Source organism: Dreissena polymorpha, chromosome 8 (assembly GCF_020536995.1).
Source record: "Dreissena polymorpha isolate Duluth1 chromosome 8, UMN_Dpol_1.0, whole genome shotgun sequence".
Classification (NCBI taxonomy): Eukaryota; Metazoa; Mollusca; class Bivalvia; order Myida; family Dreissenidae; genus Dreissena; species Dreissena polymorpha.
In genome coordinates this window covers 83169281-83313459 of record NC_068362.1, presented here as the reverse complement: position 1 = coordinate 83313459, position 144179 = coordinate 83169281, and the positions used below count along the sequence as shown (strand labels likewise).

Here is a 144179-nt window from a genome sequence, read left to right as displayed (position 1 = left end):
AAGAGACAATGTACCACCATGGAATGTTTGCAGAAGAAATAATACTATCAACCACTACATGTATTATTCCACGCTAGACATAAGTGTTAAATAGTAAATGCCAAATGCATACCCACTAAATAATGGTATAAAACATACTACATATGTGAATACATCGACTAAAATTAACTACAATTTAAATATGGAATTATTAGAAATGAGTAATAAATTGCAGCGCCATTGAATGCACGTACATAAACAGACACACAGAAACATATGTATCTAGTTTAGTTTTGCGCGAAACGCTGACGTACGGTTTGTTTCCCGGCTGGAACATCGTACACGATTTCTATCCTAGAACATTCGTCATAGCCAGGTAAGGAATATGGGCTAGAGCGGAAGTACATATCTGCTGGGGGCTGGTTACCGGTAACTGTGCCAAAGGTTTTGCTGCAGAAAGGGCATTGCGGCTTCACCTTCTTGATATTGTCTGTGCACTTCTTGCATAGTTGATGATTACATGGAAGGGTTACAAAGTCTCGCACAGTCTCTGAGCAAATTGGACACTCTGAGTCCGTGGTAGATGTAGCCGATGCGGCCTTTGCGTCAAATGTAACCGACGCTTTTGCGTCACTTAACTCTAATGATGTGTGTTTCGTCCAACCGTAGTTTGAGGCCGAATTCGCTCCATTTAATACTCCTTTTTGTGCTTGAGGGCCTTAAATGCAACGTGCAATGCGGATTTCTAATATAACATGTATATTATGTCATTAGTATCCAGAATTTATTTGCAAATATTAATATTTCGTATAATTGCAAGCAGCAGCTTAATAATATCCAAATAAATAATGACTAATGATACCCATGCAGACTGATTATGAAATCAATTGATAATTCGAGAAAATATGTTCTTGTCCGTGTGCAATTCAAACTGTAATATGTATAAACGTAAACCAATGACATAATGTACGCTTTTCAAGTTCGTATATGGTATCAGACGACATGCGCCGTATTGGTAACACTAATATAGATATCTTGAGATTATGTTTTATGCTGTAACTGTGTGAACGGAATTTGCACATTACCCATAACCAACAGATGAAGTATAAACGGATGAAAGAAAATCTACAAATAGTCAAATACATATGTAACTAAGTGTACGAATTGTATAGCATTGATATTGATAAGACTGTAGCAGGTTATAAACAACGTATATATAGCATACAATTTGGCATATTTACTGTAACACATTCGATTCTCAACGTCAACATAAAATGATTGAGAAATCATAATAAACACTATATCACATCAACACAGTGTGATTTCTCTTACAAGTATAAAAGACATATGTCTGTGTAATGTATGTCAAAAAGAATGTGTCAATTGTTTAAAAAAACAAGTATATTGTTTTTAAAATAAAGAAAAGTGCAATTCTACACGATGTAAGGGTCATATGATGAGTCAATGAGACACATTTCATGGGAAGGAAATACAAAATATGTGTGACTACATACTAGTGCAGATAGAACGAATTTCACTCGTAATTGCTTTGACAATGGTCGGGTTTGTATCAACCACGTGGATTTCCTTAATGTTTACGTCATCTTTTGTCACACAAAAGTCAAGTATTTCTTGAACGAAATTCTTTACCGGTCTTCTCAAGTCTTGGATTTTACCTGCAAACAAAGATCTAACAATTAAGATACCGTGTCATTTTTACAAATTACAATAAAGTAAGTTAGTTAGTTTATTTAAAGTTTGAACATTAGTAATCAAAGTATAACATACCGAAAAAGATGGAACATGGATTTTGAAATAACTTTCTATTGCACTATGTCTACCGCAATTTAAACTTTGTTGAAACCTTTCACTACATAGCACACGTAAACATCAGTAATTATGTGCATGCGCTATACACGATTTACTGTTACATAAAAGTCAATTTATTGAGCGCTAAATTTTTATGATGACCTGTCTACTTCACGTGTTGTGTGTTATGCAGGCAATTGGTTTCTTGCAATAAATAAAGTAACACACGCTTTTATCAGGTTTCTCTCCTGGCTATGCAGCTGAAGAAAACACTTGGAATATATTTGAAGGCGTTCTTTGACGAGAACCGATACAATAAAATCGTGAAGTTCAGATAATCCGAGCGAAGAACAATTACCTGGCAACAGGCATGGAAGCGTCACGCATTTGTATGAATTATTTAAAAAGTGCAACAGCTTCTCTGTACGCCATGACAGACTGTTCAATGACTGCGCTGAATCATCAAAGTGACTTCTCTTGTGAACAATGTGAACTATCCTCGTATTCGACAATTTATCACCTTTTCCTTTAATAGAAAATATTGCTCCTTCATCCTTATCCCTGTGAAAATAACATGAGCTGTTTAAGAACTTGTACTATTATTTCAATTCATATTAAAATATCAATTGATTATCAAATAAATATTACACAGTTTTGTCATCGGTACAAACATGTAAGGTATTTTTTCAAATATATACAACTGTACGTACAAAAGTAGATCACTCGTCATGTTATGATATTAAACAGTGATAGCAAATGTTGGCTGAGCAGGCCTTTGGTGCAGGTTTTTAAACGACAATAACGTGATTTAATAAAACCAATCTGATACATTCTTGTAGTTGTTAACTGATGTCACGTTATTTGACATTGGCTACGATTTCTCCCTATACAAATTTCATGGTGCGATTGGTAAGTTAAAAAAAAAGTTCGCAAATGAAATCGCTAATAGAAAGCTGCATCAAACATATTGAAGAAAAAAATGCCTGCGGCATGGATCCTGCTAAGGGGAAAAATGTGATATCTAACTCCAATCACTAAAACATTACCTAAAAGCCTCAAGCTGCTTTTCGTAGTAAGCCTTTCCGACCTCGTTCGCTATCAGGTCCGACAGGACCCCTTCACACGGACAGGTTATCGCATCATACGGTGCCTCCATATCGAGAACAGAGCCCTCATACACGAACAATGTGACGTCTATCGGCAACGAACAAATCATTTTCTTCTTTTTCATCTTTGTGGTTGTTTCTTTAATAATTTTAATAACTGCTGGGTTACTTGCTGGACCGCCTTTAGACGTCGAGGAAGCCGTCTTTTTCAGGATACTTTTACTTGCGACTGGAGTCGCTGCGACGTAGTGATTGGCGTTCTGAAAATCCAGTTTGCTCGGATCTTCCACCCACACCTGATGTGCGTCTTTTACCATATGTAAGATTTCATCATTCAAGTCCACAAAATGAATTTCTTTAAGATGCTGAAGATCGTCACGGCTTGCAAATGTTTCAAAGGCTTTTATGTACATTTGCGCACACAATATTTTCGGAACACCAAAAAGAGCTGTAAAAACAAACACAGCATATTCAAAAAATGATAATGATGATGATTATTATAATGATGAGGATGATAATGATGATGACGATGATGATGATGATGATGAGAAGGAGGATGGATGGATGGATGATGGTGATGATGATGATGATGATGATGATGATGATGATGGTGATGATGATGATGATGATGATGATGATGATGATGATGATGATTATTATTATTTTTGGTGTTCACTTGCCTGAACTTATAGCCGGTAATGCAATTCTGGCCCAGCCTCTATGTTCAGCGACTTCCAGAGCGTTGACAACGGTATTGTGTAAATCCCTGGTGCAGTGATCGCGTCTATCATCATAATCGTACCATTGTGGACCAACTGCATGGATGATTGCTTTGTATTTCAGATCACCTGCGCCAGACACAAAGTTCTCGGTTACATTTACTTTCTTATTATTCGCAATAAAACGTTGACATTCGTCATTTATCTTTTTACCAGCCGCCTTTGCTATATAATAGGCAACACCACCACCGTGAGCTAGATGTTCGTTTGCAGCATTTACGATAACATCAATTTCAACCAGTTCCGTTATAGACTTCTTGTAAACGTACACCGTCAGTCTTCCCATTATGAAACAATATTTTGCATCATCTCCTTTCCCTTTTGTAAAGCCCTGCTTGCGAGGTATTTTAGATTGTCCAAAAGACGCTTCAGCTGGTGGAGCACTTGGTAGATTTAAATGTTTACCTTCGGTTTCAATACTTTTTTCTTCTGTTTTGTCTGAATTGTCCAAGTTGGTAGCTTTTTCAGCCGTGCCTTCTTTTTCATAATCATTGAGATCTTTGTGGGAATGTGCCTCTGGTGAAGAAGAGTGTTTAATGTTTTCATTTAATTCATATTGTTTTATTGATTCGCCTTTTGAACAAGCTTCCCATGCCTGTTGTCCTTCTTTGCACCCGTTTTCCGAACGACTTAATATCCGTAGTTTGTCATTGTCAATAAACGCAACAAATGTTGAATATTCGTTCCTTACAAATGCCTTGGCTTTCTGTAAAAACTTTTTACCAACAGTGATCTCCCGGTTAACGGATGCTGATAACGCTGCCTCAATTTTATTGATTGTTGTCTTTATGTCTTTGTAACCATTCAAAGGAAACGATATCGTCGTTACTTCATCTTCTGTCTTGACCGATATCGATGCAAGCTTCTCCATAGCATTTTTCTCTTCCACAAACAGATAGCGAAAAAGTGTAGAATCTTGACCTTTCAATGACCAGAAAAACTTTCCGTTTGTTACACTTTTGTTTAATGTCTGGCATTTTATATCACTCATTGCTGCCAGATTATCCACTATGATTTGTGCAATATCTTGTTCGGCTTCTATCTCCAGTGACGATGTTTCAGATCCATCAAATTGAACCTGAATCCCATCCTTTTTGAGTTTTTCTACCACTGACTGTATCCCACCTGGAAGGGTCATTAACTTCTCAACTATCGATTTAGAGACAGTCACTTTCTCCATGGTGATTAACGCGTGGACGCTAAAGAGCCAAAAGCGGTATACGTCATGCTTTAGAATTATCTTAAATCTCTTGTCACTTATTCTGAGCTGCAAAAAAGTACACAGAAAATGTGTACTATCAGCATTAAACACTTACACATTAAATACTCAATATGAAAATGTAACGATTGGAATGGTTTAAAATAATTATACTAGCATGAAAAAGGTTGACACATTATTGCTGAGTCCCGTGATTCGAACCCTGGATTTCTGAGAGTAAAATCTAGTCCATTTGACATCGATGAACAGATAAAACATATCGGCAGAAAGTGGAAGTACAAGCTAAAGTTACCCATAACAATGTGTAACCTTTATGTCTCTAAATAATACTTTCTTGAAATTGTATTTAGTCACCAAATTATGAATACTGTGTAGATGCATATCGGTGGCCTTTCTGTAAAATGCAGCCTCTCTGTTCATTCTTCGCTGCCTCTCTATCATAAACAAGAAAATGGATGATCGTAATTCACAAAACAGGTAAGAAAATCTAAAATTAAAACCCGTAAACACATTGGTGCTTAAACAGAGGTGGCCCACGAGTTGAAGCATACATCCCGCTACAGGTTCACAGTATATAATCCGCAAGTCCAAACACTTATCATAAACTCTATCGTAGATGGAATGATGACGAAGCTGATGGAACAATCGTCCATACATGCCGCTTGTATGACTTTTTAACATAGCTTTTCCGTAATATTTCAAATATCTAGTGTCATTGATATCATCTTTATGATCAAATCTTAACGATCCATGTTTATTACAGAGAGGCAGCGAAGAATGAACAGAGAGGCAGCATTTTGACAGGAAGGCCACCTATATGCATCTAAAATTAATGACGCAGTATATTTTTTATTGAAAATGAAATGTGAACACAAGTTATCTTAATATTATTCTTTCGATTCATGATATGTTAGCAAAGTCATCCTTATAAGCTTCTTTCACCTCAAAGCTTTTCGGCCGAGCTATTCGCAGCTAAAACTTTTCTCAAAGAAAACGAAGAGTCGGTACTAATGTTAAATGATTTCTTCACTATTTAATTTGAGTTAAACTTTCTTTCCTTGGTTTTCCCGTTGCAGGTTGTAAGTTGTTAGGAGAAACACAAAACAGTCATTGATTTGTTAATAAAATTAATTTATTTCAAAGGCTTTGATAACACTCTAAAACAATACTCCGCTCAGATTTTAAGCATAAAGTGTGTTGTTTAGACGGTGTAAATCGACCGAGAATGTTATCAAATAAGTTACGATCCGTTTATACCCATAACTGAGTGTGCCATTGCCATATTGCGCCATGCTGTAGTGCGCGTTGTTTGAATTAATCTGGATTTAGTTAAAGGTTTGCGTTTTGCTTCGGTTAAAAGCAAACTCAAAACATTTTTATAAAGTTTTGGTGCTATGGAAGGTTTTGCACAGTTTTGAAAACACGGAGGATCTTGCAGTCTTATACAAATGCTTTTCAACCGAATTATTACATACAAAGTATAACATACAAAGTATAACATACAAAGTATAACATACAAAGTATAACATACATTTGAAAATCGATTTAATTGAATGTAGTATTTATAAAACATTTATATCACGAATATGACCGCTTATTTAACCAACGTAAGCCGTCACAAAATACGTATGTTGTTTAAGAGTACATGCGCTTTCAGTATGACATGTTTGACAGTATTCATTGCAGGTTATTCATTTAACGCTTATAATTAACCGGCTAAAATAAAAGGTTGTCCGGTTAATGTTTAAGTAATCGGTTGCGACCAAAATTATTACAAACTAGAAATGGCGCGGCAGAGGCCGACGCGAATATCAACGCTGCATGTTTGACCCAGGGGCGCCCCAGGGTTGGTAATGGGGCCATGCATAGTTGAGATTTACCGTATTCTCATAAAAGAAGTTCAGTATCAATTGGAAGTGAATCGGTGTAGAAATGAAGAAGTTATAGTAAAAGGCAATTTTGGGTAGGTGTGGCCTATGTGGGCGGGGCGCCCCAGGGTTGGTAATGGGGCCATGCATAGTTGAGATTGACCGTATTGTCATAAGAGAAGTTCGGTATCAATTATAAGTGAATCGGTGTAGAAATGAAGGAATTAAAGTAAAAGGCAATGTTGGGTGGGTGTGGCCTATGTGGGCGGGGCGCCCCAGGGTTGGTAATGGGGCCATGCATAGTTGAGATTGACCGTATTGTCATATGAAAAGTTCAGTATCAATTTGAAGTGAATCGGTGTAGAAATGAAGGAATTATAGTTAAAGGCAATTTTGGGTGGGCGTGGTCTTTGTGGGCTGGGCGCCCAATGGTTGGTAATGGGGCCATGCATAATTGAGATTGACCGTATTGTCATAAGAGATGTACAGTATCAATTTGAAATAAATCGGTGCAGAAATGAAGAAGTTAATGTAAAATAACATAACAAAATGAGGGAAAATCTCTGACCCGGCCCCAACCCAACCCCCATAACTTTTGACCCAGGGGTCAGATCAAATTTCCAAATAGTGCAGGGTCGCACATATGCTCATAGCTACCACGTGTGTAAGTTTCAAGGTTCTAATGCTTATAGTGTAGGAGTGACAGTGGCCAGGACGGACGGACGGGCGGAAGACGGAGATAACCACAATATCCCCACTTTTTGTTTTCCACGAAAAGCGTGGGGATAATTAGTACACAGTAATTTCTTAAGTATTCTATGCATTTTATTATATGCCGAAGTTATTGATTTTACGTTTTTGGGCTAGATACGCCTATTGAATTGCCAATGTTCAGATCAGTTTATCGTGCTCATCAACATGAAAGTCAAGCTCAGATTTAAAGCATAAAGTGTGTTGTTTAGACGGTGTAAATCGACCGAGAATGTTATCAAATAAGTTACGATCCGTTTATACCCATAACTGAGTGTGCCATTGCCATATTGCGCCATGCTGTAGTGCGCGTTGTTTGAATTAATCTGGATTTAGTTAAAGGTTTGCGTTTTGCTTCGGTTAAAAGCAAACTCAAAACATTTTTATAAAGTTTTGGTGCTATGGAAGGTTTTGCACAGTTTTGAAAACACGGAGGATCTTGCAGTCTTATACAAATGCTTTTCAACCGAATTATTACATACAAAGTATAACATACAAAGTATAACATACAAAGTATAACTTACAAAGTATAACATACATTTGAAAATCGATTTAATTGAATGTAGTATTTATAAAACATTTATATCACGAATATGACCGCTTATTTAACCAACGTAAGCCGTCACAAAATACGTATGTTGTTTAAGAGTACATGCGCTTTCAGTATGACATGTTTGACAGTATTCATTGCAGGTTATTCATTTAACGCTTATAATTAACCGGCTAAAATAAAAGGTTGTCCGGTTAATGTTTAAGTAATCGGTTGCGACCAAAATTATTACAAACTAGAAATGGCGCGGCAGAGGCCGACGCGAATATCAACGCTGCATGTTTGACCCTGGGGCGCCCCAGGGTTGGTAATGGGGCCATGCATAGTTGAGATTTACCGTATTCTCATAAAAGAAGTTTAGTATCAATTGGAAGTGAATCGGTGTAGAAATGAAGAAGTTATAGTAAAAGGCAATTTTGGGTAGGTGTGGCCTATGTGGGCGGGGCGCCCCAGGGTTGGTAATGGGGCCATGCATAGTTGAGATTGACCGTATTGTCATAAGAGAAGTTCGGTATCAATTATAAGTGAATCGGTGTAGAAATGAAGGAATTAAGGTAAAAGGCAATGTTTGGTGGGTGTGGCCTATGTGGGCGGGGCGCCCCAGGGTTGGTAATGGGGCCATGCATAGTTGAGATTGACCGTATTGTCATATGAAAAGTTCAGTATCAATTTGAAGTGAATCGGTGTAGAAATGAAGAAATTATAGTAAAAGGCAATTTTGGGTGGGCGTGGTCTTTGTGGGCTGGGCGCCCCATGGTTGGTAATGGGGCCATGCATAATTGAGATTGACCGTATTGTCATAAGAGATGTACAGTATCAATTTGAAATAAATCGGTGCAGAAATGAAGAAGTTAATGTAAAATAACATAACAAAATGAGGGAAAATCTCTGACCCGGCCCCAACCCAACCCCCATAACTTTTGACCCAGGGGTCAGATCAAATTTCCAAATAGTGCAGGGTCGCACATATGCTCATAGCTACCACGTGTGTAAGTTTCAAGGTTCTAATGCTTATAGTGTAGGAGTGACAGTGGCCAGGACGGACGGACGGGCGGAAGACGGAGATAACCACAATATCCCCACTTTTTGTTTTCCACGAAAAGCGTGGGGATAATTAGTACACAGTAATTTCTTAAGTATTCTATGCATTTTATTATATGTCGAAGTTATTGATTTTACGTTTTTGGGGTAGACACGCCTATTGAATTGCCAATGTTCAGATCAGTTTATCGTGCTCATCAACATGAAAGTCAAGCTTTTTGTTTAAGCGTTATACGGTGACGATAGGCTTTGTAAACCAAGGACGGTGTTCATAATCATTGACTGGTAGCGACGTCAACTTTGTCGTTTTTATAATTATCAGAACTAAATTATCCTCACCATTTATTATGTTATTATTTAAAAATGTATACATGTGCGTTGTCAATATTCATAAAATGGTTAAGTACCCCTTTAACAGACTTCGTAGTTTACAGTTTGCTGTTTGCATTGTTCGCTTCTTTTGGCCTACATTTCATACCCATTTAATTGTGATCACTTTTTCCTTATCTTATGACTGAAATGAACATAATAATTTCACAATGAAAAACGAGTATGACGGTATTTATCAAAACTTAAGATGGTGCTATAATGATATGAAATATCGAGTTGATAAGTTACAGGTTAAAAAATGTGAATGCATTTAATTATTCAATAGTCGACAACATTGAAATGATTAGGAACAAACCAAACAATGTAACGTAATTACGTATTTTTATAAATGTATAGTTTACATATAAATGCTAAATTGCATTGACAACAAGTCACTAAATATCTATAAAAAAATACTTACACAAACAATGTGGACTCGTTATAAGTTCACCTTATTCCGAACGAGTTTAAACTATGCTGGCTATACTTTATACTTCCGTGTCCACTAAAGAGATATCGAACACTTACATGTCTACCTTGACGATCAATAAACTACACCGATCCGCGCATGGGCAATATATATTGATCTTCAAATCAATACAGAAAACATTTATGAAACGCTTTATTCATAACCAATGGCGGGAAAAGTTAAAGACAATAAATTCACTGATCCGCGGGACCGGTCTTCGATACCAAGGAACAATGTCTTGAGTAAAATAATAAATTATGTTTAAAGCGAACGGAATGTGTTTTCTTATTTAAAGTGTCACAGTGCGTGTTTGACTGCCACACAGATGGAATTATTCTTTAAATAATAAGTAAACAATATATATTTTAATTATGTTTTATTGTTTATAATTACAACCGATTAATTTAGACTCGTCGTATATGTGCCTTTGAACGTTTGGTAAACCTTTGCAATCAGAACGTACTGACACGCGCACTTTTTAGGAAAGCGTGAAAAGAGGTGAATACTATTAACACCAAAATGGACCTGTATGCATATTAAGTAATAATCTGATCAGAAAATATGGCAAGACGGGATTCTCAGCTAGTAGAGGCTCGCCTGCGAATAGACCCGGTGCTTGTTGATAAATTCCGAAGACTACCAGGCGGCATCAACGAAGTTGGAACTAAAATCATCCGTGATTTAGGCCTCCGCTATGAATACGACAAAGAACGAAGCCATCTCGATATCATCGGACCGGACACAGACATTCTTGGTATTGCGGTCGAAACGCTGCGGTTTTGGGTGGAACGAGACGACTTTCCACACACGGGCATCACGTGCCAGGTAGGATATCCAAACAGAGGCATTGTGATTTGGCGTTTCCATGGCGATTATGCCAAAAAATTTGATCACTTGTTTTCAGATGACATTGCTCGACTAAAGCTTCTGCCGACGGTGAACATAAAAGCAGTTCCGACGAAACGAAATCCGGAGTATGTTGAGTTTTACTGTCACTTCTCGATGTATAAGCAAGTGAGAGAGGAGGTCAATAAGATATCAGTGGAGTTGGGCAAGATTGTCGAAGAAGACTTCTTCATACCCAAATCTGATTTTCAAAAAGCTAGAAAATTTGCACAGGAAAAGTCTCGAGACGATAAGGTTTTATATGCCATCAAAGAGAACCCGGGTGACAAAATTAGAGTTTGGTTGTTTGCTCGTGATCAAGTTGACATAATCAAAGCAAAGAGACAGTGGGTGACCCATGTCGGCATGCTAGCAAGGGATAACGAATTCGAGGAGCGGCAATCGCGATTTCGAGACAGCGAATTAAACTCAGCGTCATTTTTCGGTCACCCAATGTCAGCAACGACATTGGGAACAGCATCAAGAGAAAACCTAACTGAAGCAGCCATTCAAGATAATAATGCGCTGAGATTTAGAACGCATCCGTCAAAGGAGATCAGTCCTCGAGAACCAAAATACGACAATCCAAACTTTCCGAGACCTCCTGACTTTGCGTACCCGATACCAAATAAGGATCCTTATATAGCAGAACCGGTACCAGAACATCATGCAGGGAATCCGTTTGTAAACAGCAAGTCCATCGTTGACGAGCTTAATGCTCAATCAAACATAACAAGCGGCGTCAATCCATTAGCCGGGGAGTCCAAATGGGTAACCGAGGATGATGTGAAATCTCCGCGAGATTCGCAACTGACAAGGTTGAACCAGCCTAACAGAATCTACGTACACCACCAAGTTGAAAATCCAACGGCATCAGTCCCTCCGGATTCTACGACTGCAAGCGGCAATCCTTTCAGTCTGAGAGCTGGAAAACAGGTTGTTCACCCTGAAAAGAACCTTATCGTTAAGGAAAGATTTAATGCAACCGTTTCCAAATCAGTTTTGACCAGTGACAAAAAGGGAAATAAAGGTGTGCGAACTGGGGCGAAGAAAAAAGGCAATGTAAAGGATAGTACTCGGCGAAGACCAGTGTTAAAGGCAGAACAACCACCACCAAGCATACGGTATAATATAAATGTCAACGGGCTGAAAATCTTTATGTACAAACAAAACATAGTAAAACTGAACAATATGGATGCGCTGGTAAATGTTGTAACACCAGATTTGAAACACGGTGATTTGACGGCGAACCTCATGTTTGAAGAAATGGGAAAGCAGGTTACTGACGAAATCGATGTTCATCTAAGTCTGTATGGTGAGGTACAAACTGCCGGGAATATTGTGACCTCTGCAGGAAAGATTCCGGCACTTGGTATTATCCACGTGGTGTCGCCTGTGTGGCAAAATTACACCGTCTGGGAGGAGTGTGCGACCGATCTACATAAAGCCATTTACCAAGCTCTCAAAACAGCAGAGGCCCACAAGTATAGGAGGATCGCGCTGCCTGTAATTGGAGTAGGCAAGTGGATTAAGTAAATTATCTTTTATAAACGCACTGAAATGAGAGTTAATGTGTGTTGTATTGACTTTATAATTATTGCAAACTTGTGATTATAATGAAGACAGAGATTTCATCCAAATAGATGTGACTAGTCAAACGAAACATACATGTATAATAAACATTAAATACATGAATATCGAGTACATATATTATGTAAGCACATTGAATTAATTGTATATAATATGAATGGGTAAGTTTATTTATTTACTTCATATCCGTATTTACATTTTTTTTTATTTTGTGTAAATGATTAATTATTTGCAAACATTTCTACCCAAATATTGTAATCTTCAAACTATAGCTATAACTTTAAAGTATGACCAATTACAGAGCCGTTGTTTGGCATCCCTAAGGACCTGGTGGCGGAGGTTTTCGTGAAGGCGTTGATTGATTACAGTATGGGAATGGGTCCACTCTATCCGGTACTTGAGATACACCTGGTATGTAGACATTCCGTCCGTCTTTCTGTCTGTTCGTCTGATTTATTTCGCGTGTAACTGGAAAAGTAAATCTTGTTATATTGATAGAACTTAAGATACATATTTACCAGTATGTGATCGGTGCGCACTTCAATAGTGTTGTGTCCATGGCTTTTATTAACTCATGCCGTGCAATTAAGTGACAACTATGTCTTTTTTATTTACATTTGGTATTTGATGAAATTCTACAGCTTCTTTTACAAATGAAAATATGCTAGCATGTATTTGAAAACCTTATCGTATTCGGATCAAGAAGCACTTGTACTACATGCATACAAGTCTCGTGCTGGAAAAACTGGGCTAAATGAATGTGCGTAAAGTGTCACCCCAATTAGCCTGTGCAATGCAATCAGGTACATATTTTTTCACCTGCACTGGGTTTTCGTTAAGAAAGGACTTCTCTCGAAAAATGAAATACAAGTAGAAAGAGATGCTCATGATTAGCGTGTGCGCACTAGGATGATACTTTACGCACGTGCTATAAGCCCGGTTTCCCCAGAACGCTGCTCATATGATCTCGTCTCGTCACGTGTGTCCTATCTTAGGTGGATCAGGACCCGAGCATGCTGACCTACATTAAGGACGCTTACGAGAGCTGGGCGTCCATGCCTGGAGTTGCAGACGACATGACGCAGCACATAACAACAGGTGGGTTTAGCCTTGTAAAGTATTTGTAGAAGTTTTGGATTTGGCTGCAAAGGTAGTTGTAAATGAATAAGTGTGAACAGGTAGTTGTTTTAGATAAAGCGGTAGTGGTCGAGTACGAAGATAAAAATGGTATTGATAATGCATCGTACCAAATCGTACTTATACTACCTTAAACCAACTCATTTAAGCTCGATTGCAGCAAACGCCTTAGACTTATTGGAACATTCTCGAGTCCGTTTCCTGGGTAGAACCGGTGCTTGGTGTCTTTTGCAGATACATAAAGAACGCTCTTACTGTGTGGTCGAACCCACCACCTCCCGGTCGCTAAACAGACACCATATCCACTATGACACAATTATACCACTTGAAGAGCCGTTGTTGTTTGTTGTGATTGACGGTGTTGTTGCAGCTTATAATTTCGACTGTCTACAGATTCAGTACAGACGATACGTCTCCCGGACAACGTGTCCGACCGCAGGGACAGCGCGGTTACCTTGAAAGGGAAGCCGTCGCACCTCAGTGAGAACATGGTCACGTTCGTGGAGCAGTCGTACACGGGCGAGGGCGAGCAGAAGTGGACCTTCGACGTTCTCCGGCGTCTCACCGTGCATGTTTACACTGGTAATGTACACTCGCATGTGGTGCGTCCAACGTTTTAATGTATTTTGTTATAAAGTTATTCTGCGCTTTTATTTGTATTTAAATTTTAATGAAAACGTTCAAAACTAATGACCCATTTTTTCTTTCCAAAACAAGGTAAATGTTAGGAAAATGGTAAAATACATGTATTTAAACCCATATGCGTGTAGTTACTAATGTTGAACTGAACGCTTCTTCAAATGTTTTTAATTCCCTAATTGATTGTTCGTCTCGTTTTTTCTCGGGTGTTTTTCATAGGATACCCACAATACCGGGTAAACTATAAAAGCAACACAAATGTTAATTTAATTACTAGTATAATGGTAGTGCTATGTGATTTAGGCTCTGTACTGAAGCTGGAGAGTGTTGACGCCATTGTATGCGCCGTGGACGGTAACATGAAAGGCAACTTGGTCAAGAATCTGGAGACAGCTGGAGGAAAACCGTACCAAATCGCACTGAAGAAAGAAAGGTATTGACCCCAACCCAAGTGTTGATAGATAAGCCTTACTTTTCGATTTCAAGGCTAATCCATATGCGTTAAGTGTCGTCCCAGATTAGCCTTGGAGTCCGCACAGGCTTATCAAAGAAGATACTTTCAGTTTTTATGGAATCTGTCGTTTAAAGAAAGTCTCTTCTTAGCGATATTCCATTGAGGGGCGGAAAGTGTCGTCCATGATAAGCCGGTACTGTCAGCACATACATCAAACCCCGTTTTTCTAGAGCGATGCTCATATTTATCAAAGCAAGCACTAACAATATGATCTTTCTCATTTACGTGAATGCGCTACAGCACAACCTGTAAAAGCAGATCAACATCGGAACCGGATTGCTCTTTTTTCACATGATTATATACAAATCAATTCAATGTACTCGTACATGTAATTGATATTGAAGACTACAATCGAAGTTAACATATATTATTTTGTATAACTTGAACAACGCCAGATGGTATGTGTATTCGGGTGAGTGAAAAGCACGTTGACAGCACATAATGTCTCTCAATATGGCGATATGCATCTTAGTACTGTATTGACTACTTTCAGAGGCACTCGTGCATTGAATGACGGCGATGTTATTGTGTGCGAGGCTGGACTACTGCCCTTCAAGTACGTAGTGCACAGCGTCATCTCCAAGCCCGTCTACACAGCCAGCCAGAGAAACCTCACCCGACTGGACAACATCAACACGCAGGTGCTGGCTATGGCGAATCAGCTGAAAGTCAAAGTCCTTGCCATGCCACTCATTGGAACAGGTAACGCCTTGATTGAGCACTTTCGGTTATTGTAATCTCGTTTTAAAGGTAGAACAATATTGTATTGAAGTCAACAAGTTCGGTGATGGTATATTTATTTTCGATAAAAGTCATGTGAATTGTTCATGAAACAAATACAGTTATAGTCCAGTTCATTAATAATTGACGGTGGAATCTGTTTGAATCGTGTCAATTGTTTCTAATTGTATTGCTGTGTCTCCTGCTTTTAGTCTCTTTTTTTAATTCCTATATCCAACTAGCTCAAGCAACAATTACCTTACGATACTAGCGACTCTTCACACCAATAAACGGCATGAAGATTTATCAATATACACAACTATTTTAACTAACGATCAAAATTTTATTTCGATTGAAATAATTTGTGATGCATATAAATCCAGTTTTAAAATGTAAAAAAAAGAGTTACGATTGCTTTTTTGCAGGACGCCTTCGGGAGCGGTTCGAGGTTGAGCAATGCAGTCTCCAACTTGTGGACAACATCATCGAACTGTGCCTGAGCTTGGACAGAAAGCTGCAGATTAGAGAACTGCATTTGGTCAACATCAACCACGTAATGACACAATACCTTACACAAGCCCTGAGGACACGGGCTCATACGAAAGTCAGGTATGAGTTTACTTCGTTAACTGTAATTACATTGCAAGTTGTTCAATAAGTATACAATTGGTATTGACATTCAGTGATGCACAGTGAATGGTTATAATAAATAAAAACGGTATCGTATACATATCAAATAATATTCTAATTATAAGACTAAAAGCCATAAATGTTTTAATATTTACCAATGCAAATAAATATTCTTTCATCTCACATAGAATGGAGGTAGAATCGCATTCGTTGTCCCGGTCTGAGGTTCTAAGTCACGCGGAAGCAATTCGAGGGGCTACGCCCTCGCAGAGGGCAAAGCTTTCGGAACACATAGCAAGTTCAAAAGAAGACAAATCTGCGAAAAAGAATAAAGTTTCAAACCAAGAGACATTAGTTCAAGCCGAACCTGATAAACAAGAAAACAAAGATGTCAGCGATGGTAGCGAGCTTGTTGTCAATGATTCAGTTTTCGCAGAGAACAATCCAGATGTAAGCAACGAACAAACAAAACAGACCAAAGAAGAAGTGGACCAAACCCCATATTTATCACAGAAAATGTTAGAAGTCCATACCAAATTGCTAAAGGATGCTTGGTTACAACTTGTTGATGAAGATATAGAGGATCCAGATTTGCAAAAAGTTCGCCGCGATGAAAAACGAAAGCTGAAAAAAGAGCTAGAATTTAAAAAACATAATCAACTGAAACCAATCGAAGCGGAGATATTAAACCGTTTGGAGATGGATGGACTAGGTGAAAGGCCGAAATCAGCCCAGAAACCATTTGCAAGAAGGAAACATATCAGGAGAAGAATTATGCAGCGGTCCTCTGATTTCATATATCAGAAATCAAAAGCAGAGTCTTATGGTGAAAAGTTTGAAAAGAAACAAAAGTACAAGCTTTCAACAGCAAAGACTGATGGTCTTGGTCGCATAAGAAAATCTCAAAGCACCGATGATTTGAGAAGTGAATACATTAGCGATTCCTTGTTGAAAGGCTTTGAAACAGAAAGAGTGCGTCTTCGAAATGAACGAAAGCGGAGATTTGACGAATCCGATGAATTGACAGAAGAAGAGCGTGCCGAACACGAAAAGTATTTACGCGAAACACAAAAGTATTTTACCAGGGCTACTCGCGATAGATACAAAGAAACAAAGCATATTTCCGATATTCATGACGAGTTTGAACTCTTAAATAGAGTAAATGTTCGTGAAACAAACACTAACTTGCAGAATCCACAAAGCATTCTTAGGAAAAGTAAACCTCAAATGCGAAACACTGAACGAGAAGACGAATATATGATGGACATGGATTATCTGGTAAAAGAACAAAACAAACAAGCAAACAGAGATCATTCACCAATTGACAAGGTTGATAACAATCAGGGCTCCTTGAATAAAAGCTATAATAAAAGTGATAGGAGTTTCAATTTACGAAGAGAGCGTTTTCTTAATTTGACAGATGTAAGTTCAAGATCTTATAAAAAGAACCCAGATACGAACGCAAACCAAGAGAATAACAAAACGAAGCGAGAGAATAATGGCCCATTGGAATACATAAAAGATAAACAAGAAGCGCATATTGATCACATAGATAATCGTGAAATGAATGCAACTCAAGAGGATCACAGACGGAGCAAAAATTTAATCCAAGAAGAAAGAAATTTGGGGGACGCAAACAAAACAACTAAAGCACAAAAAGCCTCAGTCCAAAGAGCGCACTCAGAAAGGATTGTACAATACAAATACCCCGACGCCAGTGACTTGTATTATGGGAAGCACTCACACGAAACGGGTAGACCTGGTGAGACAGGAATGATGTTACAAAACAAGCCGGCAAGCCCTCTAGGGTACCAGTACGCAGAATATGTTGATCCGAAATACCAACAATATAGCAAGTACTTAAGTGAAAAACCGCAACAATATAAATACCAGAGAAATCCGTATCCAGCTCATTTAAGTCAACAGAACACGCAAACGCAATACTCAACATATCAGCTCAAGAAATCAACAAATCCCGTTCAGCATTACCAAATTGATGCCGTTGTGCAACTTCCATCTAGTATCAGCAACGCAAATAAATACAGACAAGATAACGAAAACCATTACAATGACGTTAATCAACAGAAAGAAATATTGGGTAATGTGAGAGATCGAAATAAACAAGATAAGAAGCTCGAGGTAACGGTAAACGACGAAAATCCACCTGCTGAAATGAACAAAGAAGCGAATGAGGATCGTGTCGAAGAAAGCTATCCGCAACAGCCTGATATTAATGACAACGCGCAATCGAAGACGACTGCATCAACGCCAAACGAAATGAACAATGTTGCCAATCCTAAAACAAAAAGTGCAGATGCTGAAGACGCAATAAATGTAAACGCTGATTTTATTGAACAAAGTTTACAAGAAGAGGAACTGTTATATAAAGAAAAATCACAAGAGGCAGATGCTAGTGCTCCTAAGTCCTTCAGCCCAACAAATTTGGCAACTGAAGACGAGAAGGATAAAGATGGTTTAAACCATTTAGATGAAACTATTACTCATCCGGATTATGTTAGAACCGACGAAGTTTCCGAAGGGGACAATAGCTCATTCAAAGAAGTAGACATACCTTTAAATGCTGCTGTTCGCGACGTCTCCACGCCAAAAACGTTTGCAACCGCAGACGATATTGTGAAAAATGCAAACGCAGTCGTTTCAACAACTAACAACAAAAAGCGACACATGGTTATGGTTAAGAAAAAATACAAAACATATACTATGCCAAACATTGGACTTGATAGACATGAGCGACCTTATGTGGAGCAACCTGTTTTATTACGAAACAGGCAATTTAAAAAGATGCCTATTGATCGGGTGCACCCAGACACGATAATTGCGTTGGACTTATATTCAGACGATAATAAGGCATCAGACAAGAAGGTTACATTTGAGGACAAATTACGGCATCCAAATAAAATCAATAAGTATGCACTTGATAAGATACGTAAACCAAAACAAAATGCCTATGGAAACGAATTTTCCGTTCGCGATAATATCAAACTTGAAATTGATATTGTTGAAAAGAAATTACCTAAGATCGACGGTGAAAAGATGGAGACTGAAAAGAAGAAAATAAAGCGATTTTGGGAGGTTGTAGGCGGCAAGGATGTAAACAATGAAAGGGATATTTATGGAGAGAATGGCAAGCCGACGACGAACAAAGTGTTAGTTACGAAAGTTACAAAGCAACGTGTGTTATCCGCGAAAAGCAAGGCCAGCCATAAAACTCAGGCCACTTCAGTTAAGCAACATAATGTTGGGAAATATAATGTCACGGTGGAAGTGGCGAATTAAGTTGAGCGAATCGCAACATTATGTTTGAACGAAAATGACTTACTATTGCTGAAGTAAAAAGCATTAATATATAAATGCAAAATTCGACAGTTAGTGTACGCTGTAACGTATGTCTTCACAAACAGTAACATTGTATATAGTTCGTCGTTTAAAAACACTCAAATATGTATGTATATTGTTACAATTTAAAAAAAATCCATATGTAGATTATAATGTCTCACTGTACGTGGATGTTAAGAGGGCGTTTGTTTGTGAATATCGGTTGAATGTGGAAAACCACAAATTGATGTATATTGTATTTTGTATTCGCACACAATGTCACTACAGTGTTGTTAGAAGACCTGATATATGTGTTTGTATTATCTGAAGTTGCGTGCGATCTGTTTGATAATGATTACACTTAGCATTGTATGTACTTTTTATGATATGTTTCATTAATGTGTGTGCACTTAGGAAACAACTTTTTTGGCTTTGGAATAATTATAGTTCAACTACATGTACATGTATAAAGTTAGTAAATTGTGTTATACTTTCTGTGCTTCTTAGTATACTAGCATATAGAAAGTTTAATTTGTGTCCGTGTAAACGACTTACTTAGTCTATGCTCAAAATATATTCCATAGCTATCGATGATTTTATGATAGTTTCGACATTCATACATATTACTGTAGATTACGATTGTTTCTATATATATGCGAAGTCAGTTTATTTTAAAGATGCTGTTGATATTATGTTTTGCTTTTGTATCATTTTAATTTGTTTGAAAGCAATCATATTTTACACCAATCTAACCTTAACAACAACTTGTCCAAAAATTCAATGTAAAGCAGCTCATAAGAAGGCAATCAATTTGGATATACCGGTAGTCTGCATAACTTTTTTGTTTGTGTGAATAGAAATAATATATTCTGTCACTTAATGTCATGTGATATAAAAAGAACGCACACATGTGATTTTAAATTAGATTTATACTCCTACGCCGAAAATATAATGCACTACGTGGATTTTGTATCTGTAAGACTTTCAGCAGAATACGAAATAATTTACAATAGAGCTCGTGAAATTTATACAATCATACAATTAAGGAAACTCCATTTCGTTCTTTGTAACTTTTGAGTGCACAATGTACCATAAAGGTGAACGCAATTGGCTTTCATTAAAGAGTTCAAGTGCTCTACAGAAGGGTGTTATGAACATGCTGTCGAGTTCCAGTTTACATGACGTTGGTAAAGCAACGGTAATCTTTCGAGGAGTCTTTCTACAAAATCTGAACCTCACACGACGAATCGAGCAAGCCTACCGAATATATCTGAACATCTAAACGTAAATAATATCAGCATACACTCCTTCTTTTCATCGAAATATATAACAATGGCGAAATAAGAAAAACAAATGCAATCATCAATCGGCATTTAACAAGTGGGATTTCAAAAAGTTACTTACGCAGAATATTTGACATATTTAAAAAAAAAAACACGTAACGAAATAAATACAAATACCATTAAACCACTTTAAGTATTTTTGTGCCATTGAAATCCCACACACAATGTGTTTCAGAAAAGTTAACCCCATTGGGTACTGGATTTCAGTACCGAGATCAATATTAAGATTGATGTTTTGAAGTTATGGCACTGAGGGAATTCGATGATATTACAAGATAACACAAGATAAGTATTGATGCAAAGCATCAAAGGGCGTCGGGAATTTCAGTGTAAAAGGCACTCAATGAAGTTACATGGAACGATTTTTTTTCTACTGTAAATATTAATATATTGGCCGATTATTTTAAACAAAATAGAAAAAGATACTGGTATAACCATTATCTATAATTTTGTGTTATAACCCCCAAATAACGATTATTTATGATGTTGTGTTATAACCCCCAAATAACCATTATCTATGATTTTGTGTTGTAACCCCCAAATATTTCATAGTTCATTTTATTTACATTGGTTTCCTTTTTTTACTGGCATCCGTGTGCAGTTTTCATTAATGGAACAGAACTGTGTAGGTTTTAAAAAATCTGCTTCATCTTGTAAGCGTAATTTCATATTTTTCTCAACTTCAAGGGGAGATGATTCTGAACTTATTCTTACGTTGCTCATTTACGATAGGGGTTGAGTACTCATTGATATGAAAACACTGTAAAAGTTTGAAAAAAAAATGAATGAAAACTGTAAATTGCATAAAGAAGCTGCATTTCACAATACTTTGAAATTCAGTAAAAGATCATAATAGATTTATTGCTCCGATATTCATCATTTTAAATAGGGTTCGAGTAATACTGATATAAAAACACTTAGCAAGTTTGGAAATATTCAGAAGAAAGTTGTGAAATCTTTTAAACAAGTGGAAATTGTTTATTTTGTCAAATTTAATAGAAAAAAAATCTGGACGTATTGTCCCGATGTTTCACATTTTAAATGAGGTAAAAATGCTCATTGATATGAAGACACTGTAAGTTTGGAAAGAATCTGATGAAAAATGTTGACATAATCACCTAACCAAGCAGTTTTTCACTTTTATGACATAATTCTGGACTTATGGTCCGATATTGCTCATATAGAGTTTGGTTTGGGTCCTCATTGATAAAAAAACCTGTGCAAGTTTGGGAACAATCGGATGAAAGTTTTGGACTTCGAACACCGATTTTAAAATTTCTCAACTTCTAAGGAAGATAACTATGGACGTAATGGTCGGATAATGCTAAAGAACCCATACCACCTGGATAGTAATACGTGTCTCGCTTCGCGCTCTATATGTGGTTCTTAAAAAAAAACTCCGAGGAGTGCTTGACTCTAGGGAAATGGGTTGCTGAGACACAGCCCCTCCTTGATAAGCGGCTGCTTCCTTTATCGCAACTGATTGTTACAATCAATAATACGTGTCGCGCTTCGCGCTCTATATGTGGTAGGGATAGTACTTAGGGCCAATTATAGACAACCATAAACATACATGGATAATAGATGTGTTGTTTGCATTTATTTGTTAATATAAAAACACGTGTATTTTTTTATAAGATATTTAAGTGATGTAAGAAATTTTAATTAACGTTGTCACCACGCGGCATCCATTAATTAAAAAAAAATGTCCAATTGTAGTAAAAATGGATTTTAAAATGTCTGCATAAAATAAAGCTTTATTATATTTATTAACCTGAACAAAATTGTCAGCCGTCGAACTGTTCCGTTCGTGCCGGAACCCGAGATTGAACCGATGCCTTTAGATGATTGTTGCGTAAACAACTTCAGTCTAACGCTCTCCCAACTGAGCTATTCCGGCTGACATCATTTATGTACTGCTATTTGGTAAAGTTGTGTATAGCGATCGTTATTATATGTCTATTAATAAACTAATACATTGTACGTTATCGTACCACTACGCCTTCCAATAAACTTTCTTGCGCGATAGGTCGTAAAATATCGTACTACATTGATTCTCCACTAAATAAGCAATTTAGAAAAAACACAAAATAAATATATTTTGATTATGTTTTGTTTTTATACAAAACCAGAAAGTTTCGCGTATTTGCCCAGTCCCTGTGATCTTTCCCCTGTGATCACTTGTGGATCAGTTATTCATTAAGACAATTAGCTTTGCATTATTGGCAATAAATGTTGTAATAAATGTAATAGGCACAAATGCAGTACTTATTTACACTAATTTACACAAAAAATCACCACCATGCAAGATATTCTTAAAACAAAAATATATACATTGATCCGTAAAATAACTTCTCCTCCCATAAGCGAAAAAAAAGCATTACATACTAGTCGCCGCTCTCCAGAGCAACGCCAATAAATGCCTTACAATTGTCGGAGACCCGTAGAATATGTCTAATTGATAAATAGAAAAAACGGACCAAATTTAAACAGAAAAAAATCATACCGCATTTACTGGCATGACTATTAGACCGTAAAGGCGGAAGAGTATATCGCAATAATTTTTGTATAAGCCTCATCTGGATTACCACACTTAATATTAAAACAGATCGCTTGCCTTTCTTCGCTTGCAGGTTCATGAATAAACCCACTGACGTTCATTTCACAGTTTTACTTAGTCGTGCTACAGTGAGCTGTGCTAATCATCAATTCTACGCAATTGGCGTCACAATAAAATCGCCAACTAGCCGGCCAACATTCTAAGCTAAGGCTCAAACGGGTAAAAAAATCTTGTCGAATAGGCGGATAAATAACAATATCCGAGAAAATTCGGATCGGGCTACATTTAATTCTGCGTTTTATGTCGCGCACAACCTAATGGACTATTTTCAAGTTAGAAAATAGACTTCACGTGTTAATTCTTATTAGAAGAAGTATAGTTAAATAATTAAGTACTTCTATATTTTATTCGGAATGAAAACGATGGTTATACTGATTTAGAAGACGATTTGATAAGTCCTCTGCTATTACTTGATTTGTCTTCTCTTGATAAAACTGTCTCTTTCCTTCGTAAATTGGGGACCAGACCCGTTGCCGTTGTCATAATCACGGATCCGCGTGTGTGTGTTTTGAACGGTGCTTTTTGGTACCCCTTGGCACCGCACTCCAACAAATTGATACATTTAGGACATTTCGACCTCACCACATATTATTTAGAAAAAGGAGAAACGAAGGAGTCTTGTTGACTGGATTAAAGCGATTGCCTATCAGGATCATCTTTCTTTTGTGTGATTTCTGTAAGCTAAAATTTTACACAAAGTATAGTAATTATTATAATTTAAGTTAGATTTAGTATTTACAAACCTTGAAACCACGGTGAGTTAAAGGGGCCTTTTCAAGTTTAAGTACATTGACAAAATTGAAAAAAATCAGAATCGCAAATTTTTGTTGTAGATCTCTATGTATGATATTTGTGAGGAAACAGTAATACTGAACATTTACTATGCATGCTCTAAAATATCCATTATATGCATATTTTGACGATTTAAAAACCTGAAATTATAAAGCGTTGCAGCGCGAAACGATTGAATAATTTGGAGAGTTCTGTTGATGTCGTTATATTTTTTACACTTCGAGGATTGCTTATATAAAGTATTAAATACATCACATTCTCCATGAGCACGGATGGCCGAGTTGTCTTAGCGTTAGACGTTTACTCCAGGGGTCAGTGGTTTGTGCCCATTTGAGGGTTACTTGTTTCTTTCTTTAATTTTATTCTTGTTTTACCGGAGCTTTTTAGATCCTATGTTTACATTTATCAATATAAAGCATTTAATGATACACTTCAATACATGCCAGAATCTGTGATAAAGGTCCCTAACATGTATACGTGGTATGTGGTGTATCGTAAATATGAGAGATGTTTGTGTGTGTGTAAATTGTATACATCGCATGCAAAGATGATAAATAGGCATTTGAAGATGAAGATGAATAATTCAATAAATGCCAAAATATTTTAACTTGGCAAAATGACCCGTGTTAGAGTCCGCATGCCTAAGTAACAAGGTGTCGAAATAGTCGAAATAATACAATGTTTAGTTTAATGTAACCTTTATTATTTCCCTTGACACATCTTATTCCTTCAACGAATTGAAAAATGGCGTATTCTTATATTAATTGAAGATTCGTAAACAAAATTTGCAAGTTATCGCTACTGTTCCTTTCAAGTGCAAGGGTAAATGATTGTATTCTGTTATATTAACTTGATTTAAATTGAATGTGCGTGACTTTATCCCAAGATAGTCATAGCGCTGCCAAGCGAATGTTAGCAACTTTCCCATTCCTTCAAAATTGTTATTCGGATTGCAATTCATTTACCATCATGTGTTGATCTGATAAGGACTGTAGTCAATAATTTAGAAAATCGTGTATTAATCTAACAATGACAGGATCGGGTGCTCACCATAAATTTTGTATTTGAAGGCTCAAAAGAGCAATCCTTGATACTTATTGTTCTTGATAGTCCATATACACAGCCTCCAAGGGCCTTTGATAATTTTTTCTATGGCAGCTCTGGGAGTCCATAGGCTACCCATCATAAACACTATCCCAGTTCTGTGCACAGATTCCGTGCGCATCACATAAACAGATGTCATTCCTCAGGGGGTTTTCAGCACTGTCTGTGCCTCCGTAAAACGGAGGCATTCTCAAAGCAAACGGACCCGTTCCCAAACCGAAATTTTAACAAAAATTCCGAATTTTCAAAAAAAATATTTAAAGAAGTTTCTTATGACTTATGATTATTAGACTCTATATCTCAATTTTATTTTTTAAACAACATACAAAATTATTTATATAACCATAATTTATAAGATTTGTATCCAAAATGGCCAGGAAAACCCCTGTGGTGTCAATATTTGTTGATAAAAAAATCCCAATTTTGGTCCTTTTCGTCGATACAAATTTCCCAAATTTGCCACTTTTATCGATTAAAAAATCCCAATTTGACCAGACTCCTTTTCCCAAAATGGCTGGAAAACCCCATGTTCTTTACCCATTAAGGAAGCGATAAATAAACTTCAAAAAGTAACATTAAATTTACCCGAATGGCAGCCTACAAACATTATCCTTTGCATGCAAACTTAAACACACGACGATGTTTCAACACACTATTCTTGCTGACATTTTCATTTTAAAATTTGGAACAGTGTAAATATTTGATATCTGTTCGACATCGTTTTTGACTTCAAATATGACAATGTGCAAAAGATTAGTGTACTGCAACCTAACCGATAGCAACACTTTAAGTCTGCAACATTGCGACAGTTTTCCAATATGGCAGAGGGAGCTTACAAAAGAATAACAAAGAAAATGAAAAGCAATTATTTCTTGCTTTAATGGTACCTCGTTGCATGAGATTGTGCTTTAGATCACAGTGGTGTAGTGGATGAGGTGTCCGCCTAGCAATCGGAAGTTCGTGGGTTCGCTCCCTACTTGGGGAGCATTCTCATTATCTCCTCCATAGACACCAAGTACTAGTTCTTCGCAGGAAACAGACTCGACAGTGTCCATATCTGCCTATAATAGACCCACCTGTAATAGTCAGCAATTGACTGTAGGAAGTACGAAGTAGAAGTAGACAGGTAAACGTTGATAAGTTTTTGCAGTATCAGTGTTCCTTTGCCCTTGATCAAATTTTGCTGGGCTATTACTCTTAGAAACAACCACTATAAAGAAATTGATAAAGATCAAAGTTTATTTGTTTAAATACTTTCTCATATCGATAGTATAATCCTGACTCAAACGATTTCCCAATACATCCGTTTCAACCCGGCTCTATTACTGCATACTTTCTACTTTACCAATTTCTATTAATTACCTAATAATCCTGTTTATTCAATTTTGATAGCAAATTCTGGTAAATATTGACATTCAAAGTGCTCAAGAATTTCATAAACACAAACATTGCTAACTTGCTATGTTTCTAAAGTATCAAATACATTTCTGCATAAGTGACTACATTAAATATTCCCACTGAACATGTGTAAATCACCTGACGTAATATGTGCATGTTTATACAACAATCAATACACTCACGCTTTCCATGCAAATGACACGACATTGTACATCCTGCATAACTTTTGCGCCCCTTTTATTGAGACAAAGGATCAACAGGAAATAATTTAGCACTAGAATTGTTTACATCGCATTGGATTAAAAATGCGATGACATTAACATTCTGGATTGGGTTTCGGATTCTAAATTGAATTATGTTCATTTGAGATTTCAACATTAACATTAGCTTTTTGTTTTGATAGTATAATGCATGAAATGCATAATTTCCGCAACAATTTCAGCCGGTTGCCATCATCAGTCTTCTAATTAACTGCCCAAGATTTCTGTGGCAATTACATGTACGTCATGAGTCGCCTGTATGATTAAACTGCTGGTATTGCATGCCTACGAGTGTTGTCGCTCATAAAGTGTGTGCTCTTATGGTCAATATTGATTATCCAATACAACGAAGCTCCGCCTTTAGTTGGTTGGGTAAAGTGATACATGTAATTGACATAGGATTGTAAATCAGGTTTCAAAATTTTTGGTGTAGTCAATATCACTGCTCTTTAGAATGGCTAATTGCAGTAACTGAAAAATACAATGATCAGAAAAGTTCAGGCCCGCAGACACTGATTTCAAAATTGAAGTGCCCCAGCTAGGGACAGTTAGAAGGCCTGTTGAAAGCACTGCACACGCTTCTCACTCCTGTTCAATTTCGAGTCCCAGAAGCATTTGAGTTTAGTTCGTGGTCACTGACACCATGCAGGACAATTTTTTGCCCAATAAGAAAAGTACCAGTAGCAGCACAATTGGGAAAAAAGCGCAAAAAAAATTAAATTGGAAAAATTCATGCCATGAAGTCTTCAGATTGGAAAATTAGTGTATTTTATTTGTTGCCAAAATACTTTAACTTTGATAAATAAGTGTTGTCAAGTTGTTAATGTTATATTTTCTGCATAGGGAAATAAACTTAATGTTGCATTTAATAAAAAAAATTAAAAAAAAAATTGAAACCTACCATTGGCATTTTATTGGACATCAATTAGGAATTTTTTTTGTCCATTCATGGGAAAGTGCCGTTTTTCCGGTACTTTATTAAGAAGAAAAAAATTGGTGGGGTCTCCCGCTGGTTCTCCAGCTTTACCCAACAACACCAGACCACACCAAAAATAAAGTAAAACAACTAGAAATAGATGGAAATTAGATGCTTTTATGCAAAATTTGTCCCAATTTTCATGTGTCTAGTATGTTAATTAGGTACAAGAGCTGGGACACACTCCAGGTCCAACGTAATGCAGCCTTAGGCGCAGATGGACCTCATAAACTTGTAAATACACACACTTGTCTGTTTACAGGTCTCTAGGATGTCACTGCACGACATGGGAGACGAGTTCAGTGCGGATCAGTTCAACATGGCTCTCAAGGTCGTACTCAAGGTCGAGATACAGTCATTGGTGAGTGACCCACCAATGAAATAAATTTGATATTGAAAGAACGAGGAGAAACTTGTTTTACCCTTATTTTCATGTCAGTCCATTAACAAGCAATACCAGGGAGCAGAATAAACGGGGTTTTCAGGGATTTACACACAGGTTCACGTTGCTTCAAGCATAATCGTGCAGTATACATGGAGTTGTAGAACAAAACACATGCTTATTAAATGAAGTAATGCTGGTGTATTTCACATTGCCATAAGCAGCTTAAAAATCTGTCTTTTATGCTCTAGTTGAAATTGTTAAGAAAAATTGTTTGTAAAAGTTATTTGGAAAAAAAGCAGCACTGATGTGATTACCCAAAACAGTCACGTGATCCTGCACCCTGAATACCTTTAAAGCCGCCTACAGCACATTTTAATTCCAGCAAAGGTAAATAATTTCTTCACATCCATTTTAAATCCAATTAATCTCATGCAGAAAAATGTCTGAAACTTTATTTTGGCATAATCATATTCATAGTATCCCAAAAACAAAGATGAGGGATAATTTATTGCTGTCGGTTTGGTGGCAGGACAGTTAGTCTGCAAACATGTATATGGAGCCAACTTATTCACCATTTCTCAAGCAATAAAATTGAAACTACAAATATGTTATCACAATAAAGTGTAAATGAGCAAGACACTTTTCTTCCTCAGTGATAAACTTATTTCTAAGTAGTTTTTCTCTTACATATAGCTGGCAAAGCGGTGAGAGGCTATTAATGCATGGTTGAAAATTGTAGTCCAAGATAAAAAAGATTAGCCTGTGAGTCTATGCACAGGCATTAAGCCCTGTTTCCATAGGGCAATACTCATTAAATGTTTTAAGTAAGTGGCTGGTTATTAATTCTCAAACATGTCGATCTGTGACCCTATTTCAGCTGGATCGTCTATCGCAGACAGGCGAGGAGACAGTGCTACTGTTTGCCAGTGCGGACGATCAATGTACTGACCACCTGGCCTCATCCAGAGCCAAGAGCTTCGTGGATACTTCCGACATTGGGGCCATCAAGGACAAGTTTCTGAACTACCTCATGACAGGTTTCCTAGGTTTGTTTCATTATTTAGTCAAGGGCAACAATATGATACACATAAAATGTGTGCAAATTTTTCAAGATTGTTTATAGATTATGAATCATTACTCATTACTTTGATTTGTTATGGCTTCTGTAACTATAATACATGTATTTTAGAACAAAATTATGTATATTTTAGTAGTTAATATGCACATTTGAATGCCTTGATAAATGGTTGCGCTGAGCGCATTTTTTTTCAAGATTTGAAATCTGACTTCAGCCAGTATTGTTATTACAAATTTTTCCTCATTTGTAAACCTCATCTTTTCAGGAACAAAACACAATATTCCTTGTCGACCAACGCCACAACAGAATGCGGTTCAAATACACCCACCAGTCACTATGGGAACACAAAAGAATGCAGGCTCTGTAAATATGCAGATACCAGCGGGAAACATGAACATGCAGTTGAGTTGCCAGTCTGGAAAACGACCTCTAGACCTAGTCTGTTCTCAGTCTGAGGCAGACGCGAAGAAACGAAAATTAGACAATGTTAATGTGCAAGTGCAAATGAACTCTCAGACAAAGATTTTAAACCAGAGCAGCCAAGCCAGTGTAGCTATCAAACCCCAGCCCCAAACTGCAACAGTATCTGCCGCCACTACGCCTCAAAAGCAGCAGGTGTCAACAGCGACTGCGACCCCTAAGTTGACCCCTGCATCTCAGGCAGATACTAAACTGAAGACAACCAAGGTCATGACCTCTGGGGGGTTCACAGAAGAGCGTCTGTCTGACGCGGAGTTTAAAAAGTTCCTCCAGCAGTACAAGCCAGAAATCCCAGACAGCGTTGAGGATGACGACACAGTTTCCGGTTCCCATGTCCAGCAGCCGGGGACCGGAGTAGCAGGGCAACAGCCACAGCGTAACTTTGGAAACGTAGCAATTCCAGTTTCAAAATCTGGTGCCACGTTGGATCTCAAACAGGCAGGGCCCAGATCACCACAGCCTGTTCAAAATGTTGGCCAGTCAGTAAAAAAGGAGGCTGTGAAAGATACTTCTAACAGTGTGCAAAATGTAAAGACTTTTCCAAGGAAAATTTCAGACGCTTGTTCTAGTTCTGGGCATGTCCAGGCTAAAATGTCGCATGATGATAGCAGTGCAATGAAAACACCTACTAAAAATGAGCTTGCTGGCACCAACAAAATTGTTTCCAAGTAAGTTGGACATACCTGAGGCACATATGGGTACATGTTATACGGAATGAGGGATTCTGTTACAAAGTCTTAAATAATTCCCCTGATTTTTTATGCCCCCGGTAGGGTGGCATACAGCAGTTGAACTGTCCGTCAGTCAGTATGTCAGTCAGTCTGTCCGCCCGTTCGAAAAAAAACTTTAACATAGGCCATAACTTTCACTATTGAAGATAGCAACTTGATACAAATGTATTTGGCATGCATGTGTATCTCATGGAGCTGAACATTTTGAGTGGTGAAAGGGGAAGGTCAAGGTCATCCTTCAAGGTCAAATGTCAAATATATGGCGCCTGTCCGTCTGAAAACTTTAACATTGGCCATAACTTTTTCAATATTGAAGATAGCAACTTGATATTTGGCATGCATGTGTATCTCATGAAGCTGCACATTTTGAGTGGTGGAAGTTCAAGGTCAAGGTCATCCTTCAAGGTCAGGTTAATTTTTTTTTTTTTAATCAAAGCAGCGTTCTCATGAAGCTGCACATTTTGAGTGGTGGAAGTTCAAGGTCAAGGTCATCCTTCAAGGTCAAGGTCATCCTTCAAGGTCAAAGGTAAAAAAAAAATTATATATTTTTTTTTCAAAGCGGCGTTCTCATGAAGCTGCACATTTTCAGTGGTGGAAGTTCAGGGTCAAGGTCATCCTTCAAGGTCAAAGGTAAAAAAATAATATAAAAAAATAGAAAATTTCAAAGCGGCGCAATAGGGGGCATTGTAATTCTGACGAATACATCTCTTGTTTTTCATATTTATGTTTATATTTATGCCCCTTAGAAGAAGAGGGGGTATATTGTTTTGCACATGTCGGTCAGTCGGTCGGTCCGTCCAACAGATGGTTTCCTGATGATAAATCAAGAACGCTTAGGCCTAGGATCATTAAACTTCAAAGGTACATTGCTCATGACTGGCAGATGACGCCTATTGATTTTCAGGTCACTAGGTCAAAGGTCAAGGTCACAGTGACTCGAAATAGTAAAATGGTTTCCGGATGATAACTCAAGAATGCTTAGGCCTAGGATCATGAAACTTCATAGGTACATTGATCATGACTGGCATATGACCCCTATCGATTTTCAGGTCACTAGGTCAAAAGTCAAGGTCACAGTGACTCGAAATAGTAAAATGGTTTCCAGATGATAACTCAAGAATGCTCACGCCTAGGATCATGAAACTTCATAGGTACTAGGGCTGTAACGATACATTCCAATTACTCGAATATGGCTTTGGACGAATTGTATTCGTTTTTCGCCACCTCCGGAACCGAATATTTGACGAATACAAACAACGTAGTTTTGAGTTTGAAAGTTTATGTTTAATCATCTTATCTTACCTTACTAATGAAGGTTCATACAATAAACCCCTATATTTAAATGTTTTTCCCCTTATTCTGGCGTTTTTCATCATGTCTACCCCACCTCTATGTTACGCAGTGAGATTATCAACAAAAATGGCGTTTGAATATTTACGACATTGAATTTAAAAATCTTTCGATGGTTGTTGATTGCAGTGTTTTTTTTCCTACTTTGGACGCGTCTGGTAAACGGACCCGTTCCCAATGACTTACGGAGCTTTTCCCAAAATGAACCGGGCCCGTCCCAATTTCCGAAAAAAAACAAAAAATCCCAATCAAAATAGAGTAAACAATCCCCGAAAACGCCATCGGCTTATATGGCCTTTTTTAATGAGAAAAGCGAAATTCATTTCGCCCTCATTTTAAAGTAAATCCACAAACAATACCTGTAAAGCAACCTCCCATTTAAATTCCAGCAAACACAATGTATTTCCTCACACTGGATTAAAATACATATGAGTAATCCAATCATGTCAAATCTCCGATAGTTTTCACACATTGCATCCTCTATGGAGCAAATGTATTAATGCTTTATCTGACAGTACTGCATGTTGCCGGTAATGTAGTGTTGATCAATGCCTTTTGGCAATTTGCCACCTGCTGAGAGTGTTACAAGTTTACAGTTTTAACTACTAGAAATCGGCCCCAACATCAAAGACCTTTGATGTCTACCGACAGCATTGCCTGCTTGCAGACTATTTTGAGTGATCGGTTTAATTGATGTCATTTGGGAACACTGTGGTGATTGCCAAAGTTTTTTTTTTAAGATGTGTTTTGTTGTTTCTACTGGAATTTGATAATAGGATAATAATAATGTTTTATTTAGAAGACAAAATTAACATTTAATGTATAATACCAAAAATACCCCCCCCCCCTCCAAAAAAAATTATATTTTTATTGTAGGTTGGATGGGTAGTGTATGTAAATACAATTTATATTAAGCACTTTCATGCACAATGAATGCCGTAAAAGGGTTGTTTATTGTGTTGTTTTCTTCATACTTGATTGTTGATTTTATTTACAATAAAGATAATTGAATTAGCAGGATTCATAATCATCAATGCACATTTTGTATTCAGCAATTTGAAATGGTAAAATAATGCAACTAATAACAACGCAATCTGTGTTCCGATAGCATGTTGTTGTTTGTGCGTGACTGTGGATAAAAGTTTATGATGCTTCCCTGTGTCATTTAAAGCTGACAAAAGTTAAATAAAGTAAATAAAATACCATATTTCAATTGGGAAGATTTTGCGACTCGTTTTTTCCCAATTTGGTGATTTCACGATCACGACGCGAAAAATTTCCAATGGCATGGGTACCAGACCCGTTCCCAATTGGGTGAAAAAAATCACTGTTTAATGTTTATCTAGGTAAATACAGGTGATTTGATGCTCAAACATACACACAAAGGATTAGCAGATGGAATTTCTTTTTTGTTTATCTTTACGACAATCATTGTGCAACTTTTCAACTAAAAAAATGTGAATGGGAACTGTCACTTATGTGTCAACAGTTGACTCTTAATTGTTCTACTCAAGGATTTAATTGGCACTAGTCATGTTTTCTCAAAAGTTTCAAAACTGTGTTTAAAGTTTAAGCAGTGCTAGTCAGTGTTTTGTTATTTCACAGTGTTATATTTCATATTTTCGGTATGCAATGATAATCAATTAATCAAATTGACAGATACTCATAGTTTCATACATGTACTATATAATGTCATGTCAAGTTGTCTGTATTACTTTTGTTAATTTAAATTCATATTCGCGAATAAATATTCGTATTCGCCACCCTGTATTCGTGATACGTATCGTATTTGTCACCTAGTGTATTCGTTACAGCCCTAATAGGTACATTGATCATGACTGGCAGATGACCCCTATTGATTTTCAGGTCACTAGGTCAAAGGTCAAGGTCACAGTGACTCGAAACAGTAAAATGGTTTCCGGATGATAACTCAAGAATGCTCACGCCTAGGATCATGTAACTTCATAGGTACATTGATCATGACTGGCAGATGACCCCTATTGATTTTCAGGTCACTAGGTCAAAGGTCAAGGTCACAGTGACTCGAAACAGTAAAATGGTTTCCGGATGATAACTCAAGAATGCTTACGCAAAGGATCATGAAACTTCATAGGTACATTGATCATGACTGGCAGATTACCCTATTGATTCTCAGAACACTAGGTCAAAGGTCAAGGTCACAGTGACTCGAAACAGTAAAATGGTTTTCTGATGATAAATCAAGAAGAATTAGGCCTAGTTTAAGACATATTTATGCCCCCTTCGAAGAAGAGGGGGTATTTTGTTTTGCACATGTCGGTCTGTCGGTGCGTCCACCAAATGGTTTCCGGATGATAACTCAAGAACGCTTAGGCCTAGGATCATGAAACTTCATAGGTACATTGATCATGACTGGCAGATGACCCCTAGTGATTTTCAGGTCACTAGGTCAAAGGGCAAGGTCACAGTGACTCGAAGCAGTAAAATGGTTTCCGGATGATTACTCAAGAAGTCTTAAGCCTAGGATCATGAAACTATATAGGTACATTGATCATGACTGGCAGATGACCCCTATTGATTTTCAGGTCACTAGGTCAAAGGTCAAGGTCACAGTGAATCAAAACAGTAAAATGGTTTCCGGATGATTACTCAAGAACGCTTACGCCTAGGATCATAAAACTATATAGAAACATTGATCATGACTGGCAGATGACCCCTATTGATTTTCAGGTCACTAGGTCAAAGGTCAAGGTCACAGTGACTCGAAACAGTAAAATGTTTTTCGGATGATAACTCAAGAACGCTTACGCCTAGGATCATGAAACTTCATAGGTACATTGATCATGACTGGCAGATGACCCCTATTGATTTTCAGGTCACTAGGTCAAAGGTAAAGGTTACCATGACTCGAAACAGTATAATGGTTTCCAGATGATAACTCAAGAATGCTTACGCCTAGGATCATGAAACTTCATAGGGACATTGATCATGGCTGGCAGATGACCCCTATTGATTTTCAGGTCACTAGGTCAAATGTTAAGGTCACAGTGACTAGAAATAGTAAAATGGTTTCGAATGATAATTCAAGAATGCTTACGCCTAGGATCTTGAAGCTTCATAGGTACATTGATCATGACTGGCAGATGACCCCTTTTGATTTTCACTAGGTCAAAATTCAAGTTCACAGTGACTCGAAGCAGTAAAATGGTTTCCGGATGATAACTCAAGAACGCTTAAGCCTGGGATCAGGAAAGTTCATAGGGACATTGGTCATGACCGACAGATGACCTCTATTGATTTTCAGGACTCTAGGTCTAAGTTCAAGGTCACAGTGACCTGAAGCCACTACAACTGACAGCCCATTTAGGGGGCATGCGTGTTTTACAAACAGCCCTTGTTTGATTAGGTTTGATTTAGAAATGATTTGTAGTTAAACATGTTTTTCATGTATGTTGTGTCCTTCAAAAGGTTTCAATGCATTTCAAAAAGTAGAAGTTCTAATAAAAAAAGTACATGTATGACTTTAATTTTTCTAAAAGCTATTTTGTTTTAAACAAATACTGCAAAATCATATATGTCGTCATGAAATTGTGTGTTGTTTTTGTTTTAAATGATTATTTTTTGATGCATACATTTGTGGATTTCGGAATCTGTTAAAAAAAGTAATTTGCCTCGGTTAGTTGTTGTTATGAATGTGTGTGTAGCATATCTTGTGGAGAAGTAAATATTGAAGGTGGCTGCTATCTATCACATGCAAATTAACTAGTGCATAGTTCTGACAAAACACATAAATTTTAGTTTATATGTGTTAATTTGTCCACTCTTTAAATCAGCTGTTGAGCCCACATCATAATTTGTTGTCTGCAATCTGCAGGGAGTTGGCTGGTAAAAATATAACATCCATAAAAACATAATACCTACATTAGGCATAAAGGATGTTTACGATGAGAGATAATTCTTACGTATCTACACATGTACATAGAAGAATTTAACCTTATTAATGCAGCTTTACTAATTAGCGTTCTACAGGAAATGTCAGCTAAATACACAGTCTTATTCATTCTTTGTAATGAATTGCAGGGCTTTATTTCCTTCTTTAGCAAGGGCCTTATCTTGGCCCCTTCCCTCAAGAGAAAGGCCCTTTACTCAAAGAGAATTTCCTTAAAATGATGAAATGTTTCCCAATAACCAAGCTTACTTTGCGGAATAATTTCCAACTTCTCTTTTTTTTAATCTTTTTTTTACGCCAAAATGGAAGGCCATGCCCTTTCCCTAAATCAAGAAAAAAAGCCCGGAATTGTTGATTATGAAAGAAATTTATTTACTTTATTTAATTCAGAGACATCCCACTCTATAGAATACAAAGTATATGGGAACTATAAGATTACTTATAACCAAACAATTTATGCAAAAAATAATTTTCTAGATACAATATGTGAAACTTAAAGTCATTTGTTGAGTTCGAGAATGATTGAGTTATGGTTTAGCTGCAAATATTTTTTTATATTAATAGGATACCCTTGGACGATATAGAAAACATAGACACTGAGACGCTAGTAAAATTGGCAAAAGCCAAGTCCCTTGAAAATATGTCAGAAGCTGACAGACAAATACAGGAAAAACTTGGTCAGCTGTCATCTAAACTATCTTGGGTGGTGGAGTATCCAAAGAACTCGAAAGATGGCGCCAGTGCTTCCAAACAGTCGCCGGGCAGCTCTGGCAGGATGTCAATGATCGCAGCTAATATGAGCCTCAACAAGGAAGCTTCTATGATGACAGGTATTAATAATAAAAGTTCCACAAATTACTGAGTATAGACACCATATGTTAATAATGATCAGACATTTTCTAATGAGTTTTATGTAAGAATGTAACCATTCTTTTTGATGTGCTCAATACAATTTTTACAGAAATCATTGAAGGTACAATAATTTCTGTTTGAATACGGTAGGTTATCCTTTTCCGACTTTGACCTGAGAGCACTGGCCTTCAAAATTAATTAACTTATGTCATCAGTCAGCATGTTTTTCCTTCTTTATAAAGTACATGAAAACGCCACTTTCCCAAGAAGGAAAAAACTACAAATTTACCAATGTCAAAAAAAAATCCCAATTGAAGGTCTAAAAAGAATTTTTTTTAATAAATAAAATGCAACATTTATAGTTTCCCTATGCAGCTCTATGGCTTGAACCAAAGTAAATATAATGTTGACAACTTGACAACATATTGTTATCAATTTTAAAGTAGGGGGGAGCAAAAAATCATAATCATCAATTTCCCTATATGAGGACTTAAAGGCGCGAATTTTCCCAATATCAGTGTTTTTCGCGCACAATATTCGCAATTTGGCTGGTACAGGTACTTTTCCCAATGGGGCAAAAAAAAATCGCTGTCATTATATAGAGGTATTTGTTTGATTTCTGTCGTTATATTATATCAAGGTACTTTTTAGCTCACCTGATTGCTCAGGTGATCTTTTGTGACCGGTCTTTGTCAGTCGTATGTCCGTCCGTCCGTTTGTCTGTCCGTTAACGTTTGCTCATAAACACTCTAGAGGCCACATTTCTTGTCCCATCTTCATGAAACATGGTCAGAAGCTTTGTCCACATGAAATCTTGGCCGAGTTCGAAACTGGGTTTTGCCGGGTCAAAAACTAGGTCACTAGGTCAAAAAAACAAACACCTTGTAAACACTGTAGAAGTCACATTTCATGCCCAATCTTCATGTAACTTTGTCAAAATGTTTGTCTTAATGATATCTTGGTTGAGATCAAAAGTGGTTCCGATCCGTTGAAAAACATGGCCGCCAGTGGGCGGGGCAGTTTTCCTTATTTGGCTATAGAGAAACCTTGTAAACACTCTAGAAGTCACAATTTTTGCCCAATCATCATGAAAGTTGGTCAAAACATTGGTTCAATTGATGTCTCGGACGAGTTCGAAAATGGTCGAGATCGGTGAAAAAACATGGCTGCCAGTGGGCGGGGCATTTTTCTCTATATGTATATTGTGGCAGTTTTCCTTATTTGGCTATAGAGAAACCTTGTAAACACTCTAGAAGTCACAATTTTTGCCCAATCATCATGAAAGTTGGTCAAAAGATTGGTTTTATTGATATCTCAGATGAGTTTGAAAATGATCGGGATCGGTGAAAAAACTTGGCCGCCAGTGGGCGGGGCATTTTTCTCTATATGTACAGTATATAGTGAAAACATGTGAACACAGTAGAAGTCTCATTTTTGGCCCAATTTTCATAAAATTTGCTCAAAAAATTTGTTTCCTTGATATGAGAGTTAAGTTCAAAAATGGTTCCAGTCAGTTGAATAACATGGCTGCTGGGAGGGCGGCAGTTTTCTCATTATGCCCCCCCCCCCCCCTTTCGAAGAAGAGGGGGTATATTGTTTTGCTCATGTCGGTCTGTACGTCCACCAGATGGTTTCCGGATGATAACTCAAGAGTGCTTATGCCAAGGATCATGAAACTTCATAGGTACATTGATCATGACTCGCAGATGAACCCTATTGATTTTCAGGTCACTGGGTCAAAGGTCAAGGTCACGATACCCGAAATAGTAAAATGGTTTTTGGATGATAACTCAAGAACGCTTATGCCTAGGATCATGAAACTTCAAAGATACATTGATCATGACTTGCAGATGACTCCTATTGATTTTCAGGTCACTAGGTCAAAGGTCAAGGTCACGGTGACCCAAAGCAGTAAAATGGTTTCCCGATGATAACTCAAGAAAGCTTATGCCTAGGATCATGAAACTTCATAGGTACATTGATCATAACTCGTAAATGACCCCTATTGATTTCAGGTCACTAGGTCAAAGGTCAAGGTCACGGTGACCTGAAATAGTAAAATGGTTTCCAGATGATAACTCAAGAACGCTTATGCCTAGGATCATGAAACTTCAAAGGTACAATGATCATGACTCGCAGATGACCCCTATTGATTTTCAGGTCACTAGCTCAAAGGTAAAGGTCACAGTGACCTGAAATACACTTCAACACCGTTATTTCGAACAACGATAATCCGAAGTCGCCGTTATTTCGAAGTATTTTTCTGGTCCTGATTTTGATTCTTGTTTGTTTAATGTAAAATTTCATTGTTAATCCAAACTTCGTTAAACCGAAGAAATCGTTAATTCGAAGTGATTCTGTCGGTCCCAACACTATAATTCGCACCTAATTATCAATCTTTAATCCGAAGTCAAAACTGCAAAATACTGAGCGTAATTTCACAGCTTTGTCATGGCGCGTCAAAAGCCGATAATTACACCTTTTTCGTCTGCCGGAACGCCGTTGTTCAGAGAGACATCATGTATTATTAAAGAAAGGTTAATTCATTTCCGAAAATGTATGCATATGAATGTATGTCTGATAATTTGTGCTATTCGTTTTATTTTATATTTGTTCTGTAATTAGAAAGAAAAAAAAACGAGAAAAAGAATCGTTTTATTCCCCCGTTTGTTACGAGTAGAAATATATTGCTATCTGACTAGTTTACGTTTTTAAGTAAGCATGTAACCGAACCATGCGAATTCCACAAAGCTTTATTTTTAAGGAATCAAAGAAGTCTTCTGTCAAATGTTTATTTCGAATTATCGTTAATCCAAAGTTTTTTTTAACGGTCCCGACGACTTCGAAATAACGGTGTTGAAGTGTAGTAAAAATGGTTTCTGGATAACTCAAGAACGCTTATGCCTAGGATCATGAAACTTCATAGGTACATTGATCATGACTTGCAGATGAAATAATGATGAAACTTGACCAGGATGTTTGTCTGGACAATATCTAGGTCAAGTTTTACATTTGGTAAAGATTGAATAAACCAACTCCTCTCAGGTGAGCGAACAAGGGCCATCTTGGCCCTCTTGTTTTAATTCCAGCTGGAGGAGAGGTGAGTTTACCAGAAGAGTATAATGCCTTTGAAGATGAGGATGAAGAGGATGAGGAGGAATATGATGAGGATGAGGAATTCAATGAGGAGGGTCTGGATGAAGAAGACAGGGAAGCATTGAGGAAGATCCGAGAGGAACAAAAGAGACGTGGCTTGACTGCAATGAACATAGGGGGTAACATGAGGGGTCCTCACTTCAACATGAACGATCCTCGAATGGAGGGTTTTCATATAGAACAGGACCAGGACTACGAAGAGGGGGAGTATGAGTATGAGGAGTTTGGTGAGGGAGAGGAGGGGACTTTTGCTGAGGGGGAGGGGGGTCAGGGGCATTTTGCTCACGGTTATGTGGACTCGTCACCTCATAAAGATATGTTTCTCAGGATGGGATTGTCGATGGCAAAGTGTTTGATATGTAATAAAATTGTGCGGAACTCTGATATGAAACAGCACAATGAGATGCATGAACAAGAAATTGAGGAGGAAGAGGAGGGGGTGGGTGAGGGTGAATATGATGATGAGGAGGAGGAAGAGGAGGAAAATGGGGCGGGGAAGGGGGAGTTTGACAATCATGAAGCAGGGCATTACGACCCGGGACAAGGCAAGTATTCAGGGCAAGGGGATTATGAGGGGGAGGGGGATATGGAGGAAGGGGAAGAGAAGGGTGATTACCCTGAGATGGCTTACACAGAAGAAGGCATGGAACAGGAGTACTCAGATCATCCGGAACAGCCGGACAATCAGTTTACCGCGGAGCACGTGTTTACGGCTGAGAAATTGGACACGGACATTCTTGTGGCGGAGAAGATTAACTCTGTGAAAGAGAAAGAACCGAAAGTGGAGTGCACGATGTGTAGTAAGAAATTAGCAAATGCGCGGAATTTGAAAAAACACATGGAGAAAATACATGGTCAATAGCGCACATGTTTTCTGATCAAGAGTTGGTTACGCAAATATCTCTGGGCAGTACTGCATTAGAGTCTATAAGAAACAGTGTGCGTGGCGACAATTACATGGACAGTAGTGCACATGCACAGGATTAGTGTTGGTCATCAGAAAAGATGCATGATCAAAGGAAAGAGTTGGTGATACAAATAGACTTACAGTATCCAGAGTGCACAGGAAAGGTATTGTGATAAAGAGAAATGGAGAGATGTGCATATGCATACGAAAAGATGCAGTTCATGAAGAAATTTCTTGGAATCTTCGTGACTGGTAGGCGCGAGTGTGGTTTGCACAGATTTTGATTATGTCTTTACAGGTTCCATATACATGTTATCATAAATATGGCGGCATTAGTACTTTTCTGTACCTGGAGAAACATTACACGATGATCAGGGGAGGTATTTGGGTTCACCTTGTAGTGTATTGGTGGTCTTTAATCAGAGGAACTGATGAAAGTTTAAAAGACTTTGTGCATGCATTTTTTTTTTAATTTACTTTTAATTGTAAACAAAATAATGTTCATAGATTATACACGTCTTCAGTCTTTACAGTGCTGTATAAGAGCCAGACTCTTTTTAAAAAATAGTATAATTGTTACACATGGGGTGTGATTTTTGCTGCAGATTTCTAAGGATACATGTATGATTGATGCAGGGACCATTTCTGAGATTCTTGTCAATGTGTAGAAAAATGTGGATGAAGAGGAAGAGTACAATTGATTCTGCGCCATAGGTCATAAACAAACCGAAAAGTCCTATTTTAAACCTATTTAAAAACTTTCCAAGGATTATACCTGCAGCACTATTTGTGAAAAGAGGTTTATGGTGACCTTGTAATGCACAGCAAGCTGGCAAAACTCAGTGGATAGAGTTTGTCTCCCCTCATGCTACTCAATCACACCCTTGTTTCTCAGTTTTCTACACAATACAAAGTGCTAAACGTTTTATATACCTTGAAATGAATTTAAGCATGCTTGATGATTGGTTTTGTTTCTTTGAAAACTGGCAGCTATTGATCATGTTAAATTTAGATCAGTTTTTCATCATTTAAATATTATGTTATTGTTAACATAATATTATTTTCCCTCAAGTTTAATGTTTCTGTACAAAAATATGCATGAATTTTATGTCAGTCATAATTTTCCAGTACAAGTTTATTATCATTAATAATGATAATATTCATTAATTCAGAGGGCTGGAACAGTATTACCTATATATAAGCCGCACTCAAGCAAACCGGGCTTATTGCATGTGCAAAAAGTTTCGCGCCATATTAGCCTTTGCTTAGGCTCTGCACAGGATTACAGCGGACAACATATCAGCTTTTAAAAACAATTTCATATAAAGGAAGTCTCTGCTAAACGAAAATCAAGTCTAAGCTCAAAGTGTTGTCCCTGATTAGCCAGTGTGCACTTCATAGGCTTTTCAGAGACAATACTGTGTGAACATGCACTTAGCCTGTTTTTTCCAGAGGCTGATATATAAAAGTTAAAAAAACGCAATATTTTCTATTTTCTTCCTTTCTATATATCTTGTTAAATTGAGAAGTTGTTCTCATCAGTCCTTTCCACATTTTTTATGGTAAATTTCTTGTATTGTTTAATTTCATTATTCACTTCATTCTTTTGTACAAATTTGTAAAGCTTTCATATTCGTTGTATACATCTTGTACATATGCTATTGTCAATGAAACTTGTGCTGAATAATGTTATTAGATGGTAGAAAACTGATGTTGTTTTGTTGTTGTCAAATACTCTAAACAACACACCTAATGTTCCTGATTAAATTGTAAGATTTTTTTTATTATCTTGAATTTCTACTTGAAATTTCAGCTTTGATTACTTTGTGTTATTCATAGTTGCATTTATAGCAGAACTTTGAAAAAATACTATCGGATTTCATGTTTTATGCAGAGATTTAAATAAATAAGTCCATAATTTTAATTTGGTTCACCAAACTTTTTAGTTGAGTAAAAGGGCATTTTTCAGTTTCAGTAAGAATTTGGTATTTTTTTCGTACATTTGTTAATTGTGTCAAATACCATCTTAATTATTTATCAATACTGACTACGACTGAGCACTATTTAACATCAGGAAATTGAAGGTTACTTATTTTATTGGGTTGCCCACAATATCTTTATTTGACCTTTCTGCATTTGTGTGATTTGCTTGTGTCAGTTGGTATGCACATGGTTAAAATTAGCTGAACATTTGAGGCATGTATTATTAAATTCGTTTGAAAGGCATACAAGATAAAGATCGGACAGGAAACAGATCAAGTTTTGGTTGTTTAACCTTTTTAGTTTGACCTTAGTCCAATCTGAGTAGCTGATGCTGCTGTATGATAATACATCATATGAATGTTAACATTTGAACACAGTTCAGAAACCTTTTCAAAGGGTAAATGGAATAGAGGAGAATAAAAAAAAAACTTCCAAAAATGTATGACAGATGAGTGATAATCAAGATGGGCATGTTGAACTCCGGTGAGCCATACATTGACAAATGAATGATAATCAAACATCAAGATGCATGTTGTGCTCAGGTGAGCCATACATTGACAGATGAATGATAATCAAACATTAAGATGGGCATGTTGTGTTCAGGTGAGTCATACATTGATAGATGAGTGATAATCAAACATCAAGATGGGCATGTTGTGCTCAGGTGAGCTAAACATTGACAGATGAGTGATAATCAAACATCAAGATGCGTGTTGTGCTCAGGTGATCCATGCCTTGACAGATGAGTGATAATCAAACATAAAGGTGAGCATGTTGTGCTCAGGTGATCCATACATTGGCAGATGGTTGATAATCAACCATCATGATGGGCATGTTAGGCTCAGGTGATCCATACATTGACAGATGTGTTATAATCAAACATCAAGATGAGCATGTTGTGCTCAGGTGAGCCATACATTGACAGATGAATGATGATTAAACATCAATATGGGCATATTGTGCTCAGGTGAGCCATACATTGACAGATGAATGATAATCAAACATTAAGATGGGCATGTGCTCAGGTGAGCCATACATTGACAGATGAATGATAATCAAACACCAAGATGCATGTTGTGCTCAGGTGAGCCATACATTGACAGATGAATGATAATCAAACATCAAGATGCATGTTGTGCTCAGGTGAGCCATACATTGACAGATGAATGATAATCAAACATCAAGATGCATGTTGTGCTCAGGTGAGCCATACATTGGCAGATGAATGATAATCAAACATCAAGATGCATGTTGTGCTCAGGTGAGCCATACATTTACAGATGAATGTTAATCAAACATCAAGATGGGCATGTTTGCTCAGGTGAGCCATACATTTACAGATGAATGATAATCCAACATCAAGATGGGCATGTTTGCTCAGGTAAGCTAAACATTGACAGATGGATGATTATCAAACATGAAGATGGGCGTGTTGTGCTCAGGTGAGCCATACATTTACAGATGAATGATACAATAACAGTCTGGAAAGCTATATCCTAACGCTTAAGTGTAACTTGGTTTTTCACAGTACACACTTTCCACTGGGTGACGTTTGCAGTAAGTTTTTGGCATGAAAATAATAGCAAGAAAGGCATTGATGTAAGAAACTTTATTACCAAAATATAGTATGAGCAATATTCATTGATCTATTTTATACAAAAGATAATACTGACATCAATAATGTTACAAAACTTGAGTATAAATAAACGGGAAAAGAAATAAACAAAAAACAAAAATATATAATGCCATGCATTTTTATCTCATAACAATAAATGTACAATAAGTTTAACAACACAATAAATTGAGCACAAGAGCATTTACCACTGGATAGGAACTTTTAATAAATAAATAATTTCATCGCAGATAACGAGATCCTCTGTTGCTGTTTATGTGCTCTCTGTGCAATGAAAAGCAAAATGAGTCGTGTTCTGAGAAAACTGGGCATAATGCATGTGCGTAAAGTGTCATCCCAGATTAGCTTATCAGGGACGACACTTTCCGCTTTATGACATTTTTCGTTAAAATGAAGTATCTTCTAATCAAAAATCCAATTTAGGCGGAAAGTGTCGTCCCTGATTAGCCTGTGTGGACTGCAAAGGCTAATCTGGGACGACACGTTACGCAAATGCATTATGCCCAGTTTTCTCAGAATGCGACTCGTGTTTGACTGCTGAATATGCCAAGGCATCAACTACACAATGTGAATGAACATTTAAAATGTCCAAAAAATACAAATAAGTTTGAATTTATACTATGTTATTTTAATTTTATTTCATTATTTTAAATGATATTCGTTCGGTTTGTTCTCATACACCTATAAATATTTTGTCAGCATTTTGTGTGTGCGCAAACTGGTAAGCACAATTCTGTGCCATGCTTACATGAATAAACTTACTTGTGAAATCAATAGGTACAAAATAACAAGTGTTAGGAACTAGAGGTTAAAAAATAAACTGTGAACTTGCATAATAGTGCTTCCAAATATAAATTGATAAATAAGAATAAAACCCAAGATAAGGCCCGATGATTGGTTTCAAAATAGTGATAATAAAAGAAGGAATAAGAATTTAACAAATTTAACAATATATTAAGAAGGAAAAAATTGGGACCAAAAGAAAACTTAGAAAAGAAAACTTAGAAGTTATGAGAAAATCGTATAACCAGTAATCAAAATAACAGCGATCTACTATACATGTATATGAAGCTTCAAAATAAAAATTGTATGAAACATTAAATAAAGAAAATAGTTAATAACATTTATAAAATACTCTGGCATTGCATGTGCATTTATTCAAAATGCATGTTCAATGATCATTACGTAACATCATTTGCATTGTACATTTCTGAGTATAAAAGCCACATAAATACTCAATATCAACGACAATATATTCCATGTGAATTTCCAGCGACAATATCCGAACATTTACAAGTGAATGCAAGATTGGCTTCGGGCAGCTCATTAGAACTACATCATGCTTCCGACGCTGCATGAAACGAATCTCGCATTTGCTTGTAAATGTTCAGATATTGTCACGGGAAATTCTCATGGAATATATTGTGACACAAAAACTAAAAAGGACCATTTTGTATCTCGTTAAATCTATGTTACCATACCACATCTATCATTGAAATTTTGGCTATTGCTATAAGGAACACTTTTTCTATGGGTTAATTTTATTAAAAAAAATATTTTACCAAATGTTTGTTGCTTTTTAGTATTAATGTGGCTTTAAAATATATTACAGCTATGTATTATTCGAAGATATGTAATTTAACAAGACAAAATAAGTTGAATTATCATGACAACAGATGGTGGGCAGTAGACACCAGAAATCAATTCTAGAAAAAATAGATTGCACATACAAAATAATCCTTAACAAGGATTTGTAGTAAGGATGAACGAGAATTCATGCTCCTGTGAAATAACCATACATGTATATCAGAGAGGTAGAGTTGAAAATTTGCTAATTATCAAACAAATAATTTTGCAATTGAAATACAAACTTTATTTTACTAGGCCATGCTCAGGTTTAAACCATCTTGGTGCATTGAATAGGTAGCCCTTCTATAACATTTTTTTCATTAAGTACCATGTTAAGTAGTCATATATGGGCCATGCTCTGTGGAAAGGGGGTTTAATACATGTGCGTAAAGTGTCGTCACAGATTAGGGACATCACTTTCCGCTTTTATGATATTTTTCATGTCTTTCAGCAAAAATCAAGTTTAGGCAGAAAGTGTCGTCCCTGATTAGCTTGTGCGGACTGCACAGGCTATTCTAGGACAACACTTTACACACATGCATTAAATCCCCTTTTCACAGAGTGCGGCTTATATTAATACCGGTTATTAGACGTTTCACTGTACAATACGAAGATATATTTGGACGAGCACACAGTTTGACGTCATATTGGACGAGCCGTTAGGCGAGTCCAATATGACTTCAAAGTGTATGCGAGTCCAAATATATCACGTATTGTACAGTTTAAACGTCTAATAAGCTTTTTATTCTATATCCCTTTCTTCAGCTCTTTGTGTCATTTTCATTATAGTTTTGATTTTAAAATGCTTTGATTGCATCTGTGCTATTTTCAAGTTTTTGCTTTGTTTTTGTTTTTCAAGACAAGCGCCTGTGTGAATTGATTATTGTACATTCTGATACTTTTTTCTCGGTAACGGCTTATATCGTTATAAAACAATTGCTTAGTGCACTTGTACTCAACTGTCCAATATGGAAAAAATACAGACTTTTTGGATCCAATACCGGAATATATTGTACGGTCTCGTGGTACATATGAAGAATGCCGATTGGATGAATTTATTGGATATAGAATAATTATATATTTTTACGATGTACTTTAATCCGTATCCTCAATCTATTGGAATAACCATACAAGACACTGGCAAGATTTCTTTAATGCTTTCTTTTCATATTCATGTACCCGGTAAGACTAGCTGTTATCTTGTGTGGCAACATATTAATGTACACCCAGATTGTTTGAGCCCTGTTCACAGGAAAAAAGGGTTTAATGCATGTGCATAAAGTATCATCCCAGATTAGCCTAATCAGGGACAACGCTTTCCGCACGTCCGTCTTTTTTTCATTCAAAGAAAGTCCCTTTTAGAAGAAAATCAAGTCTATGCGGAGAGTTTTGTCCCTGGTAAGCCTGTGCAGACTGCACTGGTTTTCTCTGACGGCACTTTACACATACGTATTAAGTCCCGTTTTCCAAGAATGCAGCTCTTTAGAACCCTACTTAAGCCTATTCATATCAAACATCTACAAGTGTGACCCTGGATTGTCGATGTAGATGTTGTCAAAGTCTGCATATCCCCAAGACGTTGTTCCCAAACCAACAAAACCATTAGACGTCTCTTCTGGAACTGTAACGTTGAACAACATACGACCATTCACTGAACCGTTCGCCCAGGTGGACTGCAAACAGAAAAGACAAAAGGGGTGTAAAGTTTTTTATTATGTAATTTTTTTTTAACAGATATGAGCTGAGCTCTTCGAATACAGGGCATAATTAATGTTCATAAAGTATCGTTCCATATTCACCTATGCAGTTTGCACAGTTAATGAGGGATGCTTTTATTGGCATTTATGTTTTTCATTTAAAGGAAGTCCCTTCTAAACGAAAATCCAGTCTAGGCAGTGTTCCTGATTAGCCTATGCAAACTGCATGTGCATTAAGCCTGAAAAGCTCATAGCATGGCTCATATCCATAACAGCAATTTTTTTCCTTCTTTATATAGTACCGGAAATCGGCACTTTTCTAATCAGGAAAACACTACAAATTTTCCAATTGCTGTCAAAAAATGCCCAATTGAAGGTTTCAAAATAATATATAAACAAATAAAATGCAACATTTTGTTAGTTTCCTTATGAAGCTCCATTGCTTTAACCTAAATAAATATAATATTTACAACTTAAAAACACATAGATATCAATTTTAAAGTATTTGGGAGAGATGATCAAATACACCAATTTCCCGATATGAAGACATCACTATGCACATTTTCCAAATTTCAGGGTTTTTGCGCACATTTTTCGCAATAGGGCAAAAAATCTCTGCAAAAGATATGTAAAACAATTGTTGTGACAAAAAAAAAAACCTGCCCATATAACCCATTATTTGAGTTTTCATCTGATAACAAGAGGGCCATGATGGCCCTGAATCGCTCACCTGACTCATTAAGATCAGATGAAAACTATGACCTCTATTGTCTACACAATGTTTTTCTATGATTTGACCTAGTGACCTAGTTCCTGACTCTAGATGACCCAAATACAATCCCAATCCAGATTTCATCAAGATAAACATTCTGACCACAGTTCATAAATATTGGATGAAAACTGTGACCTCTATTGTCAACACAAGGTTTTTCTATTTATTTGACCTAGATTTTTACCCCAGATGACCCAAATACAATCCCACCCAGATTTCATCAAGAATTCTGACCAAATTTCATAAAGGTTGGATGAAAACTGTTATCTCTAATGTCTACACAAGGTTTTTCTATTATTTGACCTAGTGACCTAGTTTTTGACCCCAGATGACCCAAATAAAATCCCAACCCAGATTTCATCAAGATAAACATTCTTTCCAAATTTCATAAAGATTGGATGAAAACTGTGACCTCTATTGTCTACAGAAGGTTGTTCTATTATTTTACCTAGTGACCTTGTTTTTGACCCCAGATGACCCAAATACAATCCCAAACTGGATTTCATCAAGATAAACCTTTTGACCAAATTTCATCAAGATTGGATGCAAACTGTGACCTCTACTGTCTACACAAACAAATTGTTGACGCACGGACACACGCAGGAACGCACAACGGACGCCGGACATCACACGATCACATAAGCTCACCGTGTCACTTCATGACAGGTGACCTAAAAATATGTGTCGGAGATAAACATGAACAGTTGTGGTTAAAATCCCATAGAAACAAGGGCTGTTTGTAAAACATGCATGCCCCCCTATATGGGCTATACGTTGTAGTAGCAGCCATTGTGTGAATACGGTTTTTGTCACTGTGAATGGTGGTGGTGGTGGTGGTGGTGGTGGTGGTGGTGGTGGTGGTGGTGGTGGTGTAGTAGTAGTAGTAGTAGTAGTAGTAGTAGTAGTAGTAGTAGTAGTAGTAGTAGTAGTAGTAGTAGTAATAGTAGTTGTAGTAGTAGTAGTAGTAGTAGTAGTATTAGTAGTAGTAGAAGTAGTAGTGGTAGTAGTAGTAGAAGTAGTAGTAGTAGTAGTAGTAGTAGAAGTAGTAGTAGTAGTAGTAGTAGTAGTAGTAGTAGTAGTAGTAGTAGTAGTAGTAGTAGTAGTAGCAGTAGCAGTAGCAGAAGAATGATCAAATGGGAAAAGGTAACCTAGCACTGGCAGTAAATATGGGGCTCATTTACAGGACAGATTTGGAATCTCTGCTGTAAAATGAGATTTTGAATGAATTAAAGGGAGGCAAATCTGTAATAAAAAGAACATGCATAAACCGTAGTTGTTTCCTTGTTTGAACCATGCTAAATCCTTACAAGTTTGGAAAGAATTGGATGAAAAATTTGGACTTTATTGCATAAACACCATTTTCTCAATTCAAGGGGAGGTAATTCTGTACTTCATGGACCAATAATGCATTGATATAAAGACACTGTGCAAATTTGGAAAGGATTGGACAAAAAATGTGGAAGATTTTTGAAAGTTTTCACAAAATAGGCAAAAACGAATAAACATGCAAAGTTCAACGAGCTCCTGCGGCCATGTTTTTTGACGAATCAAATTTCTTTGAACAACTTTTTCAGGGGAGCCTTCAAAGGTCATCCCTGTGAAATTTTTTGAAAATCTGATGAGCGGTTTCTGACAAGAAGATTTTTTAAGGTTTTTACCATATATGGTCATGGGGGCCATCTTGATTATGTGATCAAATTTTTTTTAACAATTCTTTTGTCCCATGACCTAGGGATGCTCCACATGAAATTTAGTTGAAATTGGCTCAATGGTTTAGTAGAAGAAGATGTTTACAAATTGTTTACAGACAGACAGACAGACGGACGGACGGACGGACGCCGGACGGTGAGTGATCACAATAGCTCACCCCGAGCTATCGCTCAGGTGAGCTAAAAAAAGGAGTTGAGTTGAAATTTAATGTCCACTGCAACATATCCGGAATTTAGACATATGTCAGTATGATATAAAAAAGTTCAGTTTAATTGTACCTTCAGACTGAGTGACAGTGTGTTCCATCCATGAGATGTCATGGTACCTGTGCTTCCTTCCGCCAGGAAAACCGTCTTATCTGCAAAACAAAAATAACAAAACTAAATATTATTAAAATAAAAACAAAGTTCAGTTACATGGCAAAAATTAGCAGTCAGTCTTATTGTGTAGGCGTTGTTATGTTTTTTGTTTGCATTTTAATGCCCTGATTTTATATTCAACTTTTATAAATCTGTAACGTTTTAACATCTATGTTTCATCATAAAGAGTCAACCACTCTACAGACAACAATGCGCCAGCCTGTATCTCACCAATGCTGCCGTAAACAGCAAACATCTCCCGCACCGGATCCACGAATATGAACACGCCCCTGGACTGGTACACCCAGCAACCCCCCTGGTTGACCCTTGCGGCCAGGAAATACCCCTCTGCTGCAGAGGTGTTGCTAGGTAACCTGGCATCAACGATGATCGCTATGTCTGACCTGAATGGACAGAGAGCATGCAACAAGAGACCATGAGATGCAAGTAACATACCTGCTTCAGGTTACATTACACTAAATCATTATGTTTTACTCTATGGTCTGTTTTCCAAGGGTGCTTGCATTTGGACGAATTTCACTATCTTAAAAGCTTAGAGACGGCATATTTTCAACTGCAATTATTAGAAGAGGAAGGATTTATGTTTAAAGTGATACCTGACTTGCAAAATTTGATACATAGGACAGGCATGAAAAATGCTTTGAAAGTTGAAAGTTTTATAATGGGACCCCATGTGAATTTGAATCATGGTAATCCAAACGTCAGAATTTTATATTTGCAGAATGGTTGCTAAGTGACAAATTAACATAATCCAATGTCTTATATGAAACAAGAGCACCACTCGGCTGCGGATGTAGTTTTTAATAAATGAAAGCTTGTCAGATTTTTTTATTGATTTTTTTAGAGGTCAGTGACCTTGATCTTTGACCTAGTGACCTAAAAATGAGCGTGGCATGTAGAACTCCTCAAGGTGCAGCTATATATGAAGTTTCAAAGTTGTAGGTGGAAGCACTTTGATTTTAGAGCCAATGTTCAAAACCTTAACAAATGTTAGGGTTTTAGCACAACGTGGACGGCGGACGTTAGACGGCGGACAACAAGACGAGCTGGCTACGGCAATACCTCGGGTTTTCTCCGAAAACAGCCAAGCTAAAAATAAAAGATGAGGTGTCTGCCTTCGACTGGTTGGTCGCAGGCTCAATCCCAATGTGGAAGGGTTCTTGAGATCCCCCAAAAGACACCAATGACTGGTTCTTCCCAGGAAACAGACTAGACAGCGTTTCAATGAGCCTAAGGCTTCCGATGCGATCTATCTTAAAAAAACGTTTTACACAAACTCACCAAGTCTCACTGCCTATCATAGTGATAGCAAGGTTCAGTTTCTCTGCACTGCACCAGTAGATGGGGATCTGCAGCACCATCTGGCGCATCATGTTACCATGGTTACCGTCTGAGTGCACCTCAAACACTCCTGTCTGCTGGGCAAAGTTGTATGGCTCCATGTCCTCTACATAGTCTGTAACAACAGGGAGGTAGAGTTCAAACTGTTAAAAAAAATGCGTTATATGATCCTGGCTCTGCGAAAATAGGGTTTAATGCATGTGCATAAAGTGTGGTCTCAGATTAGCCCGACATTTTCTGCTTTTATTCAATGTTTCTATAAAAGAATTCTCTTTGTAGCGTACATCCAGTTTAAGTAAAAAGTGTCATCTCTGATTAGCCTGTCTAAAGTGCACAGGCTAATCTGGGACAATACTTTATGCACATTAATTATACTCAATATGTATGTAGGTACTTGCATGATAAAAACTTTATTGTATTTGTATTACTACAACCAATATGGAATAAAAAGAAGATCATTATTTCTGAAATGTTTACAAATATAAACATTTAAACAATATAAACGCAACTCACAGTGTCTTTATGCTCAAACATTATTTTACATCACAATTAACACAGCTACACTGTTTGGCAAACCAAGCCCTTAGGGTTCTGTACCAACTATCCTGACATAGTATTGCAATCATTTGGTATGTATGTTCTTCTATTACATTTCAGTCAGTTTGACCATAAAGTTTTCACCGAGAATATCAAAATTACAGGGTACTCTGTTTAGCAGGACTTACTGAATTTCCAGAACCTAGGCCTTTAAGACATTTTCGAAGCAGTTTTCCAGAAAATGGTTTACACTGCCTCACAAGTTTGTTTTGCTTAATGTGAATTGCTGTGGTAAAACTCTGTTACTTTTTGTCATATTAAAGCTTTAATTGAATGAAACATTGCGGAAAGAAAGACATTCAAGTTGTGGCCCCTTGCTAATTTGGTAAAAGGCAGAATACATGCTTGTACAATAAAAATTTAATTTTTACACAAAAAATGTCTTTATATATTACCACACACTTAATTACAGAGCCTTATATGAATCAAGAACATTTTAATCCTATTCCCAGGATCATGCTAAATGGGTCTTATGCCATATGAGGACAGCGTAGCTCCAGACCAGCCTGCTCTACTGCGCAATTTGATTTGGAGCTACACTGTCTTCTATAAACTCATGCAAGATTACTTGATCTCATAAAAGAACAGGGCAGCTCAAAGCAAGACTTTGCAGCCTGCGCAGGCTGGTGTAGAGCTAATCTGGCAGCATAAGACCCATTTTTGCATGACATGGATCATACAAATCATGTTAACGTTTGCCCCTCACTTTCAAAGTCCTCCTTGTATGGAAGTGGGAACTCTGTGTCAGGAGGCGGGTCAGGGTGTGACCCCTTGTTGCCCGTGGTAACTGTGGTCAAGGTAACCAACTCATCGACGTTCAGCTGCAGTTTCACTCGACCATCAACAACCTAGCATGAGGAATACAAGAATGGCTGATTAATTTTGTTGGCGGCCAAAACTGACCCTCGAGGGCATATGCTCTCCTTATATTTTAGCATATATACGAACACATGCCTTGCCATACATGTTCCACATTATCGTTATGAATTGTTATTGTATTTTTCTATTCTTATACGGGCCCCCTTAACGAGCCCTCAGCTAAGTGACACTATACATGGTTACAAAATACCCCCAAAAGAAAGGCTCAAAAACAGGATTAAACTAGTCCTATGAAACATGTCAAATAGACTGATCTTGTACATATTATCTCAAAAGGTCAATTTATACTTTTATTAACTATCCAAGAACATTGTTGTACTGCTGCAAAATAATTTTATTTTTTATTTAAATGAATAAAAACTAGAAACAGTAAAATATAAACAGAGAGCAGACATATCTTTTCAGTACATGTCTTCAACAAAGATACGGTTAAACAAACTATACACCTTGATTTCCCCATGATTCTGAAAGAATTCTGATGAAGCGTCCCCAAATTTTAGTGCTGACCTCCAGACTTGTAGAGAGCTGATATTTGCCTGGAAATAGATGCCACACAAATATTGGCGTGGAAATAAATGCCACACAAATATTGGTCTTGAAATAAATGCCCAAAAAATATTGTCATTTAAACATATGCCACAAATATTGGCAAAGAAACATATGCAATAAACATTGGCCTAGAAATATATGCCATATATTGGCATGAAAATATATGCCACAAATATTGCACTGGAAACATATGACAACAAGAGATGTGTTTGTCAGAAACACAATGCCCCCTCCTGCGCCGCTTTGATTTATTTTTTTACCTTTGACCTCGAAGGTTGACCTTGACCTTTCACCACTGAAAATTTGCAGCCCCATGAGAAACACATGCATGCCAAATATAAAGTTGCTATCTTCAATATTGCAAAAGTAATTGCAAAAGTTTAACCAAGGTTAAAGTTTGTGACAGACAGACACATACAATAACAGACACATACAATAACAGACAATATACCCCCGATCATTCGATCCAAGGGCATAAAAATATTAGATAAGACGCATATGCCACAAAAATATTGGACTGCAAACAAACACCACAAAAATATTGGACTGCAAACAAACACCACAAAAAAAATGGCCCAAAAACATATGGCACAAATATTGGACTGGAAACATATGCCACAAATATTGTACTGGAAACATATGCCACAAATATTGGGCTGAAAACATATTCAACAAAAATTGAACTTAAAACATATGCCACAAATATTGGACTGAAAGCATATGCCACCAAAATATTGGCTTAAAAACATTTGCCACAAATATTGGATTGGAAACAACTGCCTAAATTATAGGACTCGAAAAAAAACAATGCCACAAAAATATTGGCCTGGAAACGTATGCGACATTTATTGGATTAGATACATATGCCACAAATATTGAACTGGAAACATATGCCACGAATAATGGACTGGAAAAAATCCCACAGATGGAAACATACGCCACACAAAATATTGTCCTAAAACTCAAAGTTTTTGGACACTTAAAAATAAATATTGTTTTCGTGTCCGAAAATTTAGATACGAAAAATATTCAAAAAGTACGAGTGTCCGAAAATTTAGAAACATATATGTTTGTTTTTCAATTATGATATTGAAATAAAACCAATTAATAAATGTGCAATAGTTTTATTGTGTTTTACCTTCCTTTCTCTGCTTTAAATAAAATACAACTTCACTTATGTGCAATCTCTTACCTGAAATGGTATATAAAATCGTTATAAAAACAACCATACTGCTTCCTGAATACGATATCATTTCAAATGCTGTTGGGTGAAACCATAGTTTCCATTATTGGATTACATGGTAATCTACCCAATAATGCAATTGTTATGGTCCATTGCCCTCGGAGCATTCTATGCGAGGTTTTATTACCTTGTAAATCTCCATGATTGGAGGGTCCCAGATAAGCAAAAACAGGGCAAAATCTAGTAATATAGCGCTGTAAAATATACTGTCCAAAAAATTGGAGTCATTAAATATGGACGAAAACCAGTATGTCCGAAAATTTAGAGTCACGAAAAATAATTATTTTGGTTAAAAACTGGGTGTCCAAAAACTTAGAATGTCCGAAAACTTAGAGTAATTACGGTACTTTCCTGCAAATATATTTTAATAAAATGTTGAACTGGAAACATAAAACACGAACATATTGGACTGGAAACATATGCCACAAAAATATTGGCCTGGTACACCCAGCAACCCCCCTGGTTGACCCTTGCGGCCAGGAAATACCCCTCTGCTGCAGAGGCGTTGCTAGGTAACCTGGCATCAGCGATGATCGCTATGTCTGACCTGAATAGAAAGAGGGCATGCAACAAGAGACCATGAGATGCAAGTAACGTACCTGCTTCAGGTTACATTTCACTAAATCATTATGTTTTACTCTATACTCTGTTTTCCAAGGCTGCTTGCATTTGGACGAATTTCACTTTCTTAGAAGCTTAGAGACGGCATATTTTCAACTGCAATTATTAGAAGAGGAAGGATTTATGTTTAAAGTGATACCTGACTTGCAAAATTTGATACATAGGAAAGGCATGAAAAATGCTTTGAAAGTTGGAAGTTTTATAATGGGACCCCATGTGAATTTGAATTATGGTAATCCAAACGTCAGAATTTTATATTTGCAAAATGGTTGCTTAGTGACATATTAACATAATCCAATGTCTTATATGAAACAAGAGCACCGCTCGGCTGCGGATGTAGTTTTTAATAAATGAAAGCTTGTCAGATTTTTTTTTTTAAAGGTCAGTGACCTTGATCTTTGACCTAGTGACCCAAAAATGGGCGTGGCATGTAGAACTCCTCAAGGTGCAGCTAAATATGAAGTTTCAAAGTTCAGGGCTCGCGCTGTTGTTCGCCACTTGAGCCATTTGCGAAAATATTGAGAATTTGGCTCAAGAAAAATCCGATTTGCAAAAAATGCTAAAATCTCGTAAAATTTCATTGAAAACAGCCGCCATTTTAACCCGAAACTGGTTTTCTATATTTTTCTCTTTGTTTCAATGAAAGTATTCGCAATTTGAACAGTGAACGAAAACCGGTCTGCACCTGTATCGAGACATGGCTTGACCTTATTGTTTTTGAAGTGCACATGGTAGCTGGCCAATCAAAACTGAGCTCGCTTACATATGAAATGACATTGTTGAATGAAACGTAAAAATGGGTGGAGCTTTGAATACACAGTTAATATTGTCGTCTGCAAACAAAATAGCGGCCGGTCGCAAATGTCGTATTATAAGATTAAAAATGAAAATAAGCGTGACAATAAATTAATTATTTCCAAGCTGACTATCGACCTAAATTAAAGAGTGATAATTAAATAATTAGTTCTATGTCGTTGATGTTACAACTTTCTGCCGATTTTCGATTGAAATGAAAAGGTGATAATTAATTAATTTGATCGTTTAACTCACACACTATGCTCACTAAAAGCGGCGTATTTTAATCAAAGGAATACGTGAAAAACACGCGCCGTTTAATTGCAATTAAAGCTTAATTAAAGTTACGAATTTGTAACACATAGGAAGAGTAATTCATGTCGTCTACAATATAAATGGAGGTAACCACTTTGTCCGCACAGTCGCTAACATGGCTTCTTTAACCTTAAAGCGTCGTTTGGACTAAAATGAGTCTGAACAAACAAACAAAAAAATTAAAACACAAAAAACTAGAGCATTCCAAGAGTCATGGAAAGTTGATAATAAATGGCTTTGCTTTGAGAATGAATCTAAATCAAACCTATGCATTAAGGTGCAGAATTCCAACACGTTCACTGTAGGTTGCAATATCCTAAACAAGAGCACCGCCTTGCGGGTGCAGACCGCTCATCTATTTTCTTTTTAAAGGTGAAGGGACTCTCATTTTCAATCACAAAGGAGGGAGGGGTGGAGTGAAGAGCGGTGCATTGTGTGGGGGTGTGGACATTTATTACATTTTCTTCCAAAAATGCGAAAAAAAGGAAAAAAAAAAATCGGGGGTGGGGGGGGGGGTGGGGGGGTGGAGGGGGGGATTCTTGGGTGCGATGGTTGGACGGTATTTCAAACATAAAATAATAAAAATAAATATTTGTGTTTTTAACCGTTTCATAAAAAAAATTGGGGGGGGGGTGAGGTGGGGGGGGTATAGTGTGAGGGTGTGGTGGTCATTTGTGAGATGATCTTAAAAAAAAAAAAAAAAAAAAAAAAAAAAAATAGGGGGGGGGGGTTGGGGGGGGGGGGGGCACGGGCGATGGTTTGGGTGGAGTCTATTGTGGTATGTCAGGTAAGAGTAGTTTTGTCAAAGTATCAATCAAATCTAATCATAAATAAAGAAGTTATGGCAATTTTAGAGAAATTTAATAATTTGACCTTGAGAGTCAAGGTCATTCAAAGGTCAAGGTAAAATTCAACTTGCCAGGTACAGTAACCTCATGATAGCATGAAAGTATTTGAAGTTTGAAAGCAATAGCCTTGATACTTAAGAAGTAAAGTGGATCGAAACACAAAATTTAACCATATATTCAAAGTTACTAAGTCAAAAAAGGGCCATAATTCCGTAAAAATGACATCCAGAGTTATGCAACTTTTCCTTTTACTGTACCCTTATGATAGTTTGCGAGTGTTCCAAGTATGAAAGCAATATCTATGATACTTTAGGGGTAAAGTGGACCAAAACACAAAACTTAACCAAACTTTCAATTTTCTAAGTATAAAGGGCCCATAATTCCGTCCAAATGCCAGTCAGAGTTACATAACTTTGCCTGCACAGTCCCCTTACGGTAGTTAGTAAGTGTTGCAAGTATGAAAGCAATAGCTTTGATACTTAAGGAATAAAATGGACCTTAACACAAAACTTAACCAAAATTTTCAATTTTCTAAGTATAAAAAGGGCACATAATTCTGTCAAAATGCACGCCAGAGTTATCTAACTTTGCCTGCCCAGTCCCCTCATGATAGTAAGTAAGTGTACCAAGTTTGAATGCAATAGCATTGATACTTTCTGAAAAAAGTGGACCTAAACGCAAAACTTAACCAAAATTTTCAATTTTCTAAGTATAAAAAGGGCACATAATTCAGTCAAAATGCACGCCAGAGTTATCTAACTTTGCCTGCCCAGTCCCCTCATGATAGTAAGTAAGTGTACCAAGTTTGAATGCAATAGCATTGATACTTTCTGAGAAAAGTGGACCTAAACGCAAAACTTAACCGGACGCCGACGCAGACGCCGACGCCGACGCCAAGGTGATGACAATAGCTCATATTTTTTTTTCAAAAAATAGATGAGCTAAAAAAGACTTGGTGACGAAACATGCAAAGTCTAAAGGTAAGATTTTGAAGATGAGAGGAATTTTAATATGAAATTACTTTGAAATGCTATAGTCTAACTATATGTATATATGCAGTTTGACTATGTATTTTTTTTTAATTATTTTCAGATCACACTCATATCTCTATTACTATGAAATTTGTGATGTGATGTATATTATGATATGTGACATGTACTTGTCGTCGAAATATGAAAAATCTATAGTATATATTGTTATTTGAAACGAAAACTGGTTGGCAATAGGCCCAAAACGCACCACAGACAATCTAGGATCCAAAATTTTTATTTTGGGGGGGGGGGGACCCCCCTAGATCTGGGTGGCTCAAAGATATTTTGGGCCAGCGCTAGGTGGAAGCACTTTGATTTTAGAGCCAATGTTCAAAACCTTAACAAATGTTAGGGTTTTAGCACAACGCGGGTGTTAGATGTCATTAAATATGGACGAAAACCAGTATGTCCGAAAATTTTGAGTCACGAAAAATAATTATTTTGGCTAAAAAGTGGGTGTCCAAAAACTTAAAATGTCCGAAAACTTAGAGTAATTACGTTACTTTCCTACAAATATATTTTAATAAAATGTTGAACTGGAAACATAAAACACGAACATATTGGACTGGAAACATATGCCACAAAAATATTGGCCTGGAAACATTTGCCACACAAATTTTGGCCCGGAAACATTCGCAAAAAAAATTGGACTAAAAACATATGCAACAAATAATATATGACTGGAAACATAAGCCACAAATGTTGGAATGGAAAAATATGCCACACAAATATTGGACCTGAAACATAAACCCCTCAAATATTGGTCCTGATATATATACCACAAATATTATATATGAAACATTTTCCACAAAAATATTAGACTGGAAACATATACCCCACAGATATTGAACTGGAAACAAATGCAACAAAGACATTTTCCTTGAACAATTTGCCACAAAGATATCAGCCATAAAACATATACTGTGAAACCAATATTATTTGCCACACATTAATTTTAGTATATTTTGCCACTACACCGCTTGACACAATAAACTTTGTGGTTTGAATAATAATGTCCGATGTTAAAAAAATGACTGAATTACTGTTGGCATGAAATACATATATATCCAACGTCATCCACGTCTACATCTTGTGTCTGTCTTGCAATCTAGATTATTCCAGACACTAGTATTTAACGTTGAGGAGTAGATTATACTGTGCTAACTACGACATATCCTACGAAACGTTTAGGTAGCATAGTTAGTATAAGCGCTAATTGTTGTCAACTTTCCCATTGTGTGTATTGTGGTTTTCAGGGATTTTTTCAGATTTAACAGCCAAAATGTGGCAGATCAAAGACAATAAACGCTATAAAAGGATGACGATGACTGATCAACACCTGTCAGTTTGGCCATAACTGTTTATGTTATTGAATAAGATTAATTAGACCTTGGCTACATCACTTCAAACACTTGTTAACCCTTTGCATGCTGGGAAATTTGTTGTCTTCTAAAATGTCTTCTGCTGAATTTCTAAAATTAGCATTTTCTTTGATTTTTTTTTAAAGAATACTATCAGAAAATCAAACAGTTTGGATCCTGATCAGACGCCACGTTTTGTGGCGTCTGATCAGGATCCAAACTGTTTGCAAAGGCCTTAAATATTTGGTTCCAGCACTGAAAGAGTTCATTCAGTCCGCTAATCATAACAAGGGAGTTAATTGACATGCAATTAGAAGGGCTGGTTACTATTACCTCATAACGATGGACAGTTTATCGGGATGTGATTAACTTTGCCCATCTCCTGCAAGCAACTCCCAAGTTACCCACTCTCCCTACCGCGATTTATAGAAGACAAGTATTAAAAAAAATATTGGAAAATCTACTTATTTATGCGTCATTTTCTAAATACGAAATTTTATGATTACACAAATAATTCTCAGAACCACAACAATATTGGCCTTGAAAAATATGGCACAAAAATATTGGTCATGAAACAATATCTTCAAATACTTACCTGAAAATATTTACCACAAAATTTGGACTAAAAACTCATGTCACAAAAATATTGGCATTGAAACACATGCCAAAAAATATTGACCTTGAAACATATGCCACAAAATATTGACCACATATCACCAAATGCTGACCTGGATTTTTTTTTAATGCTAACATTTAACTCATCATCAAAAAACACATGTCACTCAAAATAATCTTAAGAAAACGTTGAAGTATTAAAAAGACAATGATATCAAGAAGGTTCTTAAGATAAATGCCACTTTTGACAATAATATATCACTTACAAAGTTCCCTTTCAGCTGCATGAAGACATCTTGCTTGGTGACATTGTATTCCGGCAGTGGAGGTCTGATACACTGGGAGTGGTCGTGACTCTGGAATACCAACAAAACCTTGAATGGGAATAACCTTTGATCACTACTTTATGACTAGGTCCCGTATACACCAACCACTTAGACTTAAGAATAAATATAGGATTTTTGTTGGATTAGATGATATATTGATTTTATTTCACGAGTGATCATATAAAATAATATTTTCACGATAGGCGCAGCCACGAGTGAAAAAATATACTTTCTATGATCACTAGTGAATTAAAATCCTAAAATTTGGCTAAAAAAAGTTGTTGTTGTTGTTTTGTTAACCTTCCCTTCCTTACTTAATACTTTTATACAAATTACACTTTTTCTAAGTGTAGGTTACCATGGTTTCCAAGACAATAGTCAGTTGGTTGCGGTCAGGACTGGTCAGTGACACGTAGCTCCCGCCCCCTGCCAGATGACCACTTCCGTACCTATGACGAAGGTAGCTCCACCCTATCTCTGTGAACTGGGTGGTGTGGGCTGTAACGTACACACACAAGATTAATGCCATTGGTTATAATTGACACATCGTTAAATCATACATCAGTGATATAAATATTAATTATCAAATATGGTCATTTACATACATTGGACATAACCAGACACAGATAGGACTTGTTTGTGAATTAGTTTGTTGTTTGTTTGCTGTGAAAACATGTCCCTTGCCATCTTGTGCTGTCATACACCAATAACAGAGATACACTGGCCAGTCTTCTATACTGGACTTTTCACTGCATGCTGTATCACTCTCAACACATGATATGCATCTTAGCCCTTTACCACTATAGAAACATATTTTGACACATTTGTAGTCCCTTAGAAAGTTAAATTTAATTAAAGACCTTTCTTACTAGATTCAAGTTTAAAAAGTTTCATTTCCAACCCATAGATACTGATGAGCAGCAAACAGCATGAAACCTGAACAACTGTTACTCGCAGGCTGTTCTGGTTTTATGCTGGTTGCAAAAGCCATTTTCACTTTGCTTCAGTCATCAGTCACTCTCAAGTCATAATATGCATGTTAAATAGCTCAAATAACCAGTTATCTATATTGGTCTCTCCACATCATAGGTTACAGAGTTTATGCAGCTATCAGACTACTTACCGGTAGTGTCGTAATACGCCTTTTAAATACCGGTACGGCTGCACTTACCAGTCATCCATATTGGACTTTCCACAACATAGTGTCCACTCCAAGGTGTTTCAGCTGTCATCAGTCCCTCTCGTGTGTAAGGCAGAGTGTCATAATATGACGCAATCAGGTTCCATGCTATTGTGCTGCAACAAGATGATTTGCCAATTAATACATTATTTTGTTCTCTACACATCTTAGCGTTCCTGTGAATTTATTTTGTTATATTTATTTATTTGAAATTCTTTTTTTTAATTAAAACTGATCATTCTTATCATGAAAAAAAATCTGTAAAATAGGTACCTGAGATTTAAAAATTGTCAACAAAAAATGTATTTGTATATTGAGATTATTTTAACATATTGATGAGAAGCATTCTTACGCTGTGATATTGCCGTTCACATAGTTCTGATTCAGTATCTGTAAGGTAATAAGAACACAACAATTAAAGTAAAGGAGATAATAATTTTTTCATAAGGTATCAAACAATTTTTGAAAGGAAATGTAAAAACATCTTTAAAAAAAATAATAACATAATTGGCAAACACAAATATCCCATTTTCAAGAGCTTTACAATACCATATTTATCTTTGTTTTAACAACAAGTGCTTTGTAAATTAACACTGATAATGATCAGCTTAGATACAGAATAAGCAAATACATCAGATTACAAGGTAAGATGCAAAAGCATAAGAAGATGAGGTGGGGGGGGGGGGTATAGTGTGAGGGTGTGGTGGTCATTTGTGAGATGATCTTAAAAAAAAAAAAAAAAAAAAAAAAAAATAGGGGGGGGGGGTTGGGGGGGGGCACGGGCGATGGTTTGGGTGGAGTCTATTGTGGTATGTCAGGTAAGAGTAGTTTTGTCAAAGTATCAATCAAATCTAATCATAAATAAAGAAGTTATGGCAATTTTAGAGAAATTTAATAATTTGACCTTGAGAGTCAAGGTCATTCAAAGGTCAAGGTAAAATTCAACTTGCCAGGTACAGTAACCTCATGATAGCATGAAAGTATTTGAAGTTTGAAAGCAATAGCCTTGATACTTAAGAAGTAAAGTGGATCGAAACACAAAATTTAACCATATATTCAAAGTTACTAAGTCAAAAAAGGGCCATAATTCCGTAAAAATGACATCCAGAGTTATGCAACTTTTCCTTTTACTGTACCCTTATGATAGTTTGCGAGTGTTCCAAGTATGAAAGCAATATCTATGATACTTTAGGGGTAAAGTGGACCAAAACACAAAACTTAACCAAACTTTCAATTTTCTAAGTATAAAGGGCCCATAATTCCGTCCAAATGCCAGTCAGAGTTACATAACTTTGCCTGCACAGTCCCCTTACGGTAGTTAGTAAGTGTTGCAAGTATGAAAGCAATAGCTTTGATACTTAAGGAATAAAATGGACCTTAACACAAAACTTAACCAAAATTTTCAATTTTCTAAGTATAAAAAGGGCACATAATTCTGTCAAAATGCACGCCAGAGTTATCTAACTTTGCCTGCCCAGTCCCCTCATGATAGTAAGTAAGTGTACCAAGTTTGAATGCAATAGCATTGATACTTTCTGAAAAAAGTGGACCTAAATGCAAAACTTAACCAAAATTTTCAATTTTCTAAGTATAAAAAGGGCACATAATTCAGTCAAAATGCACGCCAGAGTTATCTAACTTTGCCTGCCCAGTCCCCTCATGATAGTAAGTAAGTGTACCAAGTTTGAATGCAATAGCATTGATACTTTCTGAGAAAAGTGGACCTAAACGCAAAACTTAACCGGACGCCGACGCAGACGCCGACGCCGACGCCAAGGTGATGACAATACCCTTCTCGAAATAAAATACGCTTTTTAACAAAATACACTTTAAGAAGTGCATTTATTCTGCGCTTTCTCCAAAAAAGTGTATTTTTTCTGCGTCTTTCGTTTTAAAAGTACACTTAAGTGCATTAAAGTGTATTTTTCGAAATTAGAGCGCGTTTTTTCATAATCTTTTGAATTGCCAAGTGTATTTTTTCTGTACTTTTATATGATTGAGTGCGTCTTTTCAATGGAAGTGTATTTTTAACTATATATTTTCCAAGACTTTTCAATTTAAGCGTATTTAAGTGTATTAATAAGTGTATCTTTTCTGGGTCTGAACATATTTTATACTTTTCATACATTATATATTAGTAGTAAAAATTTTGTAGTATTTACAAAAACAACACAAATACAAGTGTTATGTATGACATTATCAAATGTTTATTGATTATTTGAAAACATCAAGAAAATAATACTATTCATAATAAATTGTTTAACAACAATGCTTAACAGCTTTAAAAAGCACAAGTTCAACTAAATCAGGCTGTGGGTCACTTATTAAAAATATTGAACGTGTCAAAAATATTATGTGGGCTTCTGGCAAGCCCACATAATATTTTTGACACTTTCAATATTTTTAATATTTAAATTATATTTTCTCAAATTTCTTATACTGATATTTAACCCAAATAAAATTAATATCTACCACATTGTCTACTAAACACATTTTTTAAAGGCAATTAAAATAATATTTATAATAGAATTATAATTTTCTAACACCTTTCAGTATGTCAAATTGAAATATTCACAAATAAATATAATATGCTAAGGGTTATGTGCATGTATTGTAATTTGTGATTTCATAAACAATAAACAGATTGTCATATCTCAGTAATGATATTCAATTTAAGGTCACAAAGAGAAGAATTGTTATCAGTGATGTGTATTATTCCATAAATATTTTGGTGTTGAAATTTGCCTTTATCAGTAGATATATCTCAAGCTGACACAACAGATAAAAGATCAGCTCTCCCCCAATTAAATCAAATATGCATCATAAACACTAATCTCTTATCAGTGATGCAGCAATGCCTAACAAAGGGGTGCATATCATCTGCATACTTTTGATTGGTTGATAGTTTTTGTTTTGAAAACAAGCCACTTTTGATTGGTTTAGGACACAGGAAGTAAATTTGTTTAAACAAGCAGGTGTCAGCAACTGATAATGAGCTACATTTTTAGACATGATTTAGCAAATTAAGATTTTAAATTGTACTTGTAGTGTCAAATGTCTTGAAATACTGTCAGCATGAAGTATTGTGTGATGAAAACAAAGTGTATTTACTACAATGAAGTAAATCAAAGGAGGTCCAAAGTGGCTGGATACTGAAGAACAGTTGTAACAGGTTTGTATTTTTATTTCTGCATCCCTTTTTTAATTAAGTTCATTGAATTAATTATGATCATTATCATGTTTATGTATTGTCTCTGGTATAAGGATAAGTAAATGCATTGTAATTTTAAGGAAAACTAACACCAATTGAAACAAAAATAGATAAATATACAAATGAAAAAGTGTTAATGTTGTGTACAGTGAATTATTATGGCTGTGTTTTATGGTTATTGTCATCTTAAACTTTATTTATAGCTAAGTCTGGTCATTACTGAATGGACTTCTTTCCTTCATATTTCAATGAGAACTTTTATATTTTGATTTTAAAGGTAAAACTCTTGCCCCAAGGAAAGAATGTGCATTATCACCTGCTAAAAAAGGAAGAAACAGGGGGATACTGACTGATGTATGGACTTTAACACCAGGTTTTTACCCTTCAACAGTTGGCCAACTAGAGTGAAGCAGGAGAGTGGGCTGTGCTTGACTAAGAAAAGCTGGATTTGTTGAGAGGTAAAACTATACAGGTTATTGCATTTAAAATGCATCACACTTCCAGCCAGTCCAGACAGCCAAATGAGACCACGCATCTTAGTTCATTTTCAAACTGTATTGTCTACAAAACGCTATTTCTTTGATGATAAGAGTTTAGTCACATGTGATCACAGGATTAAAAAATTGCAAAAATAAACAAACAAAAACAACAAGCAAACAAACTTGCATTGATTTAAATTTCTAATTATAATCGCAACAAGATTACCATTACAGCAATATTTCATAGTTAAGTGAAACAAAAACCTTACAATTTAACAAGTATGAAGAATGCCTCGCCCTTTTGATAGTGTGTGATATCATGTTTATCTTTTGCAGATCAATACGCATTCAAGATCCTTAAGAAGAGAAGGACACAAGCAACATCAGTGGTAGATGTCACTCCAGCCCCTGCTTTTCCGGTCTCGCCTGCTGCTTTCCAGGTCCCTCCAGCTGCCAAGATCAGGTCTAGGCACTGGCTGCCATCCAGGTCCCCCTGGCGGTTGCGGTCGTGTTCTCAAATGGCTGCTGTACTGGACTACTGGTCCCACCACCATATTCGGTCAAGGTCTCTCCAAATGCTGAAGTCCAGGTTCCCTCGGCCACTGCGGTTCAGGTACCTCCAACAGCTGTGACCTAGTTCTCTGCAGCAGCTGCGATCTAAATATATTGACCCACTGCGGAACACTGCGGTTAATCGTTTTTTCCATACAATCTTCCACAAATGCCTCATTTTATAATGAAGTGTACAATTCTTATGTTCATATTTGTTTGTGTTATAAAGATGATTTTCCTGCACATTGTGTTTTTTTCCCTTAAAACTGCATGGGGCTATTACTTTTTTTACTGAAACATATCAGCACAAAATTGTAAAAGACTTTAACATACTTTAATACAAAAAAGTGTTTAAACCCACAGGAAACCACCTTGCCATAAACCCACAAAAACTTACTGAGCAGGTTATTGTTTGCCAAAACCTAGCGAGTATGCGTTTCATTGTCCATATGCTTATAAATTTAATAATTAGAATGAATTATCTTTAATGTATTTTTTTTAGATATATAAACTCAAGAAACTTACATAATTTTTGCGCCACATTACAAGTTTATTTGAATTTGTGTCACTCCTAAGATTTTCCCACGGCCTCCGAATGTCTCTCTTACCCTCTGAAAGTGTTTGTGTTTAGAAATTATTTATAACGTTATTTTTAATAAATAAATCTATTTCAGACTATAAAATACTGTTCTAGCTGTTGATATTTCCCCTTTATAGTTAAAACTGAGATAACTTGTAAGTAAATAGTTGTAAATGGTTGTATATATTTCCAAGTTTGGAAAGTTATATAGATCTCAAATGTGCTTTCATGTCCATAGTGCTTATATATTTAATAATAAGAACGAATTATCTTTGATGTCATTTTAGGTTTTTTCATATAAACTCGAAAAACTTACATAATTTGTGCGCCACATTACAAGTTTGGCAAAAAAAAATCTTTAACAATATTAAAAACCATGTGAGGATTGAGAAAGATTTAAAAAAAACTATTTTGCTATTTGACAATTTGGTAAGCCTACATGTATGTCTTTGTCTTTCAACATATTTTATTTGCCATTGTTATTTATTGTGATATTGTTTGAAAAAATTGTATATTGACATGTTTTTTTTCAATGCATTCTTTGTATGGAACAATGTAAACCAAAAAGTATAGGGACAGGGGGAAGCAGTTGCAGAGGAAAGCGGAAAAGCTTTTAAGCACCCATAGAATGGCCTTAACTACTTGTTTATTTTAAAATGATTTATGTGAATAAATGTGTTTATTTCAAAGTTTATTTGCTGTTGTTCTCTCAGATCATATTTAAACCGGCCACTTTTCATATCCAAATGAATGTTTTTTTTAATAGACATTTTCAAAGATACACTTAAGTGCACTTTATACACTAAAAATACACTTGAGCGTTTTTTTTTCTTCAAAAAATACACTAGAGCGTATTTTAAACAAAAATACACTTGAGCATATTTTTTTCCCCAAATTTTTCAAAAAATACACTAGAGCGTATTTTTTTCAAAAAATACACAAGAGCGTATTTAAGTGTATTTTTTCATGTTTTCCTAAGTAAATTAAAACGCTTAAAATACGCTTCAAGTGTACTTTTTGGGGAACAAAAAAAAACGGTAAGCGAATTAATACACTTAAATACACTTAAGCGTATTAATTCACTTAAAAACACTAAAGTACACTTTAAAATACACACAAAAGTGCATTTATACACTCAAAAAGTGTATTATTTGAACAGAAAAATGCACTTGTTTAGTTAAATGCGCTTTAAAGCGCATGTTATTGGCACCATATTTTTTTCAGCAAAAAATACGGTGCCAATAACATGCGCTTTAATGCGCATTAAAAGCGCATTTAATGCGCATTAAATGCGCATTTAGTGCACTTTTTCGAGAAGGGTAGCTCATATTTTTTTTTCAAAAAATAGATGAGCTAAAAAAGACTTGGTGACGAAACATGCAAAGTCTAAAGGTAAGATTTTGAAGATGAGAGGAATTTTAATATGAAATTACTTTGAAATGCTATAGTCTAACTATATGTATATATGCAGTTTGACTATGTATTTTTTTTAAATTATTTTCAGATCACACTCATATCTCTATTACTATGAAATTTGTGATGTGATGTATATTATGATATGTGACATGTACTTGTCGTCGAAATATGAAAAATCTATAGTATATATTGTTATTTGAAACGAAAACTGGTTGGCAATAGGCCCAAAACGCACCACAGACAATCTAGGATCCAAAATTTTTATTTTGGGGGGGGGGGACCCCCCTAGATCTGGGTGGCTCAAAGATATTTTGGGCCAGCGCTAGGTGGAAGCACTTTGATTTTAGAGCCAATGTTCAAAACCTTAACAAATGTTAGGGTTTTAGCACAACGCGGGTGTTAGATGTCATTAAATATGGACGAAAACCAGTATGTCCGAAAATTTTGAGTCACGAAAAATAATTATTTTGGCTAAAAAGTGGGTGTCCAAAAACTTAAAATGTCCGAAAACTTAGAGTAATTACGTTACTTTCCTACAAATATATTTTAATAAAATGTTGAACTGGAAACATAAAACACGAACATATTGGACTGGAAACATATGCCACAAAAATATTGGCCTGGAAACATTTGCCACACAAATTTTGGCCCGGAAACATTCGCAAAAAAAATTGGACTAAAAACATATGCAACAAATAATATATGACTGGAAACATAAGCCACAAATGTTGGAATGGAAAAATATGCCACACAAATATTGGACCTGAAACATAAACCCCTCAAATATTGGTCCTGATATATATACCACAAATATTATATATGAAACATTTTCCACAAAAATATTAGACTGGAAACATATACCCCACAGATATTGAACTGGAAACAAATGCAACAAAGACATTTTCCTTGAACAATTTGCCACAAAGATATCAGCCATAAAACATATACTGTGAAACCAATATTATTTGCCACACATTAATTTTAGTATATTTTGCCACTACACCGCTTGACACAATAAACTTTGTGGTTTGAATAATAATGTCCGATGTTAAAAAAATGACTGAATTACTGTTGGCATGAAATACATATATATCCAACGTCATCCACGTCTACATCTTGTGTCTGTCTTGCAATCTAGATTATTCCAGACACTAGTATTTAACGTTGAGGAGTAGATTATACTGTGCTAACTACGACATATCCTACGAAACGTTTAGGTAGCATAGTTAGTATAAGCGCTAATTGTTGTCAACTTTCCCATTGTGTGTATTGTGGTTTTCAGGGATTTTTCAGATTTAACAGCCAAAATGTGGCAGATCAAAGACAATAAACGCTATAAAAGGATGACGATGACTGATCAACACCTGTCAGTTTGGCCATAACTGTTTATGTTATTGAATAAGATTAATTAGACCTTGGCTACATCACTTCAAACACTTGTTAACCCTTTGCATGCTGGGAAATTTGTTGTCTTCTAAAATGTCTTCTGCTGAATTTCTAAAATTAGCATTTTCTTTGATTTTTTTTTAAAGAATACTATCAGAAAATCAAACAGTTTGGATCCTGATCAGACGCCACGTTTTGTGGCGTCTGATCAGGATCCAAACTGTTTGCAAAGGCCTTAAATATTTGGTTCCAGCACTGAAAGAGTTCATTCAGTCCGCTAATCATAACAAGGGAGTTAATTGACATGCAATTAGAAGGGCTGGTTACTATTACCTCATAACGATGGACAGTTTATCGGGATGTGATTAACTTTGCCCATCTCCTGCAAGCAACTCCCAAGTTACCCACTCTCCCTACCGCGATTTATAGAAGACAAGTATTAAAAAAAATATTGGAAAATCTACTTATTTATGCGTCATTTTCTAAATACGAAATTTTATGATTACACAAATAATTCTCAGAACCACAACAATATTGGCCTTGAAAAATATGGCACAAAAATATTGGTCATGAAACAATATCTTCAAATACTTACCTGAAAATATTTACCACAAAATTTGGACTAAAAACTCATGTCACAAAAATATTGGCATTGAAACACATGCCAAAAAATATTGACCTTGAAACATATGCCACAAAATATTGACCACATATCACCAAATGCTGACCTGGATTTTTTTTTAATGCTAACATTTAACTCATCATCAAAAAACACATGTCACTCAAAATAATCTTAAGAAAACGTTGAAGTATTAAAAAGACAATGATATCAAGAAGGTTCTTAAGATAAATGCCACTTTTGACAATAATATATCACTTACAAAGTTCCCTTTCAGCTGCATGAAGACATCTTGCTTGGTGACATTGTATTCCGGCAGTGGAGGTCTGATACACTGGGAGTGGTCGTGACTCTGGAATACCAACAAAACCTTGAATGGGAATAACCTTTGATCACTACTTTATGACTAGGTCCCGTATACACCAACCACTTAGACTTAAGAATAAATATAGGATTTTTGTTGGATTAGATGATATATTGATTTTATTTCACGAGTGATCATATAAAATAATATTTTCACGATAGGCGCAGCCACGAGTGAAAAAATATACTTTCTATGATCACTAGTGAATTAAAATCCTAAAATTTGGCTAAAAAAAGTTGTTGTTGTTGTTTTGTTAACCTTCCCTTCCTTACTTAATACTTTTATACAAATTACACTTTTTCTAAGTGTAGGTTACCATGGTTTCCAAGACAATAGTCAGTTGGTTGCGGTCAGGACTGGTCAGTGACACGTAGCTCCCGCCCCCTGCCAGATGACCACTTCCGTACCTATGACGAAGGTAGCTCCACCCTATCTCTGTGAACTGGGTGGTGTGGGCTGTAACGTACACACACAAGATTAATGCCATTGGTTATAATTGACACATCGTTAAATCATACATCAGTGATATAAATATTAATTATCAAATATGGTCATTTACATACATTGGACATAACCAGACACAGATAGGACTTGTTTGTGAATTAGTTTGTTGTTTGTTTGCTGTGAAAACATGTCCCTTGCCATCTTGTGCTGTCATACACCAATAACAGAGATACACTGGCCAGTCTTCTATACTGGACTTTTCACTGCATGCTGTATCACTCTCAACACATGATATGCATCTTAGCCCTTTACCACTATAGAAACATATTTTGACACATTTGTAGTCCCTTAGAAAGTTAAATTTAATTAAAGACCTTTCTTACTAGATTCAAGTTTAAAAAGTTTCATTTCCAACCCATAGATACTGATGAGCAGCAAACAGCATGAAACCTGAACAACTGTTACTCGCAGGCTGTTCTGGTTTTATGCTGGTAGCAAAAGCCATTTTCACTTTGCTTCAGTCATCAGTCACTCTCAAGTCATAATATGCATGTTAAATAGCTCAAATAACCAGTTATCTATATTGGACTCTCCACATCATAGGTTACAGAGTTTATGCAGCTATCAGACTACTTACCGGTAGTGTCGTAATACGCCTTTTAAATACCGGTACGGCTGCACTTACCAGTCATCCATATTGGACTTTCCACAACATAGTGTCCACTCCAAGGTGTTTCAGCTGTCATCAGTCCCTCTCGTGTGTAAGGCAGAGTGTCATAATATGACGCAATCAGGTTCCATGCTATTGTGCTGCAACAAGATGATTTGCCAATTAATACATTATTTTGTTCTCTACACATCTTAGCGTTCCTGTGAATTTATTTTGTTATATTTATTTATTTGAAATTCTTTTTTTTAATTAAAACTGATCATTCTTATCATGAAAAAAAATCTGTAAAATAGGTACCTGAGATTTAAAAATTGTCAACAAAAAATGTATTTGTATATTGAGATTATTTTAACATATTGATGAGAAGCATTCTTACGCTGTGATATTGCCGTTCACATAGTTCTGATTCAGTATCTGTAAGGTAATAAGAACACAACAATTAAAGTAAAGGAGATAATAATTTTTTCATAAGGTATCAAACAATTTTTGAAAGGAAATGTAAAAACATCTTTAAAAAAAATAATAACATAATTGGCAAACACAAATATCCCATTTTCAAGAGCTTTACAATACCATATTTATCTTTGTTTTAACAACAAGTGCTTTGTAAATTAACACTGATAATGATCAGCTTAGATACAGAATAAGCAAATACATCAGATTACAAGGTAAGATGCAAAAGCATAAGAAGATAATCATTTTAGACTATCTTGAATGGTCATTCATTGCAACATCAGTAAATAAGAATACAATAACTTGTAAGTAATGTGTTATCACTGGCAGTAAAAAAGGGTTTTATCAACACTGAAACAAAATTATCTTCACACAATCGGAAACAAATATAACTCATTCAAGGTATGTAACAAGGGACACAAGTGAGACACCAAGTCATATTTGTCCTATTTAAGCCTTGATTACCTCCCCTTGCCCTGGTAACCTACCCTTGCCCAGCACCCTCCTCCACTCAGGTCATTGAAGGTGCTGTAATCCTCAGAGGCCCACAGAGGCTTGCCTGTTTCTATGGCAGCCGTTGTCGTGAGCGTTCCCGGGTAGTGACACCTGAAGGCAAGCAATATTTTAAAAAAAGGTTCATTTAAACTGTGATCAAAACTCTGCATATGCAAAAAAACAATATGGTATAATCTGACCTTTGACCTCTAAGAATGACCTTGACCTTCAAGGTAGGGAGATGATTATTCCTGAGTAGCGGCACCTGAAGGCAAGCAATTTTCTAAGAATGGAAGTCATTAAAATTTCATTAAAGTGTTACAGACTTACTAGTACTTGTTTGGTCCTGTTTGGCAAGCCCAGTTCTTTTAATACTTCTTGTACAGATGACTTATGAGTTTGCCCCAGAAAAAATAGGGTCCTCCACCAAAAAAATAAATAATCTAGTGCAATTAGCTAGTGGGCCCCTGCCAGGTTATATCCCTTATTTAAGTGGAATAATATATGTTTGCCAAATGTACTCACTGAGCAAATATTCAATAATTTGCAGAATAAAATTCCACTACTGTAAACAGAACATAGTCTACACCAAAGCATCACAGAGAATGTCACAGACATGTTAGAGAAGATCATAATAATAATAAGAATATGATTTAGAATAAGCATAAACAAGTTCTTGAGTGTGCATGGGCATATTGGAACAAAAGGTACATTTCTTTCATTATGGTTTTTCTACTTCTACTGATTTCCCTGAAAAATGCAAACAGTGTGCAATGTGATTACCAATTGTTTAATTAATAATGGTTAATTAAGTAAAATCATATTTGAAAACAAAATAAATATAATTCTGGGTAATATGCATATAATACAAAATTAAACAAAATATAAATAATACCTTGATATGATCTTTTAAAATATCCATGCACAGAGGTCAGTGTCAGAAAAATATTAGCGAGAGAAACAAAAGCCATTCAAAGTTCTACTGCATACAGTAAGTCATATGTGTACTACCCAACAATGTTGACAGCCTTTGCAAGTTCCGGGTCCTTGAGAATGTCAGGGCAAATTTTCCAGTCGTTGATCAAGGGAGCATCAGGGGCCACAACCAATACGTGGTGCAGTCCCGCACGGTCAAGCTCCCGACGTAGGGTCTGAGAATCATTAAAAATTTAGACTAATTCTGGGAAAACTGGACTTAATGCATGTGTGTAAAGAGTTGTCCCAGATTAGCCTGTGATTTTTACACAGGCTAATTTGGGACGACACTTTCTGCAATAACTGGATTTTTACTAAGAATATACTCCCGTTCCACAAAAAATACCATCAGAGCTGAAACTGACACTTAACCCTTTGCATGCTGGGAAATTTGTCATCTGCTTAAATGTCGTCTGCTAATTTCTAAAATTATCCATTTCTTCGATTTTTTTCAAAGAATACTATCAGAATAGCAAACAGTTTGGCTTCTGATGAGACGCCACGTTCTGTGGCATCTCATCTGGATCCAAACTGTTTGCAAAGGCCTTCAAAATTCGGTTCTAGCGCTTAAAGGGTTAAAGCACATGTATTAAGGCCAGTTTTCCCAGATTGAGGTTGTATTAAAATTAAAGTCAACATGTAGTGGTCCAGATCTCTTACTGTATTTTTTTGTTTGTTTGCTTATTTTGTTTATAATAAATGATGGAAGCTGATTATCATTATAATAAATACGGCATACCGCAACCCAGAGATACTAGTCTTGAGCAACTGCAAGTATATATAATTTTATTATATATTTACGTTTGTATTTCAAAACATATATATTGATGAAAAAATAAGTGTTCTTTCAACATTTTGAGATAGATGTCTAGATAAACAATGCACATAATATGCCCCATTGATGCAAAAAGGAACCATCTGTCATCTGATTTTATTGTCACATACATGTAGTACCTTTTTGCACCAAGGGGCGATATATTCTGACAGAGTTTTATATCATTGATTGGCTTGTTTATGTCCATGTATACTAAATTGTTACATGAACAAACACAAATGCCACTTTGCCTCAAAACACCCCATTTCAAGATCTGGGTAACATTTATATACGAATGATGTTTTAAATTGTTGTAGAAGAGAAAATAATAAAGACAACAAGACATGACAGTGCCATGAAACCAGAGAGATTGGGCAGATAAGGGGAACTGGGCAAAGATAATATAAACACAATCATGTCCTCCAAGTTTCATAATTATCCTATGTCAACTTTCAAAAATTGTTTTCCTGCACGCCGCCTGTGCAATACAAGCATCTACGCCACAAACTCCCTTTTTTAAACAACCCTTAAAAAATGAAAAACTGGATGATGAGGTTTCAGAAAAATATAAAAATTCGATATACTGATTACCCTATAAAATAATCAAATTAAAATGACATTTTGTACAGGTAACTTACAATGACATAATTCCTGTCATAGACTTTCTCATTCCAGATCTGAAAAGCAAAACGCAATGTAAAATTAAGGGGCATTTAAAAACAAACCAAAATGAAATATGTACGCAAACATATGAATATATCTATTTACATTTATCAAACGTGTTTATATTTATTGTTTACCAGTCAACTAAATGATTATGAGTAAGCTTCAACTTAAGTTTAAGAATAAATTGGTGAATACCTCATTTATAAATATGTTGCAACACAAGGAGAATAATCCAAGGAGGTTCAAATGCTTTAAATAAAACTGACACAGAGTTTATTGGTCAATAAACATAATCATAACTTGATATTCATATATTTCTTACATAATCCTACATTCTTGCAATTCTAATCACAGGTGGTTAGCGTGTGGCTATGATATTAATTAGTGAAAACATCATTTTGAATGATAAATAATCATATTATAACGAAAAATTAACTTTTCTGAAAAAAAATATTTCACTATCAAATATATATATAACAAGGTATGCAACTCAAAATCAGCCCAAAACGGGGTGCATCGCTTTGAACAGCCATATCTTTATCAATTTTGCAGCGATTTTCACGATTTTGGTCTTATTCAACGCAGAAATGAATTTCCTTTCTGGAAATGTATATGTCTTGCAATATTTTTACAAATGCTGGGTCAACTTTTAAGAAATAACACGATACACAACACGCATGACCCAGTTGACAGTGATCATGCTGTCTTTAAGACTGAAATCTTCACGGAGTAAAGGGCAACTTCCCTATAAAGTTCATGTAGTTCGATACCATAATTCAATAAAACGTATGAAAAAACATTATTACCGTTCTTGTCGTAACATTCTGCATCAAGACTAACTGTCCAGCGCCGTTTGAAACCTTTGTTTACATACATTTCAACTAACTGACATTTTAAACATACGAGTGATTTCATTGGTCCAATGCGGAGGTGTGTCTTTACAACTGGAGACATTCATAAAGAATACATGATCACTGTCAACTGGGTCATGCGTGTTGTGTATCGTGTTATTTCTTAAAAGTTGACCCAGCATTTGTAAAAATATTGCAAGACATATACATTTCCAGAAAGGAAATTCATTTCTGCGTTGAATAAGACCGAGATCGTGAAAATCGCTGAAAAATTGATGAAGATATGGCTGTTCAAAGCGATGCACCCCGTTTTGGGCTGATTTTGAGTTGCATACCTTGTTATATATATATTTGATAGTGAAAATTTTTTTTTCAGAAAAGTTAATTTTTCGTTATAATATGATTATTTATCATTCAAAATGATGTTTTCACTAATTAATAGCATAGCCACACGCTAACCACCTGTGATTCTAATTAGAGTTCCCCAGCTCTTTTTTTAAATACTTTTCCAATATTTTTAACTGACTGCCGATATGCAAACAATGTCTACAGTATTTATTTAGCACAATTTTAGAAGAACAGACCTGTTGCAATCTTTATGCGACTTTTTCTGTCATTTTAGGAAAAAAAGGGAAAAACGCAATCTCGGGATTGAGATTTTGTTTTTGCAAAAAGTCCACTGATTTGGGAAAAACTGATTACATTTACCGGGAACTCTTTATTATTATTCGCATTATAAGAACAAAATTATATCAATTATAGTTACATACTTTGTTAGATATCATTGAAATAAAATTGAGATGCAATAATCATTAGACACTTTTCCGCATTTTTTTAAAGGTTTTTATTTTCAAATTTGGAATTTGTTTTACCATTTTGTTTTGGGAATGGCTCCATTCAACGGACCCATAGATACAGCAAAGAAAGGCCTGTCAAATAAATGTTTTGTGAACTGTCTGCTGCACCTACCCCCACATAGTCTACAGAGATCCCATAGTGAGTATGTGCTCCCTGTATCCACTTGATGACATAGCCAGCAGTCACGTTGGCGTACGTGTATGGATTACGTTGTCCTTCCTTGTTCAGCCAGCCTGGAAATGCCCACGACAGGGCATAGATCTTGATGGCAGGATTCCTCTGTGATAAGATCGTGGAAATATTGGAGCTTCATTCTGGGATAACAGGGCTTGTGCCTGTGAGTAAAGTGTTTTATCCCATCATCAGACGTGCATAGCTGTCACGCGCGGCGGAGAATGGTCATATTACTCGGAAGCAACTAATAAGTAATCGTTTTTAGTAAAATCGAATCAGATTCAACAAAACAAACAATTTGATACCATATATCTAATATATTTTTAACACATAATGCAACTCCAAAATAAAAAAAACATTATTTACAAATATTACATGCGCGTACTCGTGACGTCATTATTTACACGTCATACGACACAATGCATGTTCTTTCACGCTAAAGCTGCAGTTGTTTAGTGTGTTTTTTTCATTATTTCTAAAAAATCGGGGACATAGAGGTATGATAAACAGAAAAACAGGTTAGTTACTGATCTTTTTGTAATGTAATTAATAAGGCTCGGCACGATTAAAATAATGAAAAAATGTTCTTAAAATAGCTTTGGGATTTTCCGTGTAGTTCGATTTTCCTATTCTATTTTTAAAGAAATAATCTACGACCAAGAAAATTGATGGGATAAATCGAATACCAGGTCGTTGCCGAATAAAGCAAAGTTTATTTTGCTCGGTACGAAAATCTGAACCACTCGCCAAAGCTCGTGGTTCAGATTTTCTTAGCCTCGCAAAATAAACTTTGCTTTATTCGGCAACGACCTAGTATTCTCTATGTCCTTTTTGAGCCCCGTGCAGTCTGCACAGGTTTAACAGGGACAATACTTTCTACTTTAATAGTATTTTTTGTTTCTTCTTAGTAAAAGTCCAATTTAGACAGGAAGTGTTGTTCCTGATTAGCCTGTGCGGATTTAATAGACTCAAAAAGGACGACACTTTATGTATTATTAAGCCCCAAGCGAGACACATTTATATCTTTTCCTGCATAGTGCATGCAGATGAAAAATGTCTTCTAAAAAATTGTCATGCTGTTTTTAATCTAGTTCCGTGCAAAGTGGTTTAAAATAATTTGTACTATACATATGTGCACATGTATATATATATCCTTGTATTTCTGCCTAATTAAGTTGGCAATGAATAAACAAAAACTAGTAATTGTTAGTACTGTTCTTTGATAATCGTTCATCATAATGACATCCAATAAAGTAAAATAGCCCTACCATGTTACATTCAAGACTTTCAAAGTAAGGCAAAAATGAAGTCATTAGGAAACATCCAATTAAGTAAGTCATTTTAAAATAACATTAATTTATTAACACTTCAACTTCATACCAAACTGATCCAGTGTTAAACCATTAGAACGATTGCCTACTTTCTAACCTCCATCAGTAATAAAATAAATATAGAACCTCTTTCAATAAATTAAAGTTTTAAAGGCTTTATTTATAACCCTAAGATATTGTGGAGCATCAAACAGCTTAAAAACCTGAATAGACAGCAAGTAAACTGCAGGCTGTTCTGGTTTCATGCTAGTCACATACAGCCATTTTAACTTTGCTTCTGATTTGGAAAGGCTTAAACCATGAAAACAATTGCCTACTTTCTTGGCCTCCACCATGAGCCACCACTCGTAACCACGACGATAGTTTTCATCCTCTGGAGAGTGCATGTGAGAGCTTTCAGTCCCGTCTGGAAAACATAAGTGTTCCCAGCAAAATTAAGGATGTATTATAGATATGAGATAGGCTCTGGGAAAAGGGTGGCAGTCGTTTCCCCCCAAGACGTTTCCACCCCAGACGTTTCCCCCCTAAACGTTTCACTCCTTTTTGGGAGTGAACTGTCTACGTAATATGAAAATGTATATAAGAAGTAGTTATTTGTAATAATGGGATATTGGAAAATTGGGTTGAACCCCTTACCGCTTAGATGTGTATTTTCACGCATTTGTAGTCCCATAGAAGGTTCAATTAAATTAAAGACCTTTCTTACTAGATTTAAGTTTTAAAGGCTTCATTTCCAAGCCTTAGATACTGATGAGCAGCAAACAGCATAAAACCTGAACAGACTGCGAGTAACCCACACACTGCTGTTGTTGTTTTGCTGTTTGCACATGGCCATTTTCACGTTGCTTCTAAGTGGGAAAGGATTAATGCATGTGCATAAAGTATTGCCTCTCAAACTAGCTTTTTCAGTCATCAAAGGGATGAACATTTCTTCTTTTATGGAATTTTTAATTTTGGGTTTAAACTTCAAAGTAAGTCTCTACTTAACAGAACAAAGAGTCAAAACAAATTATCTTTCCTTAATAGCCTGCGCATATTGCATTGACTAATCTGGAACAATACTTTATGCACAGAAAGCTCAATCAGATATGTAAGCGCATACAACCCTCTCATGCTCAAATTCTCAATTCAAAGTTACTTTTTAAGTTGCAGGGGCAAGTTGCCCTTACTAACATTATAGCAAAAATAAATTTTACTTCTACCACAATGTGGATTTGAATAGATTTTTACAACTCTGTTTACCATGCTTAAATAAACAAGAAATATCTTTAAAAAATATATTTGCATTAATCCTGACTTTGAAATAAAAGGAGATAATTTAATTTTCTTTGTTATTTAAGTTTTTAAAAAGTATACGTATAGCTTTGTTATTTTTTCACTTAAGTTGCATATCCACCACACAAAATGTTTGTTATTAAGTGGACATTTAAACACATAATAGTGTTTTTAAATTTTCTATCACATCATGTGTCCTCACAAGGCTAATTGTACAATTTATTTCTTTTCTTTGTCATCGAAACAAATAACGCTGTAACGTTTGAGTCATGTGAAAATTGGTTTTATGGCATATGTGACCAGCGTATCTCAAGTCTAGCCTGCACACTTGCGCAGTCTGGTTAGGGGCTACAATTTCCTTTATAACAAGAGGGCCAATATGACCCTAGTTCACTCACGTTTTTTACAAGGCCTTGTTAATTGCTTAGTTGAATATTCAGTACTCTAGAGCATATTAGATTGGTTCTCTTCTGTTTACTTTTGCAGTGTGAGCATATGATTAATTTTGATTGAGAACTGTCCATTTGCATGGGTTTTTTTGCAATGAAAACATTTGCAAGTAATGCTAATTCTACATGCGTTTACAAGGTTTTTGTAAGATTTGGACCTCATGACCAAGATTTTGACCCCACATGACCCAATGTCAAACTTTGCCTAGATATCATCAAGAAAAACATCCTGGTCAAGTATCATCATTATTGGACCAAAACTTTGGACTTCTTGAGTGTTAAAATGTTTTCACTATATACATAAAGAGAAAACTGCCCCGCCCACTGGCAGCCATGTTTTTTCACCGATCTGGACCATTTTCGAGCTCGTCCGAGATATCAATAAAACCAATGTTTTGACCAAGTTTCATGATGGTTGGGCAAAAAATATGACTTCTTGACAGTTCACAAGCCTTTTTTACTATATAAATATAAGGAAAACTGCCCTGTCCCCCTGGCAGCCATGTTTTTCAACGGACCGGAATCATTTTCGATCTTAACTCATGTATCTAGAAAAACCAAATGTTCTGACCAAATTTCATGAAGATTTGATTAAAAATGTAACTTCAAGAGTGTTCACATGTTTTCACTATATACATATAGAGAAAACTGCCCCACACCCTGGTGGCCAAATTTTTTCACCGATCTTGATCATTTTCGAACTAATCCGAGATATCGATAAAACCAATGTTTTGACCAAGTGTCATGATAATTGGGGAAAAATTGTGACTTCTAGAGTGTTTACAAGGTTTCTCTCTAGCCAATTTAGAAAAACTGCCCCGACCACTGGCGGTCATGTTTTTCAACAGACAGGAACCACCTTGGAACTCAACCAACATATCATTAACACAAACATTTTGACAAAGTTACATGAAGATTGGGCATAAAATGTGACTTCTACAGTGTTTACAAGGTTTTTCTTCTTTTTTTTGACCTAGTGACCTATTTTTTGACCCAGCATGATCCTGTTTCGAAGTTGATCAAGATATCATTGGGACAAATCTTCTGACCAAGTTTCAAGAAGATCGGACAAGAAATGTGGCCTCTAGTTAGTTTACAAGGTTTCTCTATAGCCAAATAAGGAAAACTGCCCCGCCCACTGGCAGCCATGTTTTTTAACGAACCGGAACCACTTTTGAACTCGACCAACATATCATTAAGACAAACATTTTGACAAAATTACAAAAAGATTGGGCATGAAATGTGACATCTACAGTGTTTACAAGGTTTTTCTTTTTTTTGACCTAGTGACCTAGTTTTTGACCCAGCATAACCCAGTTTCAAACTCAATCTAGGTATCATTGGGACAAATCTTCTGAGCTAGTTTCATCAAGATCGGACAAGAAACGTGGCCTCTAAAGTGTTTACAAACCAAATGTGGACGATGGACGGACGGACAGACAAAGACCGATCACAAAAGCTCACCTGAGCAATCATGTGAGCTAAAAAAGCATGCAAGCTTTCGTGCTATTTCCTGAGTATCTTTCTCAGTATGCATATCCTGACAAGACTGCACTGGTGCGCAGGCTGGGGTGTAACTATGTAGGCAGCATATTATATAATACCCATTTTGGCATGACGTGGGTCTTTAAAAATCTGATTGCGTCTTGTAAATAGAACATCAAACCGCAATACTTTTCTATGGAAAATTGAAGTCACACTGTGTTTTAGCAAACTGGCAATTGTCGGTAGCCTATTCTGTCCTGCAGGAAAGATTTTCAGACAGACTGACCGCGTACGCCACACAGGTGTGGCTTGAAACTTAATTGATTTTCCTCTATCATAGGCACTATAATATTTGTGTAGTTTCTTCTCACAAAACAAAACATATGGCATTAACCAATCAGTTTTCATTCCTTTCTTTCAATTAAATTTGTGTTATTTGATATCTGAAAAGCAATACTTTGTTGTCAACAAAAGGCCTTGATTGATAGTACATTCCGTCTTCCCTTGACAATTTACTGACCAAGCTCTGACCCAGAAAGTTTTGAGGATGGAATTTACTGGTAATGCGTAATTGTAATTGGGCCAAATTGTGTGTCTATGTTTCGTATGAACATGCAGATAGTAGTCCACATTTCCATACACTGTTCAGTGTAACATCCTATACTACAGAGCGGCGATGTTGCCAATGTTCAAATCAGCCAATGAAATATTGCAAATGTATTCATTTGAAATATTGCAAATGTATTCATATTGGTTTGCAGACTTAATGAGTCATGTTCTCATATCTGAGAAAACTGGGTTTAATGCATGTGCGTAAAGTGTCGTCCCAGATTAGCCGGAGCTTTCCGCACAGGCTAATCAGAGACAACACTTTCCGCTTTTATGACATTTCTTGTTTAAATGAAGTCTCTTCTTAGCAAAAATCCAATTTAGGCGGAAAGTGTCGTCCCTGATTAGCCTGTGCGGACTGCTCAGGCTAATCTGGGACAACACTTTACGCACATGAATTAAGCCCAGTTTTCTCAGAACGAGACTCATAATTATGACAATCATATTACCTGTACTTTGGCCATCCCCACCGATTTCAACTTTCAGTATCTGCAGAGATGATCCAAAATTTGGCTACAACAACATTAAAATAAATCAAAATTTATAAACGATAAAATTTTGTGAAATTTCAATATTATTATTATTAGTTATAGTATTTGACAAGAAGACAGACATTTCTCCACGTGTCAATTCGTCATGTTGACTAACTGTTTGGTTTTTACAAATGTTTTAACATTAAAATATTGGAATATGCAATCATGTGCTACCATATTTCCTATTAAACAATATCAACCCATCATTCGGCAACTGGAACATCAAACCCACGTAAATGAGTCCCAGCTATAAGTTTAACAGACCATTCAAGGTTTTTATTTACATCATTTGAAAAAAATGACCTACATACATGATATTCAAAATTTTAGTATCCCTTTATTTTTAATGAGACAAAAGGAATTTTCGTATAATCTATAATATTTGAATTATTATTTCGATTATTGTGTGCACTTTATGGAACTTTGTTTGCGAATGATTTGTGTAAAACATTCATTTCCCAGCTTGTTGTTTGTTACCTTGAAGAGATAGTCGAGAATCTCACGGCGCTGAGTATCAGGGTAGTTTACAAGTAGCTTTGATGTTGCCTGGATGAAAATTACATGTATAAAATGAAAGAATGTTGAGTTCCTAATCGAGAAAAAAGTACACCAGAGCTCCAGATAAGGGTCGTATTTTCGTAATTACGAATTATTTTCAAGTTCGTTACGTATTTATTTTAAAATCTTGTCGTACCATTAAGAATTACAAAATCAAGTTACGAATATTATTTTTACATCGGTTCGTATCGATTTTTATTGAGTTCTTTTCGCGTATTAAAGATCTTTGCGGTGCTTATTTAGAATGGTTATCGGCAGTGTTTTCCATAAACATTTGAGTAGCCAGTTATATTTTCAAAGTTGCCGGCAACTAAGCACTTGAACGTGCATTTTTGCGCTGTTTTGAATTGATATTTTGGGGAAAAGTAGCCGTCGCCAAGATTCAGGCTGTCAAGTGACCTTTTTTCAAAAAGTAGGAAAAAATAGGAACTACTTTTGCAAGAAAAGTAGGAAAAAAGTAGGAAAAAGTAGGAACTTTTCCCTCAAAAGTAGGAATACATAATACTTATTTTTTAGACACAGGTCCAGGAAACATAGCTTGAAACAGAGCAGGAGTGCAATCACATGTTCTGTATGGATACCCACTTGAAGCTACCTTAAGGGCCCAGAAGATTTCAGCCTTTTGTACCTGTTCCTTGTGTGATGGATGTACTTGCATACAGATAGATTTATCCCCACAACCCTGAGAGCCGCTTGGCTTTAGGGCACTTCCAAACAAACGCTTTTGTGAATTATCATGCATGTATTTCATGTTTTCCTTGTGTTTTTATCCATCTGCATGACTTATAAGTTGATTAGCACCAGAATTACTACAAGATGGACTTCATTCAGACAGTACAATATCTTGCAAACTCATTGCCGGTATCTCTCTTGCACCATGATCCCAGTGTTTTTCCACTGTTGTCCAACTTCTCCATCCATGAAGGGTTAAACTTTGTTTTCCCACTAGGAATTTTAGCACTTATAGTGTATCTATGATAATTAAGTTTCAAGCAAAGCTACCCTGATAAAGAAGTATACATGTAATTAGATACTGTTCATTTTGGTGTATCATCAAATAAGTGGTTAGAGGTCTTCTGTGTATCGATATAAAAATGGTAATTATATTGTGCATGTTATATCCTTAAGCAGAAGACCAAATTTATTTAGTGATACACCAACTTGTTGTACAAGATTAATACTAGTATATAAAGCAGTGTAAATGCTCTGCTACAGCTACATTGTGAAACCTTTAAATTGACAATAGGGTGCAGTTATAATGACTTAAGTTACATTCAAAATGACTGGTCATTGCAGAGCAGATTATGCAACTGGAGATAGGACCTTATCACCTGACATCTTTTATGACAGCATTGATTGGGCAATGAAACAGTTGCACTACATTGTTTATTCCAGTTTCAAATAATGGCTTTTACATTATTGATGACTTTGCGGGAGTGTAATAATGCCGTTTAATAATTTTAATACTTCGCTTTAACACCTTGAAGTTACCTCACAAGCAATGGCATCATTAGACAAGAATTGTGTTTGTCCGAAACACAATGCCCACTATTGCGCAGCTTTGAAATAAAATTTCAATATATCATTTGGCAGGTTTAGAAATTATCTCCCTTTTAAAGCTTATTACTTCCCTTGGATTGTATTTTTTAACTTTTGACCTTGAAGGATGACCTTCACCTTTCACCACTCAAAATGTGCAGCTTCATGAGATACACATGCATGCCAAATATCAAGTTGCTATCTTCAATATTGCAAAAGTTATGGCCCATATTAAAGTTTTCGGACGGACACACACACACAGACATACAGACAAACGGACTGACAGTACAACTGCAATATGCCACCCTACCGGGAGCATAAAAATGTATCAGGGCATTTCGGCTCGGTGCATTTATCTTTAATTACTAAACATGATGTACCTATGATATCAATAGAACATCATATCCGTTGTCATGTAATACAGAATTTATTACATTATATTTGTAAATGATGAAAACTCGGCAAAGCATCAGTTTTATCTTTTTTCCAATAACTTGTGTAATAAATTCCATATTACATAACCACTCATACAATACATGTATCTCTATATCTCTACATTCCAAACAGCAATATCATGTAAACATGCATAAGGTTTGGTCAAATTGTTGTCAATGGAAACAAAATAAAACTGGAATAAACAATGGGTTCCCTCAGCTCTTGCATCACTGGGAACTGTGTAAGGTAGTGAAGTCTGCAGTGTACAAATGCTAAGGAAGTAAACAAGGCACTATTGTTACTTCAAAAAAAAACTTGTCAATAATTTTAAAAGTTACATAAGAAATAAATATTTATGCTCCTGAAGAGGTGCTAGCAGACAGTCAGCATGGGTTGTCAGGTCTCATCTAGATGAATGCACATTAACAGGGATACAGTCATGCCATAGATTCATTCATCCTGCAAGTTTACTAAATTAACTCTTTAAAAAAAAAAAATTCTCCATTGAAAATGAAAAAGTAGGAATAGTAGGAAGATTTGGTAAAAAAATAGGAAAAAGTAGGATCCTGATGAAAAAGTAGGAAAAAGTAGGAAAAAGTATGACCGCTTGACAGCCTGAAGATTGTAACTGGTGAAATCGCCGGCTGCCGTTGCTTCCGGAGAACACTGTTATCGGGTTTGTTTAACAAAGCGCATTTTTTCCAATAAAAGCGGCGCATACAGTCGATCTGTCTAAAAACAATGGCGGCGCTCAGAGAGCGTCCTAAAAAACTGCAAAGCGTCCAAAAACACGCTTTTTACATATTGCACGCAAAGTGAGCCGAAGTTAAATGTTGAGAAAGACATTATAGAAAATATCTTATACGATGTTGTATGTTCAGTTGCCAACACAGTCGGAAAAGCTAAACAAAAACGCGACACGACGGGTCCGAACTTAAACACACAAAAAAAACATTGAACGAGTGGAAGGGACAAGTCCCGTGGCTAATCGTTGAAAAGATTGAAGGGGAGAGCCGTTTAAATGTGAAATATGTAAAACTTCATCTAAGGCATGCAATCTAAACACAGTTTGGGCATATGAAGGTATTGGAAAAATAAAATTGTATAATACTGAAAAGACACTGTTGAACTCGTATAAATAAAGTTCTTAGTATGTTTATTTTGATTTTTTGTTGCATGAAAATAACCATTATTATTTATTTTTAGGTCATTTAGAAAAAATAAGAATTATTTACCAAAACTTAGTAGTAACATTAAGAATAAAATTTCAGAGTTAAGAATTCTTTTTGATAATCTGGTAGTAATTTAAGAATTTCACAAAACCTTATCTGGAGCTCTGGTATACATAATAGTATACAGTTTACTTGCTTTAGTTAATTGTCATTGTTAAATTGCACAAGGGACAAAATTGTCACAAAACCGGGTTTTCATTGTGAAAAAAAAATCTGATAAAGGGAGAAAACTCAAACTGAACTTTTGAAATGAACAAACAAAATTAACCCCCTTTGTAAGTTTGTTTTAAAAAAAAATCTATTTTTAGTCGTGGCGACCTTGACCTTGGAGATATCGACGTAATTATTTCGCGCGACACACCGTCCAATGATGGTGAACAAATGATTTTAAAATCTGACAATGAACGACATAGTTATGGCCCGGACAAGCTTGTTCCGCCCGCCCGCCAGCCCGCCCGCATTCGCCAATCTAATAACCAGTTTTTTCCTTCGGAAAACCTGGTTAAAAATGTCTATGGCACTATTACCGGTACACGAAACCCTTGGGGTGCTAGCTGCTACAATGTTAAGGGAATCAATTTTTTGTCACAACGACACAAGCTATTTTTATGATACAGATTTAGTTTGTGCAACTCAAAGAAAGCTAAGACATTAATTGGCAGAAAAGAATGATTGAATAGAACAATAATAGTTAAATGTGGCAAGGTCCTTTACAATGCATCTGCCAAATTATGGTACGAACAATATACGGGACAAAACACTAAATTAACGTCAAAAATATGGGTTACCCCGCCTCCACTTATTGCCCCAATTCCATCAAAGAGGCGGCCTAAACAATAGCCATCATCTACAGTGTATATTTCTGCCCCGGCACGAGGAGATTGTGCGAATGCCACAAGACATATCAACAAGCCCAACATTGTTTACATTGGATTTAGCCTTTTGAGTAACCACAATGCAAGGGCTACGCACTACTAATACTTTCTGGTTTTATAGTTTTTTTTAAGAGTATATAAATATAATTATACTAACTCCTGCACTCATTCCGCCAATTCCATCAAATAGGCGGCATAACCCGTAGCCATCAGCTACAGTGTATATTTCTGCCTCGGCACGAGGAGAATGTGCGAATGCCACAAGACATATCATCAGGCCCAACATTGTTTACATTGGATTTAGACTTTTAAGTAAGCACATTGCAAGGGTAATGGTCGTTTCGCACTGCAACGGCTACGCACTACTAATAGTTTCTTGTTTTATAGTTGAAGCGTAAACGTTATATCAGTGATGCGTATATTTGCAATTAACATGATTTTAATGTAGCCAAATTAAAACTTCGTGTAATAATTACAGTAAAAACCATCTTACTATTTAATTCGTAATAAGCGGATTTTAATAATTAATATTCTGATTTATTAGTGATATTTTTTTATTTACACATGGGCGAAACAACTATAATCGATCTAATTCTAATAAAAATAACATTAATGTGGTGGAATTAAGATCTGTTTGTTCAAATCATAATAATTATACTAATTCCGTCACTTATTCCATCAAATGGGCGGCCTAATCAGTAGCTATCACATGCGGAGTAAATTTCTGCCTCGGCACGAGGGTGATGTGCCAATGCCACAAGACATATCAGGCCCAATATATCAGATTCAGTATTTAGAAAAGGCACAAGGAAACGGCTTCATGCAACCGAATGGTTCATATCTGATTTTGTTGAAAGATATATCTATATAATTCAATTAAATCAGTGATCCATGCATCAAATTTGTTAATGTTATAGTGTTAAGTTCGTAACATACATCATAATAAAGACACAGAGTTTAATTCGAGACAAGGGAATGTTGAAAAAAATAAAAATAAACCAGGGATCTTACAACAACAGTTGTCAGATACAGCCGTGATGCTGCTACTATCTCCTTCATCAGGTGGGTCCATATTCATCGGACGTTTCGGCACTGTCCCACTACGTCCTCCTATGGTGTGCCGACCGGAAGTGATCAATTTCCGGCCAGGAGATAGTAAGCTTCCGCTACACTTCCTCATCTGCCAGGTCTCGGTGGCCAGTCCCTAGTCGACATCCCTGTGTCCCCCTATCCACTTCTCCTCTCTCTTCCGCCATAGCCACAAGGAAGCAGACTCTGTTTTACGTGCAACAACCGATATGGCCCGTTTCCGGACCTGTCCTGTAACCCCCAGTCTGCTGAAAGTGCGCCACAGTGATTGTGCTGGGAAACCTCTGCAGCCCACCTCCACTGGAAAACACCATGCCTTCCAGCCTTTCTCTGTGCAGGTATCTGTGAGGGCCTGGTACTTTTCGCGCTTCCGTTCGAAGCTCTCTTCAATCCGCTCCTCCCATGGTACTGTGAGCTTCACCATCACAACCTGTTTTGATGCAGCTGACCACAGTACTATGTCGGGTCTCTGGTTTGTCACGGTGATCTCCTGTGGAAACTTGAGCTGTTTCTTCAAGTCTGCTTCCATTCTCCAATCTGTTGCCGTTCCAAGAATCCCACATGCGCGTTTGGCCTTTGCCCCTTCTTCTCCGGCTCTGACAAAGGAAATGAATGAGGGGCCTTTGTTGGTCATCTTCTGCGCTTTTCGTGCTTGATCTAGATGATCGGCGATTGAAGCAAGAACCCTGTCGTGACGCCATCTGTATCGACCATCAGACAGGGCTGTCCTGCATGAGCTCAGGACATGCTCCAGATTCGCTGGTCTTCCACAGAGCTTGCAATCTGGCTTTTTGGCAAGACCCCAAGTCACTAGGTTTGTTGGACTTGGCAGCACGTCGTAGACAGACTTGAGCAAGAAACAAAGTCTGTCGCTTTCCATGGTCCAGATCGCATTCCATGTAAGCTTTCTCTGGGGTACTCCCTCCCAGTTCAGCCATTTTCCCTGTTTCCGTAGGGTAACAGCTCTAGTGAGCCTGGATTCTTCCTCCATTCGGCGAATCTCTTCCTGCACTTGGGTGCGTCGGTCTTTTGCACTGGCTTTGCTCCACTGCGAACGGGTGACGCATCCGAAGCCTAGTCGCCCGTGTGCAACATTACCGACAATGTCTCTGTGCCGAAGACGAGCCTCAGCCTCTTCAACTGCCTTGTCAGCCCTCCACTTTCTCCCGGTGTTGACCTGCACTCCTGCTTCTCTAACCTTCTCATCTCTACTGTCTCGTAGCATAATGACTTTCCGAGCCTTTGTGACCTTGTATTCCTCCGTCAGTGATCTGAGAGGTATCTGCAGCTTGCTGGCTGTGCAGTACAAACCGAGGCTGGTGAAACTCTTTGGCACCCCCATCCACCTCCTAAGGAATGAATTTATTGTCCTTTCCATTGTACCACTGTTGATGACGGTACACTGTACACCAGCAGCGGCCACAATAGGCGTGGTAGGATGCCATGTTGGTAAATCAAAGCCTTGAATTTTCCTGGCAGACCACACTTGTCCACATCTTTCAACCAGTTCTCCATTTGCACTACCGTGTCTTTGATACTCTGTTTATCATTGAGTGAGTCTCGAAACCACTTCCCGAGGCACTTCACTGGTTGCTCCTTAACAGTAGGGATGAGCTGATCTTTGATTCTATATCTTGCACTCTCTTGAATCTTTCCTTTCCTCAAAACCATGCTCCTTGATTTCTGGGGTTTGAACTTCATTCTGGCCCACTCGATAAGTTCGCCAATGTCTTGCAGCATCCACCTTCCCTCGACGTACGACTTTGCTGTAATAGTCATATCGTCCATAAATGCCCTCGTTGGTGGTTGGATACACCCCGAAGTCATTTTGGGTCCTCTTGATGGCTTCTCCGCTGACTTCACTATCAGATTCATGGCTGCTGCGAACAGCACCACTGAAATTGTGCACCCGGTAACGATGCCTACTTCAAGTCTCTGCCAGTCAGTGGTTATTGCCCTTGTTGAAAATCTCATGATGAAGCCGTCGAAATAGTGCCGCAACATCTGCCGAAATCGAACGGGTACATGATACAATTGTAGAGTCTTTTGTATCATCTGATGCGGAACAGAACCATATGCATTTGCTAGGTCAAGCCAGATCACTGCGATGTCTCCTTTGTTCTCACGTGCTTCCTTGATGATTTGGGTGATGACACTGGTATGCTCGATGCACCCAGATACACCGGGTACTCCTCCTTTCTGCACAGCTGTATCTATGTACTTGTTCTGAAGCAAATAAGAGGTCATTCTTTTTGAAAGGACAGCGAGGAGTATCTTCCCTTCCACGTTCAGCAAAGAGATAGTCCTGAATTGACCAAGGGTTGACGAATCCTCTTCTTTAGGAATAAAACATCCCTCTGCCTTCAGCCATTCTCTGCAAAGCTCTCCTTTCCTCCAAACAACCTTTATAAGCTTCCACAACCGTAGCAAGATCTTGGGGCAGTTCTTGTATACCCTGTACGGTACTCCATTGGGTCCTGGTGCTGAAGACGCTCTGGCCTTTCTTACAATGTCCTTGACTTCTTGCAACCTAGGTTCTGCGCAATCAAAGTCATGTTCAGGATCATCTGGTGTGAGCAACTTGTCGCACTCTCCCAGTTCCTTGTGACGGTCGCTGTCACTGTACATATCTTTGATGTACTTGTTTGCCTCCTCTTTTGTGCATTGAAGTTCGCCTGTCTTCTTTTCTCCGAGCAAACGCTTCACAAACTGAAATGGATTGCTAGTAAACTGAGCTCTCTTTCGCCTTCTCTCGTGTCTCTTCCGGCGCAGATTCTCTGCTCTCCGTAAACACTGGATCTCCTTCCGTACATCATCTCTCAGTTCTGCCAGACCTTGTTTCTCCTCATCCTCTGCTTGTCTGTATCTGTTTTTCAAGCGTCTGAGTTCTCCCCTTAGGTTGGAAATCTTCTGCAGTCTTCTATTCCCGCCAACCTTGGGTTGTCCGACTTTCTCTTTAGCTGTTCCGAATCGCTCTTTTCCAAATGTGTAGATCAGCTCAGACATGACATGCAGCTTGCTCTCTACTTTGCCTTTTAGAACGTTCTCCATCACCAGTTCCAGCTCCTCTTCAAACGCCTTCCACTTCGCTCTCTCTGTACTTGCGGGCCACATCACTTTCTTCCGCCGCTCTGTAGATTCTACCGCAGCTCGATCTTCAGTCCTCTCTGCGTTATCAATGGTTACCTCACCCTCTTCTGATGCGTGGAGGCTCTGGACACTGTGGTGTTCATCCTGATCCAGCTCCTCCTCCGTCTCACCAAGTTGCCTTGTGCGTTGCAACAGATTTAGGATTGGTGCGCATCCCATCTTTGTGCGATGAATCTTCAGTCCCACCTTATTCTTACACACCTTCCCACAACTACATGTTCTTGCCCAGTCCGTGTTCTGATTCGTTGTCGGTTGATCGGGCGTGTTCGTTACCTGTTGGCTTGTAGGTCGATCATCCTCCCCCACTCTCGTACGACCTTGGGGGTATTTCTTGTGTTGTCTTTCTGTAGCTTGCTCGGGTTTCTTCTTACGAAGAACGTAAACTGACTTGCTGGGACAGTTTACCCCTATGCCAGTCTTTCCTAGCTGCCACCTGTCTCTCCATGGTGTCACTGTACTATTCACAGTTGTCAGCTGGTCTTTCCCAACAGTCACTGGATATCCAGAAGATATAGTTGTCAGATACAGCCGTGATGCTGCTACTATCTCCTTCATCAGGTGGGTCCATATTCATCGGACGTTTCGGCACTGTCCCACTACGTCCTCCTATGGTGTGCCGACCGGAAGTGATCAATTTCCGGCCAGGAGATAGTAAGCTTCCGCTACACTTCCTCATCTGCCAGGTCTCGGTGGCCAGTCCCTAGTCGACATCCCTGTGTCCCCCTATCCACTTCTCCTCTCTCTTCCGCCATAGCCACAAGGAAGCAGACTCTGTTTTACGTGCAACAACCGATATGGCCCGTTTCCGGACCTGTCCTGTAACCCCCAGTCTGCTGAAAGTGCGCCACAGTGATTGTGCTGGGAAACCTCTGCAGCCCACCTCCACTGGAAAACACCATGCCTTCCAGCCTTTCTCTGTGCAGGTATCTGTGTGGGCCTGGTACTTTTCGCGCTTCCGTTCGAAGCTCTCTTCAATCCGCTCCTCCCATGGTACTGTGAGCTCCACAACAACAAATTTAAGTTATCATTAAATTTTTAGCTCACAACAGACAAATACTCCTGTTTCATATGTTCCTTAAAAGAATATTTGATAGAATAAAAGGTACTGGATATATGCACTGAAAATAACAGGTCATTGAAAACGGGCAATTTGTTGATTAGATTGTAATATTATTTGGATGACATTTATGAAACATTTTTTGAAATAAATTTCATTAATGTGTTTCATTCAAATCTGCCTAAATTAAGACATGTTTTTCCTGCAATCATTCTAATTACTCCAGCGTCACCATCAAGGTGATGGCCAAACCATACCTTTTAAACATTTTATAAATATGCAAATGCAAGAAAACAAACCCAAAAGCCTAGCATCAATTTATTGATAACGGGCATGTTACAGACCTCCATAATGAACTTATTCTTAACACATTGAAAACAAAATTAGATGACTGCCTACTGAAGAACTTGCTAGTGATGAGTGTTATAGACACAAAGTGTGAAAGACACGCCAGTAACGCTTCCCACACTTGTATGGCCTTTGCCAATATTCAATCATGCTGTGATACAGCTATTCTACATTTAATGAATGTCTCAAATAATATGTGAGTGAACGATCTCATAAATTAATAAATAAACACAGTTATAAGAAATTGAATAGCTTGTGTGAATTGGTAGCACACAACCATACAAGGCATTTAATTTCTCTTGCTCAAACTCCAGTTCTCTAAACATTTAAAATCTTCACTAACAAGGGATTTTTATATATTTTATTTTCAAAATATAGCTCTGGTTACAAAATATGCATAAACAAAGTAAAAGTATTCACATATTTCATATTCAACAATGTGCAATATTCAGACAAACAAAACATATAAATAACATAAAACAATAAGAAACCAAACAATTAACGAAACCAAACAATTAACTACAAATACTTTGTGCTTAGCAGTAGATTTATCTAAAATAGTGTTGGTATATCTTATGATGTTCAACACAAAAACACAACCCAGTTACTCAGTACAAGCAAATGAACGAAATTTATCATTACTAAATATTAATTCTTGAATATACACAAGCATACCTGCTCTATTAGATGTAATACAGAACTACTCAAACAGAAAATAGCCTAAAACAACTTATTTTCAATTTTGGATAGATATATATATTTCGTGTCTACCGTCTACTTCACATGTGTGTTTGAGGTGCTGTGTGTGTGCATGCAAGTGAGGTGTCACATCTATCTGTGATTTGTGATTCAAATGGCACAATTTTTAAAATACATGATATTAAACAATGCAATAACACATTTTGTTGTTCAAAATCATTATTATAACAAGGCACTCTCTAACAATCACTATTGTATGGCAGTGATGTAGTTGCCATCACACCATACAACATCATGTGGCAACATCACAGTCTTATGTGCTGGCCCCGATTTTACCAATATTCTTAATTCTGTTTTAAAACACTTAGCTTAATACACTTTTTTTCCATATTGCAATAAAATTTGCAAACATTTCATGGTAAACATATTGTTGTACAAGCTTCTGAAAAGACAATTACTAGTAAACGTGAAATAAACAACATAAATACATGTAATAGTGTCTACACCCCCATCAACTTAAGCCAATTATTCTTAAAAAACAACAGACATTTTTAGAAATTGTGCCCGTATTCACCAACCCATTCCTAGATGCAGCATAAATAATAGAGTAAGAACCAAAATAAAATGTTCAGTGTTTGAATATATACAAGCTACCACTGCTTACAATGACCTAAACAGAATATTCCATATGAAGTGTTGATAGAGGCAGTTAATTTGAAGTTTCACTCAAAGGTGAAGCAATTCTTGAATATTCCAGTTGTTTTAAAGAATATTCTTTATTCTTAGACTTAAGTCTAAGAATTTTGTTGTTGATATGGACCCTGATGTCCACTGTTCTACACTTTGTCATGGAAGAATACCTCAGCATTGGCAGCGTAGTCGAGGGGAAGTGTGACACCCACGGCCCTGGCCCCTAGACTCGCGGCCCCTAAACTGGCAGGCTGCTTCAGCCCAACAAGGGTCAACTCCTTGATATGGCTCTGAGCCCCTCGCTTACCCTTGAACACAGACAGGAAACCTGCAATTGAGAGACACTTGCAGTAAGTGCAAAGATGCAAATAAATATTTAATAAATTTTAATATATTGATATTGTTTAAAAGAAAGAAAAGAAACACAGTATAAACAAGAGATTGCCAAGCAATATGGTCCCCTACCGGTGAAACTCCACAATTGTCAGTATTTTTTTATTATTTTGTTTTATATTTGTTGCCATAGCAACAAGAATTCTTCACGTAGGAACAAAATGAAATGACGTGCATAATCTCCATATTGCCCTCTATCCATGTTTCAAGTTTCATGAAAAAATATGAAGAACTTTTAAAGTTATCTCAGTATCCAGAAAAGTGTGACGGACAGACAGACAGACTGACAGACGGAGCGCAAACCATAAGTCCCCTCTGGTTTCACTGGTAGGGGACAATAACTGCTCCTTGATACAGCCATACCCTCTTCACCATTGAATATTAACATGAACCCTGCAATTTAGAGACACTTAAGTTTATCAAAGCGCTGAAGGCACTGAAGTTGTTTGCTGTTGTCGTTTTCCCTGAAAGCGGCCAATATGTACAGATTTCAATGATAAACACTAGACTGGCCAATGTCGTCTTACAAGCTGGTAAATACACTCACTGAGTAGTAGAGCAGACACTCCTAAGCATTCTTATCTGCAGTGCAGACAGGCAGCGGTAATTGTTCCTAGCATAGTGGGTTACGGTTCTTAGCGTAGCTAAGGCTTCTAAGCATATACTGATTTGAAAAACATGGTCTGTAAATTAAGTTGTGAGATAACGCGACCAACTAAAAACTATTTATTTCAGCTCAATTTAATTGTCCTAGTTCTTGGGAAGAACCAGTTCATTTGGGGGGTTATGGAATAATAGTGGGGATTGAATCCATGACTTAACGGTGTCTAGGCGGACACCATATCCACTACACCATGACAACCTACTTGCCAGTATTCTTATCACTCTATATGAGAGAAACTTGATGTGAGTAAAAAGGTGCTATTAATAAATATTTCCTCAATCTAAATATATATATGTGGTAAAATAAGAATGCAATCAAACAAGTATATATAATTAAGGAACTATGCTAACAAAAAAAATCATCAATCAAGACTAAAATTAATTCGCTCATGTCTTGAGATAAATTTGATTATGATTGCCGCACAAACTATAGGAGATTTAAAATAAAAATTACACATTTTTAAAGCAATTTTTCAGCTGTGAACAAATCCTATGCATTTAAAACTTTAAAAGTCAAACACCTGTCAACATCTTAATGCTAAAAACAAAGGCCACTTTATGATTTGGGGTCAAATACTATAGGTAAATTGAATATATTAGGTAATGATTGGATAAGTCGTTGTTTCTATCTTGATAAATTAACTCTTTCAGTGCGGGAACCGAATTTTGAAGGCCTTTGCAAACAGTTTGGATCCAGATGAGACGCCACAGAACGTGGTGTCTCATTTGGATCCAAACTGTTTGCTATTCTGATAGTATTCTTAGAAAAAAAATCGAAGAAAATGCTAATTTTAGAAATTCAGCAGACAACATTTGAGCAGACGACAAATTTCCCAGCATGCAAAGGGTTAATACTGAAAGTCATATTGAATACGACTTGACTAAACTTTTACAGTAATATCGATATAACTGAACATTAACTTACCATGTCATGGTAACACTTTGAACTTAATTAACATGGCTACACTGTAAGCCATAATCTTTAAACTGTCATGGTTTCAATACTTAAACTGTACTTATGTAATGAAACATTTTCCAGATTAGAGTTGACAGCACAGTTAATCTGGAACTACACTTAACACACATGCATTAAGCCCCATTTTGCCAGAGCCCTACTCAAAGCTATTTTTTGCTTACACTAGTATATACTGACCAGGTTTCAGAAACTTCCAACTTTTCCACACCGATCCAACAGCAACAATGTGGAGACCTCCAGGACCATCCAGCAGACTCTAATTGAAATTCAAAATGTTTAATTGAATTTTAAAGAATGTACATAATTATGAGCTTTGCTCTGGAAAAACAGGGTTTAATGTATAAGTGTAAAGTGTTGTCCCAGGTTATCCTGTGTAGTCCACACAGGCTTATCAGCAAGGGGACAGTTTCCGCCTTATCTGATTTTTTGCTTTATGTGGAGTGCACAGGTTAATCAGGGACGACACTTCACGCACATGCATTGAGCTCTGTTTTCCCGGAGCGATAGTCGATATGGTTTTAATATCATCAATTAAATTCCTCAATCTTAACCCAACAAATGAGTAGGAATGAGAAAAGTTAAATGCAATTATAATTAAACTTTGAATGGTACCATAAATAAAATGAAGTTGAAGCTTGAAGCAATTTCATAATTGCCTAGTAATTATAAGTTTTAAACAAGAGTGCCAAACTGTCACAAGATACGCCTGTTTGAAGGTTTTGGACAACTTGATAACTTTACCATGACCCATATTTGAACTTGACCTACATATCATCTAGACACAACTTTTGACCAAATTTAGTGAAGATCAGATGAAAGCTACTTCAATTAGAGAGCAGACACCATGCTAAATGCTTGAAATGCACTAAGTGACCTCGTGAACTAGTTTTTGACCCAGCATGACCCATATTTGAACTTGACCTAGATATTGTCTAGAAACAACTTCTGACCAAATTTGGTGAAGATTGGATGAAAACTACTTCTATTAGAGAGCGGACACCATGCTAAATGCTTGAAATGCACTAAGTGACCCTGTGACCTAGTTTTTGACCCTGCATGACCCATATTTGAACTTGACCTAGATATTGTCTAGATACAACTTCTGACTAAGTATGGTGATTATCGGATGAAAACTACTTCTATTACAGAGCGGACACCATGCTAAATGCTTGAAATGCACTAAGTGATCCCGTGACCTAGTTTTTGACCCGGCATGACCCATATTCCAACGTGACCTAGATATTGTCCAGATACAACTTCTGACCAAGTTTGGTGAAGATCCGATAAAAACTACTTCAATTAGAGAGCGGACACCATGCTAAATGCTTGAAATGCGCTAAGTGACCCTGTGAACTAGTTTTTGAACCGGCATAACCCATATTCGAACTTGACCTAAATATGGTCTAGATAAAACTTCTGACCAAGTTTGGTGAAGATCGGATGAAAACTATTTGAATTAGAGAGCGGACACTGCTGTGAGCACCGCCCGCCCGCCTCCAAAGTGAAACTATAATACGTCCCGTTTTTTTTTAAACAGGCATATAAAAAATAAATAAGAATTACATTTAAAAAATAAGATTGTAAAAACATGAAACAAGAGAACCACATAACGGGAGCAATTGCTCGGCTGCGGGTGCAGTTTTGAATAAATGAAAGCTTGTCTGAATTTTTTTTTCTTTTTTATAGAGGTCACAGTGACCTTGACCTTAGACCTAGTGACACAAAAATGGGTGTGGCGTGTAGAACTCATGAAGGTGCAGATACATATGAAGTTTCAATGTTGAAGGTGGAAGCACTTTGATTTAGAGCCAATGTTCAAAAGGTTAACAAAATGTTAAGGTTTAAGCACAACGCATAAGGGGGACGACATGACACGACAATACGAGCTGGCTATGACATTACCTCGGGTTTTCTCCGAAAACAGCCAAGCTAAAAATTAAACTCTTAATAGGTCTTAATGCTTGTGCTAACTGTGAAATCCTCATAAACAAATATTTTTAACAATATTTACTTTTTTGAAATATGTTACTGCTAAAAGACATTAAAAGAAAATAAACTAAAAACTAACAAATAAATGAATGAAAAGGAGTTTCCTAAAAAAGGTCATTGAAAGCTTTGTGAATACTACCCCAAGACAACAAATTTACTACTGTGAGTTAATGCAGAGAACAAAGTTCATTAACATAGAAAATAATTCAATCAGGAAGATTACCAACTATAGACACAGGGAGGTTACCTGAGATATGGCCGGCTCCACTGCCAGAACATGGCTGCCAAGCACCAGCCCTGCATCATGGAACACCTGCTGACACAGCTCATCCCCGTCCTCAGCACCTGACATCATACAGCTGAACAGTCAGAACACAGCAATGAAAACATGAAAACATAATTCTGAACAGTCAGAACATAGCAAACAAAACACGAAAACATAAACCTGAACTGTCAGAACATAGAGACTGAAACACCAACACATAAACCTGAACAGTCATAAAATAGCAACCAAAAGATGAAAACATAAAACAAAACAGTCAGAACATAGCAACTTTGAAACACAAAAAATCAACCTGAACAGTCAGAACATAAAAAGCAAAACACGAAAACATAAAACTAAACAGTCACAACATACCAACCAAAACACAAAACACATAAACCTGAACATTCAGAACATAGTAACTTAAACACGAAAACATAAACCTTAGCAATTAGAACATAGAAACCAAAACCTGAAAACATAAATGTCAACAATAACAAGAGCTGTCACTATAGGATGACTTATGCCCCCTATAAACGCTTGATAGAAGTTATGAGCTTTTTTTGAAACCTAAACACAGATTTCGAAGCCTAAACGCGGACCCTAAGTTCAAGGTCAAGGTCACAGGGGTCAAAATTTGCGTGCGTATGGAAAGGCCTTGTCTGTATACACATGCATACCAAATATGAAGGTTATATCTCATGGGACATAGAAGTTTTGAGCATTTTTCGAAACCTAAACGCAGATTTCGAAACCTAAACGCGGACCCTAAGTTCAAGGTTAAGGTCACAGGGGTAAAACGTTTTGTGCGTATGGAAAGGCCTTGTCCGTATACACATGCATACCAAATATGAAGGTTATATCTCAAGGGACAAAGAAGTTATGAGCATTTTTCGAAACCTAAACGCAGATTTCAAAACCTAAACGCGGACCCTAAGTTCAAGGTCAAGGTCACAGGGGTAAAATGTTTTGTGCGTATGGAAAGGCCTTGTCCATATACATATGCATACCAAATATGAAGGTTATATCTCAAGGGACATAGAAGTTATGAGCATTTTTCGAAACCTAAACGCAGATTTTGAAACCTAAACGCGTACCCTAAGTTCAAGGTCAAGGTCACAAGGGTAAAAAATTGTGTGCATATGGAAAGGCCTTGTCCATATACACATGCATACCAAATATGAAGGTTATAACTCAAGGGACATAGAAGTTATGAGCATTTTTCGAAACCTAAACGCAGATTTTGAAACCTAAACGCGGACCCTAAGTTCAAGGTCAAGGTCACAGGGGTAAAAAATGTGTGCGTATGGGAAGGCCTTGTCCGTATACACATGCATACCAAATATGAAGGTTATATCTCAAGGGACATAGAAGTCATGAGCATTTTTCGAAACCTAAACGCAGATTTTGAAACCTAAACGCGGACCCTACGTTCAAGGTCAAGGTCACAGGGGCAAAAAATTGTGTGCATATGGAAAGGCCTTGTCCATAAACACATGCATACCAAATATGAAGGTTATAACTCAAGGGACATAGAAGTTATGAGCATTTTTCGAAACCTAAACGCAGATTTCAAAACCTAAACGCGGACCCTAAGTTCAAGGTCAAGGTCACAGGGGTAAAAAATTTGTGCGTATGGAAAGGCCTTGTCCGTATACACATGCATACCAAATATGAAGGTTATATCTCAAGGGACATAGAAGTCACGAGCATTTTTCGAAACCTAAACGCAGATTTCGAAACCTAAACGCGGACCCTAAGTTCAAGGTCAAGGTCACAGGGGTCAAAATTTGCGTGCATATGGAAAGGCCTTGTCCGTATACACATGCATACCAAATATGAAGGTTATAACTCAAGGGACATAGAAGTCATGAGCATTTTTCGAAACCTAAACGCAGATTTCGAAACCTAAACGCGGACCCTAAGTTTAACGTCAAGGTCACAGGGATAAAAAAAATTGTGCGTATGGAAAGGCCTTGTCCGTATACACATGCATACCAAATATGAAGGTAATATCTCAAGGGACATAGAAGTCACGAGCATTTTTCGAAACCTAAACGCAAAGTGTGACGGAAAGACAGACAGACAGACAGACGGACAGTCCGATCACTCTATGCCGCTTTTTCTTCGAAAAGGGGGCATAAAAACACAGCAACCAAAACACAAAAACATAAACCTGAACAGTCAGAACACAGCAACCAAAACATAAAATATAAACCTGAACAGTCAGAAAATAGCATTCAAAACACGCAAACACAAAGTGAACAATCAGAACATAGCAAAAAATCACACCAAAAACATAAACCTGAACAGTCAGAACATAGCAACCAAAACCTGAAAACATAAACCTGAACAGTCAGAACACAGCATCCAAAACATGAAAACATAAACCTGACCAGTCAGAACATAGCAACCAAAATCTGAAAACATAAACTTGAACAGTCAGAACACAGCAACCAAAACCTGAAAACATAAGCCTGAACAGTCAGAACATAACCAAAACACAAATACATAAACCTGAACAGTCAGAACATAACAACCATAAACCGTAACACATTTACATGACCAGTCAGAGCACAGCAACCAAAAACACAAAAGCATAAAACCTGAACTGTCAGAACAAAGCAACCAACACACAAAATTAAAAACCTGAACAGTCAAAATAGGAAAACATAAATACGAACAGTTAGAACATAGCAACCAAAATCTGAAAACATAAACCTGAACAGTCAGAACATAGCAATAACACATAAACCTGAACAGTTAGAACATATCAACCAAAACTGTAACACATAAACCTGAAAAGTTAGAACATACTAACCAAAACCTGAAAACATAAACGTGGACAGTCAGAACATAGCAGCCAAAAAATTTGAACACAAATCTCAACCCTCAGAGAATTGCAAGTAAAACATTGATGACACAACAAGCAAAATGTTGACAGCAAATCAATCACAACACTGCAAATTTGTATGCTATGGCGATGACATATTTGAAGTTTTCATTCAATAACTTGACAAATGTTTAAATAGCTCCCAATATGTTTAACACTTTTATGCAGATAAATCTAAAAAATACAATTTATACAAACTCGGGTCCTTTAAGATACAGGATAACAGGCCTTTTTCTGGCTATTTTGGGAAAAATGTAAATACTGATTTGCATTTTGTACGCGACTAAAGTCAACTGAATTGTGATTTTTTAAATAAAATAAATATCTTTATAATTATTAAAATGATCAGAACAAATCATACACATGATAGTTATTTTTTTTAGATGAAATTGAAATAAAAATTGAGATAATTATCATTTGATACTTTTGAATAAATTGGAAGATTTTTTTTTATATTTGTGTTTGTTTTAAATACTTGGCTTAAGGAATAGGTCTGTTTGACTGAGTGGTAGATAAGGCTGAAAAATGCCTGGAATGTTTACCTTTTGCAAGGTGTTTGCACATTCCAGCTATATTGGATTTGTCAAACTTTGCATACATGTGCTCCAACATGCCGGTCCTATCAGCTACCTGAAACGGGAAAGCAAACTTGTAATCCAGGTACATCCTAGAGGCTAATTAGAGTGCTTAAATGCTCAATCAAGTTTTCTGGTGCAAAAGGATATCATTTTAGACCAAATTGATTTTAAGTAGTGTTCACAGATTTAATTATATGTAGAAAGAACTACTCAAGGGCATTTATATACTAAGACATTCACACACTTCTTGTTAATAAGATTTAAATAGAATTGTGACCAGCTTCAAGGTCAAATGTACTGACAAATCTCAGGTCATGCCCCATTTTAGTCAGAAAATTATTAGCATGTATGATCACTGGGAATTAACAAACTTGTCTTGCCCATCTAAACTTCAGTGTGATGGCACATTCTATGTTTGTTTCAATTTAATCCCTTGAAAAATGCTCCACAAACATATTCAGAAAACTTGACCTACCAACCGACCAACCAACCATTGACTCCTATATACAATCTTCCTGCAGCGTTATGATAATAACATCAGCTGGCAGTCTTGCCTACCTTAAAATGCTCCTTCATAATGGTGCGTACACGTTCCACATTGAACTTAGACTTTGTCTCACAAAGGCTAAAGTTGTCATCATGGTCGAACAGTATCTTGAGGGCCCGCTGGGAGATCCAGTAGGCTGACCCCTCGTCCCCTAAGAGATGACCCCAGCCCCCGCAGCGCCGGGTCGTCTTGTCTGGGTTGATCAGCTGACAGTTGGATCCCGTTCCTGCTATCAGCACTATGCCTCCTAATGATGGACATAAAATTGCATTACATTTAATACATATGCGCCTTATTCTGGGAAAACCCACAGTCAACACAGGCTAATCAGGGAGTCCAAACAGGCTAATCAGGGAGTCCACACAGGCTAATCAGGGAGTCCACACAGGCTAATCAGGGTCTCCACACAAACTAATCAGGGAGTCCACACAGGCTAATCAGGGAGTCCAATCAGGCTAATCAGGGATGCCACACAGGCTAATCAGGGATGCCACACAGGCTAATCAGGGATGCCACACAGGCTAATCAGGGATGACACACATGCTAATCAGGGATGCCACACAGGCTAATCAGGGATGCCACACAGGCTAATCAGGGATGCCACACAGGCTAATCAGGGATGCCACACAGGCTAATCAGGGATGCCACACGGGCTAATCAGGGATGACAAACAGGCTAATCAGGGATGCCACACAGGCTAATCAGGGAATCCACACAGGCAAATCAGGGATGCCACACAGGCTAATCAGGGATGACACACAGGCTAATCAGGGATGCCACACAGGCTAATACGGGATGCCACACAGGCTAATCAGGGATGCCACACAGGCTAATCAGGAATGACACACAGGCTAATCAGGGATGACACACAGGCTAATCAGGGATGACACACAGGCTAATCAGGAAGATCACACAGGCTAATCAGGGAGTCCACACAGGCTAATCAGGGAGTCCACACAGGCTAATCAGGGAGTCCACACAGGCTAATCAGGGAGTCCATGCAGGCTTATCAGGGAGTCCACACAGGCTAATCAGGGAGTCCACGCAGGCTAATCAGGGAGTCCACACAGGCTAATCAGGGAGTTCACACAGGCTAATCAGGGACGACACACAGGCTAATCAGCGATGACACACAGGCTAATCAGGGAGTCCACACAGGCTAATCAGGGAGTCCACACAGGCTAATCAGGGAGTCCACACAGGCTTATCAAGGAGTCCACGCAGGCTAATCAGGGAGTCCACACAGGCTCATCAGGGAGTCCACACAGGCTAATCAGGGAGTCCACACAGGCTAATCAACGAGTCCACACAGGCTACTCAGGGAGTCCACACAGGCTAATCAGGGATGACACACAGGCTAATCAGGGATGACACACAGGCTAATCAGGGATGACACACAGGCTAATCAGGGATGCCACACAGGCTTATCAGGGATGCCACACAGGCTAATCAGGGATGCCACTTTTCGCTTTTATGGTATTTTTTATTTGAATGGAGACTCTTTTTAGCAAAAATCCAGTTAAGGCGGAAAGTGTGTCTCTGATTAGCCTGTGCCGACTGCAAAGGCTAACCTAGGACAACATTTTACGCACATGCGCATTAAGCCCTGTTTTTCTCAGAGTGAGGTTCGTATGTTTTTGCAGTGAACAAATCCCCACTGTTGCTAACCCATTTTATTAATACAAATGTGACATCACTTCCTGATCGTCATTCATCTTGCAGATTCATAAGTACACTAGAATTACTAATTTTATACATGTATGTACAATAAATACTTAAACTTGTCATGTAATGTCAACTTCACTTCTGAACATGTACAAAAAAGATGAACACCTTTGTTAATTCATCAAACTGGTAAGCATTTAAATTGCTTTTAATAATTCCCAGAGTGATTGTATATGCTTAGATATATATTACCAATATACAGAGTGGTCAGTTTTGCAAATCTTTCCTAGAAACTTGTCATGCATATGTTGGACCAAAAATAAAACAGTAAAACAGTAGAACCTATCAAACAACGTGAATACCAACACAGCATCACCTGTGGAATGGTGGTTACCAACCTGTCAGGTTGCTGTGAATAGTATGCCCCACTTGCTAATTATTAGGGATGGCAGGGAATATTGTGCCCCAGTTGCTCATGTGCTGGTAAAGCACAATAGCAGAAAATAGTGCTCCCCAGTTGCATACCTGTTGGGATGGCAGTGAATAGTGCTCCCTAGTTGCTTACCTGTTGGGACGGCAGTGAATAGCACTCCCCAGTTGCTTATCTGTTGGGATGGCAGTGAATACTGCTCCCTAGTTGCTTAGCTGTTGGGATGGCAGTGAATAGCACTCCCCAGTTGCTTACCTGTTGGGATGGCAGTGAATAGCACTCCCCAGTTGCTTACCTGTTGGGATGGCAATGAATAGTGCTCCCTAGTTGCTTACCTGTTGGGATGGCAGTTAATAGTGCTCCCCAGTCGCTTACCTGTTGGGATGGCAGTTAATGGTGCTCCCCAGTTGCTTACCTGTTGGGATGGCAGTTAATGGTGCTCCCCAGTTGCTTACCTTTTGCGATGGCAGTTAATGGTGCTCCGCAGTTGCTTACTTGTGAGGATGGCAGTGAATAGCACTCTCCAGTTGCTTACCTGTCGGGATGGCAGTGAATAGTGCTCCCAAGTCGCTTACCTGTTATGATGGCAGTAAATGGTGCTCCCCAGTTGCTTACCTGTTGGGATGGCAGTGAATAGTGCTCCCTAGTTGCTTACCTGTTGAGATTGCAGTAAATAGCCCTCCCCAGTTGCTTCTCTTGGGATGGCAGTCAATAGCCCTCCCCAGTTACTTACCTGTTGGGATGTCAGTGAATAGACCTCCCCAGTTGCTTACCTGTTGGGAAGGCAGTGAATAGACCTCCCCAGTTGCTTACCTGTTGGGAAGGCAGTGAATAGCACTCCCCAGTTGCTTACCTGTTGGGAAGGCAGTGAATAGCACTCCCCAGTTGCTTACCTGTTGGGAAGGCAGTTAATAGCCCTCCCCAGTTGCTTATCTGTTGGGATGTAAGTAAATAGCCCTCCCCAGTTACTTACCTGTTGGGATGTAAGTAAATAGCCCTCCCCAGTTACTTACCTGTTGGAATGGCAGTGAATAGTGCTCCCCAGGAATCACTGGCCACGAACACCTCTTCGCAATCATTGCTATACTCCGTCTTGATCTTGGCTATCAGCTGCTTCTGTGACTCAACCTCATCAGCACCGCTCATTGAGAGGCCCTGGAGTATATTTTGGTTACTTTGGATAATTAGCAGTATTTTAGTGATTATGATGATTTGTAAATAATGAATTTTAGGATTACATCAGTAAGTATATTGGTTTGTTACATGTAGTTTGGATTTTCAGCAGTATTTCAGTGAGTATACTGGTTTATTATTTTGGATTTTTAGCAGTATTTTGGTCATTTCGATGTGGTCAGTTAACCTTATTAAACATAATTGGAAATAATTCAGGTGATCTGAGCCAGTAAAGCAGTAAGAGTACACACTTCTAATGCAGGGTAACTGACAAACTTGAATCAGAAATAGGGGAAAATGGCAGTTCCATCATTTTTTTAATTAATAAGATTCAATCAATTCTGTAAAGAACTAAGGTTCACCAGTGTTTCCAATAGTTAGGAGCCATATTCAGAAAAAACATGGTTTAATGCAGGCTAATCAGGGATGGCGGTTTCAGCCCAAACTGGTATTTCTCTTAAAATAAAAGAGGAAAGTGTCATCCATGATAAGCCTGTGCCAACTGCAGAGGCTAATCTGGGATGACACTTAATGTACATGCATTTAACCCTATTTTCCCAGACCAAAGCTCCTTTACATACCAGTGCCTTCAGTCGGACCCCTGCCTCCAGTCCTGCAGTCTTCTTTGCTGCCATCAACATTCCGTGTATCCGACGACAACACTCATCCTGGCCAATCAGCTGAGGGCATTGAACAAATATAAACAATCAGGACTTTTTTTAATTATTAAAAAATGATTGCTTTTCACAAATTTGAGAAGTTTGCGAGTCAAAATTTTACAATTTGTTTAAGTTCGAGACTAATTTTTTCACTATTTTGAATAGTTTGTGATTCATTTTTTCACAAAATGAGGGGGTAAAAGCTACTTCACAAAGATCAGGAAAATAGTCCTAAACAAACATCTACATTTGATGAACTTAGTTGAAAACTATCTTTTAAGCAAGTGATTGCATTATTTGCCAACGGCTGACTGAGACACCAAATTCCAGCTTGTTTCCTGCTTTGTACTATGTGCTACCCAGTTTCAAACCATGGTCAAGATAAACGTTCTGACAATATTTAATAAAAATAATAAGGTCACAAATGAGGCTTTATTACCTGTTTTTCAGCCCACTTGACCCAGATTTGAACTTGGCCTACATATTTTTGAGACAAACATTCTTGCCATGATCCATATTGAATCATAAATGTGGCTTCTAGAGTTGCAAAAAGGTTTGTGGACTGTCCCCTTGTGGCATACCAATTGTTTGTTGGACTCAGTACAATTATTTGTTGGACTTAGTAACATACTCATTGGTAATAAGACTCACCCTTGGTGACATACTCATTTGTGCAATAGAAGCCTGCCTCATATTGAAATACCATTTAGTTAAAATTCAATCAATTGCATCAAAAGCCTCAGGCTTATAGAAACGCTCTCGTGTCCGTATCCTGGGCCTATAACCAGTACTTGGTGTCTTTGGGGAAGATCTAGAGAACGCTCCCCGAGCGGGGATCGAACCCTTGACATCTCCATCCCGAAATACCATTTTGCTTGGTTGAATCCCTTTCAGTGACATGTACATGTACCAATTAATTCATGGACTCCCTCTCAGTAAAATACTCGTCTGTTGGTGGACTGCACCCTCATTTTAACAGACCCTCCCTCATCCTCAGTCATCCAATTGATTGTAAGACCCCCACCTCAGTGACATACCCATTGGTTGGTGGACTCCCCCTCGCTCCAAGCAAGAATTTTGCCATCAGACCTGTACAACACAAACTTGGAGTGTGTCGCTCCACTGAAAATAAACAATACAACACTTACTTAGCTACTCAGGCATTCACAAGTTTAGCTTTCAAAGATATGCTTAAACACTGAGAGATAACAATCACTAGAGTCTGCAATGTTGTGGTAAAACTGGTTAAACATGTCTGCTGGTATCAAAATTTAATGGATACTGTTGAGCTGTCACGCGTTTCAAAAACCTTGCAAAAACACCATTTTCATTGAATTTGAAAGAAACATAACATGCATCCATTAAATTGAGGTTAAAATAATTTGTAATAGCATAATTGTAGTGTAGTGCAGTATTAGCCATATTTTTATAGGTACATGGTAACCAAACAGAAAAGTTAGTATTCATTTAAATATAAGTACTACATTGTATTTCAATGAAGTTTTTCTTGGATGAGAACGTTCATACAGCTCCCAGAAGTGTAAAGGAAAAACCAATAACCACTAGTTCTTCTTGAATGCTCTGAGCTTTTATAAGTACATACGTACAGCTAAGAGCGTCAATAGCTGGGAGTTGGATTATTGCAACTGCCATAACCACCAGAACACAGTCATGGCTTTTGACAAACTTAGCTTACCAGTAAAAGGCAGTATCTGGCAGTTGGTCCCCCCCACCCGCCAAAAGATACTTTTTTTCTTTTATTATATATACACATACACACTTTTTTATCCATAACTTTTATCAAATCCTTTCTCTCTTAGTGGCATGTCTACCTAACGCTTAAAGGCCAAATTATGACTATTATTAATTAATACGAGACCACAGTGCCTTCGTAAAAACTAGTGTTAGTAGTTTAGTGGCGTGTAACCAATAATTGATAAAGTACATGTACATGATGTAGACATGTAGACTGGGGGTGTAGTTTCTTTGATTTCCAGTCGTTACACCCCCTGGACGTTACACCCCTAGTCATTACACCCTCTAAGCCTGGACATTACACCCACCAAGATGTAAACATAATTGATTAGGTTACTAAGGTGTGATCACACCTACCATGGGGCACACTTCACTTGATTAATGATGTTTCTGCTTTAATGTTTGTTCAATGGGGGTCTTTCCAAGTGTTTTTAATTGTTTGTTTGTCTGTCTTATTGATGTGCAGTGTTAATTAGGAAATAACAATTTTTTGGTGTGAAAAACATTGTTCTTTGATCTTTTGTTATCAAATGGTCGTGTAACTGATAAATAATTTAAAACACCAACTTAGTTTAAGCTTATAAGCTGCGCCATTCTTGACCAATTTATTTTTGTAAATACTCATTTATAAAGTTTGGAATACTAATAATACTTTCTTATTTTTATATAAATGAAATTCAATTTAATGGTCTTATGATTTACATTTTATTAACAAAAATATTATTTTTCTAAAAATATGATATGATATGTAACAGAATGGTATTTATGCAGGAAAAGGGTAATGGGTAGAGACATGAGGGATTATACATGTTATATATATTTTTGTTATCATTCAAATAATTAAGTTGATCTTATGTTGCATTAAGACTCATGCCCCAATTTAGTGTTTTAAATCATTGACACAGTTTTGTGTCATCATTTATGAAACACAATTTGTAAAACTAACAGTAACACTGGGCCACTTAGATAAACATTGGACCTATTTGGGCCACATTAGGGCCAGACAAAGACCCTCTAACTGTTTATTAGGGGCCATAAAAGATACACAGACTAGTGCCAATTAGGGCCCTCCCATAAACTGTGAAAACATGCTTTGATTGCTACAGTAAGTGACAGATTCCTGTTAATTGTGTTTCAATATAAAAAAAGTATTTCTTCAATTGTCCCTCATTATCAATTCTGACTTTAAAGTTTAATGATATTGTAATTAATGAACTTTGAAGTCTGCAGTAAAATTTTATATATCATACAGTGACAATATGTTACTTCTATTTCAATATCTAACAAACTCACTGAAACCAACAGATAAAGGATATTTTTACTTTATTAATACTTGCTTTAAATTAATAGCAAGTTACCTCCTTTTGTTTGAGTGACATGAAAGGGCAGATTTGCTTCATTGTCAATATCAGAGACATAACACTGCATGCATTTTATGCATGCTTATCAAATAGATATATCAATAGATAAGTGAAATACTATGGTTACTACAATAGTAATAAAACTTAAGTAACAGATGTGATACACTGAGATTGCCTTAGTCCTTATGTATTTGAGGCCGTTTCCATAAATAATAAAGAATTATTGCTTATAGCTTTAAAGATTTTTTTTTACAATAAATTTCTTAAAAAAACAAAACATATCAATTACAGAATAATGATTGATTTAATATCTTATTTAATTAAAATCTTCTTATGTGATGTTTAAATTATATATATAATTGTATATTCTTGAAAAAAGTATTTATGATTTAGATGCATATTATAACATTATGGTGAAATAAAAATAAATGTATATGAATTAAGATTGTGTTTTGTTTATTCTAAATAATTATTGTATTTATCCTTATTTTATTTTGTTTTCAAAGTTTTTTCTGTCTGTATTATTTATGATTTAGATGCATATTATTACATTATGGTGAAATAAAATAAATATATTCCTGTATATTCTTGAAAAAAAAAGTATTTATTATTTAGATGCATATTGTTACAGTCATTCTGGTGAAAAAAAAATGTTTTAAATGATGGCTGCTCAAGTAAATAATTTGAGCAACCATTAATCTCATCAGTGTCATCTTACATGACAAATCCAATTAGTGGTTCATAAGTTGATTACACCTTTCTAATCTAATCAATATCTTGGTGGGTGTAATGTCCAGGCTTAGAGGGTGTAATGACCAGGGGTGTAACGTCCAGGGGGTGTAATGACTGGACACCGTTTCTTTTCGGTACAGACCCAGTGATCATGCATATAACGTCCAGATTAGCATGCCTACAATGTATTTAAACAAAACTCAAGTTTACATACGATGCTTTGCATCGATATGGCGATGCCTTACCCTTCTAAGCCTCCAAAGTATTGTAAATCCGTCATCGCACAAATCGATGTTTTCACGCAAAACGTCAAACAGTGCACCGACGGTAATTCATGAGATCATCCGGGGCAGGTATAAAACCCGGAAATATCCGGAAAACCCGGAAATCTTTAAGGTAAAACCCGGAACCGATATAAATGGTTATAACTTCATTATTATTCGTCCGATATTAATTATAATGGTACCGTTGTAAAGAAGATCCTCTACAGATTCTAACCATATCAAAATATTTTATGGCAGGGTCGTAGTCGGCCTGTAAATCGCGGACAAAGTCGGCCTGTTTTAACGTTTTTTTTTACACACGCAAATGCCGAAAAGAAAACCCGGAACCGATATAAATGGTTATAACTTCATTATTATTCGTCCGATATTAATTATAATAGTACCGTTGTAAAGAAGATCCTCTACAGATTCTAACCATATCAAAATATTTTATGGCAGAGTCGTAGTCGGCTTGTAAATCGCGGAAAAAGTTGGCCTGTTTTAACGTTTTTTTTACACACGCAAATGCCGAAAAGAAAACCCGGAACCGATATAAATGGTTATAACTTCATTATTATTCGTCCGATATTAATTATAATGGTACCGTTGTGAAGAAGATCCTCTACAGATTCTAACCATATCAAAATATTTTATGGCAGAGTCGTAGTCGGCCTGTAAATCGCGGACAAAGTTGGCCTGTTTTAACGTTTTTTTTACACACGCAAATGCCGAAAAGAAAACCCGGAACCGATATAAATGGTTATAACTTCATAATTATTCGTCCGATATTAATTATAATGGTACCGTTGTAAAGAAGATCCTATACAGATTCTAACCATATCAAAATATTTTATGGCAGGGTCGTAGTCGGCCTGTAAATCGCGGACAAAGTCGGCCTGTTTTAACTTTTTTTTTTATCACGCAAATGCCGAAAAGAAAACCCGGAACCGATATAAATGGTTATAACTTCATAATTATTCGTATGATATTAATTATAATGGTACCGTTGTAAAGAAAATCCTCTACAGATTCTAACCATATCAAAATATTTTATGGCAGGGTCGTAGTCGGCCTGTAAATCGCGGACAACGTCGGCCTGTTTTAACGTTTTTTTTTATCACGCAAATGCCGAAAAGAAAACCCGGAACCGATATAAATGGTTATAACTTCATTATTATTCGTCCGATATTAATTATAATGGTAACGTTGTAAAGAAGATCCTCTACAAATTCTAACCATATCAAAATATTTTATGGCAGGATCGTAGTCGGCCTGTAAATCGCGGACAAAGTCGGCCTGTTTTAACGATTTTTTTTACACACGCAAATGCCGAAAAGAAAAACCGGAACCGATATAAATGGTTATAACTTCATTATTATTCGTCCGATATTAATTATAATGGTACCGTTGTAAAGAAGATACTCTACAGATTCTAACCATATCAAAATATTTTATGGCAGGGTCGTAGTCGGCCTGTAAATCGCGGACAAAGTCGGCCTGTTTTAACGGGTTTTTGTACACACGCAAATGCCGTAAAGAAAACCCGGAACCGATATAAATGGTTATAACTTCATTATTATTCGTCCGATATTAATTATAATGGTACCGTTGTAAAAAAGATCCTCTACAGATTCTAACCATATCAAAATATTTTATGGCAGGGTCGTAGTCGGCCTGTAAATCGCGGACAAAGTCGGCCTGTTTTAACGGGTTTTTTTACACACGCAAATGCCGTAAAGAAAACCCGGAACCGATATAAATGGTTATAAATGCATTATTATTCGTCCGATATTATTTGTAGTGGTACCGTTGTAAAGAAGATCCTCTACACTTTCTAATGATATATAAATGCCGTAAAGAAGACCCTGAAAAGGAAAAAGGGGTTATAAAAACATTATTATTAATTCGTAATTAATTATAATGGTACCGTTGCAAAGAAGAACCTCCACAGTTTCTTACCATGTTAAAATATTTTATGGCAGGGTCAGTGCCAACCTGTAAATCGCGGTCAAAATTGACCGAAAAATACCGTTTTGTTTTTGTACACAAAACAATGTCTTGAGGAAAACACGTAAAAGCTAAAAGGGGCTATAAAAGCATCCTTTTTCTAACCGACCATACATTTTTGGTACCGTTGTTATGGTTTTCTTCCACTGTTTCTAAATATGTAAAAAAAAATTGTGAGAAAGCATAATATGAAATAAGGCGATGCATCAAAGCGAGCTCAATTAATCTGTAATAGAAGAAACCACGGACTCTAGATGACAATATACAATATACGCACCGTGAAGAAACTAACACACAACTTATATACAGATAATATTTGAATTAAATCATTAAAGGCACTTCCTAGCAGAAGAACCTGGAGTTCGTAAAGACTGTTATTAAAAAGTAAGGAAATGAACTTTCAATTATTACTTTAATCAGCAATTCAACAACAAACGGGCCATATTAAAGGGTTTCATGTGACCTAATGAACTGAACTGTTCGCCCAAAACCCCGCCCAAAACAGATTGTCATACTATCCGTTGCCAGCCTTGCAACCACAATTTACCTACGAAGGTCAGATCGGGATTCGAACCCGAAACCACCCATTAGCCATCTAAATAAGATATGATTCCGGCCTTGGTTGCTCTACCAATTAAGCTATTCTGACCGTTTGAAAAATATATGGGTAAACTTCAAATTCTGTTGAATAGCATGATTAACTTGCTTAGAAAAACGATTCCAAAGAATTACATGTACATTTCATTGAAATTGTTTTATGATTTAGAACGATATATTGTCAGTTCAAAAGGTCACACGAGGCAATGTTTGAAAAGCCCACAAAAGCTTCCGTTTGTAAAATGGTGATAATTTGCCGACTGTGTAGTTCATGTAAACCCTTATTTTGCACAAATCTGGAAGAAACATATATGGATCGAAAACCAACTGCAGATAAGAGCAACAGAACAGTCCTTGTAACTAAGTAACTTTTTTGTTTTAAAATCGCACAAAAGCTGCTGTTTGTAAAATAGATAAAATCACCTTATGTCGGCACACATCTGAAGTATATATGATTCGAATACCAACTGCGGATAAGAGCAACTAAACAGTCTGGGGCAATTGCACTTTACCGGTACGCACTATAACCCAAGCCCTTATAATTAGTGTTAAGTTGCGTAAATTTCGGAATCCATGATGGCAGCGTACCGCTAAAGTGCAATATAGTCAACATAAATAAGGAGTTAAAGCGGGACTGCACGATTTGTGTCAAATATGTTAATCAGCAATTAAACAACAAACAGGCCATATAAAACGGTTTCATGTGACCGGACGAACTGATGAACTGAACGGTTAGCCCAAAACCCCGCCGAAAACAAATTGTCACACTATCCGTTTCCAGCCTTGCAACCACAAGTTTACCTACGAAGTTCAGATCGGGATTCGAACCCGAACCCACCCATGAGCCATCTAATGATACCGGCCTGGGTTGCTCTACCAATTAAGCTATCTGACCTTTTGAAAAATATGTAGGTAAACTGCAATTCTGTATAATAGCATGAATGACTTGCTCAGCAAAGGTTTACAGTTATTCGCACATCCCTGCTCATAGCAAAACACAATTGACTAACATAAAATCTTTTTCCGTAAATTTATAAATCTTTAATCGAAACATCTTCATTCATTTTCATAAGATAATGTTTTATTAATTTTGCATTGCCTTGTGGCTTTAAATTAAAATTAGGAGATTTGTGACGTATATCGTGTGTGGTCATTTCAGTGACGAAAAAAACTAGTTTAACCTCAAAATATTTAACATACAGTCCACACAGGCTAAACAGGGTCGACACTCTTCGCTGTTATGACATTTTTCGTTTAAATGAAGTCTCTTCTTAGCAAAAATACAATTAAGGCGGAAAGTGTCGTCCCTCATAAGCCTGTGCGAACTGCACAGGCTAATCTGGGACGACACTGTACGCACATGCATTATGCCCAGTTTTCTCAGAATACGACACATGTTTTTAACAGTTAATTATTTATTCAAAGCATCGTCAAATGCAAAACGTATTTAGGATTGTTTGTTTGTCATGCATTATTGTAAACTTCGATAAGATTAAAAAAGAGCATACATGTGTATGTGGTTAAAAAAAAAATTAAGATAAATTGAAAGAGAGCATAATGTGGATGTGCATTTCGTTTGACTCTCTGGCTTTTAATGACAAGTCGGACGTGGCATTTTAGTTAACAGTAAAATATTTGTTAAAACATCGAACGAGCCCAAAACGCATTTTGGATCTTGTGTTTGTCATGCATTCTAGATAACTTCCATAGGCATAAAATAACTCGCTTCTACGTGATCGCGGGTTTGTAAAAAAATGGTCAGAATGGTTAGCGTTTGAAACAAACGTTATCAATAATGGTGTGGTTTAAATTAAATTGCGAAAAAGTGACGGAAGTACAAAAATGGTTGTGCATATCATTGTAAATATACCTTTAGACTTTTTTTCGTTGTATATTCGGAGTCCAATGCAATCAATGACGATTTGTCCAGTATACTTATTGAATTATCTGTCTATTTGTAAATCCAGTATGAAATTTATCAAACCCATTTTGATACTTAAAATACTTTCAAATATATATGCATTTAAATACAAGCAAAGTTCGGATTTCAATACACATATCTATACTTAGATTCTTAAAACCATACCCATATCAGTAATTTTAGTCGAAAAACTCACCCCGTATTTTCGGCACATCCCATGTCGAAGGCATAAATTGCATTTTATTGGACGAGATAGATTAATTTGTTATAATGGAAATGACACTTCAAAAGTAACTGTACTGGAGGATATCATTACATTATATCTAAATAGATATCATATATCTAAACATTAAGATATAATTGTTGTACCATAATCACATACCTTTATCTCAGTGCTTGTTCATCTCAAATTACCATGTGCAGTATGGACACAACCATTTTTCATCTTGGTTTGTAATTGTGTACCCAACACATCTTTTGTGAAACCATCTATTCAATTTGCATCTTTTATTGTCACATTCCACCATATCGCCAACTATATCAGGCAACTTACAAGCGCAAAAAATCTTAATAGAACAACTTTTTGCTACTTTACACGGCATTTTTGGCATTTTTTCTATTTTTGGAAATGTTGTAAAATGTTGTTTAGTAATACATTCTAATAAATGTGCTCTCATTCTTGGTATATCATATCTGATAATTGAAAAATCTACATCATAATTGTTGTGTAACACCTCAGTAAGATTTGCAATAGCAAAAACACCACAATCTGTGTAATAAGGTTGACGTTGTACGTCGGGTATTTGTACTTGTACACTGCGCTCTCCATTTTCATAGATTTGAGCGATTTGAATTGAAATACTACTGTTCAGAGTTCTTGGAGATTTTAAACTGTCCACCACAATAACATGTCGATCTTTCTGTGATTGGTATGATAATACCCAGTGATTACTGGCGTTGTAATGTATTTGGGCGGACGGGGGATTTTGTTTCGTTAAACGTTTATTTATATCCCAGGTACCTAAATCATGATTAAAGTACGGAGCAAGAAGTGTGTTCTGCATCCCACTGTCAAGCGCGAATTGTTCTTTTAGCATTTGCTGACATTTGTTTATTATTGGGTCGTTCAGCCACCCAGATGGATTTTTAACTAGCTCTAAATCTATTGTAGATATATTTGCAATTTCTACATTATCGTCTTCCGCGTCATCAATGGTCATTTGATTAAAACACGTCTGTTCACTGGTAAATGAATCATCGCTGCTTATATTTAAATGGTTTTCTTCTTCGAGAACGTCTTCTGCAATTGAACTTAAATTGTTGTCAAACTTTATTTGTTTACAAGAAGTGAATGAATTGTTGGTGTTCCGGCTTCTTTTTTTAGACGTTGGTGTTTTGGGGGTTGATGCTATTAAATTGGCGAGCTTTTGTTTCAGCGATGTGTCGCAAGATTTTCCAGTTGGTGTCATGAGTATTGAATCGGGTGCTGGGTTAATTTCGAAGTCGGCTTTTTTCGGTTTCTTTTGTCCCGTTTTTTTGGCAACACGCGGTTTGCTATTTTTTCGAAGAAGCGTGAGATTTTTAACCGTGCGTTTATCACAGATTCCATCAATACCAAAATATGAATCATTTTCTGCACACGTGAAATGCAAATTATTTCATTGCGAATGAGATGCTAATAGACTGATGTAATGACAGCGATGAATTGAAAGAATCTGTTTGTCTTACATGTACACTATACATGAAAGGAAGGTATCATTAATCTCGTTTATTTTATATATATTATTATGAAAAATTATTCCGTAAAAGGCATAGTCAAACGGAAAAACTTTTCATGGTTATTATAATATATCATTTCTTCACTAAAATGAATGATATATCTTTGGATAGTTGTCAATTTTGTGGTTTAAAATTGAAATGTCATAAGATGTAACGTCTCTTACAGAGTATATTATATATACGATTTTGTAGTGACTGTCATGTTTTATACATAGCACACACAATGCACCCATATCCGATTTTTCGTCATTTAAAGTCAAAAGTTTCAATTGGTTGCATCAGAATATCACTCACTACAAGTTGGTTTTTAACTACTTCAAAAAATGAAAATGTCCCTTTAATTGACTATAGAGGATTTGACACCATTTTGTTAATGCTGTTAGTACAGATGACATAATAGTTTCAGATTTTAATTCGCACCTTTCGCTTAACTCAACGTTCAATGGCACGCGCACTTATTATTGTAACTAATGCAAGCTAAAATTAATATGTGAATACTTTCTAAAAAACCACTATCCTGCGAAAATGGATCTTATTTAATTGTGGTTCCCTCTTATGTTGTCCGTCGACTTTAAGAATAATGTGTCAGTAATAAAAGTATTGTACATATTCACATGCTTTGTAATAAATGAAAGATGCAAATGTGTCCAATCATCTTTTTCAGTGCGCTTAATGTAGCTTCTTTACCTGTGACTACGTGCTTATTTTTTCGAAGAAATGAAAGATTCAAATGTGTCTTATTGATATAATACTACATGCTATACTGCCAGGGTCATGCGAAAATGGATCTTATTTCTTAATATCCAACTTAATTAGCGCCGTCTTTATTAAGGCTATGTCTATTTAAAGAACAGATTACGGGGCGCCTAGATTACAGTGAAGTTTATACTAATGTGCAACAATGATGTGGGTCCACTCTCGTTGTTTATTTTAAATGTACATAACAATTTGGCAATAAATGACATCAGTTATTTTCAGTAAATCCAATTTGTTCATAACAGTAGCCAGGTGCCTGAGATAGAGCTGATAAATAGGGATAACCACAGCGGGTGGCTAATACACAGTGTAGACTTCCCCTGTTTTATTATTGGAATTGTTTTTTATCTGATTGGCATTTATGAAGTGTATTAATTCGGGTCTGTTGGCGATCATTTTATGTGCAAAACTGTGTTTCTTACATACTTTCAATCGTTATGCTTTTAAACACAATTTCATGAAACCATTTAATTAAATACATTGGCGCGTTGGAACATGAATTATAATTTATAAATCAAGCTGAGTGGTATCAGTTTTTAAATCGCATAACTCGCTTAAATCAACGTTCAATGTCACGCACGCTTAACAAAATTATAAAAACATCACGTGATTCATTATATTTGTTTAAAAAAGTATGTACACATATTATATGTATTGGTATATTTTGTTTTTGTTTTTAATCAACAAGAAAAAATAAAACATTGTCATATATATAGCGCTTTACCTTTGCAAAATTCTACGTTACATAAAGAAGTATCGTATTTGTTAAAGTGAACATGCTTGACATATTTATAATGCATTATTACAAGTATTATAGTGCAAACGGAATTTGACCTTTAAATTTATGCAATCCACATTTTTAAGCGTCGTATTGTAACAGTAGCAGACAACAGGCATCAGGTTAATAAGAATAACTGATGTATTTATTGAACGTGAATAACATCACCAAGTAACATGTTTTGAAATTACAAATAATAGTATAACATTATTCATCTATCAATGGTCATTAAAAGCTATGTTTAAAAGCAAATAATATAAAAATGTTTGCCGAAATAAACAATTGAGCTGTGTTTGTGTCACGCTCTATTGGTATTTAAGTCGGTCCATACAATCACCAAAAAGCACCGAAAAGCACTCAATTTCTCTCTCTCTCTATGCAATATATCGTTTCTAGCGTGTGTTAACGGGTTTAATTAGTTATTAATGGTTATATGAATGTATGTCTATACTACATTTTGCCCAAAATTGGTAAAATATCGGCAATATACCGACCGAATAGCAATTCATGTGAAGACCGAAAAGCAATCAATTTCTCGCTATATAAATGAAAAATTGCGTTTCTATTGTGTGTAACGGATTAAATGAGTTATAAATGGTTATATTTTATGCATACTTATACTACCTTTTGTTTATTATGATGTATTGATGCCCAAAATTGGGTAAATATCGGCAATATACCGACCGAAAAGCACTTCATGTGAAGACCGAAAAGCACTCGATTTCTCGCAATATATATGAAAAATTGCGTTTCTGTTGTGTGTAAATGGACTAAATTAGATAAAAATGGTTATATTTCATGCATATTTATACTACCTTGTGTTTATTATGATGTATTAATGCCCAAAATTGGATAAATATCGGCAATATACCAACCGAAAAGCACTTCATGTGAAGACCGAAAAGCACTCCCGCGCAAGCACAGAATCACCGAAAAGCACTCAATTTCTTCATATTTACATGAAAGTAAGCCATAAGTGCCGTTTATAATGGATTGAAAACATGTACGTATTAATTAAGTCATTAATGACTTCGTTAAATATTGATTTAAGTTTAAAGATTACGCACAATAGTATTTTTATTTGCAACCGAAAAGCACTATCGCGCCAGCATAGAATCACCGAAAAGCACTCAATTATTCTATATATACATGAAAGTAAACTATAAGGGCCGATTTAAATGGAGTGAAAAAATGTACATATATATTTAGTCAATAATGACTTCGTAAAATATTGATTTAAGTTTAAACATAAAAAAGGCAGTTCTTCTTTTCATTTGCATCAAATTAAAGGTTAAAGACCGATTGTTAAAAAAAAACTGCTATTTTATGAATATATATCAAGCACGTACACTTAACAAAAAATACGATATTTCTTTATTTAATGTAGAATTTTGAAAAAGTAAAGCGCTTTATACATAACAATGCTTCTTTCTGGTACTTCTTGAGTAAATAAACAACAATGTATAGCATATTATATTTGTACATAATTTATTAAAAGAACTATGCGCGTCCCATTGAACGTTGAGTTAAGCGAGAGTTGAGAATTAAATTACACATTGTTTCATTTTTTTTTAAATTTAAATGATTGAAAAATTATGTCAGAAAACCAGCTTTTCTGCATTAAATGACCTTTAACAAAACGCCATCAGACCCGAATGAATACACGTCATTTATTCCAAGCAGGTAAATAACAAATACTATAATAAAACAGGGGAAGTCTACACTTTTCTTTTTTGCTTTAAAATTTGGCTTTACTGATTTCTCAAAATGCCAAGAGATGTCATGGAGGTATCGTGAATTGTGTTTAATGAACAGACAATCGTCTGCAACATGTGGTTTATGGCATGGACCCAATGTGCCTTGGTTTATGACACCCTGTTGTCTTTGTCTGGACGGTCTCCGATCATAACGAGATAATCGATTTGTGATGAACAAAGGTGCAATTTAACACCTATGCTGCAACACAGAGTGTCAAAACTGGTGTAACAATTAAATAAATCAATAACATTAATCGATAATTAAATGTGTAACAAGGTTAGTTTTTTTTAGACATATAGAGGTTACTACATGCATACAGGTATGTTGCTAAGATAAAATCTATCTATTTGTTGTTTGTCTTCATCCTCAATTGTTTTCGTTCATTAAATCTATTTTATTCTGAAAGAATTACAATTTCTGAGACTTGTTTTAACTTTAAATGGTCGCAAAGAAGTGCAAGTAGAGAAATTTTGTGGTAACCATATACCGTATGTGCTCTTAAATGGTTTTCCACTCCCGAGTTCGTTTGAAGTAAAAACAAATAATAACAATATTATTCAAAAATAAAGTTCCTTGCATGCTTATGTCTTTTCAGACATCATAATTAAAATTATATCTGATATTATGCATGATTATCAACAAAAACGTTGATTTTGTCAAGGCAGTACTATGAGATAGATATTGAGATAGAGCTTCTGTATATGCGCTTTTTGCCCTCCAGTAGAAACTCGGGTCATTTAGCAGGTGCGCGTGACGTCACTCGTCAACGTTCGTATTAGCAACCTGCTGTGGTTATCGTATCAGCTCAATACACAGGAACATGGCCATAATGGCTACTGTACTGGAAAAATTTGATTTACAGTCAAAATAACCAATTTCGTTTAAGTCTACACTGTGTATTAGCAACTTGCTGTGGTGATCTTATCAGCTCAATACACAGGAACATGGCTACTGTACGGAAAAAAATGGATTTACAGCCAAAATAACTGATTTCATTTATTGCTGAAGTGGTGTGTAATTTAAATTAACAACGAGCATTGATCCACCTCACCGTTGCACATTATATTAAATTAATTAATTTAATGAACTAATTAAAGACGGCGCTAATAAAGTGTGAAGGTGGAAATTAAGAAATAAGATATATTTTCGCATGACACTGAATACACACGATACATGGATAAAATATAAATAAGACAAATTTGAATCTTTCATTTCTCCAACAAAATAGCACGTAGTCACATATATAAGATAGCTTAAAGACCAGAAAACAATATAAGTTAGACACATTTGCATCTTTCATATCTTAAAAAACAAACATGTGAATCTAAAGCAAAAAAACCCGTAAAAACAGGCTGACTTTGACCGGGATTTACAGGCGGACTCTGACCCTGCCATAAATTATTTTGACATGGTTAATAACTGTGGAGTATCTTCTTTACAACGGTACCATTATAATTAATATCGGACGAATAATAATGCATTTAAAACCATTTTCGCTTTGATGTTTTCATCAAGACATTGTTCTGTGTAAAAAAACACGGTATTTTTCGGTCAACTTTTACCGCACAGCGATTTACAGGTTGACACTGTCCCTGCCATAAAATATTTTAACATCATTAGAAACTGTGGAGGTCCTTCTTTGCAACGGTACCATTATAATTAATATCGGACGAATAATAATGCATTTATAACCATTTATATCGGTTCCGGGTTTTCTTTACGGCATTTGCGTGTGTAAAAAAAACCGTTAAAACAGGCCGACTTTGTCCGCGATTTAAAGGCCGACTCTGACCCTGCCATAAACTATTTTATATATTATTAGAAACTGTAGAGGATCTTCTTTACAACGGTACCATTACAATTAATATCGGACGAATAATAATGCATTTATAACCATTTATATCGGTTCCGGGTTTTCTTTACGGCATTTGCGTGTGTAAAAAAACCCGTTAAAACAGGCCGACTTTGTCCGCGATTTACAGGCCGACTCTGACCCTGCCACAAAATATTTTGATATGGTTAGAAACTGTAGAGGATCTTCTTTACAACGGTACCATTATAATTAATATCGGACTATTAATAATGCATTTATAACCATTTATATCGGTTCCGGGTTTTCTATACGGCATTTGCGTGTGTAAAAAAACCCGTTAAAACAGGCCGACTTTGTCCGCGATTTACAGGCCGACTACGACCCTGCCATAAAATATTTTGATATGGTTAGAATTTGTAGAGGATCTTCTTTACAACGGTACCATTATAATTAATATCGGACAAATAATAATGAAGTTATAACCATTTATATCGGTTCCGGGTTTTCTATACGGCATTTGCGTGTGTAAAAAAACCCGTTAAAACAGGCCGACTTTGTCCGCGATTTACAGGCCGACTACGACTCTGCCATAAAATATTTTGATATGGTTAGAATCTGTAGAGGATCTTCTTTACAACGGTACCATTATAATTAATATCGGACGAATAATAATGAAGTTATAACCATTTATATCGGTTCCGGGTTTTCTTTACGGCATTTGCGTGATAAAAAAAAATCGTTAAAACAGGCCGACTTTGTCCGCGATTTACAGGCCGACTACGACCCTGCCATAAAATATTTTGATATGGTTAGAATCTGTAGAGGATCTTCTTTACAACGGTACCATTATAATTAATATCGGACGAATAATAATGAAGTTATAACCATTTATATCGGTTCCGGGTTTTACCTAAAAGATTTCCGGGTTTTCCGGATATTTCCGGGTTTTATACCTCGCCATCATCCGAATGTGTGGTCCCGGCTCTGGAATACTTGTTCAACTGATACGTCATAAAGATAGGAACCAACGCATTTCCTGATTTGTATCAACATACAGTCGAATTTGTAAGCAACTTTAAAACGTATTTTAAGTAAGTATTTTTTGTATGTTTAATGACGTAAACAGCATCACCTGATCAAAAAGAGTATTTATGCATAGCACTGATCTATTGCGATACATACAGTATCGCAATGTGTCGAATAAAAATAAATTGCAATTCATGCACTTGGCACTCGGATCATGGAGATTTCGTCACACTTCTCTAGTTTTATTATACTTATTCTGTATAATAGGGAAATGTAGATTAGCTGTTTATAAGATATGAACATTGAAAGAATAATGTTATGTTCAATATACATATTAAAATAGTGTATTTTTACTTTGAGTGTGATAGGGTAAAGTGATTATTGAATTTTTTTTATGAGTGTCATATAGGAGGTTTTTGTGTGACGTCACACGAGGGGTTTTCCGTTACTAAAAATAGATTGGCCGTCAACTTCTTGATCGCGGCCAATTACATTGTATCAGAGTACAGGTCGTCGGAAGACTTAATACTTACAATTTCGCAAAATAAAACTATAAATACCCGTATTCTTTTTCAAAATGAGAATTTAATAAATGATATTTCACAAAATAATAAAACATATAATAATTTGAATATTATTATAAGTGGTGTGGATGCGAAAGTGTTGTTTTTCATCCGCGATCGATTCGATATTTAGTGTAAGGGGTGCATTAAATCAGTTATAAAACAAAGCCCTAAAATAGCTCCATACATTTCAATCTTGAAATGTATTTTTAATTTTCTTTAACATTGAATGAATTTTGGTTTCGTTAACATTGAATAAAAATATTAATAAATTTAAGCATTCAAATTGAAAAAAACACCTGCATATTTTGCAAATTGAACTGTCTTTGCATGTACACGTATATTGAAAACTCGTCTGTAGTGATAATGAGCGATACAAATCTAGCATTTTATGATACCATTAATCTACACATTTAATTTTTTTAACGCAAGTATTTTATATCCCTATAATGACCAAACGCGATTGCTTGTTTTCATGATGATGTTTCGAACACTGCAGTAACGCACAATCTTTACACATTATAGCAGAGTTTACATTTGCAGGTACCCGTTAAATACGTTAATTGTGTAGCAGTAAATGTGTACAATATTTTAAATGTATAGTTATTAAACACTTTATTATTATGTTTAAACTGCCTAATATATATACTTAATAGTTCCTAGCTGTTAATCCATTTCGGACAAATGTCTATTTTTAAATATGTTCAAATATTTTATTAAAGCAACTGTTAAGTTTTTGACTTAATATGTCGAGAGATGACATGGAGGTATCATAAATTGTGTTTAATGACCAGACACACGTGGTTAAAGCAGTCTGCAGAGACCCCATACAGAGTCATACAAGTATAGGTCCCTGGGTTTATGACACACTGTTTTCTTAGTAATTGTCTGGACAGTATCCGATCATATCGAGATAATTGGTTTGTGATAAAAAAAGGGGCAATTTAACACTGGGTTAAAATGCTGAAACAAAGAGTGTCAAAATTGGTGTGAACAATAAAATTAAAAACATTAACATTTATCAAGAGGATTTAGTTAATCTGTAACAAGGTAAGTTTTTACAGACAAATAGGTTCAAATCAGTTTCTATATGTTGACTACATAAAATCAATCAATTTGTTGTTTGTTTTCGTCCTTATTTGTGTTCGTTCATTGGATTCAATTTAATCTGAAAGAATTTCAATTTCTGAGTATTTTTTGTTCTTCAAAAGGGTCGCGAATATGTTTGTAACCTTATCATGATGCGCTTCATCAATGCAAACAATAGCAGAATGGCCGCAGTTTTGACGGCCAAAATTTGAGCATGCGCAAACGTGACGTCATTATCGGAATCCCCAAAACCTCCTATAAACTCTTACTTATTTACTTATTACAATGTTAAGTATATTTATTTAGTAAGTATTAACAGAAGCTTGTAATGGTCAAGTCAGTGGCGCAGTTGGATGGGGAAATGCCTAAAACTATAACTCTAATTATGTAGTGAAGACAATGGTGTGAATTTTCAGAACTATTTTAATCATTGTAACCTGGTTCCACTCGCTCTTAACATTTAAGAATGACACAATCTTGCTAAGGCAGTTGTTTATTGGCGACCATATATTGTAATCCTACAATAGTTACTTATTTATTATTACTATGGAAGGTCGACTCATTCTTATTATACCTTCTTGTTACTGTTAGTTAACAGTCTTTCTCTTAAAGATGCTAAATAGTGGTTTGTGGTTCCCAAATAGAGTACACTTAATATGTACATATAGATAGATATTATATTTTCTTACACCCCAATATAGGGATAGACCTTTGTCAATTTGGATGTACATGTATCCATTTTCTGCATTGTTTTATTGTCTTTGAGACGAATGCAATGGGTCTTTCTGAACCATCCAGAAATGTATAGGACAGAAGCTGAACACATGAAACCATGCATAACCATGCCAACTTCAGTTGTTTCTCCGGGTCATAGTCACATAAAACTTGCACAGAGCATATTGCTTCCTTTCAATAATGTTCAGTCAATTTCCACTTTACATTCTTGTGCATCCTTGTCATCCATGAAGTCTGGTCAGGATCTACCCTGTTTGATAATGACACCACTAAACTTTGCATGACTTTATAGCAAACAGCAAAGCGTCTGATATCTAAAATTAATACAAATTTCAAAGCAGATCAGGCGTCAGATTCATCAAAATTAGTAATCAACCCAGCAAGTCTAATTTTTGTATCATAACTACAGACACACAAAAGTGAGCTCTTTCCAACAAAGACTCTGAGCTAGACAGGTTCTAATTTTATTAGCACAGAGGTTGTGTGTCTAATGTCAAACAGGCATCATGGTTGAAAATTGCACTGGAATGGAGTGGGTCAATCTAGAATCAATAATAAATACAATATCTCTCTTTAGTAGCCTAGTTTCATGGAGCAATGATAAAAATAAAAGGTTGTGAAGCATACACAATAATAATATCAATTACACTGCTAACCCTGTAGAATTTATTGCAGACAAGAATCACAGTGGCTTACACAATGAAAAGAATGAAGGAGACATCCGTCAGATACCACACGATGCACTACAATGGGGACAACTTCACAGATCTACAGGTTCTACTTATACTAGAAGAGAAATATTAGCACAATATTATTGAATGTCATCAGTTTATAAGTTTTTAAGGAAATTTTTCTATATGACTCTGTTGACCATGATATTAACGCCTTCAAAGGAGGGCATACAGTAAGTGGGTGGGTGCATCGATTAGTGGGGATCTTGTTTCAACTCCAATAGTTTAACATTCCAGGTGGGGGACACGATAATGAGGATTATCCCTTTACCACTTAGATACTTTTTTTTCATGCATTTGTAATCCCTTATTAAGTTATATTTAATTGAAGACATTTCTTACCTGATTCAAGTTTTTAAGGCTTCATCCCCAAACCTTAGGTACTGATGAGCAGCAAACAGCATAAAACCTGAACAGACTGCGAGTTTTATGCTGTTTGCAAAAGCCATTTTTACTTTGCTTTTTTACGGGGAAAGGGTTATTATACCACAAAAAAACGAGGCAAGGTGTCGTAAGATACTCCTATGCTCCACAAACATGGGTAAAGTTCATAATTCTAGGTCATAACATTTAGTTTTCTTTGTAAAACATAAACATCCTTGAAGAATTTTATTATAACTTCCGATTATTATTGTGATTCCCCATTGTGTACGCTTTGATTTGAATGGAAAAATACATCACACACATAATTTTACATAAAATATCTGGTTTAAAAATTAATATATGCTCATTACATGCTTATCTAAATACATGAATGTCTAAAAGTTTACAAGACTTTGCATGAGTTTAAAAAAATATAACTTGTAAAAAAGTTTGTGTACAAAAAGTTTTCTGAGTAACGATTATTCTTATCTTAATCATAGTTGAGGGGAGATGCTTTGCAGATCTCATTTGCAGAGTGCCAAGCTGGAGCATTGTAACTGTATTTTCCATTTCCATGTTTTTAGTTTGAGAGGCCTCCTCCGAAATTCCCAGCGAAGGCCATTGCCCTAGCCTCCATGCTGTTCATGGTAGGGAGTGCCCTCTTAGTGATTGGTGCTCTTTTGATCACAGGACATATTGATGTTAAGGTGAGATAGGACCATCGGTGTTGGGCACGTGTTTGTTTTATGACATATTGATAGTGTTTTTGTGACTTGGCCACGCACCCAACACCTGTGGGTCAGACAGTTGGGTCGCAAAACAGACTTCAGCATTGTGAATAGACAAAAAACAGACAAAACAGACATCAGCATTGTTAAGTTTAAACCTTTTAATTTTAGCTCGATTGCATGAGTCTGTTTCCTGGATTGAACCAGTACTTTATGTCTTTTGCTGAAATCTAACTAACGCTGCCACAGTGGGAAACAAAACAGCGACCTTTAAATCACGATATCAACTTCATTGTTGAGACCTTAAATTCAGCATTTAACATTGTGTTGGTAAAAAAATTACACTAAAAGTCTAACACTCTTTGTGAAATAACTGGTAGTGGAAAGCAAAAACGGATCTCTTTGATTTAATTCAAGAATTTCAGACTTTGTCAGACATTTTCAAATTGTGCCATGGATGTTTTACAGTGGGACACATCTCACAGTGTCAAGTTAATAGAAGTACTACTCATCAGTACCGGTTCATGCACTAACTAAATCAGATAAACAGAAACAGATGTAGACTTTTGTCAAATTAGATCCAGTATTTAATTACTGTGATGGACACTATCACTTAACCTTATTTTCTAGCCGTGGTTGCACTCTTGTTCTTTCAATACTTCTTGTATTTTCATATAAAATCCAGGGGCCCATTACAAATTTAAGTGGCCATAAGCAAGTAAGTCACTGCTTATATCTGTCCAAGCTACTGTATTATTATTATCCTCCACCAAAGACAGAGGGATATAGTTTTAGCGTTGTCTGTCTGTCAGTTCATCCGTCTGTCAGTCTTTTTAGCAATGGCAGGGGTTATCATTTCAACAAATTTGCTTGTTTTTATTAAATAAAGTAATATTTTTGTTTTTTATTCAGTATGGTGACAGAACATGGCCAGTGTTGATTCTCGGTTCCATCATGTTCATCCCGGGATTCTACCATGTGCGGATAGCGTACTACGCCTACAAGGGTTACGTTGGATACTCGTATGACGATATCCCGGAGTTTGACTGAACACATTAGCAGCAGAAATGCACCTGTTAGATCTGTGATACTTTTAACGCAAAATTGTACCAGTGTTATAAAAGCAGTGTTTTTATGCCCCCTTTCAAAGAAAAGGGGGTATATAGTTTTTTTCGCATTGTCAGTCTGTCTGTCAGTCTGTAACACTTTTCGTGTCCGCCCTCTAATTCAAATAATTTCATCCGATCTTTACCAAACTTATTCAGAAGTTGTATCTAGACAATATCTAGGTTAAGTTCTAATATGGGTCATGCCGGGTCAAAAACTAGGTCACGGGGTCACTTAGTGCATTTCAAGGATTTAGCATGGTGTCCGCTCTCTAATTGAAGTAGTTTTCATCTGATCTTTACCAAACTTGGTCAGAAGTTGTATCAAGACAATATCTAGGTCAAGTTCGAATATGGGTCATGCCGGGTCAAAAACTAGGTCACGGGATCACTTAGTGCATTTCAAGGATTTAGCATGGTGTCCGCTCTCTAGTTTATGTGGCTTTCTGATTTATTTTGATATTCTAAGATATTTTTGTGCCCCCGAAGGAGGGCATATAGTGATCGGACTGTCCGTTCGTCTGTCCGTCAAACTTTGCGTTTAGATTTCGAAAAATGCTCATAACTTCTATGTTTCTTCAGATAGCAATTTCATATTTGGTATGCATGTGTATATGGACAAGGCCTTTCCATACGCTCACAAACTTTGACCCCTGTGACCTTGACCTTGAACTTAGGGTACGCGTTTAGGTTAGGTTTCGAAAAAAGCTCATAACTTCTACCAAGCGTTTATAGGGGGCATAAGTCATCCTATGGTAACAGCTCTTGTTTGTTCAAAATTGGGGCCGGTATACAACCCCATTCCCATTGAAATTTTTTTTTCCCAAATGGGACCTAAAAATTCCCAATCGAAGGTTTAAAAAAATTAAAAAAAAATTTAGATCAACATTTAGTTAATCTCCCATCCAGCTCTACACATTATGTTTAATTAAATATAATATTTAAAACACTTTAATTCTCATTTCAAAAGCATTTGTTAGCAAATAAACACCAACACTAATTTCCCATTAGACCCGGTCCCGTTTTCTAAATTTAAAAAAAAAACTGGAAAGTTTAATGTTCTGGACCAACAATAATGTGTTGTTACAGTGATGGGAGGTTGAGATGGTGATCAAAGGAAGTAATTCTAAGTCATCATGTTATCATTCCCTATATGTGATGCCATTGAGTGATGGTTGCTATTTATTTGTTACGTATTTCATGGATGTTCATATTTTAAAATGACACTTCCTGTAAAACTCTGTAATTATTTATAATGCAAATTGTTGTAATATTTTATTGTTTGTCTAATCATTATCATTGTAGTTTTCTAACAAAACTCCTCAGGTTGTGTTTTTGCTATACTGATTGCATTTTGTAATTCGTATCGAAACACCCACTGATATATTTTTTTAGGTTTCTACAATCAGAAAACATCCTCTCTATCATGACCTTTTAATTACCAATTTCCTACTTTTGCTTCATTTTAAGAAACAATTACTCTAATTTTCCTAAAGGATAATACTTGACAATCTAAAAATATTTAGTTTATTCTGTATGTGAACAGTTTTTGCTATGCATTGTTTATTACATGATCTGACGGAAGAAATTTTTCAAAAAAAAGGTGTTGTTTTACAACGCCTCTTAGTTCAGATCGAGTTATAATAGTAAGTCCAAGTTCTGGGTATTTGTTTGTTACTGTTTATTTGCCAAGATTATTACAAAAGAGTCATGACCACCCCATATTAGTAACTGGATGTGAATTGCTATTGATAGTCCTTTAAAAAGTTCTGTTCTTAGTTAATGTGCATATTATTATTATTACTATTATTATTATTTTATGTTGTTTGAGTGAGCTTCTTCAATGTTATGTGTATCAATGAGGTATTTATCACATTATCTCACATTTGTGAGTTTTTCAGAGGACAAAACAGGAAATATCTTTAAAAAGCTATTAGTTGTTTATTGCAAACATGTGAGTTCAAAGTCGACAATTTTATATAATTGCATATTTTAATGAAAAACCTTACAGTGCATCAGGTGTTTATCTTATATCCGTTGTATATAAATTATTGAATTAAGCCTTTAGGTAGCCTATTAAGACTTTTAAGAATGGTTTCCATACGGACTGACCCAGAACGGCAAATATTTGTGGTTAGATAATGAAATGATTTCTGTCTTACTATTTTGTTAGTTTTTGGTGTGTTTTTTTTCATCCTGAAAGCAATACTGTGCTATCAATATTTATTGATAGTCCAAAGAGTCAAAATGCGAAGTTTGCCATCGATGCAAAATGCTGATTTAAATATTAATGTCGGTATATTTCAAACTCACTTATATCAAAAATATCCCACAAAACAAACATAATGTTGTTGTCTGTTCAGTTTAATCGAATATTGATAAATTATTTCTCATTGACAAGATTGTTCTTAATTAACAGCATATTACTTATCATTATGAAACAATAATGAAATGTAATTGATATGCATTTAGAAATCAAACATTTTTATTTTTTGTTTTTGTTTTACATAATGAAATAATTGTTCTATTTATCACTTAGTAAAAATGGTATTGGTTTTCCGGTTTACTCCTGTTGATCTTATAAGGAATCAGCTGTTATTAAGGCTGCTAATAAATAGCCTCAGCTGATGTTCTGCGCTCGTGTTTGTGTGTATTAGTTTATTTACAAGTTGCACTGCGTCTTTGCGAATGCATCTATTGGCTGGCCTGCCCCTGAGACCTGTAAGGAGAGCTGTGTTTTACGATTAAAATAAAGCACACAGTGGACTATTTACAGTATGCAAAAATGTTATGCAAATTATTACCTTCTGCGAGTGCCTTCTCAACGAGGAATCAGGTTTAGTGTACAACCTGTGTATCTCAAAGAAAGTACTAAACAGATACCACAGTTTCTTTTCAATCCTCGATTTTATAGTGATTTGGTAAAAAGTAGAAGACTTATTTTCAGAATCCCACGATTAACCTTAGTTGATCGCAAGAAGTGAACAACTAAAAACGATAAATTGATGTTATCCTTATATCTTTCAAAGCAATACCCTATTATCATCATAAGGCATTTATCGATAGTTATTGCAGTCTTCCAAATTTACTGACCAATTTATGACTCCCAAATTTTACGAGATGGAATTAAATGCGAGATAGTTACTTTACCAAACTTTGTATTTATGTGTGGTATGAACCCTGACCCTGCTATGTATGTAATAACTTATTATTTAAAAAAGAGACTGAAATGAGAGGTTGACTTCAAAAGGCTGAATGTTATTTATTATGTCACATACGTTTATAAACCTATATTTTACTAAGTTGTCATTAATTGCACTTTTAAAATTGTGATTTGTGTATTTAGTAATACAAATCGTAAGAAAACCATAAATATTCCGTAAAGTTTACTTCCTTTTATATTTTTAGTAATTTAAAATTGAGACAAATTTTTATTTTGTTCTGTTTCAGAAATGTTTTATTTCAAATCTCATTTAACTGCAGAGATTCCATATCAGACCTTTAAACATGCCCCATGTTCTTGCCAGTGCCAGGAAACCATTTGTTTTAGCATAGGTGACGTCTTCCCATTTTCTCATTCTTGATTGTTGTTTTAATGAGACATTTTACTTTGCCGACGCAATTTGAATTAACACAGGAAAATGAATCGATGCATAATCTATGAACAATTTCATGGCTCTTGACTGTTCATTTCAATGCTGAACACTGCACGCCCTATTACAGGATCCAATCTAATGCCATAGACTCCTCCTTTGTCCAAGCAATCTTCACATATGCTTGATTTTAACTGGTCAACATCTGGTACAAAATAAATCATTGGCAATTCAACTAACACATGGCTTTTCCTTTCAAAGTCTACTTCATCAAAACCATAGAAAGTGGAGTAAAAATCCATGTCAGAATAATCAAATATTTCATCATCTGTTTGTACTCAATTTTGAAAAAATACAAGTGTGCTTTATGCCCAACTCCCGTTTAGCATATGCAAAATGCTACTTAATTCTTATTAACCAACTCCCTTTTTCAGCTCCAGTTACCAGGGCCATATGAATGCAGTTTTGAAAAGATTTTTACCTCTCGAAGAAGCCAATAGCACGAACAGAAATACCGGTAGTTGTGATATCACTTTCAAACACGACGCTTGTTATAAGCGCTATCAATCTGTATATTGGAAAACTATTTTAATCTTGCACATGTGAAAGGTGAACATGAACAGAATAGTCCGGATTTCTCTTAGGCCAACATTTTTTTTTTAATTTGTTTTACGTGAAATTTTTCAAAAAAATTGAGTCGGGGGGGGGGGTGGATAAATAAAAATAAAAGCATGAAAAGTGATCAGTCTACCAAAAAAATAATAATTAAACTGTCTAAACCGATTATTATTTTTGAACATTTAAAATTCAGCCAATTTAACCTTATGTATACTTGCATTAACTTTTAAGTGTTTTATATATCTCATTACACTGTTGTAGAAGCTTTTTATAATAATAGTTAACATATTTTTGCCCCCCTTCGAAGAAGAGGGGGTATATTGCTTTGCTCATGTCGGTCGGTCAGTCTGTCGGTCCGTCCACCAGGTGGTTGTCGGACGATAACTCAAGAACGCTTGGGCCTAGGATCATGAAACTTCATAGGTACATTGATCATGACTTGCAGATGACCCCTATAGATTTTGAGGTCACTAGGTCAAAGGTCAAGGTCACGGTGACCAGAAATAGTAAAATGGTTTTTGAATGATAACTCAAAAACGCATACACTTAGGATCATGAAACTTCATGGATAGATTGATCATGACTCGCAGATGACCCCTATTGATTTTGAGGTCACTAGGTCAAAGGTCAAGGTCACGGTGACCCGAAATAGTAAAATGTTTTTCGGATGATAACTCAAGAACGCATACGCCTAGGATCATGAAACTTCATAGGTAGATTGATCATGACTTGCAGATGACCCCTATTGTTTTTGAGGTCACAAGGTCAAAGGTCAAGGTGACCTGAAAAAGTAAAATGATTTTCGGATGATAACTCAAGAACGCTTTTGCCTAGGATCATGACACTTCATAGGTACATTGATCGTGACCCGCAGATGACCCCTATTTATTTTCAGGTCACTAGGTCAAAGGTCAAGGTCACAGTGACAAAAATCGTATTCACACAATGGCTGCCACTACAACGGACAGCCCATATGGGGGGCATGCATGTTTTACAAACAGCCCTTGTTTTATATATATTTATAGGTAAAAGCACCTTTCGCATGTATTATACTATATTGCTTCAATAGAGACTATTAAACACGCCTGGTGTGTAGTGTATTATAGTGATCGTTAAACTTTTGTTGAGTGTATATCATATGTATGTTTATAACAAATATAGCATGCATTTGACTTTCGCCAAATAAATAACCTATGGACAGATTGATTACAAAAAAACCGAAAGTTGTTCTCACCATTGAGAATTCCGATTTCACGTAGTATTCATTTGCCGTTAAATTATAGACAATTACTTTTTTCTAAATCTACAGTCAAATTAAGTTTACTTCGAACATCTTTCATTGGAGGTACAATGCGGCTGGGTTCTAGTTCGCAGCGTAATCAAGCTCCGTGTAAACGGTATCCTACAATAAATAAGTGCAACTCCAGGAAGTGTTTATGTTGCAAGTTTTTAAATATGTCCTCTTTTATTCTTTCATCTTTTAATAACCGTAAATTTTCAGTTAATATTAAAGCCGATGTCTCATGAAATTCTATACATGTGGTTTATGTTTTTTTCTTGAAATGTATCCTGTTGTGGTGCGCAATACGTTGGGCAGACTGGTAGATCACTTAAAACACGTTTTAGGGAACATTTTTTTTTTAATTAAAAATAACAATTAATTTTATAACTTCATTTACCAGCACTTTAATAAAACGGGTCATAGCGTAACAAATATTTCAATTCAACCTGTGGAGCAACTTATTTTTAATAATAGTACTTCAAATCAGTGCCAATTAAAAGCAAGGTGCATGTCAGAATTTGAATGGATTAAACGTTTGCAATCAGCTTACCCACTTGGATTAAATGATAATATTCTTAATGTTCGAACAATTTCTAAAAATAAATCGATTAATTCATTTTCTCTGTTAAGTAAACGTCTAAGAAAATAACGTTCACATGGCATTAGGAAAAATGGTAACTTAAGGCATAAATTTAAACGTCTGCTTTCTTTAAATGACTGCTACACATTATTACAAAATGGGGGTAATAACATAAATTACGAAGTGCACTTTGCTCTCTTTCTGTTTCTTCGTTGGCGCATATTGATAAGGAATGTAAACTTATTTTACTTCAATCTGACCCTTTATATGAACGTGCTTGTATTATTGAATCTTTCACTGACTACTATCTTAAATCTTTTATTGAAAATGTACTTAACAAATCTAGAAATCGTATCAAAATTGAGTTTTGTAACAAAGGTCTTGATTTAATTGACCTTCCTAAAATATTCAATGATAAAAATGTACGTCGGTTGATTCCCCCTTATTTCCGCAATACTGAATCACCACTTATTTGCTACAAATATAGTATTGTCAGAAGTATCGTTTTTAATTATAATTCTATTTCCTCAGATATACATGTAATAAGAAATTGTCCTACATTATGTGACTGTACTAGTTCTAAATATATATATGGTCCAGTTGGACATGTTATTACTGGGGACCTCAATTTCATTCAAAATAAAAAACCTTAGAAATTTACTACGCAGAGGCCCTAAGTACAGACTGCCTATTCCTGTTGATATTGATGACTGCATTAAGAATATCGTAACATCCTTACATGATTATTGCACTAAATGGTGCAGGAAGGAAAATGCTGATATTACTGCACTAAATGATTGTAAAACGAAAATATTTAGTATGGCCATGAATAAAATATTTTTTTATGATACAAATCCACTGGCCCTACCACATTCACCTAAATTTAATAAACAAAATCTCTGTAAATTGCTTGAAGACTTAAAATCTAAATTCGTCTTAGTTCCTGCTGATAAGGCTGCTAATAATGTTATAATAAAATGACGAGTGTTTTATGTTCAAACTATTTCACAAGAACTTTCACAAACTACATCATATTGTGAGTACAAAAACAACCTAATGAAATTATTACCGACCATATTGCCGAATGCATAAAATTAAATGTAATGGTCAATATTACTGGCAAGAAATTGCCATCACTTTACTGGATACCTAAGTTACATAAGACGCCATATAAAAGTCGTTTTATCGCTAATTCAGTGTCTTGTACCACCAAACAATTATCAGTGTATCTTACATCTGCACTGATTGCTATTAGATATCATATAGCTAAATTTTGTAATAAAGTTTATGAAAATAGTAATATTAACCTATTTTGGTCAATAAAATACACCTTAGAAGTTATTGATAAAATTGAAAATAAAAAATATAAGGTGTCACAGGTAAGTACTTATGATTTTTCTACACTACATGTATATACAACGCTTCCTCACGCTTTAATAAAATCCAAACTTGTTTCTTTGATTGAAAAAACTTTTGCTAGAGAGAAGTGTTTGTATCTAGCTTTAAACACTTAAACAGCTTTTTTTACAAATCAGATATTAGATAATTACATCATTTGGTCTGGTTTGACTTTTGTGCAGCACTCACTTTTCTTCTGGATAACTTGTTTGTTGAATTTAATGGTAAAATATTTAAACAAATATAGGCGTTCCTATGGGTACTAATTGTGCGCCACTTATAGCTGACCTTTTTAGCTCATCTATTTTTTGAAAAAAAATTATGAGCTATTGTCATCACCTTGGCGTCGGCGTTGGCGTCCGGTTAAGTTTTGCGTTTAGGTCAACTTTTCTCAGAAAGTATCAATGCTATTGCATTCAAACTTGGTACACTTACTAACTATCATGAGGGGACTGGGCAGGCAAAGTGAGATAACTCTGGCGTGCATTTTGACAGAATTATGTGCCCTTTTTATACTTAGAAAATTGAAAATTTTGGTTAAGTTTTGCGTTTAGGTCCACTTTTCTCCGTGAGTATCAATGTTATTGCATTCAAACTTGTTACACTTACTTACTATCATCAGGGGACTGGGCAGGCAAAGTTAGATAACTCTGGCATGCATTTTGACAGAATTATGTGCCCTTTTTATATTTAGAAAATTGAAAATTTTGGTTAAGTTTTGTGTTTAGGTCCATTTTATTCCTTAAGCATCAAAGCTATTGCTTTCATACTTGCAACACTTACTAACTTTCATAAGGGGACTGTGCAGGCAAAGTAATGTAATTCTGACTGGCATTTTGACAGAATTATGTGCCCTTTTTATACTTAGAAAATTGAAAATTTGATTAAGTTTTGTGTTTAGGTCCACTTTATTCCTACAGTATCAAAGTTATTGCTTTCATACTTGCAACACTTATTAACTATCATAAGGGGACCGTGCAGGCAAAGTTATGTAACTCTGACTGGCATTTGGACGGAATTATGGGCCCTTTATACTTAGAAAATTGAAAATTTGGTTAAGATTTATGTTTTGGTCCACTTTACCCCTAAAGTAGCATAGATATTGCTTTCATACTTGGAACACTCAAAAACTATCATAAGGGTACAGTAAAAGGGCAAGTTGCATAACTCTGGTTGTCATTGTTACGGAATTATAACCCTTTTTTGACTTAGTAACTTTTAATATATGGTTAAATTTTGTGTTTCGATCCACTTTACTTCTTAAGTATCAAGGCTATTGCTTTCAAACTTCAAATACGTTCATGCTATCATGAGGTTACTGTACCTGGCAAGTTGAATTTTACCTTGACATTTGAATGACCTTGACTCTCAAGGTCAAATTATTAAATTTTGCTAAATTGCCATAACTTCTTTATTTATGATTAGATTTGATTGATACTTTGACGAAACTACTCTTACCTGACATACCACAATAGACTCCACCCAAACCGTCCCCCGTGCCCTCCCCCTACTCCCCCCTCCCCCCCTATTTTTTTTTAAGATCATCTCACAAATGACCACCACACCCTCACACTATACCCCCACCCCACCCCCCCCCCCTACCCACCCCCCCCCATTTTTTTTATTTTATTTTAAGATCATCTCACAAATTACCACCACACCCTCACACTATACCCCCCCCCCCCCCCCAATTTTTTTGTTAAACGGTTATGTTTGAAATACCGTCCAACCATCGCACCCAAAAAATTCCCCCCCCCCCCCCCCATCGCCCTTCCCCCCACCCCGCCCCCCCCCCGCCCCGATTTTTTTTTTCGATTTTTTGGAAGATAATGTAATAAATGTCCACAACCCCACACTATGCACCCCTCTTCACTCCACCCCTCCCTCCTTTGTGATTGAAAATGAGAGTCCCTTCACCTTTAAAAAGAAAATAGATGAGCGGTCTGCACCCGCAAGGCGGTGCTCTTGTTTTATATTGTTATGAAAGCGAATTTATGTTAGAATTATCTAAAACTAAGCAAGTAGATTTGATTAATTGTTTTAACCTTACTAGTAGGTACATTGATGACATACTTAATTTAGATAATCCATTATTTGAACAATATATTCACAAAATGTACCCAAAAGAACTAGTCTTAAATAGAACGTGTATATATATATATATATATATATATATATATATATATATATATATATATATATATATATATATATATATATATATATATATATATATATATATATATATATATATATATATAGATGCTGCGTATTTAGACTTGCATTTAACTATTAATAATAATTTGATCAAAACTAGTTTATACGACAAACGGGACGATTTTAACTTTGAAATTGTGAATTTTCCGTTCCTAGATGGCAACACCCCTAAAGGACCTTCCTATGGTATTTACATTTCGCAGTTGGTACGTTATGCCAGAGCATGTTCATGTATTAAAGATTTTAATGATCGTAATCTAATATTAACAAAAACATGCTAAAACAAGGCTTTTTGTAACATAACCTAAGAAGTAAATTTGCTAAAGCTTACTCTAAGTATGGTGATTTAATTTCAAAATATAATGTTTCTTTAAAATGGCATTTAAATAATAGAATCTCCCATCCATCATTTTACGGAGATGTTTTGAAGCGTGTGCGCAAATTAAAATATGTTAAACCAAATGTTCTTATTAAACTTTTCAATATAATTAACTTGTTTTGATCAAAAGGATACGATGCTTATGTACTTAAAAACACGTGTTTGATGGTTTTCGATTCACTATATCTTTCTTCTCTTAAAATTTGGAATCATTAGTGCTATTATAGGCATTTTTCACTGTTGAATAAAATTGTGTCGTATGAACAAATCTGCATGAAAACTACATTATAGGCATGTTTCACTGTTGAATAAAAGTGTGTCATTGTGTCGTATGAACAAATCTGCATCAAAACTACATTTGGACTCAAATCGTACATCAAATCATTTCTGTCTTCAGTTGTCAAAACACCTATATACTGTTTGATTCCAATAATGTCGCTTTAATGGAATTACTATTTTTATATATTTGATTCTTAGTATTTAATTAACTAAACTTGTTTTATTAGTAGTACAATTTTGCAGTAGCCCCCCATTAATAGTTTTATTATTACTTTACAGTACTGCCCCTGGATTTTTTTCACGTCATTGTGTCTTCGCCTGTCAATTACGTCATAACTCTCTGTTTCTGGGTACATGGATTTTCTGACGACATACGATCAACTTTCATTGGAGTCCATTCCGTGACAACTGCATTTGCCATCTGAAGTGACAAAAAGAGTATACTTTATTGGATTGCATAACTGTTAATATAAAAATCTAGAAAAGCCCGTTGTCCTTTTGTCGATTTGAAGTACTGAAGAAGTGGCCTCACTTGATAAAACGAATTGGGAACGAAGCTTATGATGTGAAATCTGGTTTGCCTTTAGAGTCATTACAAGGTTTGTGTATAACATGTTGATTATGATTATACAATGTTGGTTGCTTTGCCAAAAAATATAACATGTATAGTAATTTGAATGCATAATTAAACATCATTTAAACAATGGTTTGTTTTAATGCAAATTTGTAAACTTATTTTTATTTAAGTGATCATAGTATAGCCATTTGTTAAAAAGAAATTTTACACCACGATTATGCTTGAAGTGTATCTTAATTATAAAAAGTTCATTATTCAGTTTCATTGTGACGTTGATTAAAAGGGAACTAAAAAGCCTTTGATCGGTTAAGTTTTGAACAGTAGCATGACCATTATCATTATCTATTCCAATGTCCGATATATATTGTTGATGTGTTTTATCAGAGTTTCAGACCTGTAGATATTACATATATTGTGGCAAAACTTCCACATTTATGTGATTCAGAACGAATCTCGAAGCATTCGGTAGTTACTGCTTATCAATTTAATCCTGGATGATTTCATAAAAAGAACACTGTCCTTTTCAGCCACTATTCAATTAATTTTCGAAAAACTTCATTTGGGAAAAAACGAGTGTTCATACAATATCTCCTCTACAGTAATTGTATTGTTTTATGTGAAAGCAATAGCAATGATTCAATATATCACAAATTGGTTAATGATTTTATTCATATATATGATAAATTTATTGTTTCACTGAAACATTGATACCTAAAGGATTTCGATGTGTTGGGTTTTAGTTTATATAACGTGGTAATACGTGGTAAGTATCTTCTTTTGGAACACAAACTGCAATCTTTGGGGAGGCTTCAAAACATGAATTTATAAACAATTAGCACACATTATCATTCTTACCAATGCGATCTTAAAGAAAGGAAATGGAGAAAACAAATGTAATCACTGGCAAGAAACAAAACAGAAAAGCACTGTATTATGTTACTTAGGATATTAACATTAAACTTGGAACGAACATCAATTCTCGAACAAAACTTTTCATTTTATGTTTTGAATGTTATTTTGTAAAGTGTGTGTCGATACTTTTATTACTTAAAGTATTTGAATAATTGTTTTTTTTAATTTTACAAAGTAGACAAGGTAAAACTGCAAATACTACATTCTTGAAAAACCAACAGTTTACTGCATTATTGATATATTTTTCGAATTTTACATTATAGTGCGTTCAATTGAATAAAACAAAAACATATGCAGCAACACCAAAACATTGTGTGTTTATTAGTATGTAAAGTAAATCACCTTTGTTACTGACCAGAATTGTACCACTCTATAATTAACATCTCTAATAATACACACTTACATTTTACCATATATAACCTCTTTGTCTCATCAACAACAATATTATACATGTCGGTTAAGTAATTGCCACGAGTTATATTGAGGTTATGACCCAACTTTACACATTCTCTCTTGTGACAAATTAAATGACAATCGACCACACCTTCCTAGCATCCTACCTTAAAAAAATTTGCCCCGCCCCAAGGTTTACTTGTTTTCATTATATGTATCTAGTAAAAACTCGCATCAACCAAAAGACCGCGTGGGGTGGTATCAGGCATGTTTAGTGTATGGTGAAACCAATATGGTCATGGGTTTGAAACTTGGTTATAAACACCATATTGTGGTCTTCTACTACGTAAACTACGCCATAAAATATAATTTGTTTCCATTATATGTACATAGTGAAAACTTATAAAAATGTTCTATTCTTAAACCTCCGGCTTATAACGTCTTTTAGTTATCATCTTTATTTTAATTGTTTTTTAATTGTTTGTTGAAATCACGCCTTAGGGTCACTTAATTTGTATATATTTGTTTAGTATAACGTTCAACAATCTGATTAGCTGAAACCACAAGGGTCAGGGGTTAAATGTTTGATTAAGACGTTGTATGCTGGTTCTCTTCTTAATTTGTTTGAATCATGCAATTAGGGGTAAATAAGGGCATAGTTGTATCACTTAAGGGGTACTTGTTATTTGTAGTTTATAATAAAAACGTTACTTTGTCTTATACTTTCTAAGACCAAATAAAAAAAATTGTTATGTGGAGTTAAAACCCTTGTTAAAAACTACAGGTATTACACAAACATTACAAACTAAACGCAAACGGGTTAGTTTATATGTGTATCAGGTGAGCGACCGAGGGCCTTTGTGTCCTCTTATTTTGCTCCCCTTCGAACAAGAGGGGGTATATTGCTTTGCTCATGTCGGTCGGTCCGTCCACCAGGTGGTTGTCATACGATAACTCAAGAACGCTTGGGCCGAGGATCATGAAACTTCATAGGTACATTGATCCTGACTCGCAGATGACCCCTATTGATTTTGAGGTCACTAGGTCAAAGGTCAAGGTCACGGTGACTCGAAATAGTAAAATGGTTTTTGAATGATAACTCAAGAATGCATACACGGCCAACAGGGCACACTCTGATCAATATTACTGAATCAACTGGTCTGTAATCCTAAATCTATAATTATCAGTCCAATGAAACATCATCCTTTTAGTAAAATACAGTGGATCAGTAAAATATTATCAGAATATGAGATTTTTCGTATTTTTTGTATATTAAATATTGTGTTAATGTTTAATTTTGTTGATTAATATAAATATAAGCAGGACAGGGGAGGTAATACACTATTATATCTTTCTTATATACAGGGGAAACAAATGCAATAAGTTTACATTTATTGTTACAGCATTTGCCTCCCTTGTAATAAATTTAAATTTTACCAAATGTAAGGCTAACTGCATTTTTGTAATGCATACTACTACTACTGCTACTACTACTTCTTCTACTACTACTACTACTACTACTACTACTACTACTACTACTACTACTACTACTACGACTACTACTACTACTACTACTACTACTACTACTACTACTACTACTACTACTACTACTACTGCTGCTGTTGCTGCTGCAGCTGCGCAGCTGCTACTACTACTACTACTACTACTACTTCAGTTCTACTACGACTACTACTACGACGACGACGACTACTACTAGACGACTACTACGACGACTACGACGACGACGACTACTACGACTACGACGACGACTAGACTACGACGACTACGACGACGACGACGACGACTACGACTACGACGACGACTACTACTACGACTACTACCGACTACGACTACTACTACTACTACTACTACGACTCTACTACTACTACTACTACTACTACTACTACTACTACTACTACAACTACGACTACTACTACTATTATTATTTCTTCTGCTACCACCACCACCACCACCACCACCACCACCACCACCACCACCACCACCACCACCACCACCACCACCACCGTGCACAGTGACAAAAAACGTATTCACACAATGGCTGCTACTTCAACTTATAGCCCATATAGGGGGGCATGTATGTTTTACAAACAGCCCTTGTTTCATAACTGACTTGGGCTAGCATCCGATGTTGCTAATTGGGGATATGCAGGGTTGCAGCATCAAAAAAACGTAGATATGGGTTCTGGCCCCCACTCACTTTCAAAGAAAGGGGGCTTGATCCCCTATTACACTTAAAAGAGGGGGACTCAAAGAAAAGATTAATTTAACCGGGTCACACAAATCTCTTTTAAGAACCAACATTGTATAACTAGGAATATGTTTAACGTATGTTCATGTTAAAACTATCCTGAACTTGTCAGTTCATTAAAATTGAAGAAATGAATTCAAAAATATAGTTAACTGTAGAACTTTGAAACTGGCTGTTTTAAACTATTTATATACATCGGTTAGGTAAGACGTTTCCGATTCTACATTCGCGTCTGCACTATTTGAGACAACCTCCGATTGCAAACATTTTGTCATTTCCTGAGCTTACATTATTCTGTCCGCTTTCTTTTCTAAAGAATTGTGTTTATTTATGTTGCTTCACAGGGCCCTCAATCCATTTTAAGGGAAGCGGGTCGCTACACATAGCAGGGGGAATTATCGCGGCGTTTCCCTTTTTGGGGGAATTTTAACATACTCTCTAATAATTACATTTGAACATGTTTGCACTATATTCATTGCTTATTTCATAATTTAGTATGTTTGACAAGATTAAATTAAAATATAATTGGGATATAGTAATCATGAGACATCTATCTATCAAAAAAAATAAAAATAAAAAAAAAATTTTAGGGGGAATTTTTCCCCAAAAAAGGGGGAAAAAGTATACTTTTCAGGGGGTAATGCGGCCGAATTTCGGCCGTGGATTTGACAGATTGAGGGCCCTGCTTCGAATTTCCTTTTTCGTTCGAAGCATCCATTTTTCCAGAAATCTGCAACTAACATTCTAAATCGGTCTTTAGAGTCGCATAGCGACCGTAAATGGAAGTTACCTTTTCTACTTTTTTAGCCAATCAAAATCGCTGTTTCTTGGGAAATTAGTTTAAAGTGGCTTTGTCAATAATGCCATCAATCGTGATACATCGGCTTTCTCGGATTCCTCCGTAAGATGGGCCTCGTGGCTAACGGTCGCCATATTGCCTTGTATTACTACTTTACTACCCAAAAGGTTGTCAGTCT

At 36.2% G+C, this 144179-nt stretch overlaps 7 protein-coding genes and 1 long non-coding RNA gene across 10 annotated transcripts in view; 3 read left to right on the top strand and 5 right to left on the bottom strand.

Moving 5' to 3' along the window:
- The window catches only part of LOC127840699 (protein mono-ADP-ribosyltransferase PARP14-like), an 11021-nt gene extending 998 nt beyond the window's left edge, over nt 1-10023 (bottom strand). The window contains exons 1-4 of the mRNA XM_052369112.1: nt 9892-10023; nt 3575-4872; nt 3064-3201; nt 294-529 (exon numbers count right to left, since the gene is read on the bottom strand). Coding sequence (XP_052225072.1) covers nt 294-529; nt 3064-3201; nt 3575-4853 — 1653 coding nt within the window. The 5' untranslated portion in view covers nt 4854-4872; nt 9892-10023. The remainder of the gene's footprint in view (nt 1-293; nt 530-3063; nt 3202-3574; nt 4873-9891) is intronic.
- Nucleotides 10024-24857: 14834 nt separating this feature from the next.
- Nucleotides 24858-42461, top strand: LOC127842248 (uncharacterized). The gene is made up of 6 exons (XM_052371670.1): nt 24858-24967; nt 28146-28244; nt 29146-29314; nt 29612-30494; nt 36400-36665; nt 39777-42461. The coding sequence occupies exons 2-6, from the start codon at nt 28155-28157 to the stop codon at nt 40703-40705; spliced, it is 2337 nt and encodes a 778-aa protein (XP_052227630.1). The 5' UTR covers nt 24858-24967; nt 28146-28154; the 3' UTR covers nt 40706-42461.
- A 4066-nt stretch (nt 42462-46527) lies between these two features.
- On the bottom strand, nt 46528-87664 carry LOC127842249 (galactocerebrosidase-like). Its single transcript, XM_052371671.1, has 18 exons — nt 87497-87664; nt 83422-83490; nt 82861-82924; nt 78911-78999; nt 77200-77367; nt 75352-75390; nt 73936-74075; nt 72918-73035; nt 72353-72390; nt 71992-72116; nt 71179-71318; nt 70761-70850; nt 53818-53907; nt 53199-53340; nt 51836-52010; nt 50765-50937; nt 50453-50532; nt 46528-47668 (listed from the first exon to the last, which is right to left on the bottom strand). Exons 1-18 carry the CDS (start codon nt 87626-87628, stop codon nt 47513-47515), a joined length of 2028 nt encoding a protein of 675 aa, XP_052227631.1. The 5' UTR covers nt 87629-87664; the 3' UTR covers nt 46528-47512.
- Nucleotides 64915-66740, top strand: LOC127842260 (uncharacterized). Its single transcript, XR_008031527.1, has 3 exons — nt 64915-65427; nt 65744-65924; nt 66282-66740. It is a non-coding gene; the product is annotated as an uncharacterized LOC127842260 (long non-coding RNA).
- A 1123-nt stretch (nt 87665-88787) lies between the features above and the next one.
- LOC127840698 (uncharacterized) lies at nt 88788-90014 on the bottom strand. Its single transcript, XM_052369110.1, has one exon. The coding sequence runs from the start codon at nt 90012-90014 to the stop codon at nt 88788-88790; it is 1227 nt and encodes a 408-aa protein (XP_052225070.1).
- A 20-nt stretch (nt 90015-90034) lies between these two features.
- LOC127840697 (uncharacterized) lies at nt 90035-92377 on the bottom strand. Its single transcript, XM_052369109.1, has one exon. It carries the CDS (start codon nt 92375-92377, stop codon nt 90035-90037), a length of 2343 nt encoding a protein of 780 aa, XP_052225069.1.
- Nucleotides 92378-93573: 1196 nt separating this feature from the next.
- On the bottom strand, nt 93574-111058 carry LOC127842256 (N-acetyl-D-glucosamine kinase-like). Its single transcript, XM_052371682.1, has 9 exons — nt 110938-111058; nt 107882-107966; nt 106767-106865; nt 106026-106167; nt 102929-103164; nt 102335-102422; nt 98885-98982; nt 96826-96904; nt 93574-94944 (listed from the first exon to the last, which is right to left on the bottom strand). The coding sequence occupies exons 1-9, from the start codon at nt 110970-110972 to the stop codon at nt 94763-94765; spliced, it is 1044 nt and encodes a 347-aa protein (XP_052227642.1). The 5' UTR covers nt 110973-111058; the 3' UTR covers nt 93574-94762.
- A 12317-nt stretch (nt 111059-123375) lies between these two features.
- On the top strand, nt 123376-132078 carry LOC127842525 (transmembrane protein 230-like). 3 transcript variants are annotated; one of them, XM_052372064.1, is made up of 4 exons: nt 123376-123455; nt 126453-126551; nt 127456-127578; nt 128512-132078. In XM_052372064.1, exons 2-4 carry the CDS (start codon nt 126477-126479, stop codon nt 128647-128649), a joined length of 336 nt encoding a protein of 111 aa, XP_052228024.1. In that variant the 5' UTR covers nt 123376-123455; nt 126453-126476; the 3' UTR covers nt 128650-132078. The 3 variants fall into 3 exon arrangements, with proteins under 3 accessions (XP_052228024.1, XP_052228025.1, XP_052228026.1); XM_052372065.1 differs by having other exon boundaries at nt 123411-123429; XM_052372066.1 differs by lacking the exon at nt 123376-123455 and adding an exon at nt 123492-123509.
- The last annotated feature ends 12101 nt before the right edge of the window (nt 132079-144179 follow it).

What these genes read in the sequence shown, in the direction of transcription:
- LOC127842248 (XM_052371670.1), top strand. Translation starts at nt 28,155, where the DNA reads ATGTCACTGCACGACATGGGAGACGAGTTCAGTGCGGATCAGTTCAAC. An exon ending in ACCAACAAAATTGTTTCCAA is followed by an intron (nt 30,495 to 36,399) that starts GTAAGTTGGACA and finishes TTATATTAATAG; the next exon opens with GATACCCTTGGACGATATAG. An exon ending in GGAAGCTTCTATGATGACAG is followed by an intron (nt 36,666 to 39,776) that starts GTATTAATAATA and finishes TTTTAATTCCAG; the next exon opens with CTGGAGGAGAGGTGAGTTTA.
- LOC127842249 (XM_052371671.1), bottom strand. Translation starts at nt 87,628, where the DNA reads ATGTTGGGCTTGTTGATATGTCTTGTGGCATTCGCACAATCTCCTCGT. An exon ending in GTGAACGGCAATATCACAGC is followed by an intron (nt 72,117 to 72,352) that starts GTAAGAATGCTT and finishes ATCTTGTTGCAG; the next exon opens with CACAATAGCATGGAACCTGA. An exon ending in AAGTCCAATATGGATGACTG is followed by an intron (nt 71,319 to 71,991) that starts GTAAGTGCAGCC and finishes TGTACGTTACAG; the next exon opens with CCCACACCACCCAGTTCACA.
- LOC127840698 (XM_052369110.1), bottom strand. Translation starts at nt 90,014, where the DNA reads ATGGGGGTGCCAAAGAGTTTCACCAGCCTCGGTTTGTACTGCACAGCC.
- LOC127840697 (XM_052369109.1), bottom strand. Translation starts at nt 92,377, where the DNA reads ATGAAGGAGATAGTAGCAGCATCACGGCTGTATCTGACAACTATATCT.
- LOC127842256 (XM_052371682.1), bottom strand. Translation starts at nt 110,972, where the DNA reads ATGACGGATTTACAATACTTTGGAGGCTTAGAAGG. An exon ending in GGGTCCGACTGAAGGCACTG is followed by an intron (nt 106,168 to 106,766) that starts GTATGTAAAGGA and finishes AATATACTCCAG; the next exon opens with GGCCTCTCAATGAGCGGTGC. An exon ending in TTGGAAGTTTCTGAAACCTG is followed by an intron (nt 94,945 to 96,825) that starts GTCAGTATATAC and finishes TCTCAATTGCAG; the next exon opens with GTTTCCTGTCTGTGTTCAAG.
- LOC127842525 (XM_052372064.1), top strand. Translation starts at nt 126,477, where the DNA reads ATGAAAAGAATGAAGGAGACATCCGTCAGATACCACACGATGCACTAC. An exon ending in ACAACTTCACAGATCTACAG is followed by an intron (nt 126,552 to 127,455) that starts GTTCTACTTATA and finishes CCATGTTTTTAG; the next exon opens with TTTGAGAGGCCTCCTCCGAA. An exon ending in CAGGACATATTGATGTTAAG is followed by an intron (nt 127,579 to 128,511) that starts GTGAGATAGGAC and finishes TTTTTTATTCAG; the next exon opens with TATGGTGACAGAACATGGCC.